The 138,946-nt window shown below is 49.7% G+C and overlaps 1 protein-coding gene and 1 long non-coding RNA gene across 2 annotated transcripts; both read left to right on the top strand.

The window, feature by feature from the left end:
* The first annotated feature begins 18,366 nt into the window (after window positions 1–18,366).
* Window positions 18,367–96,585, top strand: LOC142363148 (uncharacterized). The gene is made up of 3 exons (XR_012765533.1): window positions 18,367–18,438; window positions 61,163–61,249; window positions 96,048–96,585. It is a non-coding gene; the product is annotated as an uncharacterized LOC142363148 (long non-coding RNA).
* Window positions 96,586–109,637: 13,052 nt separating this feature from the next.
* Window positions 109,638–112,313, top strand: ZIC3 (Zic family zinc finger 3). The gene is made up of 3 exons (XM_075435515.1): window positions 109,638–110,697; window positions 111,304–111,467; window positions 111,960–112,313. Exons 1-3 carry the CDS (start codon window positions 109,638–109,640, stop codon window positions 112,140–112,142), a joined length of 1,407 nt encoding a protein of 468 aa, XP_075291630.1. The 3' UTR covers window positions 112,143–112,313.
* The last annotated feature ends 26,633 nt before the right edge of the window (window positions 112,314–138,946 follow it).

Genomic DNA, 138,946 nt, shown 5'->3' with positions numbered 1-138,946 from the left:
CCAGCAGGGGACAGTCCCCACGCATGGCTCTCGCTTCTCTGGGGCCGGTGAAAGTTTCTGTCTGAGCGCTGAAAGCTCCTTAAAGCCTCTGGCTTTGTCTCTGCAGACCGTGGGGTTGCTGCTGCTGAAGCTGCAGTTCTTGCTTAGCTCTGCTGGTGACAGTGTCGTCTGAGTAAAAACCTACTGTGGTTCTCAACGGTGGGAAAATGCTCGGTGCCTCTGTCCCAGGGCCGCCGGGATGCAGGGATCCAGCTTCTGGCCGCATCCCTGGGATGCGTGTGGCTGTGGACGGATGGATGGCAAGGGTGGGTGTCTGGCGAGTGGGAGTGGGAGCTGGGATGGGAAGAAGCAAGAGAGGAGGAGGGATGAAGTGCAGGAGGCTCAGTAAGTTTTAGCTAAACAGCCAGACACTGGATTTGCTCAAGCTAGCCGAAGTTCAGACTAATGCTGCTGCAACTGGTTTAGAAATGCCCATCCCCCTAGAGGAGGGTGCTCAGGGTCTTAGCCCATATCCAGTGAGGACCCCTGGGAGCTGGGTTTGTTCAGACCCCTGATGGCAGGGATTTCTGTGGGGCTGCACCAAACCACCACCCCAAAATTGTCATACGATTGTGTGAATATTGGAGGTGGCAACGGGCCAAGGCAGCTGCAGATGTGGAGTTCTGGAGCCATCCAGACTCTGGACAGCACAAATGCATTTTTTATTTTTCTGTTAGATCGCAGCAGGTATGGAGCCCCGTACAACGGAAGGTACTCGGGTGAGTCCGCACCTTTGCCATGCCTTGCCATGCCCGCATAGCTCAGCTGTGTAATTACATCTTGCAGAGCATCTATCAACTGCCGTGTGCCCAGCCCACAGCCAGTCTATAGGAGACAGCCTGCCACTGGAAATGTGCTGTGCTTTTAGGCCAGTGGTGACCAGTGTCCTTGAGAGAAGGAATGCTCGGCCTTGTACGAGGTGCATCAGAAAATGGCACAATAAATGAAGCCAAGTGGAAACTTGGATGGGAAGGGAGTAGATGTTGAACTAAATAATTGCACGCTGCCGGTGTCCCTTCATGTGAGCGTAATGAGGGTGTAATTCAGGTAATGAGCAGAAACCAAGGGTCCACTCTGCCTGCTGGTGGCTGCAAGAGCAGAGGAGTCCCTGGGACTTGGTCTGACATTGACGTCACCCAGTGCTTCCAGTCCACTGGAAAATCAGCTCCTATTAATTGTAACCTGTCCCATCCCATGGCAAGTGCCCCCTTCTGCTGATTGCCCCCTCATTTTGAAAGCAAAGAGCACCCACTCTTTGACGTGAGGATGATGGGTGCTGTGCACCTCCAACTTCTGCTGCTCTTGGTGAACAGCTTGCACCTTGCAGGCTCCCTGCGGCCTTGATGTCCACAGGCTGCGTGGGTGCCAGGGATGGCACTTGTGCCACTTACTGCACAAGTCCTTGCTGGTGGAGAGGGACTGGGTGTGCTTTTATGCGATGCTCATTTTTCCTGGTGCTTTTTAGCTGCAATATGGCTCAAAAGATAAGTTTTCCCACCCTAAAGGAGCCTGGCAGGTATCTCAGATGTCTTTTTGGGGGCATAGCAACTCTCTTTTTCTTTGGGGCTTCTTGCTGGCTTTCAGTTCCAAAGCTGTCCTTTCTTTTACAGAACAAGCTCTTCTCAAAAAAAAAAAAAAAAAAGAGACCAACAGAATAATTTGCTTAAGACTCAGATTCACAGCAGCAAGTAAGATATAATTGCACCCTTTGATCTTCAAAGATCTCATCCAGTGTCTGCTGAAGTCAGTGAAAGCCACTCTGTTTGACTTCAATGAACATTTATAATATACAACTCAGAAATATCCTTCCATTTTATCTACACATGTCTGATGCTGGTGAAAATAAACTTCAGTGTGTGAGTTTGGGCATTTTAACATAATTTTCTGTGGCATGAAAGTGTTTCATATTTGAACATGAAAGGAATAAAATTTGTTTGCCCAAAAAAACACAACTGCTGTTAAAGAAGCATGTGGCATCAAGCCCAGATCACCTAACAGGAGTTTATGCAACACTTGTAGCTGCATCAGCATTGCCAAAACAAGTGCTCAGTTGCTAATGAGCTGCCAGCCAAGCAGCAGTGTTGCTGTCTGAAAGCCATTCTGGTTCTTGACATCTGTCTGTAAGGGATGTGTGAAATATAAACCCAGAAAATTATCTTCATTATGCCAGATTAATTCTGCACAGTCCAATGTTTTAGCCTACTGTGAAACTGGAACTATCTCTATGTAAATGCACTAAATAATTATCTGAGATTTGCCTCTGTGTGGGGGTTTGGTGTTTTCCATCGTCATCTCCATCCTATGTACATCCTCAGCAGCAAATGTTACAGACTAGTCCGGAGGGGAAGGTTTAGCAGCATGAGGAATTTGTAATAGAAATCAAATATTAGTACAAGCAAGATGATATCTTGCCCAAATGAGACTTGATTACATTATGAATCTTGATAGTTATACATGATTTAGTGTGCATGTGACTTCAATACTGGCTGAAAAAGCCAGGAGATGAGTCACTGAGATGATCCGATTTCTTGGGAAATCCAGGCAAAAAGGTGAATTTACCACTGAGCAAAATTTCTATGGGGTTTGGGATGAGTTTGCAGGATTTCCTCCTGCTTGGATGCCGATGGAGGCCTTTCCCTGCAGAAATCCTGGGCCAGAGCTACCCATCGTACAGATCACATCGAGCACCCCGGCCGGCGAGGGCAACTGAGCCCTCTGTTGCAGTTAGGCACAAGCTGGTGCTTTTGACAAACAGGAATGGTTTTAATGGTGCACTGATGGTTGCCAGCATCGTGGCATCAGTACATTTTCTTCAAAGAGGTCATCACCGAATGGGGCACACCCTTTTGTGCGCAGCCATGGCTGCGGTGCCTTATCTCCTCTTCTTTCCAGTCTAGCTGCTGCCTCATCCTCCTCTTCTTTACCGTTGTTGCTTTGTACAGCTTTATACATCCCTCTCCATCTCGGTCATTCTCGGTCAGGGGAGCACCAGGCTGCGGTCCCGCTCCTGGGGTGATGCACCCCATGGGTGGGTGCTGTGGGAACGTGCTCTCGCCAGCCTCAGGCTCTGCGAGCTCAGCCAAGGCGCTGCCAGCAGTGAAACCTGGAGCACCTCCAGCAGCCGAGAGGGCTGTGGTTATGTGCGTATTAAGGTTCTGGCAGACTAGATCCCAGACATTTGAAAGACCAAATATCTCACACTTGGAGTGTTTAACATCTGAAATTTTGCTTTTTAAAAAAATCCTTTTTATTCCCTGTTTTTTCTATGGACTAGTTGTAACACAAGGGGAAGTCTCTGTGTTTGGTCCCTTATATTTACTCTAGTTCTCCTACCTGCTTTTGGAAGGCTGCTCGTAGCGTGCGTAGTTCAGCAAAGGAGAACATGGCAAGAAAAGATAACTTCCGTAAGAATTACTGAAACCTCACTTTGCAGGTTGATTTTTTTTCTTTTTTTCTTTTTTTCTTTTTTTTTTTTTTAATTACAGCGGGATAGTTACTACTCCTTGAGTCCCCTAGAGTCCATCAGGGAATCTGATGTGAACAGAGAAAAGCCCCTAGAGAGTATTTGAAAAGGTAAACACATGCCTGTGTTCAGTGCGTGAGTGGAGTATGATAGAGCATAATCTGCCATTAGAAATGCCAGTAATTCCTATCCCAAAGAGGCTGAGGTTTTGGACCATGCAGAGGGAATAGTGAGTCTTCATCATTTTCACCACCTTTTTGATTTTGCTATTTAGGCACCTGCTAACTGTTAATTTTGGAGTAAAAAGGTATGAACGTAACTATGTCACTATATGGGATGTGATGCAACAACGCTTCTGAGAGCTGAGCCTGAGGCTTTCCATGGGGCCACGCTTAATAAGGTAACTGCAAGCAATTATTTTCATTCTGTTTTTGAATCCCTGAGAGTTATTCTACTCTTTCCCCACTCCTTAAAACCCAAGCCCATCCTGGTGCAGCCTGCAGGGATGCTGGCCCTCTGACAGCTCCCACCTTGGTGACAGAGACTGCACACGCGATTTCCCCACCAGAAAGATGCAGGCAGGAGAAGGGGTGTAGAAAAGTTCAGAAGATAAAGCAAGCTGGTGAGAAACCGTGAGCACAGGTGGTACTATCGGTAGCAGTAGGGTGTGTACAGCTAAGTCGGTTGGATTTGGTGCTTATGGATGGTTTTGTGATTGGTATTTTGGTCTTGCTGGTTTTGGAGGAATTATCGTGGATGATTGTTATTTCATGATCTGGGTCAGAGCAAGGCGAGAGAAGAGGATGGAGCAGCAGGCGCAGAGGGGAAAGTGCTCTCCACAATGTTGGAGAGGAACATGGCAGGGAGAAGAGCCTGCCTGGATGGAGTAGCTTGCAAAATTTACATGACAGCACTGTGTGGCTTCTGTGAAGCTTACTGTTGTCATCACGGGTGTGAGACTTCCTTATGTTAGGAGAGACCTTAGGAGCCAGATACAGTCCTGATGAGAGGTGCCCGTTGATGTCTCTGGTGCTGCACATTAGGAGCAGTTCAAGACACAGAAACCTCATCCAGTGTCACCACCAAAGAGTGAAAATGCTACCGTGTTGCCAGGAATGTTTTTGAGCTCCTGCCATGAAAGATTACCTTATGTACAGCCAAGATCAACTGGACATAGCTCAATTTTAATGGTGCAACAGTGACAACCAGTGGCCAGCTGGGCTAATCCGGGACAAGTGCCATCCCTCCAAACTGGGGTCACACTGGCACAGCTCTGTCCAGTCTGCGCTACCCCACCAGAGAGGCTCCTGAGAGCAGCAGGCCTTGATGTTTCCTTCTGCAGGGTCGTGATCCCGTGCTGCTGATGGGTGAAAAGTCAGCGTAGTGATTTGGGGCTGAATTTCTGTTACCAGTTACTCAACTGCTGTAACACGGTTAGAGGACAACATTTGGTGTAAATGGTCATAGAGGGCAGAGCATGCCCTTTATGTTCTGGAAGCAGGGCTCAGGCTAAGCCTCTGATGGTGTCAACGGTCTATTTGTAACCCAGCAGCTCTGTCAGCCCTCCGTGACACTAGGATCGTGTGGATTTATGGAATGTGTTGGTCCAGGCAGCCCCTCCTGGAGCATCTGCCTTTTGGGGAGGTGCAGATGTTTGGGGTCACTTGGGATCCGCACTGGAAGGTGCAAGCAGGTTTCGTTTAATGTGTGACCAACTCTACTGGCAAAACTTCTCCAGAGGCTGTCACGGTATGTGGGGTCTGTGTGCCTGCTTTGTGCTGGCCCCCTGGGGTCCATGAATGCTGGGTCATCCCAAGTGATGTACCCATCAGAGCCTTTGCACTGGGGCATCCCAGAACAAAACCGCTGTCTCCAAAAGCTCAGTTTTTACTTGAACAGCATCAGCCCCTTTTCTGTTGGTGCGAGTGAGATGGTCTTGGACAGGGGCAAAGCGACCAGCATCCTTCCTGCGCTGTGGCTTGAAGCAGCTTCTCCACAGCCTCAATTCACGCTTTGTTTGCTCATTTTATTTTTCCCTCCCCTCAACCTCACAGCAGTCATTTAGACCCCAAAGTTCTTGCCTTGCTCTTTGTGTGCGGAAGACCCTGCCACGGACCAAACACTTTTATCCCAAGAAAAGCAGAAATCCCACTAACTGCCTCCACCTGGGCCCTGCTGCATCCCGCTGGCAGCATCCCTGAGGACTGGGAACTGTGTCTAGCACACCATCTTACTGCAGCCTCTCCCTACCCGAGAGAAGTTCAGGGCCGAGTGGGAGCTGGCGGGGCTCGACGTCCTCCTGCTCCGCGTTTGCCATCTGTTTTGGGCAGGCCTTGGTCCCTTTCCCAGGGAGGTGGCAGCATCCCTCCCCGGGTTCACCGCAGGGCGGGCGCACGGCGGAGGGCAGCCTTTGCGTCTCCCCTGCTCGTCTGGCAGTTCAAAGGCTGCTGATCTCCTCCTTGCTGCTCACAAAGCAGTAGATGATACAGATGTGCATGTCTGGTTCTATCACAAAGGAGATGATGGTTTAGTAAGCAAGGGTTTGAACAGCTCGAGGTATGTAGCTGAGTCACGGAACTGCTAGTAAGTTGCCATTTGGAAGATCTGGATCAGTTTTTGAGAATTTGGGACCAAGGTAAGCCCCTTGCGAGCTGGCACACGCAGCCCCGTAGTATTGACTCCTCTTGTGTGGTGGCTGGTGCTGGACCAAGCTGCCCCCAGAGGCATCCGTGATGCCCCTGAGACACCAGGAACCACACCGGGACCTCTGTGGGCAAATTTTGCTGAAATCCAAAAAACTCTGGGGAAAACTCTTTGGTCTTTCTTGGCCCAATGCAAACATGTTGTGTGTCCTGTTTTGGGGTTTCTCGGGTGAGTTGCAGCTCCCAGTGAAGGGGAGCTGACTTCCAAGCACAGCACCAGCCAAATAAGGCTAACTTGTTTGATTGGAGTCTGTAGTTTGTAAGGTTTAAAATCTTGCCACACTAAACATTTTGACCTCAAAACATTTCTGTTGTGTGCGTTTTGGGGTTTTTTTCAATTTAGTAATTGATTTAGAAGTTTAAGAGTTTGTGGGAGAAGAGCACCCAAGCACGAATCTGAGCTGCTCCTCATCGGGGAGAGGCAAGGCAGAGCCCAGCCGACATTGCGCTGCGCCCGCGGGGCCGGAGGCGATGACCCGGCAGCGCATCGCGGTCCTCTCCTCCGGGCGCCCTGGGTTGGGATCCGCTCTCCTCCGGCGCCTTGTTTCCCTGACCAGATTGGGCTAAAAGTAAAAAGTAAAACAGGAGGTGAAACCCTTTACTTCTGTTTGTTAATCTTTCTTCTTCTATCTTTCTTTCTCCTTTCTTTTTTCTCTTTCTTTCTTTTTTTTTTTTTTTTTTATTAGCAAGGCTCCTTTTTTCTCTCTCTTTTGCCTCAATAGAAAGAAAAAAAGTTTTGTCAGCACTCCTGTTTCTTTTGTTGTTTTCTTTTTCTCAGAAGTCTTTTCTGCTTTTATCCTAATCCCAGGCATGCATGAGGGAACAGTTGTGCTCTGTTGTTTGTCTGTTCTGCTAGTTTTGAACCAGTAGGGCTCCCGCTTTGTTCTCTTTATTTTCTGAACACAGAAAGGTAAAAGAGTAGGAATAGAGATTGAAACTCTTAAGAAGAGAAACCTTCGATATTTATTTAGATTTAATTCTTTTTTTTTTTTTTTTTTTTTTCTGTGTTGGTAATAATTAAGGGATGATGACAAATAAAAAAAAGTTGGGGGGGGAAAGGAAAGAAACCTCTTTTCACTCCTCTGAGATCAGAGTTTTGCTACCCAGAACACTTTTTAACTTGTACCCCTTGAGATGCTGCATTTTTAACCTTGTTGTCCAATTTATTCACTCTCTGGAATCAGACAATGATTTAACATATGCTGGGTTGTTTTTTTTTTCCCCACATGTAAAATTGCTCCTTTATAGCCAGTTTTATAATTGAAGAGTGTATTTGAAAAGCGATGTTAGACTGGTTTACCTGATACGATGTCAACCTGATTTTTGAAGTCAGATCGGGGTTTTAAACCTTATATTTATGGCTTTAAACCCAGTCTGGCACTTCGCAGTGTTTCGGGATGTGTGCTGCTGAACTCTTGGTAAAGCTCGTGCAGGTTCAATGACTTCGGTGGTTTTTTTTTAGGTATTTCTTTAATCGCTGGGCATACTGGCTGATCAATTGCCTGAAACATTTTAACAAATTAAACTAAAACTAAGCACGGATCCATCTGTTTCATCCCTGCAAAACAAACCTTTTATGATTTTGGTATCCAACAAGTGCTTGTTCTCTGTTGCCATGGAGATGCTGTAGGCCCGAATTTTTTTTTTCACAGGCTCTTACGATGAAGTTTTTTTTGAAAACTGTTTTGATTAATTTTTCCTCCACTTCAACTTCTCTCTCACTTAAACTGTTTTCCCCTTTTGTTTCCCACTTGATTTATGGCAGGTCGCTGTCATTTAAATAGATGCGCGTTTTGAAATTCCTTCTTTCTGTTCGAATGCAAAGAAAAAAAAAAGAAAAAAAAAAATAACCCATGCAAGTCATGCTCAAAGACTTGGTTATTGTTGCTTGTTGGATTTCTGCTCTCTGTGGTTGTCGGGCCTAATTCAAAGTAATTCAGGCTACTCAGTGGGGGCAGTGCATAGCTCCACAGGAAATTATGATAGCAAAAGTCTTCCTGTAGAGCTCTACACTTGGCACTACAAAGTGCCTCGGGCTGCAGTTACCTGAATAGGGTTGAATTAGACCAGACAACCGCATCATCCCACTTCTTAATCTATTAGAGCGATATACAAGTGGCAATTGTTGATTGCAAAAATGGGATTAAGAGGCTCTTCAAGTGAATTGATTTTCTTGTGAGAACAAAAAGAGGAAAGAGAAGGCTCGTTTGAATCACACAGCCAGAAAGTTTCGTGAATGGGTTCCACTCCAAATGTTAGAATTAAAGCAATCAGTGTTTCCCCATGGAGCACGCAGGTGAGAGGAATAAACTGATGGAAAATAGAAAATGATGTCTAAAACTTAGTTTGTGGCGCACTCGCCAAATTCTGGCTCTTGCCCGACCACCCCTCCCTGCTCCTGGCAGCAACAACAAATCCTTGTTTCAGTCAAAGTCTTTGTTGCTCTTCATCAGCTTCTGCTTATTATTCTTTAATCTTTATTTTTACTGACAAGTTTTATTTATTTACTTTGCTTTAACTCAGGGAAGAAAAGGGGGAGAACAGCTGCTTTGACTCCTCCTGGTTTCCCCTGAACTTTTCCAGTTTTTCCTTCCGCCACTGAGATCAAAGCAGCACCGTGTCTCTCCAAAGGGACTTCCAAAATGCGGTGCTTGCACCGGGGGCGGCTCCTTGGGGGTTTCATCCAGCCCCACCAGTGCTTGCTTTTGCCCTCAGGCCTACTATTTTCACTGCAACCACAAGTTTTGTGTGGTCAAGTGTCATAAATCTCCCATTAACCCCAGCGTATCATCTGCTGGGAAGAGCACAGCTGGGCGTACGAGCCTCGCTGGGATGGGTCCCACTGTTTTCGGATGGCTCTTGGGGGTACTGGAAACCATTCTGCCCAGCATACGTGTGGTGGATGTTGAGCTGCATGGGGACGTGGGGAAGATAGTGGCAAAGGCATGTCCCACACTGGAGGCCAGTGCTCGGGCAGGGCCGGCTGTCAGCAATGTGGAGAATAGAAATGACACCCAGTGGGGAACAGGAGCTGCCGGAGCTGATGGAGGGAGCCCGGAGCTAGCGCTGGCATTGGGACCAGCTGGCAGGAGATAGTGGGGAAGGTCCCCTCTCTGGCGCAGGAGAGCTCACCCCGGGATCCGGCACCAGGGCAGGGATGTAGGGGGTTGAACCACTTTCAAGAGGCTTCAAAGACTTTGGGGAAGAGAAGCAGTGGCTGAACTAGACTTTGCTCAGTGGGTTGGACAGGACATGTCCATTCTTGTCACGTCACTGCCAGTGTGGCTGCTCAGGGCTTGTCATGGGGTTTATTTGTCTCTAACTTTGTTGTTGTAGGCTTGTTTTCTCCCCTGGCCCCTGCTCAGCAAGCAGCTCCGTGAGAAATATTTTGGAGTGGAAAGGGCTGATGGAGTCACTGAGGTGATCTGGGGGACACAGCCACCAGTGGGGCTCTTGCCTTGCCACTTCAGGAAGGGGCAGAAGCAAACCTGGAGCAAAACCACCGGTCTCAATGCTTTACTTGATGACTCTTTGCTTCAGAAGATAGTTATATTCTTGCAAAACCTTTCCTTTTGGGTAGGTGGTGGTAAGAGAGGGCTGGGTTTCTGTGGCACCAGAGAACCCTTTTACAGCTGAAGCACCGTACGTACACATTTGTGAGTACTGTGAATCCAAACGAAACAACAAGACAAAATGTGCCTCCTGTCAAAGGCTGCGTTTGCGCTTTCACTAAGCCTTCTCTGCGAGCAACTGCTCCATGTCTCCTCCCAGCACGTTTCAGCCCTTCCCGCCTCTCTCTCAGCTCCAGAAGTTTTACAGGGTGTAATTTCCAAAGACCCAGCTGCACAGATTTCCCTTTTCCTCTCTTCTCCCCCATGGAAGGATTTTTCCCAAAATCCCAGTCGTGGGACACCAGGAGCACCGACCATGTGCCAGCATCCGCAGGCAGCGAGCGGGCGCAAATTCCCCCTTTGCAACATCACTTTCTCTAACTGCAACCCATTAATTGCTCTGTATTTAATTACCCAAGATGGCATCAGGTCCACGTAGCGTATTTGCGTGCATGCTATCAATTATGTCATAATAAATGAATTTCCTTTTCAGGATTCCCCGCAGCCGATGGCCGGGCTTCTGTTCCTCCTTGACTGTTCTGACTTTGAACAGGTTTATTCAGCTGTTGTCTGCTAAGCCCTACAGAAAAGAACAATAGCTTCTGATCTGCCTTTTATGGGTTATTGGGAACTGGTGGTCCGCACTACAGCTTTGGTCAGTGATTAACCAGAGTGAAAACAAACTACACAAGGCTAAGTTGATGTTGGAGGAGGAATGAACCCACTTCATTAAGGCTTTAAGAGGAAACCTTTTCTTCTTCAATGCTTGTTCACAACTTTTCAGGTCTCTATTTAATCACGTAATTCTCTCTAAGTAGGAAGAGAAGCTTGCCTCACAGCAAGAGGTCTTTTGCCACATGACAACTTAGAAAGATAAATTATATATAAATATCTTCATGGTTTTGTGGAGAGGAAACCAAATTCAGTTTTACTGCGTGCAGTTAATTTACCGGTTTCTTAGGTGCCGTGGGCTTCTCAACGTCCTGTTGCAGGAGGGAAAATCTTTGCTGGAATTGCCTTAACTTTTGACGTGTGTGTGTGTAGGGTGAGCAAATCATATCTGACCAGGGCCAGACACGAGTGGCTGATGGGGGCCTAGGGCAGATGAAGAGGCAGCAATAACAGCAACCCTCCTTTGCAACGCCCCTGAGCCAAAATGGGATTGCTCCTTAGGATGGGTTTTTTCATTCCATCGCCCAGAGAAATTGCACCCTCCTGCGCGCCAGGGATCTCTGTGCGACTGGCACCCTGGGGAGCTAAAACAAAAGGCAGGAGATCTGGGGGTGGTGAATGTGGCGAGCATCTCTGGCCCGTGAAGTCCAGCCTTTGCGCTGTGTAATCGCACAAAGAGCACCATGTTGGGGCAGCCCGCATGCTTTTGTTTAGCATGTTTTATTATTATTATTTTTAGGCATGGCAGTTAATTATGGCTCGGGGAGCATATGACTTCAACCCAAAGCACAGCAATAAAAGCTCAGCCTGCCGGCTCCTCTGCTGCAGTCCGGCAGCAGCAAAGCCCGTTGTTCACGCAGCCCCTGCGTTTCCAACAGCGCAGGCAGCAGCCCCTCCTGGTTACCAGTGCATGGACAGAGGGAGAACATGGACACCCTGGGAAATGCTAGGGAGCTGCTTGCTGGGCACCTTTGGCATCTCTTCCAAGCCCCGGGTAGACAGCAGTGCTCTTCATCAGGCAGATACCCAAAGTGCAAAGGGATGCATGTGGATCTGGTGCTTGTGGGATGGGCATGGTTGGTCCAGGCTCCCACTCACATTCTGGGATAAATGGGGTTTGGCTTTGGCGCCAGGAGGGAGCAGGTTGTTGCTGGGTGGATGCAGGTCACCCAGGGTTCTCATTTTCCCCTCTGAGGGCTGCAGTGGGGACGTGTAGGAGATTCCTCTGAGCAGAGGTGACTGTACCACTGGGCACCTTCTGCTGGCAGGGCTGTCTCCTGACCTAGATGGGTACTGCACTTCACTCAACACCCTGAAACTCCTTGCTTGACACACCAAATTTGGCATGAAGCCTGAATTTGAGTGGTCAAATTCTGCAGCTGTAGTTGTAGGGAGACGTAGAGTGGCTTCCCAGGGTCGGTGCACACACAGCACGGGGTGAGTCCCTGCATGCACCCCAAGCCCTGCAGCTTTTCCAGAGTGGCTCCCTCTCCTGCCAGCCCTGAGCCATAGTCCTATCCCTCCACATCCTTCCCAGATACCAGGAGGGGTTGCAGCACTACTTTCTCTACCTGCCCCGTGATGAACATCACTCCTCTGCACCCATCTGTTACCCTTTGTGGGGAAAGCACTGATCTTGATGAAAGGACATTTGAGGAGGAGCAATTTCTAGTCCCAGAGAGGCAGGAGGGGAGCAAGAAAGGGGGTCTAGCCTGGGGCACCCTCTGCACTGCAGAAGCCATGGATAAAGCTTGGCTCTGCTCCTGGTGCAGTATTGCACTGAGGAGTGATGGACCCCCCTGGGGTAGGAACAGAAAATCCATTGGTCTCCTCCTGGGGAAATGCTGGCTGCAGCTAAACAGGTTGGAAGGTACAGGGGCAAAGAGGGTAAAACATCTGTAGAGAAGATCTCCCACTTCTCATAAAGACAAGAAAAGTAACACGTGGTGGTTTCCTCCTTAATCAAACAGAGAGGGCATGATTTTCCCTCCAGTGATGTATTGCAAAGCATGGTTTTGCATAAACTGTCATTTTGTTTTCTCCAAGCGTTTTGTAAATTGATTAATTAGGGGTACAAAAATGTTTAAATACTTCATTTGTTGAATTCTTTGAACTCGAATTAGAGGAGTTTGAAATAATCTAATGAAGTGTTTTGGTAGGAGTGGAAGGCAGAGGAGGAGGAAGGCTGGGCCTCTGGGATGGGAGCAGTGTGGATTTGCAGCAGGTGAGGATTTGGCCCAGTGCGGGGTTTGACTGTTAAACGACAGCACTAAGCTGTCTCAACTAATGATTAAAATGTATGTTTAAATAATGCATCAAAGGAAATTGCTTAAATTGCAAACTTGAGATTTTTGGGAAAAGTTCGTGTTCAGACTCGGGCTTCAGATGTGGGAGGAATTCAGATATCTAATGTACGGACATGAAACGGGGATTTCAAAAGCTTTAGCTTTTGTGTTAAAATGATGAAAAGAAAGGTAGCAAAAGAGACTGCCGAGCTCCTCAGAGTGTTTGTGAACAAAATAGCACCTTTTTGGGGAAACAAAGGCAAGCCTTCAGAGTCTATCAAACAGTTTATGCCCCGACTGCTGCAAAAATTGGGCAGCAAAAAGTGTGAGAGATCCTTTAGATGGTTCCTCCGGTGGGAAGGCTAAGCTGCGGACTGAACAGAGAGAAAAGAAAGGCAGATGTGCCTTGGAAGAAAGGATTATCAGACTAGTGTCCATTTAGGAGTCTGCAAACTGAATGAGGTGGAGAAACTGAAGCAGGGTGAGACTTCCCGCGATGTTTTGTATCGGGTGCAGAGCTCTGCTTGGAGACAGTGCAGGATCTCAGGGCATCAGCCCAGGATGTGCCTTGTGCAGAGCTGCGCATCCTTCCCCTGGAGAGGTCCAGCACCTTTCTGCGACAGTGGCAGCTGGCACTGCTCAGTGCATGGCCGCAATCGGCCGTTCTTGGCTTTTCCCATCCTCTGACTCCATCCTGCTCAGCCCTGTGTGAGGTGCACAGAGAAGGGCTGCTCCAGCCAGCCCTGTGCCCCCCACCCACTGGGTTGGGTCCCTGGAGAAAGGCGACTTTGCACTTGGAAACGTGGCATGTGCAGGGCAGCGCAGCGGGACGGGGAGCGCGGGGAAAAGCCCCGTCCAACACGGTGCTGCTCCAGCATGATGGCATCTGTTTATTGTGCTTGCATCTCTCCTGCCAGCCTGCAATGCGTCACCGGACCATCCCCATCCCCACACGGGGCTTCTCGCAGGTGGCGAAGGACCAGGAGAAGCCACTGGCCACTTAATTGCTGTCTGTGCCCCAGCACAGGGGATCTGTCCCACTCCCAAGCAGAAAATCTGGCTGTCTGGGCTGAGTGACAACTCATCAAAGCCTCACCAGTGCTCTCAGATATGCAGCCAAGTAACTGCTCATCTTTCTTTTTATGCACAGAGTGTGTTTAGAGGCTGAGCCCCCAGCCTGGTCATCACTCCTGTGCCACCATCCCGGGGAGCGGACCCTGCCAGCGGGGATGTGATGGACACATCCACGCTCCTGGCTCAAAGTCCTGGAGTGGGAAGGATAGACTGCACCGTGGGACGTCAGCGTTGCTACCTTTCCGGACCTTGCAGGGCAATGAGGATTATATAATCCCATAACAAACAGGCTGGTTTGGAGCTTATTAACAAGATCTGTCCTAGAAGAAGGTGGTCCTCAAACAAAACAGCAATGGATCCACACGCTCCTGGGCTTTGTATGTGCAGGGCTGGTTTGGGGATCAGAAATTGTGCAGTGCTGGAGTTTCTGTGCTCTCTGCTATCTCGGCTGCAATAGGGCAGTGGCAGAGCCACCTCGAGCAGATGTAGCCTTCACTTCGGCTGGAGAAGCAGAGAGATTGGGATTTCCCAGCATCTCATCACAACATCGGGGATGACACAGCCTGGTTTCACCCATCCTGCATGAGACTGGTTGGGCTTGTTTCCCTTTGGGTGCTTGCAGGGAGGCAAACTGACCTGCTGCTGCCAAACCCCAAATCTTCCTCTCCCCACACCTCCCGGGGATGGGGCTGGGTGGCAGCAGCGTGTCCTGGCTGGTTGTCACTATTGTTTCACTCCCGCGGTTGTAGGGTTTGGCCACATTGACGTCTGTCTGGTTCGACTCCAAACATAAACCTCTCCTGGGCTGAATAGAGGGGATTCCTTGGTGCAAAAGGCCAGCTTTCCCTTCACACATGAGGGGTTTGCTCCATTATGCTTTGACGTCCTGCGAAGAAGCTGCCTCGACATCAATGGCATCTAACACGGTGACACATGTAGGGCCCGAGGGCTCCGAGAGCAGGTTTAAATAGGACCATTGAATCCGTCCACCCGCATGCGCGTGTGTGTCGGTGGCAGGAGCCCAACGATCAATTGAGCTGTCAATGCATGCCCATGGACCAAATTTTGAACTTTCTGCCCTTTGCGAAATGACTGGTCTCAGTGCATCAGGTCTGATTCAAGCTTTGGAACAGTATTTGGCTGCTCAGAGAGTGACCAGGGGTTACAGGACCTGTCCAGTGTGTGTACTTACTGCACCGTGGCTTTCTCAAACCTGTTGAAAGGAAATAATTTAAACTGCAAATTGTCTCCCTCCATAGCTGAGTGCTGCCTAAAGGAAGAAGTCTCTGTTCAGGGTTGTTATTAGGCCCTGGGGCTTTGGAGATGTTATATCTAATGGACAGCGAAGTAGCTAGTGTTTAACCACAAGCATGTCTCTCTAATTTCTGCTTACCATCCTAATCACGAGTGGGTCTGAGCATCAAAGGCAATTTTGCTGATGCTGACACCACAGGGATTTCATCCCTTTTACCAGGGGACAAGAAAAGGCCCTGATTTCCAAGGATGAGTTTTCCTCTAGATTGCTGCTGCTGGTCCAGACTTCTCCAGCTGGAGATGGCCTTGGAGGCGGTGGTCCAGCACTGCTCCCTTCAGCCTGCACCTGCTGTTAAGCTCTCCAGCAGCTGCCCAGTACCACCGTAGCCTTTTCAGACAGTAAGTGTCTGAGCAGGCCTGGCTGGTCCAAAGGCACCTCCTCCGGATGGGAACATGAGTTTATGTATAGCACAGCAATGGTGCTGCTGCTTTTTGTCCTGTATACCAGTGTTTGCCCATCTGTGAGGTGCCCATCAGCATTTTTTGGAGCAAACAGATGTGATGTTTGGAAAAACAGACCCATGCGCTCAACCTGTGAAAAGATGCCCAGGTAGGGGCAGGGTCTATGTGGGATGTGGTTATGACGCAGATTTATGAAGGTCATCAGGTGTCTATTGATTTTGGCTGTGCTTTGTGGCCCCAGGACCTCACTTTTCACCCAGGAACAGCTGGACAGAGGCTCCCAAAGGAGGGGAGAGTTTTGCAACAAGCCTTTGGTATTTCTGGAAGGCATGCGCTGTGAGGGTGATGGAGCTGCTGGTTGAGGATGTCGTGACTCTCTCTGGGATGGAGAATAAGGAGCATATGGCAGCTTTGAACCATGCTGGGTCGATGAGCTAATGTGCAATCTCTATTTCCTTGTGAGTAGGAGCAGATTTTATTCAAAATTTTACTTTGCAGACCTTCTTTGGTAGGTGTACACAGTGGAGCGTATTCGGGGAAAGATTTGAACGATGCTTGTCTGAGAGATGATTGGCAATGTTGGGCTTTCTTCATTCTTGTGGGGAGCCTTGAATCTTGCTGGGATGCTGCAGGGGTAAGACCTGGAGGGTGATGCCAAGGTCTGTGGGGCCCTCATGGTTCCTGACTGTGGGGAAAGCCTGCCAGGAACCTCAGGAGAGATGAGCAGGGCAGCCCTGGCAATGTAACTCATCCAAGTGCAACCAGTTGCAGCCCCTGCAGCAAAGGGTGTGCTTCCACAGCAGCTCTCTGATGTCCTTGGGCTGATCCTGGCTCTCTGCGTGGCCAAGGAGAGCTGGTCACCTGGGGGTGCCAGCACCCTCAGAGTTGCCTTGCCCATGTGGCAGATCCCCATCAAAAACCACTGCCTGTGCAGAGATTCATGGCTGTGATCATGGGGACGCTGCAGGGAGAACTTGCCCAGAGCTGGATTAACTTCAAACCCGAAAAAGGCGGGGGGCGGGGGGGGAAATCACTCCTCTGGCCATGCAAGGCGAGTTTCTGGCTCTGGTGACTCAGGATTAGTGCTCCACAAAGGGAGGGTAGAGGCATTATGGTGAAATGTAGACTCTCCATAGGAGGCACCCATACATCCCGGCGGTGCGGGGAGGGGAGCGGGCGGGGGAAAGGCATCTGTGGCCCGGCCAAGTTTGCCGAGGGAGCCAGATCGCCCTCGCCGCTGCCCAGACGCAGGTGTCAAACCCGAATAGAGCAGGTGGAAAGCACGGCGTGGGTACCTGCAGGTAACATCCCTCCCCACTGCATCCTGAGGGGTGCCAGCCCCGGTACCCCACGGCACAGACGGAAGGTCTGAGAAGAGAGGACGTGCGGGAGGTGGGAAGAGAAAACCATATCTGCGTGCATGTCAGTGCAGAGGGGTAATGTCTACTGGGAACCGTAGTTAGCAGATGCACGGTCAAGTGTGAAACAAGAAACGAGGTTAACGCTGCGTAGAAGTTGGCACTGTTTTCTCTGTGCCTTGTGTGATGTGTATGTGCAGCGTGACGTAGGCTGATCCCGTGTCCCATGGGCATGGTGTCTGCAGGAACCCACCCGCACCCTCCACGCGGGCTGGGGTGGAGGGGTGGGGGAAGAGTTTGTCATGGGAGCATGTTTTTGCCCTTGTTCTCAGCGTTTAATTTCATCATGAGGGCGCTTTTCTTAAAAAGCAGATGGGGAAAAACTTCTGCTGGGTTGAATGCTGTTGCTCCTCTCCCACCGCTCCTTGCAGATTAAGTTTCTATCAGCCTCTGGCACCAACAGGCAAAACATGGCATTCTCTGAGGAGATGCTCAGTGCTGGTGGTGCCTTCCTCGGGGAGCCAGTGCCTAAATAAAATCTTTGACTTTCTGGAGGATGCTAAGGGGGTGAGGGCTTTGCTGGGACGTGGATGCGTAGGGTGCACAGCTTTGCAGCTGGGATGGGAGGAAAAAGCTTAGGAGCGCTAGTGGTGCCTCATTGGATGCCTCTGCTCACCCGCCGCTTCCTCCCAGAGCTCTGGGGACAGTGGGAAGCAGTGGTGGGGCTCTGGGGAATTAGTTAATCATGTTTAACTCACTTCATCTTCCATTGGAAAAATGGCACGCACACGCACATATGTAATTATCTATGTAATTATATATGTGTATGTATATAAAGTCTGAAGACTTCTTGTGAATAGGGATCTTGGAGGGTAAATACAGCACTGAAACCCAAGAATCTTGATTTTGCCTCAAATTTTGGCTATACTGTTTCTATAGAGACCAAAAGGAAGCTTTGGCTCCCCCACTCAGCTATTAAAGTTTAGTGCATTGAAAACTGTCTTCATGCTGTGATACCCTTTCACGGAGTAGAATAGGGTCTGAGCTAATCCATGAAAGTTGTCATGCTATGAACTAGTAGTCAAGCTTTTTCCTTTCAATTGAGTCTAAAACTATACTGTACTTCACACTTGATTGGCCCTTCAGATGGCAGGACTCAATATCCCTGCTGGAAATAAGCTTGTCTTCACACAGTGATGTTGAACGTGGAAAGATCTTGTTTCTGTGGCGTAATTACTAGAGCTGCAATATGAAAGTCGTCAGGATGAGAGTTTTGGTTGGTTTTTTTTTTTGTCTAATTACTATATATCAAACTTTGCTTTCTTCTTCTTAAAGATCGGCGAGGTTCGGGTGCGATGCTAGCAGCACGCAGTCCGCCAAGAACCCGGACCCGAGCAAAGGCTCCCACTCGCTCGGGAGCTTTTCTCTGCTCAATGTTGCACGCACAAACGTAGCAAGGCAAAGTTATCATCCGCACACCAACCTCAGCCTTCCCCCATTGAGTGTACTGTAGCAAAGGTAATGAATGGGTCTTTTTTTTTTATCCTTCCTTTTTTTTTTTTTTTTTTAATTTTTTTCCTCCCATCTATCAAGATAACTGCATAAAGTAGGATTTTGCACTGGGGCAATTTTTCTAATGGAATTCAGCCCCTTCCTTTGATCTTAGCTGCGACTTGTGCGTGTTCACAGGAGCTGAATCGTTGGCGGGGACAGTGGACCGTCACTACAGGTGGAGCAGCCGCGAGACTCGCGATTAAGACTTCACCAGTGAAAAGTTACTGTATTGTTTATGATTAAATTTTTAAATGGGGAAAAATGCCTTGAACGGTGCAGACCAAAAGGGGGCACCAAGGTATTAAAGAAAAAAAAAAAGCGGTGAAGGTTTTGGTAGTTTACCTATATAAACTGCAACGGTTTCTACTGTAGCTTGCTTGCTTGCTTAGCGTAGTTACTAAACAACAAAAAATCTCCTCGAAGCTGATGCGAATTTCTAGTATTTTCACTGTGCCAATGTGATGCTGTGATTCAACTGGGGAGGCTGCTTTGGGGATTTCTTTTGCTCTTGTTTTTGTTAACCTTCATTGGTTAATTTTTGTAAGATTTGGAGAGTTTTTAAATGTAGAGTTGAGATGTGCATGCTTTCTTAACTCAGGAACAATGCTTTAGAGAACAGGCAACAGATTAACTTCACAATATTAATCTTCAAAGCGTTTTCTGGAGTATTCAGTATTGCCTCTGCCACCACTTCTAAACACAAGTTTGCTGTTTCCTTTTGGCTGCATTTACCCCCTTCTTTGGGTGTGAGAGGCTTTCTCCTTTGCTGGCTTTGGGATGAAACAGAGGGCGCAGGTAGGGACGGCGTTAGCCCCCTCGCTCCTTTTGGGAAAGCAGCTTTAATTACAAACAGCCTCATTTATGGGTCGGTCAGGACAAGGCACAGACACTGGAAGAAATTCTGCCTTGTGACTAACACGACATCGAAGTATTTATTCTCCCACTGCTGTGAGAACGGGATGAAAGAGCAGAACAAACATACATCTCGCCCGTTTTCCATCCCCATCCCATAGACAGATTTGGTTAAAAGCCTTCTCGGTGAGAATGGCTGCAACGTAGGAAGGGTGCAGAGCAATCGTGTTCCCGAGTCTGGGGGGGTTTCCTTCTCTCCACTGTGCAGGGTTTTATGGTGCACAGTGCACGTTTATAATCTCTATTTTTTACAAGCATCTAGCACGTAAATCACCAGTCAGATGGTTATAGCTATTTTGTAATCGCTGGTTTTTATTTGTGCTTTTGTAGCTCTGCTTGTACAAAGTCCTTTCGTAAAATTGTCAGATTCAATTATTTTGCACACTGAATTGGAACAAGTTTGTTTTCCTTATTTTATGAAACCACCTTTATTTTTTTTAAATTATAATTTAGAAATGAAAAATGGGGTGTTTTCAAGCACCGAATGTAATGTTTTATAGTTTAATTTGTACTGAGACCTAAGCCTTATTTTAGTTTTGTTATGTTACCTAATTTATTGGATCATATATTATATAATGCAAGGCAACAGAATAGCTGAGGTTACATTAATAATTTTGATACATGTGGCTAATTAGTTTCTATTTTCTATGGATTTCAATTTAAAAAAAAAAATCTACGTATCTATTTTAGATTTCAGCAACAATGTTAAATGCAGCAGGTACCTAAATAGAACTATTCACACAAAATTGTGAAATTTACTTTTTAGATATAAATCATTTGATATTTAAGTAAGTGACTACCCCTTTTGTACCTCACAATTTGTTCACAAAAGGATACAGTTGTCTTATCTGCCCACCATTTACTAACACTGCCTTCGAAACTGCGGGGCACGAACCTGGCTTGTTCTGTGGTTTAGGAAATGGCATTTTGATCCCATCAGCTGCCTCACGAGGAATGAAAAGTTGTTGCTGTTTGGATTGCAAGTGCTGTATGAGAAAGTGTAGCAAGAAGAAGAGAGACTTGAAATGCCATAAACTAGCCCGAGTAATTTAGCTGAAAAAGTCATTTGTTGAATATCTAATTTTCCTCTTCCGGTTTTGTTGCAGTTTTAAATCATGCCGTGCTTTGAGTCTATTATTACTATGTTATTCTAATTTAGCTTTTCCAGCTAACTTGTTCAAAACAGTTTCTGGATTTAAACAGTTTCCTTCTGTTTCTGCAGTTTACTTTGAAAAACGATCACTAAACAGCGTTAGGCTTCAGCTATTCTTTTGATGCAATTAATAATAACAATAAAAAGAGTCCTCCTATTGAAAGCACTAAAATATTGTGCGTTTACATTCCACTGCGCTGTTTGGCTGATCGTAAATCTATCCTGTACAGCTCCGGTCGGGTTTTAAAGGTCTGTCATAATTTATTAAACGGGTTAACAAAAATGTGTAGGTAAAGAAAACTCATTCAAATGTGAACATGAACCACTTCAATCACTGTCTGCAGAAAGCTGATTTATCAGGTTAAATTCCCTTTCTGCCATGAAGAACATTTGGCTCTGGAATAGACTTGTAATCTGGAAATGTGTTTATTTGGGTTTTTTTCTGGGGAGTAGAGAAGGGAGGGAGAAAAAATAGGAAACAGATTCTTCGTTTTGCCTACGTATCGTGCTATAAATGCAAAATAAGGTTTTCTTTCTTCAGTTCAGAGGTGAGGAGGTAAACCTTGCCTCTTTCGCTCCCGTGCAAGTCAGATTAATCGGAAGTGCAGATGTATAAAATGTGCAGGCAGAATTTGAAATCTGATTTCCACCTTTGATTCACAATTATAATCTATGGGAAAAAAAAATTAAAAATTGACTGATACAAATGCCTCAGATTTTATTTTTTTCCTTATCCCACATGTATGTGCTTTCTAAGGGATGGGAGGACCTGTGCTCCTGCTTTGGGTGCTGCGCTGCAGAGTAAGTTGTCGCCCAAATTTCTATTGCTTATTCCAGAGGAGGGGAAAAATCTGCCTTCATGCTACCCTACTGGCATTGCTGTTTTGTTGAACCCAGCTTTGCTGCAGATGGATAAATCAGCAGATGAATTTACTTCTGATTTCCAGTGTGCTCTGAGTGATCGGGAGCGGGTTTTTTGTTTTGTTAAAAATCAAACTGAGTAGCAAAAAGCCAAGCAAACCATTTCTAACTCCTCGTTCAGTTAAATGCTGAGGGTACAAGTTCTCCACGCCCTTGGTTGTGTGTTGGGAGGCTGTGAACCCTGCAAGAGCTGGCAAAGCACATTATTAGAGTAATAATCCAGCTGTATTTTAATTTTCAGGGTACATCAGAGCGCTTATTTGCCATGTCTCACTCCCTAATGTTAGCGCAGAAAGGAAACTTAATCTCTCCAGTGACCCTGCTTCTGTTCTTCAGCTCGTAAAAGCCAAAAAAAGTCAAGCCAGAGACTCCTAAATGTTGGCATATCCTATAAATTGCCCTGTAGCACCGACAAGATAACACCTTCCGGGGAGCAGATTTTTGCCTGGGTGCCGAGTTTTATTCCCTTTTGTGAGTTGAAGCGACACGCTTGATACCAATTCAACGTATCCGTACATACTGTATTTGATCTATAACAAATTGTTTTATTATGCACAATGACTCGAGATAATTATGATGGAATACAAATTTTTAAATGAATTCCAGGGCGTTGGATGCCTCATTACCTACGCATAGAGGAAAGCTTCTGTATTTCTGGCTGCAGAAACAGGATACAATTTAATCAATGCATTTAGAAATAAAATCCTAATGTCTCATTCCAAACTGGGCAAATTAAATGCACAACAGAGGAATGGTTTTAACGTTCCCATGTATAATTAGCAACTCAAATGTAGACAGATATCGTTATATTGTTTTGCTTACCGCTGACTAACCTAATATTGATATGGCATAAGGGAAGAAATGGGTTCTGGCGAGGTGGTTCGGACAGGAGCCTCAAATGTGAGCTGGATTTGGTGGTTTTATAAAAACGTGCAAAGAAAAAAAAACCACCATTCCTTTCTGCTCCTTGCTTTGACACTGCCTAAATTAAATGCAGAGTTGTGTTGGCTTTGCACATTGTTTTTTGCTCATTTGACATTTAATACTGTTGTATCAGGACCGCTCATCTCAGCTGAGATACTGAGGGGAAAATACCCAATTTAGACCAAATGTGAGAGGGACTTGCTGAAGCCAATATCTGTGCGAGCTGCTGAGCGGGGAGGGAGTTTGCGTGGGCTGTAAAAGGCAGATTGCCCCCGGGACGTGGCTGGGGAGACGGTGGGGAGCGTTGCTGCCAGCGCGGCGTTGGGACCCGAGCAGGTCTCCGGCACCGCCTGCAAAGCCTCTTCTTTCACTAACTGCTACTTCCTAATGCGGACGGGTAAAACGTGCTTTCTCCATAAAACTCTCATTAATCTCGTTTTTAAAGTATATTTTAAAAGTTGATTGTAAACAATGCGGTTCTCTGGGCTTTTTACTATCACTGCCGCTGCAACGCTAACACATTCAATAAATGTCATGTTATTGTATGTCTGAAGTTCAAAAAAAGAAAGGGGGGGGGGGGGGTGGTTAGTTGCAATCTGTAATTAAATCCAGCGGGAAGTATTTCCTGAATGGCAGAGACCTTTCACACTCTGTTACCTAATTCTTTACAGGTGATTTTTTTTTTTTCTTCCCCCCTCTCTTTTTTGGCACTGGGAAGTTGTAGTCATAGCAAAACTGGTTGGACTTCAGAGTGAGAAAATGCTCTCTGCATCTCATAGTGAAATTGGTAAACATGATGGCTAGTCCTGAGAGAGAAAAAAAGTAATTTCACATTTATTTTTTCCTCCCCAAGAAGTCAAATGCATTGAAGGGACTGGAAGATAATTATTTTTATTTTAAAAACCCCTCTTTTTGTTGAAAAAGAACTTGAAGCAACACTATATTTTCCCCTTTTGTGTCTGAAATGATGGAAGGTAGAGTGGGGAAGGGGCTGCTCCCTTGCAGATGCTCCCTGTGCCTCTGTATCCCGGACCCTTGGGTAACTCCAGCCCCTCAGGGCTGGGGATGTCTGCCTGGACTGGGGGCTCTCGCCCTGCGACGGCGGCTGTGTAAACCCTCGCGCCGGCACAATAGGGAGCAGCCCGCGCACAAGACGGCCTTTTCTCTCCCGAGGAAGAGTCTGCCTCTCCCCTCCAACCTGCTTTGCTGGAAAAAGGGCTTTCCCAGGCGAAATAACTTACTTACATTGGGAGGAGCCTTTTGTGGCCGGGCTCTTGTATTGTTCTTTGAAAAAGTGGCCCTTTTTCCCCACTCCCTGAAGAATAAAGCGATGCAAAGAAATACAAATAGCATAGCAATGACTTGGGCTGTTACATGCAGGTCTGATCAGATATATGAGATCAGTTCCTATAGCAAAAATCTGCTCTGGTTTCCTTCTGAGCTTTGTGATTCTCGCCCGGTGTTTTCATAATACTTTCTGAGAAGTGAGTGACTCAAGAGTCAGTTAAAACCATATTTCTTCCAGGCAAATAAATGCATAAATGCTCCCCAAACGCACTTGCAAGCAGAAATGTCAGCTACCGTTCTCCAGACATTTTGATGTTGATGAAATAACATTTTTGCATTGACAAAGACAAAAATTTAAAGTAATGACTTGGTGCAGTAGCGTTCAAAATGGTAGATAAAAATAATGCGAAATTTCTTTGGTGTTGGTAGAAAATGTTGCTTTGCTTTTAAAATGTCTAAATAACAACGTGGTTGCACTCAGTTTAGCGACATTGCCGGCCTCTTGGCAGCATCCCTTGTGCCAGGGTTTTACCGCCAGACCTTTGAGGTGTCGGTTGCCCCAAATGTTCCTCCTCTTGTTTCATTTCACGTTGGCCACCCAAAACCCCTTGCATGGGGGTTATGGCAGCTCCCTGGCTTGGGTGTCTCTAAGCAAAGTTGGGAGCAAAACTGCCTCGTTGAAGTCAACAGCTCCTGGGGAAACCAAGTCATGCTTATTTTTTCCATAGTAAATGATGCAGAAATTCCCTTTTGCCTCAATGCCAGCGTTGCCACTCGCTCCAGGGCTGTGTCTGTGGATGGTGATGCTATAAATCAGGACTTGGGGGTTCACAGGCGGGGGAGAACTGGTGTTCATCACTTCTTGTGTGGAAACTGGGAGAACTGCCACACTGGTGCTGCCATAGCTGGGTTGGTGAGCAGGTTTGCCCCTTGGGATGCTAGTGAGTCCCAGAGCTTTGCAAGATGGCGGGAGGAATAGGTTGTCTGTGCCTAGCAAGGGAACTGCTTTATATTGACCACTGCACGAGCAAAGGAGCGGTTCATTCATACCAGCCATGGCATTTGTGCACAGGATGTCCTGGTGGGATTTTTCACGTGGTGGGACAGGGACAGAAGCCACCTCTTCAGCTCTTGCAGCTATGGGATGGTTACAGCGGTGTGCAGGAGTGAAACTCACAGCATGCGTCACATCCACACGTTCTTCTGCGCGTGTGTCACCGTCTGCTCCACCACAGCCACGTGCTTTCCAGAGGGTTGTAGGTCCGTCAAAGCTGTTGCGTGGTGTTTCGCACAGCGAGTGGCCCATGCCCTGCAGGAGGCTTTGCCTGCACCTTGGGTTGAAGGTCGGTTGATAACAGATACCACCAGTGCCGTATGCATGGAGACTGACGACGGTCACGATGTTCTAATGCAGGTGGCTTGTCTGGACTTAACTGTGGTTGGGGTACCCGGTACTTTCTTCTGGTTTCACAAAGTGCAGCAGCTTCTTACCCTGTTCCCCACTGGCTACAAACCAGAGTGCCTGCTCTCTGGGGAGCAGCTGATCTCTGTTGTAACTGCAGAGCCTGAACAGCCCAGCTAATGAACGTAGGGTTGCGAAATACAGTCAGACAGGTTGGGTACTTTGCTGTTACCTGTTCTCAGCACAAAGTGGAAGTACGTTGTCTAGACCAAATCTCACTCATTTACACTTCACTTCTCTGCAAATTCCTTAATTTACATACAGAAAACAGTGATTTATCCACATTTATTAGCACTGATTAATTGCAGAATGCTGCAGCAAGCCCTCCTGTTACTCTAACTTCATTACTTTTACAAAGAAGACTACAGCCCACTTACCCAAAGACGCTTTGCTCAGAAGAATTATCGATGATTAAAACCAAGCTACACTTGTCAAAATAAATTACCTGACTACGTTTTGAGAGTCAGCAGCCTTCCTCTTTACGGCGGTTGCCTGCCTTGTTAATTTGCACCGTGCGGAGACTTGCGGTGGGACAGCGGTGCTGGTGGAGGCCGCGCGATGCCACGTGGCAGTTCCCTGGCACGGGAGGAGTTTGTGGAAACGATTTAGATTCTCTTGTGTTTCCTCATACATTACTGATACTACCTCAGCCGTGGGTGTAATCAAACTTCGTTGATGGAGGAGAGTGATTCTTTCATTGGTTTGCAGAGCCTTCAACTTGCCTGCGTGGTGTCTCTGGCTGCTGGATTTTGCATTCAGTCAGATGGGAGCTGGACAGAGGTGCGGGGAGCTCCCCTTTGGCTGTGAGATGAGGTGGCACAGAAGTGCTTTTATTTTCATCAATGGTGTGGAATGAATTGCACTAATGAAATTTGCTCCAGATCTTCCTCTTTGAGAGGGTCATATGTAAACAAACAGTGCAGAGTGCCAAAATGTCCTACTTTTCCTCCCAGGAGAAACCCAGTCAGTGGTAGGATACAAGATGCAATGTGGTAAATGCCTCCTGCTCTCTTGTTCAACAGGACAGAGGAGAAACCCTCCCACACTGCTGCTGGGAAAGCACCCATCTATAGGAGACAATTTTGAGGCTTTTAGTGAAAACTCTTCAATGCCGGGGTGGAAGGGATGTGTGAGCGGCGGTGTGCTGCTCGTCTGCCCACCACAGAGCCTGTGCAAGGACCGGCAGGGACAAGAGCCCCTTCCAGCCTGCTGGGCCCTCTCTGGGCACCACAGAGGCTGTGGTGAGCTCTAGTGTAGGTGGTCCGGCTGCTTCATGTGCTCAGCAAGGGGCTGGTGGTGGTGCTCGTTGCTGCTGCTATTGGGGGTTTCTGGAGGACGTGGGGAGGATGCTGATGGTAGCCAGAGCCGCCTGTAAGGGACTTACTAGAGCAAAATGGTGTTGGGGGTTTGTTCGTGCTGTGCACCATGACCGCGTGCATAGTGACTGTAAGGGCTTTCTCTTGGAAAGTGGATAAGGCAGGTAAACACTTGTCCCCAAAGGCAGTGCTGGGAGTGGGTGGGCTCTAGTCTGGGGCTCGCTGTCATGCTGTGGATGCCACTTGTGTCTGGGCACAGTATGAGGAGATAGCAAGGACGACTTGCACCCTGCGGAGAAGCAGAAAGCAACCTGAAACGGATAGTGAAGGGCGATGCAGGGACATGGGGATGCTGCCTGGAGAGCCATGTCTGGGGACACCCCTCAATTCCTGTTGTAGGTGTAACCAGCTCCCTCGCTTTGCTCTGCGTGGGATAGTCCCCCCATACCTGAGAACATGCCACCCTTCATCTACAGTGTGGCTTGTCAGCGTTGGTTTTGAGTGAGCACTGACTTTAGTTCCAGAAGCAGTGGTGGCGAGAAGGAGCTGGGCATGAAAAGGACTTGCTTCTCAACTGCCAGGGTTAGGGTGTTCGCAGCAGTATCTGGGGACAATATTATAGGCAACGCAGAGCTTTCCAAACCCCGATGCCTTTCGGGACTAATGCGAGGGAAGATGCATTAACAGCCGCAGGTATTAATTACACTTTAAGTGGCTTTTCTTGGTCACAGACTGAAAGCACAGAGCATCTCATAAGCCAAAGAACTGGGCAGGCAGGAAAGAGGGGACAAATCTGAAATATCTTCCAAAGCTTAAGGCTTCAAAGCAGTAGTAGAGGAAGAAGATAAAAATCACTACTGCCTGAAGTGAAGGAATCGGAAAAAGTGTAGGCAGAAAGATTTTTTGGCATTTCTTCTTTGTGCACGGAACCGGTAAAACATTGCAAAAGGCTGCCACGGGATAGCAGCAGGCTCAATAAAGGGATCTTGGCTTTCTGCTGTGGATTAGATCCTTGCCCAAAGTGCTGTTCCTCATTATCGGGCTCGCAGTAGGTGAGGGTCTGTTTTCCAACCGCCCTAGAAACTTGCCGTCAGGGTGGATGGCGTTTCCGTGAGAAAGGCGTCTGTCGCAGGCAGTGAATCCTCAGCGGCGGGCTCCTGGGGGACCCCACGATGGGAAATCACGGGGGTTCACATCTTGACTCGGTTACGGTGACTCTCGGGGTCTGACTTCCCTCGCTGGAGTGGCAGTGTGAATCCTCGGAGGGAGGAGAGCAGGACGAGGAGCCTCTCGTCGTGCTCCGGAGAGGCTCCTCTGGAGGGGCTTCCTGGGCGGAGGGGATTCGGCAGCCTCTGCGTTGCTGCAAAGCACTGCAAACCCCGAGAAATTCAGTCGCCTGTCCTGGCGTAGGGCACCTAAAGCTACAAGTGTCCCAAGTAAAAACAGAAAGAAATAGCAGATTGCAAGTGTTTAGAGGAACCATATTTTATCAAGCAAAATTAAGCCCTTTTCTTTAAAAATACAACAGAAGAGCAAAGTGAACGGTGCGGGGAATGGAGTAGAGGTAATGCAATAGCTTAATTGAAAAATTAACTCGAATTGGTGGAGGTATGACTGCTGCTCTCTGGATTGAAAACTGGATGGAGGAATGTAAACAAAAGGCAACGAGAAACAGGATTTGGCTGGGAGGAGGCTCTGCACTGCTGCAGCCCAGCCAGTGGTATATCCCCTCCGAGCGGCACCCCAACGGTTGTACGGGATGGCGAGCAGGGGGTACCCCAGCAGCAGTTGCAAAATGTATGAAAAAGACCAAGGAAGTCTAGAAATCAGAAGAAAAAAACCACATTCTCAGGAAAATCCTGACTAAAGCATTAAAGAAAACCAGTCCGTCGTGCGTGTGCTCTGAGGCAGGGAGGCAGGAGAGCAGACGGGAGCCCTCGGGAGCGGTAGGCAAGCCTTGGAAGCGTAAGGCGATGTTGAGTACAGGTGCGAGGGGTGGCTGGAGCCCTCCTGAAATTCCCACCCTCCTGGCTGGCCACGCGGGGAGCCTTGCTCTTGGCGAGGCGAGATTCCACTGAAATGCCAGTCATGCCCACAGACCACCAGATCAAATAGACCCTTTTGTTTCTCCCCCTCCGAAACCCCAGTTATCTATTGGAAACAGATGCCCTTTTTTCCGCAGGAATTTCTAAGCGGGGAGGGCCAGGCTACCTAGTAGCAATCAAAGAGGTGACGGTCTGCCTCTGAATTTTTGGTTTTTCAGACATACGGCAATGCAGCTTTTTTTTCTTGTTATGAGCAAGATTCGGCAAGAATCCTGCTAGAAGTGCTCAGCAGACACTTGTTGTTGAGTAGAGCTGGGCTTGGTTTGAGGGGCTGCGGCACGGCGCCTTGCAAACTTCGCCCACCGTAGTTAACGAGATGTTGCCGATTGGTACGCTGGATTAATTTTGTGTTCTCCTTTGTGTACCTTAGTAGCATTTATTTTTTTTTAATCATGTTGAATGTGTGACTTTGTTTTCCTTTTTTTTGATAACGTTTATTTCATTTAGAGCTGTTTTGAAGTGATAGACACCTTTCTAGGTAGCAGCTTCTTACAACATATAAGCCAGTTTATCAAAGGCAGGATTTGCTGCTGTTGTTTTTCTATTAGGGAGGAATTACACTAAGCCTGTAGCAGACATTTTGTGTTACCATGGCAGCCCATATTTCCTACAGGGTTGTGACCTCTAATGACTACAGTGGAAAGCTAGGAAAAATGGGGACTCTTTGAAGATTAGTAAATAAATGCATACTTATGCAAACTATCCGAGAGGTGGCTAAACTACAGAGCGGCAATGGCACGATTCCGAATGCTGAGTAAATGGCTCTGTCTAAATACCTGTGGTTTGTTAAAAATCACCTTGCATTTCACTGTGCTTTTAAAAGGCTGTTTTGTTTCCATCAAAGTGGTACAGGGAACATGTTTTCTGCATAGGGCCTGTGTTGTTTTTCATGTAATGAAATAGAAATACAGAGTTCAGAATTTCGTCGAAAAGATGTTTCTTACCACCTAGATCATTCTTTTTTTACAGACTTTTCAAATATTATTGCCGTCATGATTGAATTTTCAGTGTTCTTTTAGTTCATCATTGCTAGATAAAATAAGGCAGCAGAATGTACTGAACTTTTAAACAGACATCTCAGTGGGAGCTGTCTTTATTCTTTTAAAATAGCATAGTAAAAAAAAAAGTCTGTTTCTAAAAAGAACAGATTGATTTTTACGTATGGAATTTAGTAAAAAGGAAAAATTACACCTAACGGGTAGTACACAGTACTTGTTTTGGACTATTAAAATACCTACAAAGGTATTTTATAGGATTTGTTTGTGAATTTTAAATGATCCTGCATTGTACTCTGCAATGATCTCCTAAATTGCATAAAGCCTCAGTAGACATGCTGGTACTCTGTGCAGCTTCAGTTAATGACCCTTTTCATGTAAGCACAGCTGTTGCAATGTACAAAAATAAATTAGCAAAATGTGCCTCTTCTCCCTGCATCTTCCCTTCACTTTTCTGTGGATTTCAGCATTTTTCCCCTTCACTCAGTAACTTTCCAGACTCCTGCAGCCCAGATACGTGGTATGAAACCCTCTCATCGATGCTGTCAGCAGAAAAGGAGCAGATCAAGGTCTTGCAAAATAATACCAACATTGGCCAGGTCCTGAATACCTTCCTCTTGTGTCAGAAATATCAAGGTCAAGACAATGCTACTGCTCCTTATGATGGAGGTTGTTTTAACCCTTTTCTGTTAGAGAATAAAATGAGACCCTTTGCAAGTAACCCCACAGCACTGGCTTTTGTGGAGAGCACTGGCATCCCTCATGTTGAAGCAACATCTAATGAAGGTGGCAACACTGCCGAACAGACGCAGGTTCCCCCACCCCAGGGTGGGATGTGTTGGGGATACATCACCCTGGTGCTGAAACTCCCACCGTGGGAAGCCCTCCTTCCGTGGATATCACGGGGGCTTGAGGACACCAGGAGGGGCTGGCGAGTGGGTTTGTTGTGCCCTGGAAGGCCCAAACCCAATATCCACAGGAATATTCCCTGCTCCCTGCAGACTCCTTGACACATTGGGTGTCCACGTAGGATGGGAAAGCCTCGGTGGTTTTGGGGTCCCACCCTTACATCAGCATCTCATGTTGTAGTGAAAATTAATGAGGTTTTGGGATGGCTTCTAGGTAGGGGCACGTGCAGTGCTCTTGTGCTGGCTGCTCATAGCTGTTACCATGTCTGAAAGGTCCTCCTCCTGGGAAACACTTGGATCAGTCACTATTATTTCTAGCTTAAGCAGCAGTACAAGGTGTATTGCCAATCCTGGAGAAGGCAGAGCTCAGGGGGATCACAGAAACCGTGCTGTGAGGTGTGTGGTGTGGGGAATTGCCATGCCTTCTGGTGCACAGGAAAATGATGGAGACAGGAGGTAAATGGAGAAAAAGAATCAGTTTTGATGCTGGCTTTGATTTCTTTGCGTATGATTTTCCTTCTTGATAATTGTACTGGCAATAGAATCTTACAGGCTCTTTCTCAGCATGTGGGACACCAGACGCCTTCTGGGCTGGTTCCTATCACCAATCATGAATCTTCTCAGAGTGGGGAAACTTGCTTCAAATTGAGAGGCTCCTGATGTCACTAATCCCATTTTTCTTGCACAACTTCACGTCGTGCTTATGAGCCAGGCTATTTTATGTTCTTCTTATCTCTCCTCTTGGTAGCTTTGAGTTCTCTGTTAGCTGACAGAGATCCAAAAAGGGCCTCCTGGGGACGTGTTCTCTCCTCCCCTCTTGTGTCAGTACTGCACCACTCCCTGGGGCGGGGATGGGTGTGTGTGGTCCCACCTCCTGGACTCCCAGGGACATGGCTTTTCAAGATTTTCATGGCAAATGGAGCTCTTCCAGCACAAAGATTTTTCGGTGCTAACCAGCCTCACCTGAGGTGCAGGCTTGGCACAGAACTGCCCTTCACCTGATCCCAGGCTCTCTGGAAATCCTGCCATTGGCTTCCTGGGCTCCCACGGGACCTGTTCTACTTTTTTAAGCTCAAAAAAAAAATCCCTGAGAGAGAGAGGGCCTAAGTGCGTGGCCTCCATCTGTGTGTTGTGGGTCGCCTGCCTCAGCAGTGAAGCAACATTATCCCTCTGCCCGTCCTTGAACACATAGTTTCCAGCCCAAACCATTTAGCAAATCTGACCCAGACTAGCTAATAGTTTCAGGGTGACCAAAACCATGTATCTGATGAATTTACGACTCAGCTGAAAATTCTTGCTTTACTGAAGTCCAAACATAGAGGGGAAGCTGGTGGTTAAGGCAGCAGAGAGGAAAAGAGGAAAAGAAAGCTGGTGAGGAATGCTGGGCAGGCTGAAACGGGATCCTGACGTGAGCTGCGGGGCTGGCAGAGCTCTTTGGAAAGGGGGTCTCCTCCATGGAGGACCTGACCTTCAGCTTGCGTATGCTGGTTGAGGGCCCCGGGGGCCTGGCAAAGGGGAGAGCCCTTCACCCCTTCCAGTGGTCTCGTGAAACAGCTCTGCGCTTCCTTTGGTTAATATTTTTCTTTCTTTTTGTTTTGGGGGGGATTTTTCACTAGACCTTGGAAGAAAAATTTTTTCCACACTGCTGATGTCAGGTTGGAAGGACGCTTCTGTTAAATGAAATGGGGAGTGTGCGCTTCTGAGAAGGAAAGTGGAATGATTTTACATCTGGTGGGGTGGAGCAGCACTAAATCATTACTGGTTTTGTAGTGTGACAGCTGAGCAGACCAGTCTGTGATATCCCAGTCCTGCTCGCAAGCCACTGTCACTTGGGGCCACTGCTGTCCCCAGCCACGCTCTTGGGCTCTCTGCAGCTCCTACCTTCTGCAGAGCTCCCCAGCTTGCCAGCTGGGCAGCTGTGGGTCAGAAACCTGGTGGGACTGGCAGGAGAGCAAAGCGAGGGCCTTCGGGAAATGCAGTGTCTTCTGCATGTTTTGCTCCTGGCTTCTGTTAGCCGAGAGCCTGCAGACTTTAAAGTAAAACGGGTGGGTTTTGGCCCAGCCCCAAGCTGAGCATCCACCACTGTAGGCAGATGAGCAAGTCCAAAAGACACTGAAGTTGGGAGAGCCCAGAGTCATGTTCTTCGTGCTGTGTTTTTTCTATCGAAGCTGCTTGTCATGAAGTCGGTTCTAAACAGGATTAGAAGTTCAAGTGAGGAATAAGTGGGATGGTGTTTTGCAAGGCTTAAATGTTAAGGAATACAGGGCAGAACAATAGCTCTAAACAAGGCTATCCTCAAAGAAAATACTGCTCATGGGCTTTCCACATGGCTCTGTGGCAGCAGAGATGAACCCTTGGCCACTGCTGGCATTCCCAATCACGACTGGAACAGTTCTGGAAGTCAGACAGCAACCGAACCATGTTTCTCAGCCTGAACTGAAAGGGATTTTTCTTTTTTTCAAGACTGAATTTAAATGTGGTATCCTTTATTGCCCAGAATACAGAGGAGACCACAGTGCAGCTGTGACAAAGCTTTCTGCTTTCCGAAGTACTGGAGTGATTAAGGAGAGGCAAGTCTCTGAACGCCGATGGGAGTTAGGTGCTTCATTGCCATTTGAGCCTTTGAAAACCTCTCTCTGATTTAGCCAAGTAAACTCCTGTGCCAATTATCTCACAGAAGTTTAAAAAGGCTGTCTGAGCCACAGAAAACTCAACACATCCAGGGACTCGTGCTGCTGTGAGGTCAAATCTACAAATCTCTTTAAAACAAACAAAGGAAATAGATTGAGAATTAGTTTGGAAGCAATAGATAGATGTATAATTCTATCAAACATACAAAATACATGTATAAAATATGTACATATTGTACCCATCTTGCATTCCAATTCCCTTCACCTAGATCTCATAGGAAATCAGGGAGTAGGTCTGGCTGATGATTCCCCTCTCGCATCCCTCACACTGCAGTCCCCCCATAGTTTTGCATCTAACGTTTTGTTAAGGAAGTTCTCCTGTAGCGAAGGACCATGGCTTTTAACTGGAGCTGGCTTGCGTCTGGACAACTGAACATGCCAGAGGAGACCTGTCTTTGTGCAGGATGGAGAGATGTCCCCAAGTGAAGTGAAACGTCTTCCTTGTGTTTGCCGCACTGTTTCCAGACAAAGTGCTTCAGCAGGCTGCTGGCATTGCAATGCTTTCCTGTGCTTCCAGAGGTGAGGAGCACTTAAAAACCCCAAGTGAGCACACAGTCCTTTTGAGACAAATGTCCCCAGCTTTTCAATCCAGCCATCCACATGGCCATGGCCACCCCATGCATCCCTTTCCTACCTGGGCTTGCTCTGACACTGCACCCCGTGCCAGCTGGTGCTCCTGCCGGTGGCAACTCATCTGCTTTTCCTTTTTTTTGAGACTTACTGGTTTGTCAGGTCTCCCCAGCTGAAAATCAAATATGTATGTCCAGTGTGCTTTTTATCTAGTTAACTAAACAGAAATAATGCGTTCTGCCTCTTAGCTTGGAAAGCTTTCAACCGTTTCTCTTTTATCTCTGCCTGCATTGTTCTTTAGCAACCTGACAGTTGAGTATTAAAGTGTTTCTGTCTTTCCTTTATCCTCTGCCCATAATTTTCAGTGATTTTTCACTGGGCGTCACTTCCCAAAGTACCTTTGTGTATTAAAGACCTAAGCAATGTTGGATTTTGATATGATCTACGCTTCTGAAATGACACAGGTACTTCCAGAAGGTATTTGTTCTCTGGGGCTGCTAATTTGATCCAGTGACTTGAGATTTGTGCTGGAGAGGAGTTTTGGATAACGTGATCAAGTTGAAGTGACAAGTGCTTACTCCCAGCCTGTTTTTCATCATGTTGTACTTTCTGCTCTTCTGGCACCAACTGCCCGTTGCATGTCTGTGCTGCTTGATGAGGGGGGGCAATGTCTTTGGGATCTAAATTGCTTTAACAGGGCTTATTAGCTGCTGTGGGGAGTGTCTTTGCCTGCCACTGCCTGTGACAGGACCGTCCCCATTCACCAAGTCACCCTGTGTGCACCGATGCTCTGATCTACACTCCCACACACCCAGCAAGACACCATGGAGGGCGTTTCTGGAGCTCCACTTTCCAAGTCAGGAGTTTTGACCAAAAATGCTGATACTCCTCCTACACCTGTGATCCTGGTCATACTACAGGCTGGTATGCAGCTCTTTCCTTATTCACCCAAATTAGGATAAAGCCAAGTTTTCTGCCTGAATTGCCTGTGAATCTTGCAAAATTTTTTATTTCTCTATGTTGGATATTTTAGTTACTTTGTTTTCTTTGTACATCTGTGTCACTGGTCTCTGTGACTTTTTCTGCTGTGTTAGGTCCATCCATTTGAACAGTCATTTCTTCCCATTCATTCTCAGTAAATAGTTGTGCTACAGTTATTGGTTTGCTGGTAAAACTATAATTTTGACGACTGCAATAGCCATTTCCACATTGGGTCTTGAATTTGAACTGAATTGAAGCAATGGCCAGAAGAAACAAGTTTGTGAAGATCTTGCTTTTTTTCAGCTGTCTCCTAGTACAGAAGTTACTAATACAACTACTACATAGCTGCAAGTCAAATGTGGACAGAAATATTTGTAGCAGTGATGCGAGCTGGAATGATGTTGTGGAATTCCTGCTATGCTGAAACGCTAAAATATGGTTTAAATTAAAATTGAGGCTAAGTGTATTATTTACTTGATGAGGTTTGTTCTTCTCTTAGGATATCTAAAAGCAGGCTGCTACTTCTTTGTTTTTTTTTCATTCCTCTGAGATGACTGATGTCCTCTAAATCAAAATGACACTCAATATTTGAAAGTCACCTTCATTCAGTTGCATTGGGTCATGTAAATCACGCAGTGGAGTAGCTTCTGTTCCTTGAATGGCCGTGGGTTGTTTCTTATAAAAGGGAAAGGGCAAGACAAACCAACGGGGAAGTTCAGCCTCCCAGGGAGATGCGGTAGAAAGAACAGGATATTTAGCAAGGGTTGGTATTTTCCCCCTTGTTGGGGCAGTGCAGCATTCCTAGAGGCATCATGAGTGCCAGAAAGGACTGGTGGCTTGAGAGTTCCTAAACTGAAGTTGGGATCTGGATTTCATTTTCTCTCCTTACAAATATATGCAGTAATTGGGCGTTCGTAAGTGCCTTGGGTAGTAAAAAGAGTTGTTGCATCTCAGTCTGGCTCCTTTAGGAGGCTTTTTGAAGGCTGGGACTAGACCTTCTGACTTTCCAGTCTGGTATGTGGCACAGTAGAGACATAGGCTTCACCCAGGAGACTTCAGCAGCCTTGGCTCCAAGGAGAGCCACCGTCTCAAAAAGGACGCGGTCTTTTTGCATGGCCCGTCCAGAAGGTGATTCACTGCTTAGTTGCTCTCCCTTGCAGATGAGCAGCTTTTTTCCTGTCTACAACTGTCTTAACCTCTGGGGCTGAGCTGTCTGTGCAGGACTTCCCAGGCAAATGTGGGTGGGCATGCAGGGTGGACCACGGGTGCCAGGAGTCGAGGCAGCTGTGTACTTTGCTGTGCGCCAATTTTATGCAGTAGGTTCAAATCTTCCTGGGTGTTTGATCCAAGAATCTTGCTGGATTCACTCTCCTACTCTATATTTGCAGAAAACATCTCCAGGGCTTCCTAATGTCTGCTGGACTCATGTTGTGTCTTGACAAAAAATTGAAATAGAGATAGATCTCGTAGGCAAACTTGAATGCACTGTGCCGTCACTCTGCCTAATGGAGAAGTAACTCCTTGTCCTGGCTCTTGCGAAGGTTGTGCGTATGGAAACACTGCTGGCATGAAAGCATTTTATGGGCAAGGGTGCACCAGCTTTATGTCCTATTTCATCTTTTTCTCAGCCCAGAGATGGTGCCAGTTTCCACCTGCATGGAACCACTGTTCAAGCAGTGTTTGTAAACTCGGTGTGCTGAACACTCACTGGTGCACGGTTAGGCTTTGTTTTGGATGGGACTGCGTGCCCTCCTCCACTTTCTGGTCTCAGACCAAGCAAGGAAAAAAATATGGCTTTTGTGTGCATGTTGTTAGAGAAAAATTTTCAACAGGTTTGATGTGAAACCACTGGACTATTGAAAAAGAAAGTAGGAGATTTTGATCTTGTCAAATTGTATGGCTTGTAAACAGAAATTATCGCTGTCTTTCCTGTAGTAGTAGGACAGAGAGAAGGCAATCCAAGCTGTAAATAAGTTACAGTTAACCTGGGGTACAAGCTAGACATGAGACATAAGGAGTTGTCATTCTTGCCCAACCCTGAGCCCTGCCAGAGACCCCAAAACAAACCCATTGGAAAGGCCTGGAGGTTTCAGCACACCCCTGCCATAGCAAACCCACGGGCTCGGCACTGTATTTTGTTCACAGGTCTAGAAAAGGTCACAAGAGTGTATGAAATGCCTGGCCACTGTGTTCCTGGGCAGGGCAAGGGTCAGGGCTTGAAGCCGAGCTCTGCTGCTGGCAACGGAGTCAGGGTTCCCCGAACCTCCCCGCCACCCCGATCAGGGCAGCAGCCCCCAGCCCCACGGTGCTCCATTCCCAGCATTATACTTCTTCCACCTTTCAATGACATTTCTAAGCCTCTGATAGCTAATTATCAGTTAACAATTAAGCTTTCGGAATGAGGTTAGTGTTTCTTTTCTATGTCATTCTTCTCTTTTCACACACCGGTGTGCGCAGCGGGGCTGACTCCTGCCTGCGCTGCTTGTCACGAAGGTGACAAACCCACACCTTCACAGTGTGGAAGTGTTGTGGAGGGCAGATCTGTGCCACGGGACAACAGGCTTAATTGCAAGTAACTTACTCTGGAACAAATTCAGATTATCATCACTGAGACCAGGGAGAAGAAAAATAAATAGCTAGCTTTTTCTGCCAAACTAAAACTTGTTTCCAGACCTGAAAATGTTGCAAGGAGATACATTTGTAATTCTACCTGGAAGCCAAAGAAGAAGTCAGTGCGTGTGCATCATCAAACCCAAAGCTGCAGAAAAAAGAATTGCCGAGATCAAGAAAAATGAATATCAAAGAAACATAAAGGTTACACCCAGAAGTGCTGTTCTAGGTCAGAATATTTATTCTTTGGGTGCAGGGCACAGCTGCTCTGCTCCCCTCTGCCCACAGCTCCCCAGTGCATACCCTGCGCTGGGTCCCCATGCAGAGCAGTCCCTCTCCTGCCTGGGCAGCAAGGGCAGGGTATCCAGCGTGGAGCCGCAGCACAGGCAGCATGGGAATGTTTGGCCCAAAATATGAAAGAAAAGAGGCAAGATTTAGAACAAAGGTGCTTTTTTTGACAGGTGGACAACTCTGTATGGATGAGCTCTGGGATGCAAATTCATTATGGGAAGCAGGAAGACATGGATATTTGTTTTCTGGAGCACTTAAAGTTATGGAAAATAAATTGTACCCTTGACTGTCTTCAGTGGCTGGGACTTCAGAGTCCACAAAGGTGCTATGTTATCCTGCTGTCCTTGACTCTCTGTGTGGAAGGAGAAGTGTCCATCTCCAGACTGATGGAGGCTGATTCACATGATCAGTTGAACATCTAGCAACCATGGGTTGACCCGACAGCTCCAGCTAATAACCGATTTAACTGTCCTTTATGTTCTCCCAAGATCTCGTCAACCAGAGTTTTGACGATGAATCACAGACAGCTACAGCAACACAGAGCTCCTCCAACAGCCCCATCCCACAGTGGACTCCAGAGCAGAGGAACTGGATCTGTGACATGTTCATCTCTTCCTTAATCTGCGGTCGGGCAGAGGCTGAGCTTTGCAGAAGATCCGTCAAACTGGGGATCATTGTTATGAGGAGTTTCCACCAACACCAGCGACAACCTCCTTTCTCACCAGAGTCCCTCTTCTCTTTGTCCTTCACTGTGCTAAGGACAAGTCTTGGTCGGCCACCTGGGATTATTTGAAAGGAGAAATCTATGAAACTTTCTTCTGGGCAGCATGATCTCTGTCTCCTGTCTCTACAAGATCTGAATGTGTCTTGTGGGAGTCACAAAAGGGAGTGTCAGAGAGCCTTGGATCTATTTTTGCGTTTGTGTGCAGTAGCAGAAGCAATGCTGTGTCGTGGGAATGCCCAATATACCTTGACCTGCCTGAGAGTCACCCATCTAGTTGAAGATCTCAAATAGGAGGGACTCTCCAGGGACTTGTGAGGGGCAAACATCTTTCTACTCTCACTGGAAGGCTGAAAGGCAGCCTTTTTTCCATCTACCGAACTATTTTCTTTGTGAACAGAGGAACTGTGAAGTGAAAGCAGCAGCAAGACATCAAGGCCATGGGAAACAGAATGGAAATCAGGCAGCCCCTGAGCTGCAGGTGTAGATGTGTCTGTGTGGATGGGCCCAGGGCTGAGGACCAGTGGTCTCTGGTGGCAGACTGAGATAACACCAGAAGTCGCCATTGCTCCAGAATCTGAGAGAGCTCTATGGAGGTAATACCTGCTCCAAATTTCTTTACACCTCGGACAAGGCAGCCTAGGGTCTGAACCTCCCTTCATTGGGTATTTATGAGATGCTCCCTGCTCTCCCAGGTAGTCTGGCTGAGTTCAAAGGCGCTGTTGCCGTTGCCTGGGTAAGGATTTCCTCAGAAGTAAATCTCCACAGGATCAGGCCCTAGGTGTGCATGATAACGTATTTACACTTTGATTTATTTCTTCTTTAAATGCCCGCATTTTAAGCCTGTAGGTGCATTTACTCAACAAATCCTCCTTCATAATGGTTTCTTGGCAAAAGCTACCTTGGAAGGGGAAAAAAAAAATACTAAAAACACCAAACAAAAAGCACTGAAATGGACGGCTGCCATAATAAAAAGGATCACCTGAAGGCAACACCTTCAGCCAGAGCTGTCTCCGGAGCCCTGCCTCTGTCCTCACATGAGGTAAAAGTCCCCGTGGGCAGACGGCTGTGCCCGTGAGAGGGGAGAAAGCCTGGGTCTGCTGGACCAGAAGGGACTCGAACCTGGGAGCGGTGGATGGCCTCTGGACCCAGCCTTGCTCATCCTCTGGTGCCGTGGCACAGGGTCACGGAGCTCCTCATGGGTCTGTGTCACCTTTGCTCTCCCCCTGCTCCTGCACAGTGGGGACCCAGTTCAAGATGAGGAGCTACTGGAGACAGTCCAGTGGAGGGCTACAAGGATGATGAGGGGACTGGAGCGTCTCTCCTATGAGGAGAGGCTGAGGGAGCCGGGCTTGTTCAGCCTGGAGAAGGGAAGGCTGAGAGGGGACCTTACAAATGCTTACAAATATCTGCAGGGTGGGTGTTAGGAGGATGGGGCCAGACTCTTTTCAGTGGTGCCCAGCGACAGGACAAGGGGCAATGGGCACGAACTGAAGCAGAGGAAGTTCCATCTGAACATGAGGAAGAACTTCTTCCCTCTGAGGGTGACGGAGCCCTGGCACAGGCTGTCCAGGGAGGCTGTGGAGTCTCCTTCTCTGGAGATGTTCAAGACCCGCCTGGACAAGGTCCTGTGCAGCCTACTGTAGGTGACCCTGCTTCGGCAGGGGGGTTGGACTGGGTGACCCACAGAGGTCCCTTCCAACCCCCACCATTCTGTGATTCTGTGACCCGCTGCCCCGGGTGTCCACGGCCCCGCTCCAGTGGCATCCCTCTAACTGGGATTTCGGGAGGCTGCTTCCCATGCGTGGGCAGACGCGTACAGGGCTCCCGGGGTGGGTGGGACCGGCACGGCAGAGCACGGCTCGCCACGGCCCCGCGTGGCTCTGGTGAGGAGGACGCCGGTGGATGCCGGGGCTGCCACCGGGCCGGGGCCGCCCCGTCGGGTCCGGCCGCTTTTCCCTTCCTCCAAACGCGGCGTTCGGGGGCTCCCCCCGCCCCGACGTGAGGCCCCCGCAGCTACTTTTGCCCCGGGAGGGCAATCAGGGAAGGGAACGATTTGCAGCGATTAGCCGACTCGCCGTTTTGCATATTACTATGGCGGGGGAGGGAGCTTAAAACCCACCAGGCTGCGGGTGTGTGGGTGCCTGCCCACCCCCCGGGGCACCGGCTGGGTGCCACGTGTGGGCACAGACAGCGGGGGGGGGGGGGGGGGGTGTGTGTGATTTGTGCAGGCGCGTCGACCCCCCCAGTGTGCCCCGAGGGTCGGGGTGCCCACGGAGGGGTGGGGGTACCGGGTGGGCTCTCCGGTCTGCGCAGGTGCCCCAGACCTTTCCCGGGGCTGCACCTCCCGGTTGTCCCGGGGATGTAGCTATTGCTGTGGTCAAAGGAGAGAGGCAGAGGCGCATGGAAGGGGCTTTCCAAGGGCCGCGGGGATCTGATTTGGGAACGTAGGTGCTGCCCAGACCACTGAGGCTCTGTCCCTTCACCCAGGGGAGCCCAGCACCCAAGCAACGTGCTGGTGTCATAGCCAGGAGGGATGTTCCAGCACTTGCCGACAAATCTGTACAGTCCTGGGTCTGTGTACCATATCCCTCTCCCGAACATCTTTAGAAGTTTATTTCAGAAATGCAGCTGGGATGGCCCAGCTCTCTGCACTGGTACTGGGGAAGGAGAATGAGCACTGGGGCAGCTCAGGCTGCGGCAGAGTTAGTGTGGCTGGATCGCTGTCAAAACCTTTAGCCGCACGTCTGGGATTTTGCAACGCCCTAGGCGACAGCGGTAAGCAGAGGTGCTACAAGTTGTTATTATTAATGATAATAATAGAACAAAGACTGAGAATTATAGAAATAATAATAATGAAAATTATAATAATAAATAGATTGTGTTTCTGAAATCAAAGTTCTATTCAGAAATAATACACAGTGAATTCCAAGTCAGCTTCCAGCAGCCCTCGACTGCCCTGACAGCAGCCCAGGCAGCCAGGCTGCGGAGAATTGGGGCAGTGGCATTTGGGACAGCAAACTTGCGTGCTCACCAGCTCTGGAGAGGTGGCAAAGCGTCTGCAGGGCTCATGTTTCTGGGTACTTCCCTCCTGCTGATCCAGCGAAACATGGCATAACTCTTTTTAAAGCTGTGTTGTGTTCAATGAGAGAAGAACACTGTTTTTAAGGGAAGCTGTGTTTTCTGAAGCTGTTTGTGTGTTGGGACGTGTCGCGTCAGCTGAGAACAAATGCGCTGCTTTAGGGCTTGTGGTGTGGCTGGTGCGACCGATGTAGCCGCTTGCGCTGGCTGGGGACCGAGAAAGGGGCAAAAGAGCACTCCGAAAGCTTAAGGAAGTCAAAAATCAGTTTTGAAGGGACACAAAAATGAAGTTGGCTTGTATCAGTCTCTCTGGTTTTCATATATTTCCCAAGATGAGACTCTGGTTTGTGATTTTGGGTTGCTTTATTTCCACTCAGCACATTTTGTGGAGTATTAAAAAAGCAGTTAGAAAGCTATCTGTTTCAGCAATAGTTACCCCTTTTCTCCACGAGTTAGAGTTTGCTGAGGGTTTATTCTCTGCTTTTCATGGAAAAAAAGAGTTCCGAAATCAGACTTTATTGATTATTTTGGCAACTGATTATTTTCCAGTCAATTCACCTGTGTATTACCTGGAATGCTTAAAGAAAACTGAATATTCTGGGGCTTAAAAAAAAAAAAATACTTGATATAGTTCCTAAATACTTTTCTCATAAGAACATATTTTCTGTAGAAAGTGTCATTGAGTTAAAAAACCCGAATATCCACCTGGAATTCTTTTTTTAATGATCCACTCCTCTTTGTAGTATATACATGCAGCTGTCTTCTTGAGTGTTGAGTATTTTGGATGCAGTTAGTTTATTTAGCGTATACAACAGAAAGGTTAAGAAACTTTCAAAGCTGGTACCCACGTCAGAATTTTGGCATCTAAACAAGCAGCCTTGCTGTTTGGACGTGCGCACACTTTCTCGTTGTGTTCTGTCTTCTGTTGATAGGCAGCTCCCGTTGTTGATGAGAGGCAACAGGCGCAGCGCCCTGACAGTCCGGCTCTTTATTTGGACTTGTAACTCCAGGCACCACAACTTTGGCCATGAACGCTTGGCTGTGACCCACGTTCTGCAGTCAGCAGGAATCTTAAATTATGCTGATGGGTATTTATTGCTTGTGTTCTGACATTTTCTAGGGATCCAGCTGAGCGCCGTGCCTACTTCTGCCAGGCACAGCTTGTACATGTGGGGAGAAATGGGGGTTGTCCTCCCGCATCCTTTGGCCAGACGAGGGGCAGGAGGGGAAGGGGAGCTGGCAGGACCATCCCTGCACCAGCCATCCTGCGGCACGCTGTCCTGAGAGATGCGTAGGTTTTAGGAAATGAGTCAGACATTACACTTTAAAAGGGGGTGCCCCGTCAGGGAGTTTGGAGAGTTCATTATGGCCATGGGGAGAGGGGTTTCAGAGGTCGGCAGGGTTTAGCAACAGCCTCTGCCTCCTGTGCAGGGATCCTGACAGGGTCTCCCAGGCTTGGGCTGTGGGGTGAGACCCGTCTTGCTCTGTGGTCCTGTTTGACAAGCTCTGTCCCAGCTGGTTGCTTTCACAGGAGTTATTTTCAACCAAGCAAGAGTATTAGGCAGCCGGATTAGGGGCTAAGGTTTGGCTATTGCATCTAGAGCAATTAGAGCAATTTAGTTTTGCGGATGTTATGGGAGAACAGCATGTTGGCTTCATTCGGAGCTGCGCTTGCACAAGGAATCCCAGGCTTTTGTGGGTAAGATTCAGCTTATCGCTTCTCTGCCCCCTACTTAGACATCTCTTTGAGTCCTGCATCTGCACAGCATTCGCAGCTCCGATCTCTTGCCATTGTCCTCTGGCCAGCACTGATTCTGGCTGTGGAGTTTCTGAGGTTTGGGAGAAAATGGGAGAGTCTTGAATTGGAATTATGCTCTTCTGCCCAGTCTCTGGAGGGAAACTGTTGTCCATCAGCCATTTGCATATTACAGCTAAGTAATACAAACCCTAGAAGAGCAGCTCTTGACATTTCTTCTTCTGACTTACCTTCCAGTTGCAAGTCCTTCTTCTGAGGAGCCTGTGGCCCTAAATCCTGGTGTAAGCAGGTGCTTTTCTGTCGGGTTTGTGGCCCTGGTAAGAGGTACTTTGACTCGGATTCAAGGTGCAACACCTAGTTTTGGAAGAGTTGCATTTATAACCCGGGTTATTTCTAATAGACGGGCAGCTGTGGACCAGTTATGATGATAGTCTTCATCTAGAAATGTCCCACATTCACACTTCTATGTGCAGTGCTGTAGAAGAAATGCCTACACCTGTCAAGAACAAGGAGCAAGAGGAGTGATGGGGCACAGGCTAAGCCCATGTGTAGTCATTAAGTCTTAACTAGGCAGAGTCTGGGGCAGAGCATGGCTCAGGCTTGGTCCTGCATGCCCTCCCTTGGGTCCTGTGTGCCATCCCCTGGGTCTTCTGTATCATCCTTTGGGTCCTGCGTGCCATCCCCACTCAGGCTGCACGGCTGCACCAGGGCTTTTGGTGGAAGTAAATGAACCCATAGGCATCAAACATATGTCTCCTTAAAATTAATCTCAGCTTGGAGGTGGTCTCTCTGAACACACCTTGTGCTTTGTATGAAACCTAGTTTTCCCCTTGTTCTGGGGTATTCATACCTTTCAAACTGGCACTGTTTCAACCACCTCCTGAACGCAGCTTTGGCTTTCAAAAGCAGCGTGCTGAGGAGGTTGTTTTGGTTTCCCCAGTGCGGGTGGCTCGCTGTCTGCCTTGGCTTTGTCTGTCCCTCTGCTGCCCTCCCCGAGCCCGACCCAGCCATGCGGCTGGGGATTCATGCCTTGGTTGGAGTTCTCTCATTTAATTTTCATGCATCATTTATAGCTTGCTGTGGTGATTTCATAAAGTGAATGTATGTAGTTAATGCAGGGGGCCGGCTGGGAGCCGGTAATGCAGCTGTGACAGAATGGTTGTTCCCTGCCTTTGTCATTATTTTCTGTACCTGGAGTGTGTTGGCGAGAAACCGCTTCTGGACCAAACATTCAGACTCATTTTTTCCCATGAAACTTAATTGCTTTCCTGAGAAAAAAAATAGTCACCTTCCTTCTCCTGGAAATCTGGAGAATTTCCCACACGTGACACCTGCCCTTCAGATGGAGATCGTTGCAGGGTGAAACTGGGCAGGGAGACCCAGGGGTGACTCACTTAAGAGGCGTGCGGGGCTCTGTTCCTGTGAAATGACAGTGACTCCTGAAGCCAAGCCGAAAACCAGCAGCCAGCTGCCAGCAGGGGTTTACACAGGAAACCTGCCTTCTCAGGTGGGCAGCTGCGCTCCTGGTCCTTGTGTTGTTGCCTCCTTGAGGCATCTTGTGTGGTCTTCAGTGGGCAAAAACAGGCTTGGAGGGGAGCTGGTAGAGAGATATGGAGGTGTAGTTGAGAGCAGATGTCCTCCCTTCCCTGCCCTTTCCCTTTTCTTGGGTCAGCCCATTCATCTCACGAATTTATTTGATATATTTAGTAGATTTGCTTAGGTTGAGCAAGAGCATGCAGCATTTGCATTTCTACCCTGGTTGCTTGCATTAGGTTGTTTGCTGGGCTGGTGTGTATTGTGTCAGGCTAGAAATGACTGATAAGGAGAGGAGAGCCAGCCTGTCCTTGTTGATTTGCATCTGGTTTGACCACCAGCAGTTCGAAATGGAACAGGAACTGTGTCCAGTTTGAAATGCCCCATGTTCGTGGGCTTGTGCCACCACTGGGGAGGTGGTGGAGCAGCTGCACAGATGGCCTTGAGCAGGGGTGGCCCACCAGCCACCACGGATTCCCAAACAAGGGCTATGTGTGAGCGGACAAGTTTGATCTGCTGTTTTTATTGGGCCAGTTCAGTGCAACCCCGACTCCTGGGGTCCATGGAGGTTGCGCACCTCTTACAAGGAGGATCTTCATGCTTGCTGGGCTGGTGCTCCAGCAAGATGTGCAGGGTGTAGTGTGGCGGAGGATGGAGACAATGAGTCCCTGTGAGCCAGGATGGAAACTGGAAGTGATATTTAGCATATGGTTTGCACCCAGGACAATGCCTGACTGGAAGGTTTAAACCCAGACATGCAGTAATGGCTTTGAAGGCAATGCAGGGGCGGTGCTTCTGCCACGAGACTTGGGAATGGGAATACTTTGAGAAGGGAAGAAGTTAGCAAGTACATCCAATCTCTCTGCTGGATGGCGTGCAGTAAAAGCTGGCGTGGGACACAGAACATAAAGCAGTGACAAGGAGACATGTTATGACCTTGTCTGCTGTTAGCAGCTTACACAGCCCGCCAAGGAAAAACCAGCCTGCATTACAAGGGCCAGATGGTATTTTACTAATTCAGTGTATAAACCCCTAATACAATTAGAAGATACAACTTCCATGCCAAATTAGAGCCTCTGTGCTGCTTTATCTGGAGGAATTTCTGGATCGCTCGAGTTTCTTGATGCCAGGAAGGAAAAAAAGGTGTATGGATGGAAAAGCGGTAGCATCCATCAGCCTCCCAGGTGGACCAGCCCTTTTGCTGTCCTCTGCTGTGGGAAATCCTCTTTCTGGCTTACACAGCCCCTTGAGGACTGCCTGAAGCTGGCCCTTGGGCGCTGGCTGTCCAACCTCACAGTAGCAGATGTTTGTTTTGTCAGGGAGAGTTTGTGCAGGTCAGCATTTCTATAGGAGGCCAACAGGAGCTATTGCTACCAGGGTAGGGTAGGGAGAAAAGGAGAACCCTTGTACTCTCAGCTTCCTCTTCCCTGTTGGATTTTGTCTGGATCAGACATGTGAGTGCAGGAGGGAAAGAGACGCCCGTTGTGTACGGGGATGGCTCTCAGCATGGCAGAAGCAAAGGTGCTCAGGCCCAGACCATGGGCTGCAGGTGGCGATGGGCATTGGAAGGAGGTAGCAGGGTAAGTGTTGGGTGGATTTGGGGGTATCTGGTTGAAGGCAGAAGTGTGCGATGCGGTCAGTGGAAGTGCAGTGCGTCCAGGACTGGTGCTTCAAATAGTGCAATTAGCCATCATCTGGGAGAGAAGAAGAGAAGGTCAAAGCGAGGAAACAAACAGGCTGGCCTGATCAGAGATTTTTCTCCAAATCTGACTTTCACTGGTAGGCAAATGCCATTGCAGAGCCAGAGACTTGTTTTGTTCACATCCTTTCCGGGTCCCCCTATCTCTGTTATTCCTCCCCAGGCGGTCCTCTCCACCAGCATTAGCTAACGAAGGGCAGCTGGGTGGTGGAGCTCCCTGGCATGCTTTTGCATGCTGCCTCGGAGAGGTGCCTCTGTGTCCATCAGAGACTCAGTCCATCACCATCTCTGGATTTCTCTTTGGGCTGCAGTTTAAAATGTCAGTCCCTGATGATATTTGCCATCATGACTTGTGTTACCTTTCCAGGGAAGGCAAACTTCAAATCTTTGGAGTCCCATAGCAGTCATAGAATCATAAAATCATAGAATGGTTTGGGTTGGAAGGGACCTTAAAGATCATCTGGTTCCAACCCCCCTGCCATCAGCAGGGACATCTTCCACCAGACCAGATTGCTCAGAGCTCCATCCAACCTGGCCTTGAACACTTCCAGGGAGGGGGCACCCACAACTTCTCTGGGAAACCTCTTCCAGTGTTTCACCACACTCATGGTGAAGAATTTCTTCCTAATCTCTAACCTAAATCTGCCCTCTTTTAGTTTAGAGCCGTTCCCCCTTGTCCTGTCCCTATACACCCTTGTGAAAGTCCCTCTCCATCCTTCCTGTAGGCCCCCTTCAGGTACTGGAAGGCTGCTCTATGGTCACCCCGGAGCCTTCTCTTCCCCAGGCTGAACAGCCCCAACTCCCTCTGCCTGTCCTCATAGGAGAGGTGCTCCAGCCCCCTGATCATCTTCATGGCCTCCTCTGGACCCGCTCCCACACATCCATGTCCTTCTTATTTTGGGGGCTCCAGAGCCGGACGCAGGACTCCAGATGGGGGTCTCACGAGAGTGGAGTAAAGGGGCAGAATCCCCTCCCTCCACCTGCTGGCCACGCTTCTCTTGATGCAGCCCAGGGTACGGTTGGCTTTCTGGGCTGCAAGTGCACATTGCCAGCTCATGTTGAGCTTCTCGTCCAGCAGTACCCCCAAGTCCTTCTCCTCAGGGCTGCTCTCGAGCCACTCTCTGCCCAGCCTGTACTTGTGTTTGGGATTGCCCCGACCCACGTGCAGGACCTTGCACTTGGCCTTGTGCAGCCTGTTGTGCGGGAAGCCTGAGGGAGATGCTGGCAGAGATCTTTGTGGCAGGAAGCTTGAACTCCAAACCTTGTGGGCAGGTTTGAGGAGCGGGGCATGGCTAGAGCCAGTTCCCAGCAACTGGTCTGTTTGAAGATATCCCTCTTAAAGAAATTAAAAACATGTGAAAATTTTCAAATTTGGACCCTTTTTTTGAGAGGCTTGGACCATTAAACACCAGAACTTGTTGCTTTGTAAAGCCTAGCAGAATTCAGCAAAAAAGTGACTGATAATGTGGGTGCTCGCAGCTCTTGCATGGGAAAGACAGGAAGCCACGGTGATTTCTCCTGTGCTGAGCACCACAGCTGGAGGAGGGACTGTTGGGTTCCCAGTCCTTTGCTCAGTTCCCTGGGATCCTTGGTGGGCCATCTCATTTTCTGGGCCGTAGCTGTCTCCATGTGCTAGGATCATCCCTCTGAGTGTAGACCCTTCCTTAGCCCGATGCACCTTTTTTCTTGTCTGGCTTGGTCTGGACAGGTTTACCATGGTGTTACCTATACTTTCTCCAGTAGTTACTGGAAAGGCCTCCAGGAACATACAAATTTCCCTCTTTATTCCAGTGTGTGAACGTCCCCAGGAGATACCAGATGAGAAGGGAGATGACCACCTTATATTTATAAGCCCTGTTAAGTACTAGAAAGGGACATGGCTGTGCTTAATGATATCGGTATTGAGGGACAGCCTCGAGGCAGGCTGGGACGTGCTCTCATCTTCCCTACAGCTATTGCGAGTCATTTCTCGCTGTCTCGGTTTCTTCCTTTCGTAGAGCTGGCTGGGGAGCGCGTCCTGCCCTGCTTTGTGCCTCTCATGGAAAGATATTATTGCTCTTATTTTCTTTGCAGTAAAGTGCCAGCCAGGCATTCAGTGAAACAGCCTCCCTTTTTTCTGGGTTGGAGGGAACATGGCTTTTGTCTGAGTGGTTATAGCTGTTTAATCTGATCAGATGTCTCCTATGAGTACACAAAGCCCAGGTTTCGGCTGCGCAGTCTCCCTTTCTCATGCATACCTGTTTCCGAGCGAATCGCTCTGTGCTGGAGCATGGAATTGCAAAGCGCGACCCCGGCTCTGCCCGCCTGCTGGAGGAGACCGGGAGACCGGAGCGATTTGCCCGGGGGCTTGTTGAGTGGTGGTTACCGTGGATTTAGAGCCTGGAGGAGGGAAGTGCCATGGGGCGATGCGTGTGAATAAGAAATACGCATTTAGCAAGAGCCGCATCCTGCAGGCGGTACAGCCCAGCAAGTCCTGTGTCCCTGTGTCCTCATGCCCCTGCTGCAAGTGGTGATGGGCTCATCTCACTGGGATCAGAGCCAGTGTCTCCAGAGACATTGCATGTCTTCTGAGCGCTGGCGGCAGCCGGGTGCTAGGATGGGGCGAGGACGATGCCAGACCGCTTTCCCCGGCTCCCCGCCGCTCCATGTGTGGCAGCCCCTGGGGTGGGCGCCAGGTTAAGGGCAGTGACTTCTCTCTTGCCGTGACCATCTGGCACCGGGTTTCTGTGCACAACTTGCGTTTGTTTGGATGGCTGGAGCTTGCATTGGTTGCCTGAAGCTTTCATTGAGATGAGACTTTCAGAAGCCTCATTTTTTAGTCCCTCCTGTAGTAGTAACTGCTTGCTCAGAGCTTGGCTTCTCAGAACCCATAGTCAGGCTGTCTTGCCTTTTTATTTTTGAAAACTTAGTTATTGCTGTTACAAACCCGGAGCATTTTTAGTATGAGTACAAGTATATATGCATACCAGCAGGCATGAAATTTTTGAAAGCTCCTTCAACAAGATGACCAATACGGTGGCAATAAATTCGGAGGAAATGGACATTATCTGCTGATTGACCTTCCTGGCATGTTAAACAGCTTTTGCTTTTGCCTTGAGGCATCTGGCTGCCTGACATGGCCAATTATCCTATGATAACATCAACTTCATTGAGTCTTATTGCTTCATTATGAAACTGTTTCAGCTGATAATGCATTGCGATTAGCAGGCAAACAGTCTTGGGAAGGGAGATTTCTCCTCGCCCACCGTTCTGCCTCGGAGCGGTGCGGTTTGCCTGTCTGCAGTGCAGAAGGCAGCGATGGGGGGAAGGTCCTTTCTAGCTCCTGGGAGCAGCTTGCATGGCTCTGGCAGCAGTGATGCTGCTTCCCCTGCTTCCTCCTCTCAGCTTTCCACCGCCTCCATTGATGTTTGGATCTTTTTCTTGTCCCAGTTAAATTATTTGTAAATATTTTTACTTAGGGCAGGAAAAGTGCCAGCACTTAGCTGCCACTGGGGGAACAAAAATACCAGTGCTGAGCCCTTGCTTGCCTGGAGCACGGAAGCTTTTACTCTCGTAGAGCTGTGCATAATGGTTTGTGCCACAATCCAATCTGGCACGTCCCTCACTTTCTGTCCATGTCTGCAAGCAGGAAAGAGACCCTCTCCACAAAACCTCTTTATCCTTCCACCCACCTCCTCCTGGCCCATGGTGGAGCAGAGGTTATGGCTGTGACAGTGACCGGTGCCAGTGCAGAAGGAAACGCTACACACCAGAAGCCTGTTTCTTTTACATGTTTTTAAGATGATGCCAGTGCTTGGAGTTTTGCCATGAACCCACTGTGGCTTTGCTCAGTGCCCCATTCCTGGAGTCCTGTGGGCACGAGAGACCCCACTTCCATTGAAAAAGGGAGTGTAGTCCTTGGAGAGGGTGAAAAATCTTGAAAATACTGATTGTCTTTTGCAGATAGTTTTCATTTTCCCTTTGTAGTGGCCAGCCACGTGGAGGGCTGTGATGGAGGTGCAGCTTCTCTCGAGGAGGAGTGGGGAGCCTGTCTTCTCTCTGCCAGCCACTGCAAGCATGTTATGGGATTCACTGTCCACGTGGATAAGTTAAGGAGTCCAAAGTGTGCAAGCATGATGCTGTGGGAGTCAACAGGGAGATTCTGGGGACACAAACAGCCTTACACTGTGAATATAGCGCAAGTGTGTGTGTTTGCTGGGGCATCCTCCTTGTGCGCAAGCCCCTGGGACCTGGTCCTGCCCAGGCTGGGGGTCTGCTTGTCCCCCCAGCCCCGTGTGCTGCCCATCTCCGGGCAGCATCCACCCTGCAGGCAGGGCAGGGCCAGGCAGAAGCCAGTTTGGAGCTGGGGCTTTGGTGGTGGCTGGAGGACAGCTGTGGTGTGGACGGGAGCCGCTGAGGAGGGGAGCACAGAGAGCTTAAGGAAACCAGGGGAAATCATCCAGGCCTGGCACATCTGAAGAGGGAAGATCAGAGTCCCGGAGCAGCTGCAGGGGAGATTGCATTAGCAGTTGGGAGATCAGAAGCCTGGTCCAGCCAAGGAGGGTGGATCAGACATGCAAGGAGGTCCGCTAGCCCACGAAGGTGTTCAGGTGGGTTGGGACAGCTGATGGAGGTGAGACCAGATGGGGAGAGGGGTTTGCATTGCTGTCTGCATCCTCTGAGCGTTAACACGCATTGGCACATCGGGGTTGCATCCCCCCATGGTCACACTCTGTCCCCAGCACAGCGGCAGGAGCTCCCACCCCGACGAATCTGTGCGATGCGAAATGCAGTGTGGGTGACAACGCAGTGACTCTTCCCGGGGACGCCATCTGGGTGAGTGGCTGTTTGCAGCAGGGAGGCACCATGGCAATTACGCTGTATTTCAGTCGAGAGTTCCCAAGAGCTGCTAAAATTCCCCAATCCCTTCTAAGACCCTGACTGCATCGCTGCAGAATGCTCCCTCCCACCTTCAGGCGCCGTCCTCCGAAGGCTGTGTTTGGCTAAACAGAGCCTCGGCATCCTGCTCCTGCCCACCCGAGCGTGGAGACGCGGCGCAACAATCGTAAGGCAGAAGGAGCTGTTGAAGACAGAGAACTGGTAAAACAGCAGCTGGGCAGTTTCAGCTCACGTTTGGCTACAGAGAAGGCACACCAGTGTCACCATGCAGCTGCACCAGCCCTGCAGCCCACCCCTTGTCTGATCTCCGCACCTCTTCTTGGAGCACCAGCTCCAGACAAATGCCCCCATTATCTGTGCTGGCATCCATCCCCCTCCTGCTGCGATCTTGGGGAGTCCCAGCCTGTGGAGAGCAGCCCCTCAGAAGGGTGGGTTGGGGCACAGGGAGTTGAGACGCGGCTGGCGGAGGGGACAGCCCCTGGGGAAGGTGGGCTCCTGCCTCTGGTGCTGGCGGTTGGGCAGCACTTGGGAGGTTTGTGCTTCTCTGCCTGGTTTTCCGAAAGGAGAATTAGGAGTTGAGAGGGAAGGGAAAGCTTTCTAGAGAAGACAGCACCAATCAGTTCTCCAGTGGGTGCTTCCCTGATAGTAATTGCCTATTAATATTGCCTTTCTCGTGCCTCTTCCCCTCCTTTCCTCAAGCGATGTGGCTCTATTTCCCCGTGCTGCTTGCTGTGGTGGTAATGCCTGAACGCGATGCGGAGGTGTTGAGTCACCTTCCAGAGCTGCAGGGATAGCTGGTGGGGGCATGAGTGGGGGCCACTCAATGGTGCCCCTACATCCACTGACCCTGGTTTTGGGGTTGTCTGCTGGTGCCTTGATGGAGCTCTGGCTGCCTGGTGTTCCCACCTTCGGAGGTGTCATCTTGGACCTTTGACACAGGGACCTTTACCAACCACAGCTGGTGGGGACAGTCTATGCTGGGCTCCTGTCAGCCTAGCTTTTGGTGTCCTGCAGGTGCTGGGAAGAGGTGTAGGTGGCTGGATGGAGGCAGCTTTACGGAGCACAGCTAACTGTTTTGTTGTGCCTTTCAGGCCCCGAAGGTGGGCTCAGGCTCTGAGGACGCGGGGTCCAAAGAGAAGGGAGTGGAAAGCAGCCCATCAGAGCAGTCTTGGATTTGATTTTGCAGTCACAGGCAAGACATGGATGAACCTTGCATGGCATTTCCTGGTATTTTCCTGTCTCCTTACCCACTTTCTCCTGTTTCCAGCTTGAGTTTATTAGAATCATAGAATCACAGAATCGTAGAATCGTAGACTGGTTTGGGTTGGAAGGGACCTTAAAGATCATCTGGTTCCAACCCCCCTGCCATGCACAGGGACATATTCCACTAGACCAGGTTGCTCAGAGCTCCATCCAACCTGGCCTTGAACAATTCCATGGAGGGGGCATCCACAGCTTCTCTGGGCAACCTGTGCCAGTGCCTCACCACCCTCATGGTGAAGAATTCCTTCCTAATATCTATTCTAAATCTGCTGTCTTTTAGTTTAAAGCCATTATTTTCCGATGTTTAACTGACATGAGAAATGTGCTCAGCAGTGGTGGAGGGCACAGCAGCAGGAACCGAGCATCCCAGCACTGGCACCAGCCCCGCTGCCACAAGGTGTATTGGAGTCAGGGGCTCGGTCCCTCTGGACCTGCTTCAGCCCAGATGCTCAGGGCAGCCTCCTCTGTGTCCTGGTTAAAAAATCTCTGCCCCGTAGGAGATGTAAAAGGGAATGGCACATGGCAAAACACTGAGGTGATGGACATTGTGGTTTGGATGGTGTTCTGGTTGCTCAGTCAAAATGGTTTGATAACAGCGATGGGAAAATATTTGTTTATCCACAGCTGATATTGGAGACACAAGTAGAAAGGACATCTCCCACCAGACCACCTAACATCTAATCTAAATCTGCCCTCTTTTAGTTTACAGCCATTGCCCCTTGTCGTATTACTACACACACTTGTGAAAAGTCCCTCTCCATCCTTCCTGTAGGCCCCTTCAGGTACTGGAAGGCTGCTCTAAGGTCACCCCGCAGCCTTCTCTTCTCCAGGCTGAACAGCCCCAACTCCCTCAGCCTGTCCTTATAGGAGAGGTGCTCCAGCCCTCGGATCATCTTCGTGGCCCTCCTCTGGACCTGCTCCAACACATCCATGTCCTTCTTATGTTGGGGGCTCCAGAGCTACCTCTTCACCTCTTCAAATGTCAAGCACTATAAAGAATCCCACTGAAGTCGATGGTCGTTTATGAAATTAAAAGTAATGTGGGCCTAGAGCTAACATAACCATCAAACAGACCAACATCTCTGGACCCTCAGCATGTCCCAAAGCTTATGTCAGGAATTTTTAATGTACAGAATCCGAAAAGCTAAACCATAACCACCATCCTGAGAGCCTTGTGTTCAGGACACTGAGTGTCTCCCGCTCTGCTGGCACGCAGAGCTCCAGTCCACACATGTGGGGTTCTGAAAGCTGCAGCAGATCCTGTTCCATGGAAGCTTCAAGCACCAACTGCTGGGGCTTGGGATGTGCCTGGAAGGTGGCTTAAATGGAAAGCTAAGACAACCTCATGCAAAAACGTAACAGCTGAGAAAGAGGAAACCTATAAAACCTTTGAGCCATGTTATTTGCTAAGCTGATAAAAGGTAGAGTGCATACGTTTATGAACAGGGGAAATCCCTGCTGTATTCACAGGCGCTGCTCACGGTTTCATAGTTAAGTAAATATAGTTCAGAATAAGAACAGTTTAAAGGGAATTTGAGAACATAATGAAGCTCAGAGAATTAGCTGAATAGCTTTCATTTGAGATTACGAAAACACAGCGTAAAATAGCGTTTAAATACCAATGTGGCTTCAGTATTACATAAAATAACCAAAGATAGAACCACTCTTCTGTCCTGGCATTGCCTGATAATCTTATTACTGAATTAATATAATCACGTACTTCATGATCACCTTTTTTCCTCTAACTTGACAGACTAGGTGAAGGAATTAAAAAGTGTCAGAAAAGGAGCGCACATTGGTTTTGAAGCTCACCAAGCTGCAAAGCCTGCTGCAAAGCAAAGCCTGATGACCCAGACTACATCGTGCCACCAAAATGCTGCTGCCCTGGTGTCGGATGGGTCAGGGAGAGGCCTTGGTTTTGGGGCAGCTGGGAGAGGCTGGGAGGATGCTTCATGCTGCTGGTGTCAGCCTTCGGGTAACATGGGGAAGACTTTGTGTTTCTGGGTAGGGAACATGAGTTTAAACTGTTGAGTTCATTGTAGGAGGGAAGGGAGGTGAGAGAGGTGAAGGTTTGTTGATGGCTGCTAGTTTTCAGAGGGAAATCCCAGGTTTTTCTGTCTCCTGTAGTGCATGTGGCTTTTGTGCTGAGGCAGGAAATCCCGTGAGAGACCCAGAGACGGCCCGATGGGGCATGGTGTGTCCCACAATGGATGTTGTCTGTGAAGAACTTACTGGGAGTTTGTGGCTTTATTCTATCTGTTATTACTGTGAGACTGAAAAATACCCTGTGTTTGGCTGCCAGCTTTCTCCCAGCGATGCACCGTTCTAGCACAGCTATCCTTGCTGGGGCATCCCAGGGGGACGGGGAGGCACGTGCAGGAGGACCAAATGCTCCACAGCCGCATCCATCCACGGCATCTCTGAGGACTGCAGAGTCCCAGCACGAGGAAGCCAGGAGGAAGCAACAAGCAATGAGCATGAAGAGGTTAGGAGGAAATAAGTTATAAATGAGTTACAGTAATAAAAATTAACTACATGCATTTTCAGTGAGGTTTTTGCCCAAAGGATCAGCACTTATGTCAGTGGTTTGGGGTAAGAACCATGCGTTGTGGTCAAACCAGGGGCTGCTGGGGTTACAGCTGGCAACCAGGACCAGCACCAGGGATGCTTGTTCATGGCATCTGCAGATGTGGTGTTGTCAGGGTACTGGCCTGGCTCCTTTGGGACCGTCTTTTCATGTAGTGCAGGAATGATGGCCAATATTTTCAGTTCTTTGGCATCTTCAAGGTCTCCCACTGGCACACACATCTTCTGGCTGCCTTGGTGGGGGCTCAGTGGCGAAGGACGGTAGAGTCTGTTGCTGGTGTGGAGCCTCTGGTCAAGCACCCAGGTGTGTTGCTTGCAGCATTATTTGCAGAAGATGCCAAGATGGCTTGGCCCAGCGAAAACAAATACCTTCACGTCCATGTTCACAGCCAAAATGATTTGCTTAGCTCTGAATTATAGAAATATTTCTCCAAATGTTTTGAACTCTGGAATGATGCTGCTCGCCAAATGTAATACCTAGAAGGCCTCTTTCATGTGGCTATTACTTTGGTGACCAAAGTGCCAGGGTTTTACAAAAGCTGCTCATCCTTTGATAAAACAAAATCAGCGAATTTATGCTGACAGCTTCAGATGCTGCGGAAACCTGAGCAACCTTTCACCAGCATATGTTGCTTGCTGGATCCGTCCTTAAGAACAAACTGCAGGAGCATCTTTAGTAATTTAATGAGCAATAAAGAAGACTATAAAAAAACAAGGATAATTAAATGCAATGATAGATTTTAGCACCCTAAATGGTTACCAGAGGTGCTTAATCAAAACTAAGGTTTGTGCTAGGCAGAATGAATAGCTCTTTGTTGCCCCATAATAGAGCACATTTAAAAATAAAATGCAAAGGAAGATTTGAGATAGCATTGGAATGATAGAATCGTTAAAAATCATCCCAGCCTGCCTCCTGATGCCCTTCTGATGCTTGAATAAAACAAATAAAGCAAAATTAGGGAGCTGTTTTGTATATTGCTTTTATCTTTGTTTCACCTTTTGAAAATATTTATGAAGGGCACTTTAATACGATTTGGCTTGTAATTTTTCAGTTTGGAAGGGGAAAAAATAGATTGACAGTGTTAAAGGTTAGCCAGTGATGTGATTTTTTTTTTTCTCCAGCCTACCGTTCCGGGAGGTAAATCCGAGAGCAGGAAACGCTGGCTACCTAGGCAGAGTGCAGGGCGATGTGCGTGCGTGCGTGCTGTCAGGATGCAGCGTGCACACACTCCAGCCCCACTGCCGCTCTCATTTCAACAGCACAAATAGGAAACTAAGGAAAGCACCAGCATTGCCACAGATTCTTTCTTAATACAATAGTCTTTAGGAAAATCTATGGATTAATTACACATTTTCATGCAATAACATGATGCTAATTGTTTACACTAAGCCACATTCGCTTATGTAAATTGTCTTAATTGGAAAATTCTTTAGTGTATAAATGTGATAGAGAAATAAAGAAATGAGGAAATACAGAGGACGTCAAGGCAATCCTGTGCAGATGATACCCTGGTGCGATTCAGGGTGACCTCATCGGTTAACTCAGGCACTAATTTCTCGGATAGGTACAAAAGTGCGTGAAACACGGGCTGTAATTCTAACAGTTATGGGCCTGATCCTGCCCTCTTTCCGTCCTGAGTCCTCCCCGTGACCCCGGAGGGAAGGGGCAAGAAGGGCTGCAGAGGGAGCCTGACCCTGGGTCTCTGCTGCTGGGACCGCAGCATCTCAGCGCCATGGTACCTGAGTGAGCGCGGCATTTTTCGTGAAAACATCTTGTTTGCAAAGGAACATCACGAGGGATCTTTGCACTGGGTTTGGGTTACTGGGCTGCACGCTGCTGGCCAGAGTCACTTGCCTGTTGTTGGTTGCTGGGAACTTGCAATGCTCAGTGAAAGACAGTGATCTCGGGGAAGCCTTTGAGCAAATAACCGGGACAGAGCTTAGGTACGTAACGAAGGAGAACGAGCAGCCTTGCCCACGGGTACCAATGCATTCAGCACTGTGTTTAGTGCAAGGTGTCACTCGTATGGTGTTCCTCAATCAAATACTGTCACTTTCTCATCTTGGTGGTTTTAGTGAGCAAAAAAAACCCCAGCAACAAGGAAATCAGCAGCCAACTTCTGCGTATGTGGTGGGTGAGGTGTTTTGGCTCAGTTCTCCTGGTTACCCCTTTACAACTTACTTTGTACCCATGCCAGTTACCATAGAGGTACTTTCCCGAGGCTGTAGCTTGTCCCAGTTGCTTCAGGATAAGCTGGGACATGGTCAGGAGCCTTCCTGGAGTAAGTTGGTGTAATGCTGTGCAAGATATCAGCGGGGCCTGTTAAATTGAGAGAGACCTAGGGAAACGTATGGAAAAATGCGGAGCAGCCTTGTTTCAGCTCAGCAGGGGCAGGTGTCAGTGGGAGAGGTAGATCCTCCGCAGGGAAAGTCACTGGGCAGCCACCATCATAGCAGGCCAGGATGGCCCCTCTCACCACTCCAGGGCACGACCACCTCGCCCCACGGGTGAGGCTGTCCTCCTTGCCGTGCTGCAGACCTGGCCTGGCTCTTACCCTTAGGGTGCTGCCCCACAGCGTGCTCTCACCAACAGGAGTAGGGTTCCTAACTCTTGTCCCCATCACCGCAATGGGGTGGGATGCCTGCCTGTGGGACCCCTCGCCTTCCCCGGGGACGTGAGCATCTCTCCATCCTGGTGCAATGTGCAGAAGAACTCGGCAGCGTCATCTCAGCGGCTGCTTTCACCCACTGGCGCACAGCATCACCAGGCTGGGGAGAGGCTTGGAGAGGTGGGGAGAGGTTTGGAGAGGTGGGGACCAATGTGGCCCCATAAAGGACTCTCCTGCTACAGTTCCGGCTGGTGTGGGTGTATGCACCGGTGCTGAGGTGGGTGCAGCAGGGTGCTGGCATGGGTTGTACGCACCGGTGCTGAGGTGGGTGCTGGCATCGCCACCATGGTGCAGCATGGGCAGAGCGTGCCATGGGGACGCGTTCCCCCACTTGGTTAGCAGTGCAGGGTGGAATCAGTGCAGAGGACTTCAAAGCTCCCCCCTGTTGGCCAGCCCAGAGCTGACTTGCCACCACTTTCTTCACCAGCGATTAGACCCGCAGGTAGGTAGATGAGCTCAAATACTGGGCCGTGCCCCCCTCGCCCCCCACCAGCCCCGCTGTGCTCCCTACCACTGCTCCGGCCAGCAGCAGCCCAGCCTTTTTGCCCCTGTTATTCTCACCATCTCCCTGACAGCCATAACAATATAGCGAGCTATCTCAAGCTGGGACTGTCTGAATTGAGGAGAAATTTAAAAAAAAAAATGAAGAGTGAGATTTCAAGGGTCTCACCAGAGCTTGGTGCTACAAACTGTTTCGTCAGCTGGGTGCAGGGATGGGGGAGCCAAAATCACAGCCAGCAAGAGGGGAGGCTGCCGGGGCTGCCCGCAGGAGCAGGCAGCGCTGAGCTGCTGAGCTGCATATGGGTTATCATCACTTCACAGATGTTATCCAGGAGAGTGGAGTGTTTTTGTGATCTGGCTGGGACTCCTCTTCTGCTGCACTTAAAATGTTTTCACTTTGATTCAGCAGCTCCTCTAATGGGAGGATGAGCATCACTCTTTAAGGGCTGAGATCTACTGAAGTCTTTTTCAGCACAAAAAAACCCATAAGCAATGTCTTCATAGTCCGCTGTAACGATATTTTACTGTATCCTATGCCTGAAAGAGTTGTGTCCTGGATGACTGTCACTGATCAGAATCTAGTCTTATTTAAAGAGGAGGAAAAAAAAGCTAATTTCCTCCTTTTTGTTTTGTTAGACTTACTTTTTTCTTATTTCTGCTTGGTGGGTTCACATCATATTTTCTTAAGAGAATCTACTCTTGATGCTACATAAAGATTGACAATGTGGAGCATCATAAAGAAAATGTATCTGAAATATTTGCTCAGTCAAGACTCAGAGGTGCTAGGTTGTCCAAAAGTGTTAATGCAGACAGGCTTCAACTAAAGGAGCTTTTGCAGCTCCAACAGACGTATGAATTTTGAAGGATGTTTCTTTGAGCATTAAACCTTTCTCATGCTACATGCTGTTTGCACTCTTTTGTCTTACAAACCTTTTAAAATTTATCCCAGGATGCTGCAATTTGAGACTTTTGCTTTTTTGGGGTGGGTTGTTGTTTTTTTTTTTGGCTGCCTTATTTCTGTCCTAACTCAGTAAAACTGAGAGCTGATGAAGGACTGGGTGAGAAATTCAAACTCCCTCTAGGATAGTTTCAGAAAAGATGATATGGAAAGAAGAAAAACAAAAGCACATGTTGCCAAATGTATGCATATTTTATATTGGCATTTGTATCATAAAAGTGGCTGTTCTGTGTGTATTTTCAAGACACAGAGGGAATACGCTAAATGAAATATTCAAACACTTTGGCAACCCCTGCATACTTCTGTATCAGAACACCCTTGTTCTGTAACTGGGTATGACGTTTATTAAAGAGCAGTGGGTTTACCAGTTCTCATAAACAAATTCCGTAGTTACCAAGGTGCTGTGGCTACAGAAATCAAAGTACTTCAGATATTAAAAAGTAGGTTTCTTTTAAATGAAAGCAGAGGTGTACTGGGTAACTTCTGTTTAGGTATGTTTTTAAGGAAGCTTAGGTCTTGATCTGGTGCTGCTGCAAGCAGGTCCAACGGCGCTGCAGCCAGGGATGCCCATGGTATCGCACCCGATTATAGCGGGAGGGAACCTGCTGCTTGGCTCAAACTCCGTGTCCGTTTGCAACCTTGGTCTCACGCACATCCCTCTGAGGACGCGAACATTCACGCAGACCCCGCTGGCCTGCTTGCCCTTGTGAATGGTTGTGAGCGCCCAGAGAAGGCAGCTGGAGTCAGCTGGAGCTGCTGATTTTGTGAGGCTTTGGATCCAACCCTGAGACCAACACAAATATTCCTGGTTTGCACCGTCACGAATCCCCAGTGCATTTTCTGTGTCTGCCACCAGCAATGGCAAACGTCACAAATATATTCACCGAAAGAGAGAAACCTGGTTTCTTATGATGATATTTGATAAATGAGTTACCATCTTGCCATTCTTTGAGGTTTGTTGGGGGTCACCATGAAGTGCTGGGCCATATACAAGAATATCTGCTTTTAGGGTCAAAAAGATGATTCAGAATATCAACGAGGTGGGAACTTTCAAAAGGACCAAATACATTCTTCAGAAAGAGCTGTGTGATTTCTGAGCTTAACAATTCAGGAGACGCGAACTGATGTTCCCCAGACATGAGCCCCCCCAGCGCCCCTGGGTCTCTCATGTTCATCAGGCAGCGGCTGTCGCAGAGGGACAAAGACGGGCTCTGATTCCATGGGCTGCCCTCTTGGAGGGAAAATCTCAGCCTCTCTATGGCAGCTCATGTCTGAGAGGACCTGGAGGAGCTGACACGGTCCGACTGCCTGCTCGGTGTCTGCTCTATAAATAGTGCTATTAAATCTGACTTTTAAATGCACTGAAAAGTCCTGTGAGATGAGACACGCAGCCAGGAAACACTTATGGCCTGGGTGTGTCTGCCTACCAAGGTGAAATGCTGAAGCATCTGCTGCTCAGCTGCTCTGAGGCTACCGTAAAGCCCAGAGAAATCACAAACCCCCCAGTCGCTGTAACGGGACTTCTCCTGCCTTTCTGCTGCCGGGCCGGTGGGACAGCGCGGGGAGGGCTGGCAGGCACCTCTCCACATCTGGGCTGTATCTTCAGCATTCAGGTTCTGGCCTCCCAGAAGTTGGTGGATCCACGCTAATCAGCAACACCTTGGTTCAATATATACTGAAACAGGTTTTCCATGCTTTACATATAAAATGCTATAACAAGAACATATTGGTATTCTTGGGCCAAGACTATTTGGGCAGGAAAATGCCGATGAAGTGTGATGGAATCCATGTGAACATGAAGTGTTTGCTTGCAGGAATTAAAGCAAATTTAAAATGTTCACATTCACTGATTAGAAACGTTATTACATCTCTCGGGTGGTGAAACAGCAAGCTGTAATTTCTGCTCCTTCCTTCACAGGCCCCGCGTTACCTTGAGGGGTTTGGGAGGATTCGTGGAGTGGAAGGCAACAGACGGGAAACGCAGAGATCTTCAGCTGCAATAAAGGTACCTGCGTGCAATGGAGTTATTCATTTAAATAAACATAAAAACACCAGTAGTGCGTATACATTGCATCTCAACCAGAGGCAGCGCTGCCCGTTTGGAGTTGGCAGTTTGCTTTCCAACTCCTTTACACCTTGCTTTTGTCAGACTTGCGTTTTGAGTATTTAAAGCTGCAGGACCAAGTCCTCTGCTTCCTTTCTAGCAAACACTCCTGCATGGGGTGGGAAGAATGACATTGAGTGAGCGATGGCCTCCTTAATCCTCATAGTTTCCCCTTTAAAACAGGAAACTCTGGGAGTTTCATGCTAATACACTGGGAATAATTGCTGATAGACCATTTTCTGAGGGTAAACAGCTTGTTGATATTCACCTGGAGATCTCCTTTATCTCACTATTTAGCATCGTTTCTCTCTCCCCCCGGGAGCATGCACAGGTTTGGGTGCTCACCTGCTCCGAGCTGCACTCCTGAGGAGTTGTCACGGGCTGCTTCACTGCAAGGGGCCCGAGGGGGCTGAGTGTGGGGACCGGGGTGCTGAAGCGATCCTGTCCCCGTCAGCCGAGCTTTGCGGGAGCGCTGGCCGGTGGTGCGGAGCCTGTGGGTTTGGGTGTCCGTGTGGGCAGATGGGGCTGGAGCAGGAAGAGCGGCGTTCTCCTGGGCCACGGAGGTGGAGGGGTTGCTGGGGGCTGCCTCCGAGCCCCTTCACCAGCTCGCGTACCCCAGCTCCCATGGGGACCACAGTGCCTTCCCCTGTCCCACCGTGGCTCTGCTGAGGGGGACCGGTGGGGGCAAGGCTTCCCAGGGTGACAGCAGAGCCATCGCGAGGCCAACACAGTGGGGACTGTTGCTGCTGGTACCCGGCCGCTCTCCTGGCGGGAGCAGGCACGTCTTGGGAAGCACGGGCACAGCCCGGGGTGGCTTCGGTTGCCACCGCACAGCGTTGTCACCTCCAGACCCATCTTTGGTCCAGCTCAGCAGCGGGGACGGACGAGCCTGGGCTGGTCCCAGCCCGGTTGCTGGCTCCCACCCGGGAGGTGGCTGTTTCTGTGCTTGCAGGGCCTCGTAAACGGAGAAGGCAAAGCTATTTCTTTCCTTTCTGTTCCTGTGCTGCTTCCTGAGGCCCATTGCTCCGGCAGCCGGCTCCTCCTGACCCCCTCTTTCCCCGCTCTCTGGCAACCGTGTGGCTTTACGATGGCGAAAGAAAAAGCAGTCCCCAGATAACTATTTGGTATAAGCAAACCATGCGGCTTTAATGGAATTACCTCAGCCCTGCTAGTAAATAATTTATAGGAGGCAGTAAATAAAATATGTTTCTGTGTTCTTAAAAAAAAAAAAGAGCTGTCAGCTGGCAAACACCCACTGGGGGGGACTTCACCCAGAACTTGCCCCACCACAGAGATCCCGGGCAGGAATGGGACCTGGTGGGGAAAGCACCCGAGCCCAGAAGAGCTGTGGGGAGGGGGTGGTCAGAAAAGCTGTGCTGGGGGGGGGGACCCTGGGGGTGCCCAATGCCTGCTCACTGGCGGGCTGTGCACATCCCTCCGTCTGTCTGTCTGTCCGTCCTTCCAGGGGGCATTTCCGAGGTTGCCTCCCAGTAGCCTTGACAGTGGGTCCCCACCGCTTGACCTGAATTTCCGAGGCACCCGCTCGCAGCCCCGCAGTGTCACCGAGCCCCGATTGAAACCCGACCTCTGTCACTAATGGCATTAACTGGGAGCTGCGGGGCAGCCCGAGGGTCCCCAGGCGGGGAGGGGCTGCTCGGAGCAGCACCGAGGGGGCTGCGGGGTGCCTGGCGGGGAGGATGGAGGGTACTGAGGAGAGGGGAGATGGAGGGGTGCCCGGGGAGGAGCAGGTGTGCATGGAGAGGGGTGCAGGACCGGCTGCCGTGACCCCCCCCAGGGCTTTGCAGCCCCCCCGGGGGATGCGCTGCCGGGGCTCGGCCCGGTTCAGCCGGGCCCGGGTCGGGGGGCCGCAGCCGGTCCCCCGCTGGCGTGGGGGAGTTCGGGCCGGGGAAGGCGGCAGCGGAGATTTACGATGCGGGAGGACAGAGCGTGAAAGCAGTATATCATCATCAGGTTGGGCTGAAAGAAAGAAAACATATCTTCAACAAAAAGCGGGGCTTCGCAATTCAGCTGCGTTGTTAGGACAACGCAAACTATCCTTGAAATGATTAGTTCCACTTCAAAGGCATTTACATTCAACAGGGGCAGACGCTGCCTCTTTTTATGTCGCCAGAGGAGGAGGGAAAAAAAAAATAATAATAAAAAAAAAAAGGCAAGGAGGTGTGGGGAGGTTTTGTGCTAAGGAGAGTCATACGCTTGCTTCTTCTATTTATTTTTCCTCATTCAGGGGATGCTTGTGTAAGATAAACAGAGCGCACACAGCCGCGGGGTCCACGGCCGCTGGCGGGGGAGGTGGGCGAGGGGTGGTCGGGCAGGGAGCCCTGGGGGCTGCTCTCGGACTCCCCCACCTCTTCCAAATGAGAAGCCAAAAGACAACAGTGAAAAAAAAAAGAAAAAAAAAAAAAAAATCCCTGACCTCCAGAGCTGTCTTTCCTGGGACATCTGTTATTAACTTGAGGAAGCGTGACACACGTTTGGTTAGATCACAAAGGCTCAGGGTATCCTGGCAGAGTTTGGGAAAGATTTGAAGACTGAAGTGTCCCCACACCCCTCGGGAATTGGCTCCCATGGGATGGCCTGTGCTGGGAAAATCTGAAATCATGCACCGAAAGTGCTTCTTGGAGGCCTCTGCCAGGGTGAAACCCATTTGGTGTGTTCCAGGCTATCCTGAGCTGTCCAGAATCGAACATGAAGCAGGAAAAAGATGCTGGAATTAGCCCAGAGGCAACATTTACCACACCCCTATCACTGTCCCAACACCCAGCCCATCTGCCCTGACCCTAATCCATTCTTACATCCAAACTAACCCAGTCTTCTTTCCCATTCCAAAGCACAGCACTTATTTTAGCTCCCAAATTATCTAATGACAGTGTTCCCATCATGCTTAGTGCTGGAAATGAAAAGGCAAGAATTAAAAAATTAAAGTGCAAACTCTGAGGCCTGTGCAGGGAGTTATCTGTGCCGACATGAGGAATTCTGCTTCGCTTGAGACGTTTTGCACCAGCACATGTGCATGTGGGTGTACGAGTGGGGGTCTTCGCTCTCTCCCTGATCCTGTTGCCGGTTTCTGCCCGACATTTTGCAGCTCATCCTTGGGTTAGACCTCATAATTCTGTAGGAGAAGAAAACTGAAATTGTAAAAGATCCTGAGCAACAGTTTTCTAAAATATTTTGTCTCCCACAGCTATCTCAACGCATATGAACTGAATTATTCTCAATACTGGTGCTGATCAAAGCTCTTTCTTTCAAGTCGCTTTTGTGGGGAGGTTAACACTTTGCACATTTGAAACCTGACAACTATATCTGGGTTTTTTTAAAAACATTTTTAAAGGTGTTGTGAAGATTTTAATGTCTGAACCCACAAACTCTCTGCTGTAGCCCTGTTGGAAAGGCAGAGATGACGATGGCCCCAGCTTTATGAAATAAACAGCAGTGTGCAAGTTAGCCTTTGGAAATGAAATCCTTACTCCAGCTAAGATGTAGCTGAAGTCAAGGTTTAACTGTTCGGTGATCCTTGTTTTAAGTTACGAACATTCATGTGAGTCATTCCTGATGAATCCAAGAAGTTCTCTTCCTTTTTTTTTTTCCTCTTTCACCTTTCTCTCTCTTCTGTTTTCATCAGCCTTTTTCTCCCTGGCATGGGAAGGCTCAAACGAGGGGAGCTGGAGGAGTCAGCACTCGCTGTTTGTTACTTTCATCCAGTTTTTGGTCATCTCAGATATTTTGTTTGATCTGGAGAGCTGTGGCCCAAGGAGGACCAGTCCGGTGCTGGGTCTCGCTTGGATGATGTGGGTTGAGAAATCCTGTGCTGCAGCAACCAGCACATGAGGATTAGAAATGGGCCTTTCTGAGAAATCAGCTCTCATGTTGGTGTTGGTAACCAGGAGAAAAGTGGCTGAAAGAGCAGCAGTGACATTAGAAACAAAAGTGGTGACGTTTTCTTTGTTTTAGAGAGAGGATGGCAGAGAGTTGGTGCTCTGGAAAATGAAAGAAATATAACTAGAAAAATCCTAACCAAAAGAAGATAGTCTTGAAAATTGATAATAAAGAGGTAGCCTTGGAAATAGTGTGGAATAGGAGAGGCTGATGGGAGAAAAAGGAGAGCGGGGCGAGCACTGGCTTCTGCGCTGCGTGAGGGCACTGGAGCTCAAAGATGAAGCTGAAAGCCCTACCAGCCTGAGACATGTTAGCCAGTGGTGTTATTTTCATTCCTAAAGATAAAGAATTTTTTTCAGTCAGAAAAAATGCATTTTTATTGAATTCCCTGCAAGTTCATAGTTTAAAAATGTGTTTTCCATTTCTGTCTTTCTTGTTTTATGAAACACTAGAAACATGAGAGCTTTTCAAATATCCTTGAGAATGACGGGAGTTTTACATTTGTTCTGTCGTTTACTCCGTCGTTTATAAGGGCATTATTGGGAACCTAAAACTGATGTGTGTTTTAGCTCTGCAGCGTCTCCTGATGCGGACCTTTCCCTTCTTCTGAGTTTTATTGTTACTCTGTCACCCTGTTCCTAAAATATTGGCGAGGCTGCTGGGGCTGCTTGGCTGCAGGAGGGAGGGGAGCATCTCCCCCGGGGACCGCTCGGTATGGCGGAGTGCTTGTAAAGGAGAAGCACGCCAAGCAGAGAGGGAATTTTAGGCTGCTTTGGGAAACTAGGGGTTCAGGGGCGTGAGGGTGACTGATCCAGCAGCACCTTGTCTTCACTGGGCTCTAGAGTCGCAATTTTGGCTTATTTGCCTTGGCTGATCCATGCCTGTCCATAAGCTGGCGTTAACTAGGACCAGCTCTTGGTTTTGCAGGTGGGTGCCGGTGGCTGTAGCATCATCCAAGGCACGTTTTTGGGAACAGGAACGAGGAATATGGATGCTGGTGAGAAATACACCCCGTGACTCCAGGTCCCTTTGCAGATGCTCCGATTGCAGCCTCACTGGTAGCAACACAAAACTTGGCTGAGTGGGAAAATCCTCTCGGATTTGGTGGTTCAACCCAAAGGCCTGATGCTCTGCTCTGGCGTCCTTGCACGCGGTAAGCAAAGAGCGAGAGGAAGAACACAGGGCACGGAGAGGGGCTGGGGGCCAGGTGAGGAACGCCCTTCCCCCTGTGGTCTCTTCCCCCCTTGTTATCCCCTTGTCTTTCCCTTTCTCTGATTTTTGTGTGCCTGCATGTCTCCCTCCCCTCCTTCTTGTCTGCTCCTCTCCCATTCTTGTCTCGCTCCACCCTCGTCTCTCTTGTCTGGCTGCCCCACACCCCTTTTGTCCTGCTCGCCTGCTCGGCATCGCTTTTGTGTGCTAATAGCAGCCGACTGCCACCGACTCAAAGGATCCCAACGCCGCTGCCATCGCCCCACGCTTTTAATTCGGCTGCTGAGGACCAAGGCGGCTCCTCTGTCCTGGCCCCCTCGCCGTGTGGCGTGGCTGATGCCACGTCCTTGTGTCCCCTCTTGCCGGGTACAGCACCTTGGCCACCACTGCCATGACCTGGAGGGGACAGTCCCAGCACACCGTGCCCAAGCAGTTAGCTTGGAGAGTCCACGGAGGGGGTGGTGGCAAGGCAAAACGGAGCTGCGATGAGGTCTTCCAGGCTGTTTTGGGCCGCACCAGGGATTCCTAGGGGTGCTGGCACCCCTGTGGCAGGAGCTGGGGGAAAGGACTTGCACCTCTGTGGGGATGTAGGTGCCCCTCGCTCCCGGCACGCTCCAACCCTTGTGGCTCCATCCCCATCTGCAATGTTTTTTATTTGGTGTTACGTTCAACTTAACATTCAGGGAAATAGTTTCCTGTGGAGCTTTTCCTTTGAGTAGGTAGAATTTGGTATTTATTTTGAGGCAGAAGCTTGTGGCCAGGACCAGGCTCCGGGAATCGGCCTTTCCCACCTGAACGCATCTCTCTGAGGTGTGCTGGGGGCTTGTCCTCGGGGTCCCTGGGGCAGGAGCACTCCCCTCTGCTCAGGGATCGGGTGCTGCTGGGGTGGCAGCACACAACGTGCATCGGTGGCTCGTTCCCACCCCACACCTCGCCCCTCGCATCCCCGCTTTGCTGGGCGCTCCTCCCCGAATCCCACAAACTGCAATTCTCGCAGGAGGCATCGCGGCCCCGTTTCCCCTGCAGTGACAGCATGCCACATGCTTTATTGCTCCTCTCCCTCCTGGGAAGCCTCTGCTTGCTCTCGGGAGCCACCACGCTCGGCCGAGTGCACCCCACAGGTATCCCGGGGCGTGGGTCGGTTCCCCCTCTCGGAGTGGAGACGGGGGAAGAAGGGCTCCGGTTTGCAAGGCAGCATTTTCATGGCTGGATGATGTTTGTAGCAACCTGGTGTCACGTTTGTTTTTCTGAAAGCCATGTTCCCTGCCCTGGTTTCATCCTGGGGAGCTCCAGGCTACGGCCATGTGTCTGTACCAGGCTTGGCAGAAATCTGCCTCATCCTCCAAGCCCCAGGAGCGCCGGGATGCTGTGTGGGGATGCTGTGTGTCACCGGGTGATGCTGAGACCTTTCATACTGGCTGCGAGGAGGCAGCAAGGGGTGACGTAGCCTGCCTCTGGTAGATGCAAAAGAGCTGCAGCAAATGCTAAGGAGGCTGAAAAAGAGCAGCCAGTTATCAGAATAATTCTATCTAAAGAAATAAACCAGTGCCTCTTCTAAAAGGAAAACCTGGAAAGTCAAGTGGTATTTCTCTGCGGCCACATATTTCCTCTGAAGCTGTATAGGGTTGTTTGTAAGTGGTCCGTGCCCTGCAACTGCACTTATTTTTAAAGAGGGCAAGAATGAGAATGAGTGAACGCATTTTGCCTAATTACTCATCCTTTTCAAGGCTCGTTTGAAATATTTTTCCCTGACACTGTGTTTTCTTTCCCCTGAAGAGAACAAGGAAAAAAAAATCTCAGAGATAGAGGGAATCAATGTTAATGAGAAGTTAAATGAAGTATTTATATTACATGCTGGTGGGTCTCATTCATACACCTGGAGTAGAAATACCTGGAGTAAAAATAGAAGTAGATATATATATATATAAACGGTATGTATACACATGCAGATTGAGATATAGATTGCTAGAGAGCTTGTATGTGTGTGGATGTGTGTTTGCACGTACAGGCAGGTGGAGAGAGAAAGAGAGAAATCCACCTGTGCGCTGCTGTAGCTTTGATTTGCAGAGGGGTCGGCTGGAGTGAGCAAGCTCCTCTGTCCCTGATAAGCCCCACGGGTTGCTCTTTATTTAGAAGATAAACAAGCTGTCTTAAAACCCACTAAAGGCTGAGGTAAACCAAGGCAGATGCTAATGAACACCAAGAGGTTTGCAGCCCCTCGAGGAGGAGCTGTGCGCGGGTTTCCACAGCACTCTGACCTTTTGTGTGAGTGCTTCACCCCGCCACGGAGTCAGCCTGCGTGACCTTCTGGAGCGTGCAGGAGTTGCAATGTCCTGGAGAGAAATCCTGTCCCTGCCGAAGCCGCTGCAGCATCCCGATGCCAGCCAGAGCCAGAGCCGGCAGCGCTCGCTTTTCTGGAGATCGCACACCGTCACTGCTGTCGGAGAAGAATATAAAAGCCTGGTTTTATTAATCTAGTACAGTCTTCTACGTACTAAAAAATAGTTGTGCCATTAATAATGAATTTGTCACATTTCTCTGTCAGTTCCAATTTGTGTCGCTTGCCAGGTGGCAGCAGGCTTTGTCAGCGGCGCGGTGGGAGCTGGCAGAGCTTTTACCTGGCATCGCGCTCTGCCCTGCGCCGAGCCTGCAGACCCCTGGAAGCCTGGGTGCTGCATGCCGGGGGTTCCATCCTTACCTGACTTCCCAGAGAACTGCCCTGGTCCTTAATGCCATAAGGAAGGGGAGGCTGGCTCCGCTGGCAAATGTGGTCTGAAAAGTGTTTTCTATTCCTTGGGATACTAAGAAGAGTCAGAATGGCAAATACACAGGTTTTTAAATGAAAAGACCTGGTAAAGATTTTTTCACTCTCAGCGGTTAAGTGGTTGAGTGTGGATGTCTCTGGGTAACTGGGAAGGCAGTTACTTCAACAGTCCCAAAGAAATCTGCTTTTCCTCCACCGAGGCCAGATTTGAATCTGAAGTACTGGAACACAGGGAAATGCATGAAATACCTGTTACAGCCATCCACTTCTCCTGGCAGCAGCAGTTCTGTCGGTGGGAATGGGGAGCTCCAGCCTATGACTGGAATCTCCCATCATGTCGCCCGTCTTGGAGCAGGTCTGGTGGACCTGCTGTGTTGTGGGACACTGTCCAGCCAGTGTCCCGGGGAGCCCAGGGCGGGTGTGTGGCTGCTGCTTGTCTCCATCTGTTTCAGTATTTGCCCTAGGAAGTGGCACGTGCCTCTGACTTTGCCACCTCCTCTGATTGATTTAAAAACAATGAACAGTCCGTTAAGTCTGGAGGTCTTTAGGCCATGGGTTGTTTCTTGCCATGGGAAATTTTAGTTTGGTTTCCAAAGGAGATGAGGCTCTTGCTTCTGAGCTGCTTGTCTGTCTCTGTCGCACTGCTTTGCTAACTCTGAACCCATAAATCGGAGGCATCGGGCTTCATTAGCTGTGCTGATCCCAGGACTAATTGGCACAGCCCTTGAAAGCAGAAGTCAGGCTATGCAACATTGTGGGAATAACTTAAAAAAGAGGAGAGAAAAAAAAAAAGGGGTTAAAAAAAATGTCGGGCCCAGGTTTGATTTTCTCCAGATCCCTTGAACCCATGGCAATGTCATGTAAGGTACCAGTAAACAAATACTGTAGACTCCAGTTCAGTACAAGGTGGGGAAAACACTTGAAAGTGACAGTGAGAATATATACTGCCGGCGTTTTGCGTGATGTAGCAGACGAGGGTTTTGAAGGAAACTTCTGTTATTGGGAGTGTTTGGGTTTATTTCTCAACTGCCATTGCTTGCTTTCTTGTCAAGGTCCCTCATCAGAACATTCGCTTACCCAAAGAACGGGCTCCTGAATGCCTCGATGGGGAGCAGGGCAGTGGGTGGTGCTGGCAGGGTCTCGTGCCGCTCTGCACAGGCATCTCACAGGGTGCTGGTGGGTGCTGCGGGGGTGGGCACCTCCCTGACTGTCCCTGTGCCCTGGCAGGCAGCCCCGTGGTGAACCCCGGTGAGTTACAGTCCCATCTGGGCACCTTCAGCCCTCCTCCGCTGCTTTCTGCAGCTCCGCTCAGCGGAGGGGCTGTGGCTGATGCTCGTTGAGGGGACACAGGGAGGTGGCCTGTGGGCTTCAGGTGAAGCCACGGGTGGGGGGAACCTTTCCTTTCCCTGAGCTCCCTGGGGCTGGCAGCACCCGGCACACTCCTGACATGATGCTGCTGTCCCCAGCCCTGGCGGGGTGGACACGGGGACCTCCCCTCCGGTGGACATGGGAGGCATGAAGGCTTCGGAGCTGTCATTACTGTGTCTTTCAAAGCACTAAATTCTTTTAGTAATGCTGTTCTGTAGATGAGGTTTCTTTTACTGTCTCAGCTGTGAGCTTTTTGAGCTTTGCTGTTATTGCCTGCGCACGTGCTTTTAAATTATTGCTCATGCTGCAGCATTTATAGCTTTTGCTCTCACACTGCGCAGTTGTAAACTCTTTTTTTGTTTAAGATCCCAAAGTCTACCTGACGCCAAGGCCAGGTGCCGAGACATGGGCTGTGCTGCCGAGCATCTGCCCCAAGAACTCGGCCTGCAGTGGGCAGAGGTAAAATTTCCCCTTGCTTTTAGAGAAAAGTGACTAGAAAAGGAAGAGAAAGGCAGTGAGCTGTAATTATAAAGTGGTTTTTTGTGTGCATGTGCCTGCGTGTTAAGCCGTGGGTGCCAGCCAAATTGCTTTCAGGGAGTTCAGCACCAGACAGTCCAATATGGAGTTACTTGAAATGGGCATTGTCAAAGGGCTGTGGGACAGAATACGGGCATTTGGTAGGAAAATATTATGCCCAGCCATTAACCTGAGACTGAGATGGAAATGTGGTAGAAGTATCTTTGGGCTGTACCACACACCACGTGCTCACAACGTCTTTGCTTAACCTTTGTGAATGGCACAGGAGTTACCGCCACACTGCGAGGGGATCCTGGCAGAGAGGCTGCTGCACCTCTGCACCTTTTTATGTAAAGAGGAAGAAGCTGGAGAAAGATTTTTATTAGATCAACTGTTAGGTGAGACTCAGGTGCTTTCAGTGAGCCATCCATGAAAAATGTGTTTGCAAAGATCTAGATGATAACAAAAGATTTTTCTTGGATGATGGTTGCAAAGCTGCCTTTGTGGGAAAAAAAAAAGCTAAAAAATATGTGTGTGTCTGTGCACACATATCCATTCACAAAAAGCCCAAACTCTGTCTATAATTTGCTGGAGAAATATAAATGTGATGGTTGACCCTTCTTTTAACTGAATTGAATATTAGCATTCTAGGCTGAATTTTCCATCTGTGTCCTGCAAAAGATTATACAGAAACCTTCTCCGACTGTGATGTGAGCGAGCCTAATGAATGTGTGCATTCAGTCTAATAAATGAATGACATTTTATTTTTTAAAATATATTTTTTTTGGAACTTGTACTGAAGCACTCAGAAATTCTTATCAATCTATCAGAGTTAGCTTTCTCATTAGCATATGATTGCTATTTTGTAGTTGAATATTACGGGGTTTTTTCACTAAGAATGGCTCCTGGGCACACACAGAAGTGTAATGAGAATATAGGAGACTAAATAGGGGCAGAATTTGGCCCCCAAATACCAATTGTGTGAAAGAAAAGACAATGAAGGTTCTGAAAAACAATGAGAGACGCTGCTTTAAAATTCAGTTATTGTCCTAGTGATTGACTGCACGAACTGTGTCCTGCCAGTGACGGCTGGCTTTTAAAATATATATTTGTGATTAGTTAAATTCATGGAGCCTTTTTCATCTGAATTAATTTGATGAAATGAACTAGGGAAATAATAAATTTTTCACTGGAATGAATCTGCTTAATCAATTTAGACAATCAGTTTGTTCTTTGCTTAATAACATTTGCAAAAAGAAAACAAAGTCTTTCATTAACAAGGATGGCCAGACATTCATAATGAGAGGTGGCATCTAACATCAGGTGATGCCCTCTGTGTGAGCAGAAAACAGGATTAAACATCTGGTGCAAGTAAGCACCTGGCTCTAAAATGCCTCTCCTGCTACTCAACGTGGGATTCAAAATTCATTTTTTGAGCCTGGCACGAGTCCCACGTACATCCCTGGACGTTTTGCCAGGGCAGGAGTTAATGACAGGTACGTGGGTCCAGATCTGAACCTGCCTAAAAAAACGTGGAGGTTTCCAGTCTGTTTTCAATGGGAGCTTAGGAAATAACGCAGAGAGCAAACACGGTGTCAAGACCCTGCATTCAATAAAGTTCCCTCATTTGCTTTTTAGAGAAGGAGTTTAATAGGAAGTGTTATTAAATAACTGCCTCTTACAATGGGCTGCAAAGTAACAGCTTGCCCGAGAAGCCTGGGAGTTCAAAGCATCTCTGTACAGGGAAAACAAACACTGCCAGCCAGAGAGTGATTACGCTTGTACCGCAGTGCAGAGGACTGTTTGGTCTAATAATTTTAAAGACATTATCTCCTAATGTTTTGTTTTCACTGTGTTCTGGGTTTTACGTTGATTTTAATTATACCTCTTAGGAATAATATCTGGTAAACTAATTTTGGTGAATGGCAATGAAAAAGCATTATCCACCTACGGTAATCACACATATTTCTTAGTCCCTAGATAAAATAGTTTTACTTAAGCCCCACCGCAGAATTTATAAACTCCTTTTTACAGAGTCTGCCAGTGGAGTTTCAGATAATAGAAATCTAAAATACTAATCTCAGCATCCCAGATGGCCGCCTCCAGGAGCAGCAGACACTGTTTCCCCCAACAAATTTCCTTTTGCAGCCTTCTCAGAAAAATACAGGGAGCCAAAGCAAAGACATTCAATATTTTCCCTCATGGTTCCCATTAATTTAATAACTTAGGCATTAATCCTTCTGCCTTTGAAATCAGAGGGGGTTTTTTTGCCACTGAGTTTTGCCTGTCCATCCACTCTCCCAGGGTGTGGTGTAAGCGCCCAGCTGCCCAGTGATGGGCGTTTTCTGCTGCTGCTGAGTGTACGGGAGAATTTTAATCCTCCCTTCTTACTTCCAGTGTAAAAATACACCGACCGACACTTTGGCGTCTCTTTATTAAGCCAGATGTCCTATTTAATTAACTGCATGCTCCAGAACATTATTTCTAACATTTTATTGTGAAAAATATGAACACAATAACATCTTTTTCCCCTCCCTGTGCCTTCATGGTGCTTGGAAACAGCAGGTCAGGATGAGCAGCTGGTTTCACCTGTGGGTGATGTCTGATGACTGATAACCTTCTCCTGGGAACCCCCCCCCACGTCTCTCCACCACTTCTCCTCCACACCTCTCCTTAAAGCACATCCTTCCCCCAGCACTTTGCAGGCAGGTGCAGATGGATGACTGGGCTAAAATAAAGAATGAATTGGAAGTGAGCTGTGATGCCTGCAGGATGGGGTAATTTTTCTGGCTCCTGGGTGACTGCTGTGCCTCTTGCCTTCTCCTTTACCTCTCAGCTCTTGCCCACTCCCAAAAGCATTGTGTGGGTCTCTGGGGTGGAAGGTAAGGAGTTTGGGATGATAACCCAACTGTGTGATGTTTTCTGTGGAGGGGCTGCCTGGTGTCAGAATTTTTTTTTGTGTCTATTTTTTTTTTAATTCCCCCTGAAATCCTCAAGGAAAGCTGGGTCAGGAAGCCTCAGTTAATGTTAAGAGCCCGGCAGGCTCATTTAGGGATGTTGTAAAAATGATGTAAAAGATGTAGAGCAAAAATTAGGGGGAGCCAAAGGCAGCAGCACATAGAGAGAAATGAGGGGTCTTCTGCTAGCGTGGATACCCTGACTGGCACTGCTGGGTGAGTGGCTGTGTCGAGCCCAGCTCGGGGGAAATCCTGCTGGCTCTTTAGCTGGACCCAGGTCTCTGCAGTCTCTGCTGCCAGCGAAGTTACACGTTATCTATCCTGGCATCCCGTAGCTGGTCACCTCTCCTGAAGTTTTCTCTCCTTAGCATTGATTAATATTGAAGACAAAATTCCATTAGTGTCTTTAAACTGTTGAATGCAAAAACACTTTATGGTCAGATTTTACCCCACTCTTGAGAATTGTGGCTAATACCTGCAAGCCTGTCTTCTATGTGGGCACAAGCTGTTCAAATCTGCTGTTTTATTTGGCATTTCTGCTGCATTTTGAGAAAGTGAAAACCAGGGACACAATACATCAGAACCAGTTTTCCTTTTTAATTCTGTATAGGCCCCATTTATGTTCTAGGCTAAACTTGGACTATTATACGGTGGCAACGCCTGCCCTTTTGCAAGGCTGGGCTTTTGTAGTCTGCGAGATCAAGCAATGAAAAAGCACCGCTCCTAATTCTCGCCTGTGAAAAGTCCCCGTCAGCTCACATTGTACCTTCTCCAGCAGAGATAATGCTGTGAAATGATCCAGCTTGAACTTTTTCCCCCCGTCTTTAAGCTTTAAGCTCATGTTTAAGGAAGCTCATCTTTACCTTATAAGTGGCAACGGTGGCAATGGAAACTCCCCTACTTTGCTATTTCTGATGGTGTTGGGGTTGGGTAGGTGTGGGGCTTTTTTGGGGAGGGGACAGGTTGTTCTGTGCCTGTTGCTGGGGCATCCAAAGCGCTTCTCTGAAGCCTGGTTTTGACCTTACTGAACCCAGCAAAAGGCTCTTCTTGATCAAAATGGGAGAAAGATCATGTCTGTTGCTTTTACTGAGCATTCTGTACAATGATTTCTACTAGATGGGAAGCTGAAAAGATGTAAGAGTTATGTACAGGTCACCAGTGATCCTGATAGTCTGAAATAAAATAGTGGACTGAGTACAATGACTCCTTGCATGATGGATGCTGCTTCTGGTCAGTCAGGGATTTCCAGTCAAGTATGGTGGGATTTATTTTTCTTCCTATCCATTCAACGTTTTCTTGAGCTGTTTCTGCAGTATGGGTGGGTTTTTTTTTTTAATGGTTTAACTAACAGATGTAAAAACATATACGAGACAAAGAAGGAACAAGAAATCTCTAACTGCTACCAACAGATGTCTTACAAAAGAGTCAAATTTATTTTAAAATAAAAAACTTCAATAATTTGTTATGCAACATTCGATTATTTGGGTATTTAGAAATAAAGGTAAAAAGTAATTGTCAAAAAGAATCTAACAGAAAGTGTGTTCTACTACCAAATTCAGTGTTGTCTGAGCGGAATGCAGCAAATCCACAGCCTATACAAACCAAACTGGATAAAAAAAGTGTAAGCCAAGAAATATTTCGTTCCAGTTGGTGACTGCAACAGAAATAAATATGGAATTTTAAGTGTGCTCTAAAGAGGTGATGCATGTTTTGATTTTAAAGGTAATCTACGCTGTTGGGAAGAACTGCTGTTAGCCATTACACTGCTTCATTTTGGTTGGAAAACTAAGTTGTTTGTAAAAATTCTTTTCTTGTATAGTATAGTGAAATTGTTATTTAAACTCAAAGCGAAATACTGAGCAGGATTCTCCATGGACAGAAATTAATTTCATTTTGTTCCTGACCTCTCATTAAGTGTGAAGAAAGTGTGTCTTCCCTAGTCCGAGGGACCTGGGACTTGGTCTAGTGCTCAGGCTCAGCTTTAGGGTAAGCTTACTGGGTGTGTGAGCAGAAGAAATGTGCAGATCACAAAGAAAACATGCAAACTCTCTCCTGTCTGATCGGTGTTAACTGTCCTCCCTGGAAACCCCATGCCTGCCTCCTTTCCTGCCATGCTCCAGGAATGCCTTTGGAACGGTCCACGTGGTTAAGCAGCAATCTGGTGTAACGTTGGGAAAGGGCTGTGTAAGAGCAGTTAAGCGAACACTTTTGCCTTTGTCAGCCACAGCATCTTCAGATGCTGGAAAAGAGAATGAGCCCTTTGTATGTTAAATATAGGTACAGTTAGTTGTTCTTGGTGGCTTAGGGTGAGCCAGTCACCTCTGAGAATAAACACCAGAGCTGCGGATTTGCCGTTTTGTGGGAGAAACGTAAATTCTAACATCGATCATTTACATCTTGGTACTTTGTGGCTGCAATGTTAATCATCTATTATAGTATTTTTTTGTTGCTGTTGAGGGTTTTTTTGTGGTGGCTTTTTATTTGTTTGCTTAAGCACCCAGAAATCAAATATTAACCTGATTAAGAATTCAGTGTTACATGCAAGGCGGAGAAGAGCTGCAGGTGGTGACAGGCAACTGGATTGTGTTTGATCTGGCAGTTTTCATCTATGCCACCATTTTATTCCTGCTGTGGGACTGCAGCAAAATGGTGGTTTGCTTGTTCTGTACCTCGGTGATGAACAGGGTGTGTGAAATCCCAGCTGCTGTGTGCCAGGGACTGCTCTCACTCCAGAAAAGAGCACGCTGAAAGATGTACCCTTGCAAGTGTGTGATGTACAATAGGATCTCCTACCAGGGAGCTCCCGGTACTGGAGCAGGCAAAGAGCTACAGTAATCCCTCTTATGGGATGAGGATTTAGGAATTTCATCGTCCAGTGAGTTTTTCCCCCCTGCTCTTGCATTTTTTTTTTGAGCAGGGGAAGGAGATAATCTCCTCAGAGCATATGTATAGGGATGCTTCTCTGTGATGTCTCCAAGACAGCCAACTGCCAGGGACGGCTCCATGTCTTTGAGCAGCTCCAGTCTGTACTCCTGTAGGCTCCGGGATGGCTTTTATTTGAGGATCTTGCTGGGAAGAGGCTGGATGTGCAGGGAGCCAGTGGGTTGCGCAGAGACTGGCTGGCCCAGGGCGTACCACTGGGTCAGCCCTGGTCCTGGTGCACCGGTTCTGGTGCACAGAGACCCCCTGGAGCTGATCAAGACCCCAGTTTGTGAAACTATTTCCAAGCAGAGACTACTGCAGTTGCTCTGCTGACCCCGGAGTGTGTTGGCCAGTCCCGACATCCCTTGAGAAGGTGGCAACAAGGTTTTGTGTTTCCCTGCACTGAAGAGTTGTGTTAAGTGCTGGTTTCTTTGGCTCACCACAGCAATCTCCACCTGCAAGGGATGTCTTGGGCTATCTCAAAATCTTCAACTGGGGATCTCTTGAACGACCTCCAGAGTGGAATGCTTGGCTCCCTGTCAGTGTCCTGTCACCTGAAGAGATGATGCTTGGCCAATGCCTGAACCAGTAATTGCCCTCTGGAGACCATGAAAAAGATCTGCATTCTTCTAAGAGAAGTTATGTGTGACTTGGTTTCCCCACCCTCTCTTGAGCTGTGACCGGTTAGGGCTGAAGGAGCTGATTTCTACCCTGGGGTGGGACAACAGGAGCTGCACCAGGTGCTGCCTCAGCCAGCCTCCAAGGTGGAGTGTGTCTGGGTCCACCCATTTAATCTACTGAGAATGGGCAGCGCCTGAGTAGGATTGCCTTGGGCAGACACTGGAAACCAAAGGCTGATGCTGGCTTTGAGCTACTGGGAATCAAGAAAAGCAAGACAAGTGGAATTGGCATCAGCAGAGCTCAAAACAGAGACCAGACTTGTTGGTGGACTCCTGTTAGACCATCCCTGTGCTGTGTCCTGTGGGAGAGGAATGCAGGTCATGTGGGGTTTGCTTTTCCACTTTAAATGAGGAACCAGGACAACCCCCCAGTTTCAGCTGGCTATGTCCCAACCCTGCTACCAAAGCAGAGATTTGGCTAAGAGTAGTTCACATTGCTTTGGGGTTTTTGGGGAACTAGGCTGGGCTGTGGGGTCACACAGCCTGAAGGACCTTGCTATTCCTGTGGCCAAAGGCTCAAGCTGGTCCTGGCATTTGCCCTTCTCCAAGAGAAACCTTTCTCAAGAATGGTTGACTGCATGTGGTAACCCCCCATGTAGAGGCAGGACCAGCTAAGGGGTCTCACAACCACTGCTGGACAGAAAAGGACCTTCTGGTCCAACTGCAGTGTCTCTTGAGGGGATTCTGATTCTTGCTGTGACCTGACACAAATAAAATTTTGTGGGCCAAGAGTGCTCAGATTCCACCATGTCCTGCTCAAGAACGTCTGCAGGAGCTGCTGAGGACGTGTTGTGTGGTCATCTATACAAGGAGCTGGATGGATTGGGGCGGGGATTTGCTGTCTTCCAAGCTTGGAAAGTACCTTGCACAACTCTGGGTTGACTGACGTAATAGTAATCCATTGGGATTGCTTGTTCACTGGTACCTTAAAACAGGATTTTTGTGCTGGGATGAGCTTCACAGGAGAAACTATTTCACCAAAGAAATTTTTTTGGCCTCAAGTTTTCTGCATGCTTCAGCCTCACAGTTGTGCTTAAAACTGTTGTGTATTGATAAGAGTTTCCTTCCACCCATAATCTCCTCTCTCCTTCTGTTCCCTGCTGTAAACAAGCCATTAAAAATGTGTTTATGACATCACAGTTGGTGACCATGGAAATGACTTTGATGTTAGAAAGACAAATATAGCATCGTGATTTCACGGCAGGATCAAGGCAGGAGAAGACCCTTGTTCAAATGGTGGATAATTAACAAGGGTGGTGAAGGGGAAGCTTGGGAGGAAAAAAATGAAAGAAAAAACCAAAAAAAAAAAAAAAAAAAAAGTGAAAAGCCAGTTGACTGAAGAAGATACATTTTAAAGTTATCCACAGTGTAAAAAAATAAATAAATTTTTAAAATATCTTTCAAATGAAAAATTGCAGTTCTGTAGCTTTACTAGTTTAAATAAAAGCCTGTAAGGTAAACAGAACTGGGGGGAAAGCTTTAGAATAAGAATTGTACATACACAAAAAATCCAGCAGGCATCTTTCAAGCTAGAGTTGTCTGTGCTTAAATCAGACTTGGAGCATCAGGACCAAACTAGACCATGGGGCCAGCCTTCCTCCAGTCTACACCAGTGGCAAAGTCCTGCAGGTTTTGAGTGCAAATGGATGGAGCTGGGATCTTTGTCTTGTAAAATCCCCATCCTTTGCTTCATTATCCTCATGGTCGTGCCTGCCTGCAGCCAGACTCCTTGAAGGAGTCAGGGGAGCCAAGTCTGGCAGTGAAACAAAACTCTTTGGCTCCTGATGTTGCTGCGACTCCAACTCCTCCTCAATCCATTAGGCCAATGCTCATGGCATGGCTGCATTCATCATTTACACAGACTGTTGAAAATAAGCCCTTGTTTTCACATACATTCTATCAAATTGTTAGCTTTACACACTTCAGAGGCAGCAGAACCAAGCCTACTAGGAAAGTATTGTCAGAATCCTTTCTGGGCTTAATTTCTGAGCAGTTGTTCCAACATATGTAATTATGAATAAAATAGCCTCTGAAAAGACCTCCTTGGATTCAGAGAGAGATGAGAACAATAGGCTAGAGATTAAAAAAGATGGTTCTTCTCAGCTAATTGTTTTTAATAAAATGGTGAAAGTGAAGAAAACACCAGGAAACTATAATTAGGATGATAATGCTTTGTTCTGCAGAAATATGTGCCTTGTTGCCTCTCCCATTACAGAGCAACAAAGGGAACGAAGTGGAAGGGAAGGGAAAAGTGGGGATGAATGGGGATTGTTAAATACCGGATTGGAAAGGTCAATAATCTTGCCTTGAAGGTAAAGCTGATATAAAAAAGCCCTGCGGCATGACTGCCCCGAGTGCTGCCCAGCCTGCTCACAGGGTTACCCAGGTGCTGGGGCTGGTGGGTCTCCTTGGCTGCCTCATGTCCTGTGCCCTGGCCAGGACCACGGCTCACAAACACTGCCCGGGATTCCCAGGTGCTGTTGCCAAAGTCCACACTTTCTGCTGTGAAAGGAAACCTCTGAGGTTTGGGGTTTTTTTGTGTTCTTCATGTCCAACTTTTCTCGCAGCTGAAGGCTCGGCCCAGCGGGTAGAGAGGCGGACGCAGCCCCTCCGTCGCATGTCCCGGTGTTGCCGCCTCTCTCCACTCTGCCTGACTGTACGTGCCCTCTCCACCCCCAAAAACACTCCTGATCCCCTTAACATAGAGCTGCCACAATTGTTTACAGCAAATAGCACATACGCCCAAATTAGCCCCTTTCCTGGCTTGGAGTGACGTGGGGGCAGACCTGGCTAGCTGCAGGATCGTCCGGTGACACCGTGTGACAGTCCTGGACTACTGTCAGTCCACCCCTGAATCATTAGGGATTCAGAGTATTTGTGAGTGGGTTTGGTGCGCGATTCACTCCGCAAGCCACTGGGAAATGGTTTTGCTTATGAACCAGGTGATGGTGACTTGTCCTTCCTCTCTTTGTGGAGATCTCGGGCTGGCCAGCACAGGGCTGTTGCAGTGCGTGTTCACGCCCGTGCTCTTGTGGCTGCTCTTTGCTTTCTGTGAATTTGCTTGTGAATGAAAACTGACCCTTGCACAGCTATCTAAAAGGTTTTTTCAGACTAGTATTTCGCAGTATTAACCCTTCTTTTACCCCTGTGCACTGCCCTTTTGGGGTATGAAACCTGCAGGTTTGGGACAGGAAAGGATGACTTTACTGTTTGAGCGTGGACTGGGAGCACGTGTGTCCAGGTGGTGCAGCAGCCTTTCCCCAGGCTGGTGCCTTGCTGGTGACATGTTTCTCTTTCCTCTGCTCTGGGATGGTAGCAAACTGCTACAGAGAGTAGTGATTCAGATAGCCCATGTGTGTGTTTGCTGTCCTCACCTGTTGGATGAAAGCTGGGGCTGTGGTCTTTAACTGGGCTTTCCAGGTAAGGCTTTTATGCCCCCAAATAACCCCTTGCGTAATTACCCATATAAATACGCAGCCTGGCCCCGGGATGGGGCGAAAGGCACTGCTGGGCAGCAGCTGCCCTTTGCTTTAGACCGACAGGTTGTGTCTCCCTTTTGGGACAGCCACCGCGGTCAGGGTGGCAGGGGAGTGGGACACCTCCACCTCTGCTGCGGGGTGGCAAGGAGGGCACGAGGGCAGGGGGTCCCCTGAGGGTTTTATTTGCAAGTATAGAGAAATGTAGTTTTCCTTGGGCTAGAGGACTCTGCGGTACCTGGGCAAGGGAGCAAAAGGTGAGCTACTGAAGGGGAAAGGAGAGCTCAAGAAATTTCTAGGGCTTCTTTTTCTTATGTCCAGTGCCTGGTTGCCACTTTGGAGAAGGGAAGCATTCCTCATCCAACAGCCCTCTCGCTTCGTCTCCTCTAGTGAGGTGAGAAAGACCAAATTTTACCACTATGAAATCAGTAAAGTAGACCAGAAAATAGTATCTTTCCAAAAGAGGAAAGAATGAGTCCTTTCAGTCTCCTACCAAGAAGCAAGAAAGATCATAAAATCGAAACATTTTGAAATACTCCTAGGTTGCATTTAGCAGCTGGCACAGAGCAGCAGGGAAGTGTAAAGTGTAGTTATTGCTTAGTTTAGGTACTTTATTTTGTTTGTTTTGTTTTGTGGGGTTTTTTTCTTCCAGATTCTGGATAGAAAATGATGGAAGTTTGCCTTGTGAGAAAGTAGGAAAACTTCTATTGGCAGGTTGCTGAGGTGTACCTGAGAAGCCAAGCTGATTGGGGAGAGCTGAAGTCTCTCTTCCCTCTCTGGCAGACCTTCCCGACTGAGTCATGTCAGAGCATGAAACCCCTCGGTCCTCTGCCAGCAAAGTGCTGGTGACTTCAGATATATTGTTTGAACGCATTCGTCAGAGGACGGGCAGAGACCACCAACGCTCTCGCCCCAAACAGCCTTTTTCAAAGGGAAAAATGTTGGTGGATTCTCACCACGGTGATTATAGGGGATTATTCTGGGATTCTCAGAAGTATCTGAAAACCAATCTTTCTAAGTTATTTCTGAATAGCTATTGAATGGATAATTTCCATACCCATTATCAAAATGATGTGCTGGCGGTGAAATTTAGCTGTATTGTATTTGATCAGTAATTGGTCAAATGTTTTCCTAGGGTTAAAAGTAGTGTCGGCAACAGCTCTGTGTAGGGATTTACAAGGTGTTTAGATACATTTTTATGTATTCAGTTGCTTTATGCTATCCCAATGCTTTGATGGTGTGGAGAAAGCTAACGGGATTTATCTGAGTATTTAAAGACAAACTGAAAAGACTTTTACCTTCTGAGACCCCAGTTCAGAGTTGCGTTGCTTCTGTTAGCTGTTAATGAATACAACTAACATTTAAAACAATGTACAACGTTCAAGTCTTGATAGTTAATGACTTTTAGGTCTGGATAATAGAGCAGGCTCGAAAGAAATCAATGCCAATGCAATGGAGCAATTAGTAAAGAAAACGTCAGTGATAAAAGAATGAAAACTTTCCTTGGCTTAGATGGTTTCTTTCAGTCCATGGCAGTGATTATTAAGATTATGCCATATCTTTGATTTTATCTTGGACCATGTGAAATCAGAATGTGGTAAAATGTCCCTGATGTTTTAAGCTGAAACAAAGAGAAGAGATTATGACTGGCAGAGAGTAAAACAAGAAACCTGGAAGGAAGGAAGAAAAAAAAAATCCTAATTTCCCGTTAAAGGTAAACTGAAAAGGAGAGCTGCCATTTAACCCTGGTTTTCCATTTCACTAGTGTGACAAGCACATGGTGGACACGAGTGCATCAAGGCAGAGACAGGCAGCACATTGGCCTGAGCTTTAAAAATCTTTAAAAATGTGTAGTAGTAAGTAGCTGGGGTAGAAAGTAATTTTCTGGAATTATATCTCCCCCATGAAGTGCTGGCAAAGTGACAGAGCTGAGCTGCTTCAGGACTGAGGAGAGCAATAAATTAGAAATCGACACCTCCATCACAGCATGGAGATACCTACACGTTCTTTGTAGAAATGAAACATCTTTTCCTTAGCCCCTGCATGGCTGGTTTATGTTGGTACACTGGTCTGCTCACTTGTGTTTTGGATCCAAAGCTGCTGGTTCGTGCTGGTGTCTAAAGCCGCAACATGTTGCTGTGCGGATGGAAGGTCAAGGTGGCCGGGAATGTCAGGGCCCCCCAAGGTCCCCACCCGAGGCATCTCTACAGCTCTAGAAATGTTGAAGGAAAGAGCTGATACTTAGACTAATATTTAAATATTCCAAATTGTCTGCTGACAAAGAAAACCCACTGATTGTTAAATCTGATACGATCTAGACAAATATTTAAGTGACGTTTGATTTTAGGGCAGTCTATCTGTCCTGGTGTCCCATGGCACTCTGCAAGTTTTGGGTCGCTGAGCCCTTCTCTGATGTTATCATTCTGCTGCTCTCAGCATCCTCCAGAGAAGAGCTGAGGCCTTTTGCAGCTGGAGGGGATGATGCATGAAGAGACAAAGTGACTTGCCTAAGGCCAGAAACTCTGTAGCTGAGGAACGAACTGGAGACTAGTTGCTCAATTCTTGGTCTGGCAAGCTGGGTCCAGGACTGTCTTTCCTCTTGAAGCAATGAGAAAATTTCATCTCTTTAGAAATAATCAAATAAAAAGGCAGAAAAAAATATTATTTTACTATTCCCTGATATAATACATAGCACCTGGAGCCAATGTAAGCAATGAAGTCAGATATTACAGATAAATGAAAGCTTACCTAATTTATCATCAGGCTAGATAATACAAAACCAAGCTTTGCATTAGCTAGATAGTGATTTAAAAGATGTTTCAGACTGATATCAGCACAGGTAAACTCCCTTAGATCCAAAACATTGTATCTGCAGAGTATTTATCCTGCTATTTTAAGGTGTATTCAGTGATGACATTTCCTGTAACAAACCCCGCCGGTTTGTCCTGTAACAAACACCCCATCTGGAGTGGCTCTCCCTCATACTGCCCTGCCTGCTTTCACCCAGCCGCTGGTGATCCTCATAGAGAGCCCCACGCCAGTGCTGCGGAGAGCTGGCCCCGGCAGGAGAAAAAAGTTGGAAAGGAAAGGGGGAAAAAAAAAAAGCAACCCATCCATCTTGGATGCCTTGAAACGTGTATAGCTGAGGGCAGCTGCCAAGAGGAAGCCATTTCCATACGCTCTCCTTGTCAGAAGAGCAAGCAGGCTGAAAAAGTTGGATGTGCACCGTAAGTGGAAGCTGACCCGGGCAGCCTTGATTTACATATCGCACACTTGGGACCTGCTCATTACCACAACATCCCCCTAATCATCACCTCCGCATGATGGGCACATGGATGTGAATATGCCCCAGGATCCCCAGCGCTTCATTTTCCTAGCAGCGCCCAGGCTTTTGCAGTTATTGTGATATGACAGATGCACATATCATTGAAAGCAGGTCTTGCATGGCATTACACAATGTAAATCAATAATGTGAAAATACAGCCGTTAACACGATGTACAGTTTTGCCTATTACTACAATGCCCTGCTTGTTCCAAAGGAAAAGCAATTTTATGCTCCACTGAAGCATGGTTTGCTTAGCCTTCAACTAGCGGCAAATGCCAGATACTGCAAAATGTTACTGTTACGCAAGCAGTGTCCTGGATTTATTTGTATGTATCCATGCAAAGACTAATTTCAACAAGGACTAGGACAGGAGCCTCTGAATATGGGGCTGAACTGCCCTGACCCTGCATTTCCAGCTCTGCTGCCTCTTCTCAGTTCCTCATCCAGCAAAGCTGCACAGCCCCGTGCAGCTCAGCGAGGTGGGATGAAATTCTCCCAGGTCTCAGGGTGTCCTAGCACCCAGCGGCACCTCGCAATCGAAAAATCACACCAGTGTGACTGCCTACTGTAGACATGCCCCATATAGGGGTGCCTGGCTCACGCGCTGCTCCTGTTGCTTTCGCCTCACCTCCACCGATCTCCATCATACTCCTTTCTTTAGAGATGAGGCGTGATTGCCTCCCTGCGTGGCAAGAAAGTCCGTGCTTTTGGGGCATTTCTTATCTTCATTGGCTGAGATGTATGGATACCATCACATGAAGCCTCTGAACCCACAGTTATCAGTACGGGCTTCGTTGGCTGCTCCTGCCATTTTCAAGCCTGGTAGAAGTTAATTCCTTTTAGCTGAGGACACAACAGGAAGAGTTGTAATGACAAAGTGAGAGATCTGCTGGGATCGCTGGAGTAGCAGGGAAGAGGAGCGATGCCGCTGTATAAAGGTGACCCCCTCCTGACCCTCTCTGAAGGCAAAAGTTGGTCAGCATTCGCTTCTGAGCAAGGAAGCCTTGATGTGTTTAACCTGGGTTTGAAACAAAACTAACAGAAAAATATGTTGTTGAGGTGGAAAAGCCGTCATTCCCGAGCTTACCAGCTCAGCTTAAGGGGGCATGAAAGGGCATTACCATTTATTCTCTGTCTATGCAGCCATCCTCAGGTATGAGAACCAGCCCCTGCTCAGCTCGGAGCCGGAGGTGTTGATCTGCCCGTCGTGCTTGAGCATAGCTGGGGTGGTCGTGGGAGCAGGGCTGTGGCTGTGGCTTGCAGCTCCCCTTCCACATTTTCTGGCAGAATTGGTTTTTGCTGGGAAAAAGGCAGGTTTGTCAGAGACAGACCGTTTAGCAGAAGCAGATTAATTACTCTGAGAGTGTGGACAGGAAAATGTGGAAAACTAAAATGGGTGGGACTCGCCGTGGGACTTGCCGCCGGCTCGTGTTTTACCAGCTCTCGATGCTCTAGGACTCCTGTGTGGAAGCAGCTGGGTAGCCCCAAGAGAAATTTTTTATTGTTGTTTGTTTTGGGGCAATTTCTGGATCTTGACTTGTCCTTGAGTCAGATGGGAAGCGGATTTCAAAATGTTAAGTTACTGCACAGAACAGAAATTCTGGCATTGCTCAGTTCTGCCTTCTGTGTATAAGGTAAAGCCAGGGAAGGAGTAACAGCTCCTGCCCATTGCACTGTGCTGGCATCTGGCCACTGCAGGTATGCTTCTTAATGAGAGCTTAATTAGGAATTGAGACTTTTACGGGTGATGGAAGGACGCAGATGCCAACTTCTTTCAATAAAGTGGTGGCCGAGACTTCACATTCCCGTGCTGTGGTCAGGGAGGCCGGGGCACAGCGCGGCCATGCTGTGTACAGACTGGGGACAAAAGCACAGCTCTCTTCCTCCTCCCAGCAGCACGGCATGGGAATAGCTCAAAAATTAGGGGGGTTTGCATCTGGGGACCTGCTTGGAGCCCAGCAAACTGCCAGGCAGCCTGGCCTGAGCTGCTCAAAAGGTGCATGGCAAACACAAGCGGGTTTCATCCAGGAGAAGTCAAGCTTTGGGGCTCATCCCTGGGTTCTTCTAAAGCTTTTTCTTTTTCTCATTTGGGCTGAGGTGAATTTGAAATGCAAATACAGCCTTAACATGGGGAATGGGAACTTTTTGTCTTTGAAATGTCCATGCAAGATATTTGCTTTGTTGAAATACACCCTTTTTTTATTTCCCACCAGAAACATTTGCCGTGTTTGACCCAAATTCAGGAGTGTTTTGGTGCCTTCTTGTTTTCTGGGGGAAAAAGAAGCCTTTTCTGTTGTGCCTTCTTGGGCCTCCTCTTCCACTGTGCCCTCAGCATGGGTCTGTCAGCAGCCGCTGCCTCTTGCCTTCCCCCTGCCTGCACATTGGCCAACTCCAGCCCCCTCTCGGATGCCTCCAGGTGGGCTTTGCCCCACCACAAGATGAAGGTGCAGGCCATTGTGATGGTTCTCGGGATGTGGCCCAGGTCACAGAGCGGTACATTGATGCTTCTCATGAGCCTTGGCTTTGCCTGCCCAGGGGAGAGGGAAACGTTGCTCTCCCGAGGCTGGAGCTGCTCCTCCACACCTAGAGGTTTTCACTCACGGAGAAGAAGGAAACCGATTCTGTTGGCTTTAATATTTCTATTATACAGCCTAGATTAATTTTGATTTTCTTTTTGACTCCTTTGTTGTGTTTATTTCAAGGAATTTCTGTCACCTCCCTTCTCTGTGTCAATGTGCCTGAAGAATTTCTGTCAGGAGTGATCATGTATGGCTTGAAGAAAGTGCAATTTTTAAGACTTCAATTCACTTTAAAATCCCCATTGCTTTCTATTCCTTTTTTTTTTTCTTCCTCGACATTAGCATGTCTCTGAGCTGAAGCTTCTCCATCTGACAACGCTGTGTATGTTATGACTGCCACAAGACCTTTCCATCACTGGGTTTCTCTCTCTTCCATTTCTTGCTGTGAATATGAGATTTGCAGGGAATTGCCGTGTGCTGAATATATGTATCGTGGCCCGGGACACTTCGAATAAGACTTCAGGGAGCTGAAAGAGACTTGAGGCCAATCTAAAATACTCCAGAGGAAATTCACCAAAGTCACAGAAAAATATTTCCAAGTATGAATATTTCCACCCTGGCAATTCTCTTTAAATATAATATTACGACGGGCAGCTGGGCAGACGGACAGACACATCGGTATGGCTGACATTAGCATGTAGCTTCTGCTGTCACCCGCAGACAGGATGCATGGCTGGAATGATGATGCTTCTGTCCTGACTTTGGGGAGTTTCACATATTAGACAGTACTGAAAGAATTTTTAATTGGACTCATTTTACTTTTTTTAATCAGAAATGAGACAATGTGCACGAACCCCTGTGGTTAATGTAGTCTCAATCCACTGCCAAATAATATTATAGAAGTTGTGATTGGATTAATGAAAAGCTTGTAACAAAATTATGCTTGTGAGGAAATTATCCTATTGGGGGCTTTAATTTAAGCTGGTGGGACAAAATTAGTCCTAAATTAAAGAAAACAACTAGTTGTCTAGATAACTCTCGGTTGATAAATGCACCAGTAGGATTCCATTCCCAGAGTGTCACTCTGCTGTTTGTAGGGGTTTTGAGGGAAATTGCACTTAGAAGCCTTGTTCCACTCCCTTTTTGCTTTTTCCATGGGTGTCCCGGGCTGCTGCAGGCTGTGAGCTCCTCCTTGGCGCCGCTCCTGAAGGCACCAAGCCCTGGAAGTGCTGGAGGGAAGAGATGGTTTGAGCCACCCTGGGATATCCTGTGCTTCCTCAGGGACCCCAACCCCTCAGCTGGGGTCATCCAGCACCCACGTGGGCTTCCACCACTGGGACATTTAGACAAGGTGAGGACTGATCCTTACCATGCCTCCTGTCCCATCCAGTGCTGCTCCTTAGTGCTTGCAATGGAGCAGTCTAAGCCATGTTCTCCATTAGCTTCTGATTCCTGCCCCTCACCGTGGTTTTGGGAACTGGCCTCTTCCCTTGTTGCTGTCCTCTCCTGGCTGCCCCCACAAAGCAGGACCCCCAGCCTGTGGCCATTCCTCATTTCAGGGCAGAAAAGAGTATTTGAAGTCCTGTGGGTCCCCGGGTTGTGGGAGAGGACAGATGGGAACACCATTCTACAGAAAGAGCTTTTTTTCTTCTGCTGGAATCAGAAAACAGCCACAGCTCTGTAAACACAGAGCCAGGGCTCACCCTCTCATTGGGCAAGAGATATATTTTTGGGTAACAGGGTTTTGTCTGTATTTCAAATAGTAGCAAAGCTCAGTTTTCCCCATAGCTGGGAAAACCTGAGTTTGCTTCTTTATAACCATGAACACCATGCAGGAGAACCTGGGCTGGTTTTCATCACGCTTTGTCCTGCAGATCTGGACCTGGGAAGAAGATTTTGTGGGTCACAGCATTAACCTGCTGTATGCAGCTCCCATGCTGCAAGCATGTTGGGAAGCGATAAGTGGGATGTGGCAGGTGTTTCAGGCACCATCCCACCAGGAAAATCCCCAAAAGGAGGGGAGTCCCATCAGGGCTGACAGAGGACCCCCTCTCTGATCCATATGACCTGCAGAGGTGGGCTGCTTTGAGACAGGACTCCTGGTGCCAGTAAACGGTGTCTGTAAGCAAATATTAGTCCCCTTGTGTTTGGGGCCGGTTAGACGGAGTTTTCCCTCAGTTTCTGAGGCCCCATTAGATCCCAGCATTTTGTCGGTGTGTTCGGCTGCGTTACCGGATTGGTTGTCCAAGCAAAAAGCTCAGTCTCCTTCAGAAATTTTTCCTCTCCTTTAGGAAAACATTTCTGTTTCTTGCCTCTGTCATTGGCCCTCAAGTGGTAAATCCCAGGCAAATAAATCTGTATTTAAAGCAATAAATTCAGTGCCTTTCCTCTAAGGCTTTATTTTCTCATTTGGTGACCCCTTGTTCCCCATGTCTTTGACACTTCTCCGATGTGCATTAAGCAAATATGCAATCATCCTTTCATTCTCTATCTTTGCTTTCATTATGATTTTTTACACTTCATTACATTTCCCTCTATAATTGCAACTCTTTGTTGTCCCAAAGTTTTATGGCTCTTTCCTCTCTTCTCTCACTTCTTGTGTTTCTTTGTTATTCACGTTAGCTTTTCTTGACACTGTGTTCCTAGCACATTTTCTAGATGTCAAGCAAACTCTTAGGCCTAAACTCATTTATCTTTGAACACTTTCCATTTCCACTTCAGTGCTCTACCCCAATGAATTCCATCCAGAACTTCCTTTTCTTCTAAAATTGGCTGTGCTGCTTTTATTCAGCGTTCTTCCCTTTTTAGGCCTAATTATAAATCCGATTGTTCGGTCCTGAATGCTTCCACGAGCTCCATTCATTTCCGAGAGCGATTCTGCCATAACTGCCGGGGGAAGTTGCGTGACTGCCCTTTCAAAATCCTAATATGATCTAGATGAGAAAGAGAGATGTTATTTCTAACTTAAATCAAACCCTAGCGCAAGATCAGGCTGTTAAGTCCCTCCGCTCTGCTCTCCTGTCACCGCCTTTACCCGCCCTAGAAAGTTTGGAGGAGAGCGAGGATGCTCTGCTGTGGGCTTGTGGGTTTCGGGAGCTTTCCCAGCCCCTCGCAGCGAGCGGCGGAGCTGCCGGGAGAGCCGGTGGGCACTGCCGTGCCTCCCGCCGGCATCGAGTGCAGGGCTCTGTTGAGATCCCGCTGCTGCGGCAAAAGCAGTTCAAAGTGGCGAACGGCCGATTCCCACAAACACACACCACCGCTTTCCTCAGGAATTTGTAGCGGCCACTTGAATAACTGCATGTTAATTTGTAAGCAGAAAGCGTCGCCCTTGCTGACTTCATTCTGAGCATCTTTGGGACAAGCAGCCAAGGGGAAATGCTTGGGTTTTGGGGGCAGCTCTCCACCTGGGGATTGCTGAGCTGCTTTGGCTGAATTTCAGCTCTGCAGCTGGGTAGGGGATGGCACCAGGTAGCCTGGGGCTGTGTGGGGAAAAAACGCCTGTGGTTTGTGAGGCTGGTCCTGCTCCCAGGCTCTACGTGGAGCTCAGCTGTTTGATCTCAAGGCAGGCCATGCCCACTGCTCTGCAACTAAAATGCCTAATGCCAGTCCGGATGGATTCCACTTCTACAGAGTCAGACTTCAGGAGCAGCTAAATGACATGATGGATTTGATGTATCTCCAGATACATCTGGTGGTGGTTGCCTTTAGGCATGTTCAGGTGTTTAGGCTGCTTAGGTAGCTGCTTCTGGCTTGAGTGTTCTTGGGAAGGGAACGCACAGGGCTGGAGGTACAGTCTGAAATAGTGAACAAACAGGAACATGATGCTCTTCTACTGGAAATGTTGGCAGGATTTGCTAAGCTTTCAAATGGGCAAGGCAGCACTCTCGTTTCTTCTCCAAAATTGCCCTTAGAGGGAGGTGATGACAAAGACAATCACTCTTGTCCACTTACTTATTGATTTAACCTGATTTCTTCCTGTTGTTTGAGCATCTGGAAAAACACGTGAGTAATGTGATGAAAAGGTTCATCCTTTGCTCTGAGTCGAAGAGGAGAATGTCAGTGACTTTGCAGACCTGGGGCACTCTGTCATCCCCAGCTGGCGTGGGGGCTGCTCTGCTCTGCTCTGCTCTGCTCTGCTCTGCTCTGCTCTGCTCTCTAGGCATCGCTTTCTCTCGAAAGCCTGAGAAAAAGCAACTGCTGCTTCCCGGCCTGTCTTCTCATGACCTTTCAGACTGGTGCTTGGCCAGTGTCAGCAAGCCCAGGTGGTGTACGGTGATGGTCCTGTGGGAAAGTGAGCAACAGCAGTGTGCCCTGAAGTGTCTACGCAGGTGTGGCTGTGTACGGGGCACAAAGCACAGCACTGAGCATCGGTGCTTTGGAGGCCTGTCCACAGTGCAGCATCACTGGTGTAGTGGCAGGTGGGTAAACTGTTTGGGCTCTGCTTCCCACCTGTAAAGCAGAGTAGATATTGCTGGTTGCATAGTGTGTATGGTGGTATTACTGTATGATGCTCAGCTCCGCTGAAGGCTTGAAGATGCCTCACGAGTCGCTCTGTGTTCAGCTCAATGATCCAAAGAGGACTTGCCCTTGACCAGCTTTGTCAGTGCAGAGCAGAAGTGTCCTGGGCGGAGAGGGGATGGACGCTTATCAGGACGCACAAATGCTCACATCAGGGGTTGCCACACATCACTGTGGGTCAGTGCCACATAGCTCACAGTGATGGAAGGCTGAGGAGTAAAGCTCCTTTGGCCTCAGAACACCATCACCTACCTCGTAGCTCATTGCATTGGGCTCCTGCTCTTTGCTGAGACAGCGGAAGAGGGGTTCAAACTCCCCAGGTGTCAAACGTAGTCTTATAAATTACCTGGCCTTAGAGACTGAGCCCTTTTGAAATCTGTGCATTGATTTGTTAAAAGTTTTGGCAGTTTTTTAAGAACTCCTTAAGTGTAGGTGCTTGAAACTGTGGACCTCACCATGAATAAATTGGTTATGAGGTGGCAATGGTCTCCAGGGAGGGCAGGGTCATGGCTGGAGTGTTTATCTTGTGTCCAGAACTGTTATCCTAGTTGGGAGAACCATTAGCTTTTTGGAATCTTTGATGCACTTGTGTGTGTGGTCACAGTGTTTTCTCTCCTCTTAAAATATCTGACAGAGGGAGACAGAAAGACCTCTTGCAGCAACTTCTCTGTATCAGACCAGTCACAGGAGATGACCTGAAAAAATCAGCTATCGTACACCATATCATGTAAATAAATACATCTTGCAGTTTTTCTGAGCATCTACAGTCGGCTGTATATGCCAGATGAATATGACTGGATTATTACAGTCTGTCATTTCAGCATGAATTCAGACACTATTTTAAGTGAGTATTATTTAATAGGCTGGAAGAAGCCTTTGGAGCTGTTATTATCTCTCATGTAAATGCGCGTTAAAGCAATTTGAACACGCATATCATTTTCCTGATGCACTGTATCGCTCCTGTGGAAGAGCTGAGAGTTCTGTACTGTGCCACACCAGAGCCACCCACCCTCTGGGATGGCAAATGGGAGGAGTGCGGACCCCAGGGCGGCACACGGAGGGATGTCAGGCTGCTGTGAGGACTGGCCAGGCTGCTGCCCGGGCTGTGGCCATGTGCTTAAGGATGCAAACACCTTTGCTTGGGAGGATCAGGGCAATTAAGTTTAACACAAACTTGATGATGATTTGAGATGATTTCAGCAAGTCTGCTGGACTGACCGTATCAATCACTTCATTGCAGCAAGATACGGCTGTGCTACCTGCGGGTTGCAGATGCGTTGGGAACCGGCAGCTCACTGGAGAGGGAGAAGTTTCAGGGTCAAAGAGCAACCTGTGGGAAACCGCTGGCTTTGGAGGGCTGGGAGCCGTGAGGAGGGACCACAGAGCTTCACTGCTTGTTAACAAACAGCAGAGAGCCATGCACAGGTCGTGGTTTAACCCCAGCCTGCAGCTAAGCACCAGACAGGCGCTCGCTCGCTCCCCCCAAGGTGGGGTGGGGGAGGGAATGAGAAGAGTAAAAGCGGGAAAACTCGTGGGTTGAGATGCAGACAGTTTAACAGGTAAAGTAAAAGCCACGCACGCAAGCGGAGCAAAACAAGGAATTCATTCGCCACTTCCCATCGGCAGGCAGATATTCAGCCATCTCCAGGAAAGCTGGGCTCCATCACGCATAACAACTACCGGGGAAGACAAACGCCATCACTCCAAACATCTCCTCCCTTCCTTCTTCTTCCCCCCAATTTATATGCTGAGCGTGATGTCCTCTGGCATGGAATATCTCTGTGGTCGGTTGGGGTCAGCTGTCCTGGCTGTGTCTCCTCCCAACTTCTTGTGCACCCTCAGCCCGCTTGTTGGTGAGGTGGGGTGAGAAGCAGAAGAAAGGGCCTTGACTCAGTGGAAGCACCGCTCAGCAACACCGAGAATATCTCCATATTATCAACACTGATTTCAGAACAAATCCAAACCATAGCCCCCTACTAGCTACTGTGAAGAAAATTAAGTCTATCCCAGCCAAAACCAGCACAGCACAGCGAGTGGGGAGGGGGGATAAAATCCCGCACAGCACAACAAGCTGCTTGACAGGGATGCTGCTGTAAGATACATCCGTGGCAGGGGAAAACAGGAGCTTCTGGTTATGGTCTTGAAACTGCCATGAGAGCAGGTTACACTGGTGCTCGTCCTCCATCCCTGCCCTGGGCTGGGAGAGCAGCCCCTGGCTGCACCGTGCCCGGCTCTGGCTGCAGCCATCGCACCACGCGTGGGAGCAGGCAGCAGTCCCCAGCTGCCTCGTGATATTCTTATTTTTTTATTCGCCTCAATAAAAATCTGTGATTCATTAAGTGCTTGTCATGTTTTGATACGTGGATCAGGAACTGATCAATAGCCAGCCAAATTTAATAAAAAGGAGCTCTGTTCTTGGGAAATGAGCTTGTTACCATGCCAACTATCGATCTTTCCTGACAGGCTGCTGTAAGTCGCAAAACGGGGTCCTGATGGGTAGGTCGGACTCCCTGCCTGCCTGCCTGCCTGCCAGGAACGATGCTGATTGCAGCCTCTGTATTCTAAAGACTTTGGAGACAACCCTGTTTTCTAACACCGCCTCTATGTAATTCTTTGGCAAAGGTTCTAGATTGCCTGGAGCTAGCAGAAAGCGTCCAAAGGCTTTGTTTTCCTTACTGGCTCTAAGGTGGTGGAAATGTAAGACAGAGGGGAGCAGAGCTCTGGTTCTGCACCGGAGCCTCCCGGGGCGAGAAGGGATGGAGCCCGACGCCAGCCCACGTGGCTGCCTGGCTGACACGTGATGTGCCAGCCATCGGCTGGTCCCTGCCTGCCACCAGTGCCACAGCGGTTTTCCTTGTGATGTTAAGAACTTAATGGGAGCCGGATGGTGTGAAACAGCACCCAACCGGTCCCCCCATCAGGTGGATTTCTCCAGCCGACCGTGGTAAGCAGGAAAGATTTGCATCCTGAGGAAGAGAGATGCTCTGTGGGGTCCCGCAGGTCCCAGCGTCACGCCGCTGAGCTTCCCACGCTGATCCAAAGTCCCTAAATTTGAAGCGTTGGTGTTGCAGCCGCTCTCTGGCATGGGTGACACTGAAAGATTTGGAAGCAAAAGCTGAACGTGGACGAGGATGAAGGGGTTTGTTGAATGCAAATCGCCCATCCCCAAGGTTTTGATCGGCCTGATTCATTTGCGAGGTTCCTAGATTTTTAATTGCACTTTATTCTCCTTCTGTTTCTCTGGAGGAGGGCGGGCAGGGCTGTCTGCTGCCAGGGCAGGCTGTGCAGGGACCCGGGCCATGTCCTTACCCCTGCCAGGGGCTGCGTGGCAGCCTGGCACAGAGAGGGAGCGTTTTCCAGGTACAAAACACACCAAGAGTTTTGGCCCCATCATTCTTCTTCAGGGTTTGACCCAAAACTCACCAGGATCAGAAGAGACAGATTTCAGCGGGCTCTGGCCCCCTCCCAGTCCAAACCATTTAAACACAGTGGCCCACATCCTTCTCCAGGACAGCCACTTAGGTCAGTGTTTGAGGGTTTAAGAATGGATGGTGAATTGTAACTGGGGCAGCAAAAGCTTTACGGGCTTAGAAAATCCAGTTTTGTGCTCAGTACAACCCCTGAGACTTCCCTAGGATAATTTATCCAGCCAAAAGTGAGACAAAGGTAGAATTTGATGTGGAAGATCTCACCAAAGCCACTCGGGGAGAGGAGTGTGATGTAATTCCTTCATGGCTTTTCCAGATTGCATACTGTAAAGCTTATTATGATTTGATATCAACATTAGCCCTGCTCTGGGGGGGGAGGGGAGTTGGATTCAAGACCTCCAGAGGACCCTTCCAACCAACATTTTTCCATTATTTCATCTCAGAAATGTGAGGTGAGGTCTAACATGGAAATGAAAATGCAACTGGTATTCTTGGGTGTTCAGACTTACAGGGCAATAAGAGCTGACATCAAAACCTCAATATTTCTCAAAACTATTTGTGTCTATGAGGTGCCAGAACCGTCATAGTCCCTCAACAGTTTGAAAGGGAGGTTATTGAGCAGTGCTGTTTGCCGCAGCTATCAGAAAGGTTGCCAGCAGCCAGCGCCTGCCCTTGTGTCTGCTCTCAGCATTCCTCTTCCTCGGGCTTAGCTCATCCCAAACTCAAACTGTTTCAAATTCCCTTCTTTCACAGATTTTGCTCTAGCAAAATTCAGCAGACATCTCTGCAGGGTTCGTTAACGTGAACTGCTTAATGGAAAGGTCCTTTCAATATGTGACAAAGGTGAAAGTCTTCAGTAAGGTTTAACGCCCCGCAACCTCCCCCTGTCCCTGCAGTGTCTTACAGTGGTGTGGCATGGCAGAGAGTGCCGAGCAGACGCAGGGTGGAGCAGCGCTTGCAGTTAAGCATCTGCGTGCCAAATTGAGCCTAAAATAAAACTCTTCTTGAGATCCGGTGAGGGTTGTTTTTGGGCATGGGCTGCTGGATCAGATCCCTGCTGCCTGGGCAGAGCCTGGCGAGGTTTTAGCATGATACCAACTGCAAATTCTGTTTTCTCTTGCAGTTTGCACTGGAGCCTTGAAGATAAATTAGACCCGCCAGGTGCCAACAGCATCGCGATGCTGACAGGAGAGCGGGGCCCCTGGGAGAGAGGCAGGAGGAGGAAGGCAGGAGGAGGAAGGCCAGCGGTGCTGCTCATGGGACCGGAGACCCCGTTCCTGCTGCCGCTCCCGGGCTCGCAGCCCCTGCCCCGCTCCCCCAGCCCAGCTTGCCCCTCTCCACCAGTAGACATCAAACCAGCATGGCAGGTCCAGCGGGAACGCCAGCCGCGGGGTAACCAACCAACTTGGAAAATACCTCTTGCTGAGGAGACGCAGCTGCCGAAAGAAAAGCCCAGCTCGCCAGCGTCAGCTCTGCAGGCAGCTGCCTTCCCTGCCGGCCGGGAGCGACGGGCTCCGAGTCAGCACGGACCCCAGCGAGGGGAGAGAGACCCAGCTCAGGGGTGCCAGAGGGTTTGTGTTTTCCCGTACTCAAGGAGCCTGCTCTGCAGTTTTTGAGATGGATCAGCAGCTTTACATCGCATCGTGATTTGGCTGCAAGTTGAGCCGAATGTGTGTTATCTCCCCAGGCTCATGGTATGCCTCTCCTCCCCGCCTAATATACGAGCATACAGCGAGAGCTTTACAGACAAGATAATGTGTTCTGGCTGCGTGAAGTAGTGATGTTCTTCCTATAGGAGAAAAATTTAATTTTGCTCTGAATTCCACTATAACCAGACAGCTCTCCATTTATATCCCGGGTAATAAATCAAAGCAACATGAAGTCTCGTGCGCAGAACTGAAGTGGTTTCTTAAAGCAAATTTGGCACGAAACAAGTCATCATCTTAAAAAGCCAGTTCACTCTCCGTATATTGTACACCACCAACTCTTTGCTAAAAACTGCAAACAGGCACGAAAAGTCATTTTGTGAAAAAGAGAGAGAAATCTGTGAGCTCTGGCCATGCTCTGTGAGATACGCCATACGATTCTGTTATCAAAATAATACGTAACTTTGTCGGAGAAATCACCCCCTGAGTTCTCTTCAACTCCTCGGTTTGCAGTGCCCGGGTACTGAAATACCACAAGGGCCATTAGTTTGTCTTTGTATAAAAATAAGGTATCAGATCTTCCCTCTGTGCTTTTCCTCTTTCTTCTTGCCTCCTCAGCAAACGTTGTTATTTTTTCTTAGTTTGTTTTTTTTCCAGCCTTCCTTTCTAGTTTCTGTTTCTATCGTGCAAACATGCCATGGCAAAGCGATGTAAGCAATGCATAATATATTTGCAGTAATGTATGATTCATTTACTTGCTTTCATAATTAATGTGGCTGTGTTTTACATACACAGTACTTCCTGCATGCATTTTATGATGTGAACACTCTTCAAAATCTAATAAAATGTAATCCATTAAAAACAATAGTACTGTTCCTGTGATGAGATTTGTGTGCAGTTTTGCAGCAGCTACAGAGAGAACTTGGTGCCGAGTTTACATTCTAAACATCAATTGTATGCTGTGATTTTATGCAGCTCCTAATTCTCAAGGTGGAAATTATTATAATGATATATATTATTATAGTGATACCACAGCTGGGCTAGGCATCATCTGCTTTCACACTCCAAAAGCTTTTCAACCCAAATAATTTTTCTAGCTGCTGTCTGGAGTTCAGTAACAAATACAAAATTATGCTGAATGTATGAAGAAACCTATACAGCAGCATCTGTAAAACGTCAGCTAAATAATGCCAGCACCTGCACCTCCAACAGACTCGTCCTTGCCGGGCGTTTGGTGGGGCTGAGAGCACACACGGCCCCGTGCGCTGGGCCCCAAGACCCTCTTCCCAAGGGTGTTTACACAGTTAGTTGCCATCAGTATCAGCAACAGTTAGGAACTGCTGAAGGGCTCAGGCCATGCGCTTTATTTACGTGTTATTCTCCTCCTAGCAAGGATTTGAGGACCCCAAATTATTTTGCACCCCACGGAGAAGAACGCTGAAGTAGCCATTTGTGTGTTGTTCCTGGATGCGCTGTTCCAGGCGGATGGCATGGAGAGCACTTAGTTTCCCATCTTCATACTAAAAATGTGTGTAAAATAATTTCCAGCAACAAAATCTACACTTACAAAAGAATCACTCTGACATGAATGTGTTGAAAATTCAAAATGGATAGGAAAAATGGATATCATTTCCAGTGTAAGGCTAGAAATCCTGTTCCCAGCTCTGCAGATCCCAGGCTGAATTTTTGCCTGTTTTCCTCCAGCTGAATCCTCGTCAAAGCCGAGAAGCACAAACCAGCTCAGCGGCAGCATGGGGCTGGGGGATTTACCTCTGCCAGGGCTCTGACCCTGGGCTGGGGCAGCCGAACCAGCCCCGTGCTGCTGGTGCTTTAGCACTTCACACCCGCACAGCACCTGGCCGCTGCCCCAGCCGTCAGCAGGTGAGGAACATCACTGACTCGAGTAAGTTAAGACTGGGCTTATATCTTAAGGGGTGAGTTTTGCAGCATGTAGAGGAGTGACTTAGGAGGATGGAGTATTTTCTGAGTACTACTGGTTGGGACTGCACCTCCAGTGTGGCTCCAACCCACTGGGTTTGCTGGACTTGCATCAGCCATTCTCTGAAGTATTTGAAGTGCAGATTTTTTCAAAGGTATTTAAGCGCTGCTTTTGGACCTTGCTGTGTTTCTCCTGGTGAATGTTTCCTTGCTGGGGCAGCTGTGTGGGCAGCTTTGGTGTTTCTCTGCGAGTGGGATGGGTGCAAACCTGTGGGTGACTTGTGGGGTCTTGGTGCTGCTCCGCAATGGGAGCGTGTGCTCCTGCCAGCTGTGCTCGGCAGCGAGAGCTGCCGTGGCCGGGAGCTGCTTCCCTTCCCAGCGTGGCACTAGGGGAAAGGTGGAAAAACCTTTCACGTGGAAAAATGAGCTAAAGACCTTAAGGCCCAAATCCTACCGTTTAGAGAGATCAATACTGCCATTACTGTTGGGAAGTGAATTCTGTGCTGCTGCAGCACAGATCTTATGTGCTGCGTCCCTGTCTAGGGTGAACCCGCCGTCTCCTCTCGTGTGGGCTCCCCGGGAGGGGGGGACACCCCTGTGGTACTCTCAGCCCCTTGCTCAGCCACCTCTCGCCTTGTGTGCTGCGGGGAGGTGATTGTGGCAGTGGCAAGGGGTGCCTGGCACAGTGCCCTCCCAGCATCTTGGGAGGAGGCTGATAACAGTGGTCACTTCTAACGTTTTCTAATTCAGATTGGAGAGCTGGAATTTTTTTTCCCTGTGCTTGAGGAGGCTACTTTAGCATGAAGTTGTGTATACTGCTCAGATTTTTGGGGCTGGAAGTTATCCTGTATGTTTTCCCAGATTTTGGATTAGTTTTGTGTGTTTATTCTTATTTCTACCTTTAAATTTTTTTTTAAGAATTGCTAAATTTGTTATTTAGAGGAGAAAAACCTATGTAAATGTATCTCTGTGCCCTGTAAAAATTCAAGAAATGCAAAGAGGTGGAGGATGCAGGAATGAAGCAGCAGTGCTGTTCTGAAACACCAATACTTGAAACTATTTTAAGGGAGTCTTTTTGATATTGGAGACCTGGCAGTGACTTCTGCCTTTGGCAGGTGTGTGCGGGTGATGCTGAGCCTTTCCTGGTACCTGCAGCTGTACCTATTTTGCTGCAATCCCAGCGGGTGCTTTGCCACAGGGTCCCTTCTCCTTCTGCCAACAAAGCTGGGCGGGGGGCTGCTTCCCGGGCAGGCAAAGCCCTCTCGCCATGTCTGTGCAGAACCCCTGGGAGTGGCAATATTTCTGACTCAAGGCATGTGACAAAGGAGGCTGCGCTGTGGCTCATGCCAGCACACAAGTGAGGCTTGGCCTCGGCGTGGGGTGCTGCCCCTCAGCTCTGCCGTGTCCTAAATGGGGGAGAAGCCCCTAGGACACGTCCCTACCCAGGTGGCCTCCTGTCCCCAGAGGCTGACCTCCAGCTGGGAGGTCTCTGCCCTTCCAGCCACCTCCCCTCGGCGTGGTCCCGACCCTGGTCCCCCAGACGGCACCGGCTCCAGGTCTGCCTCCTGGCAGCTGGGGTGAGGGGGCAGAAAGTCCCCTTTGGGGGAGGTTTGGGGAGGCAGGAATAGCCCAGCCCGGCTCAGTGGGATCTCCTGGGAATGCAGCACCAGCTCTGGTGTGCACGGGGGGCTGCGCATCGTCCCCTTGCATGGCCTGGCGCTATGGCAAGGTGGGCTGAGACCCTGCCCCCAGCATCGCTTTTGAGGAGGGTCAAAGGGCCTTTTTTTTTGGGAGGGGGGGGGGGGGGGGGAATGCAGGACAAATGCTGGACCTGGAAGATGTTTACTGATGTGGAGGAAAACTCCCAGGGGTGTTCAAAGCAAACAGATAATTACTGGTCATATGGCGGGGGGGGGGGGGGGACGACGACACGACACGGCTGCAGTGAGGCTGGAAGCTGCAGACCTCTTTGCGGGGCAGGGGAGAGCGGAGAGGGGCAGGGGACTGGGGCACTGCCGGCAGCACCCCCTGCTCGCCTCCCACCTCCACCAAGAGTCGTGCTGAGTCCTGGGTTGGGGTTTCCCCGGGGCTGGGGGGTTCCCCGGCCGTGTGCTGCGGCGGGGGGGGTGTGGGATGCTCGCAGGGGCTTTCCGCGGGCGCGGAGTGGCAGCGCGGATGCCCGAGCGCTGCTTCTTGCAGGGAAAACGGGGCGGGCACGGGGTGGCTGGCGGCATCCGGAGTGCCAGGATTTAAAGGATATAAAAAATAGACATGTTTAAATTTTTTATTTTTTTTTTTCCCCTCTGCACCAGTAAGCCCCGGCGTCTTTTGTACCTTTAGTTCTCGTTTCGGGGCGGGCTGCGATGCAGCAGCCGCCGCCGCCTGGGCGTTAAACGGAAAATAAGATAAAAACAAATGTCCACATCTGTCCCGATTTTAAGGCAAACGGCAAAATCATTTCGTGTCGTCCGGTCGGGCCAGATCCGCCCAAGGACTGCGGGGAGCCCCCAGCGTCTGGGGAAAACTGACAGCCCCCTCCCGCAAACGAGGGGTGCGAAACCGTGTGAGATAAAATGATGGAGCAATGGGGGGGGAGTTGGAAATCTCTGTAACCGGGTTGAGCATCGGCAGCCTTTGTGCCCAGGTCGCGCTGGAAGGCGGAGGGGCATCGGGAATGCCCGTCCCTCCCGGGTCCCCTTGCTGCGGTCTCTGGCACGGTCACATCAAAGGGCTGGCCGGGGGGTGCTGCGAGCAGCCGCCTCCACGAAATTTGAGCTTGGGAAGAGAGACAAAACCAGGCGATATCAATATATTACTAAACGGCGAAATATTGAATGTTTCTCGTACGTGCGCGTTGCCGGAGGTTTGCGCAGTTCGTCTGAAAACACCCGGAGTTGGAGGCGGAGGGAAGGGAGGGGGGGTTTAATAAAAACCATTTGCCACTTGTCTTCAATTAGGGTCCAGAAATTTAGCAAAAAAAAAAAAAAAGAAGATATATCTTTTTTTTTTTTTTCCCCTCTTGCCGTCGGGATCAAGAGGTAAACGCGGTGCCCCCGCAACGACTTCAGGGCTTCGCGTCAGAAGGCGAGCGAAAACACAGGCGATATTATCGCGATTCTTGTCGGCGTGGCCCACTGCGGGGGGCGGCGGGCCCGGGGGGGTACCCGGAGAGGGGAGGGGTGCTCGCCCCACTGCCGACGCACACCTCGCCGTGCTCCCCCGCTTCCCCCCTCCCCGGAAAGGGCTTCTCCGGCGGGAGCCGGACCCCCGACGGGCCGCGGGACCCCTGCGGGGCTCGGCAGCGGCGGGACGGGGAGACCCGGCTCCGGGGGCGCGGGGGGCTTTGCCCAGCCGCTGCCTGCAGCCCGGCGGGGGGGTGGGGGGGGCCCATTGCAAGGTGGGGTGCCCTTAATTATTATTATTGTTATTTATTTTTCTCCTCATTGCCATCGGGGAAGCCCCAAGCCGCTGGCGCTGGGCAGCCTCCCGCCACCGCATCCCAGGCAGGTGATGGGCACCTCACCCCCCCGCCTCCCGCCACGATATTCCCCCGCATCTCCGTGACAAATAGAGGCAACGTGAGCGGGGAAAGGGGGAGGAGGGAGAGAAAGCCACGCACACAATGGCCAGGCAAATTGTTCGCGACTCCGGCGTTCGGGGAAGCCGGTGCTGGAACCGCGCGCTCATCAGTCACCGCTCCTGAAGTGATAGCAAAAACGCATCTAAACACGCTGCGGTGTGAGATATAAAAGCACAGCGGGATGAGCTGCTTTCCAAAAAGGGACTTGGTGATTGGATATGCCTTGGCGTGATTGACAAGAGCTTAGTTTGGTAAAGAGAAGACACGCAAGCTTTCACAGCGGGATTTCTTTTCTAAAATATATCACACTAGCCTTTGAAAAGCGCCGCACACTATAAGGGAAATAAGGTTGCTTTATAGTGCGCTGACATTTCTTTAAAACACAACTAAGATCAAAAAAAGAAATAAAATGTGTTCCAAACACAATGTTTTAATTAGTTTATTCTGTGCATTCGCTTTTATCTGGTGTATATATCACGGATCCCCACCCTTTAATTAAAACAACTGGCTGCCTATACAACAGCTGAGACAAATGCTTAACTTTCTCCTTTGTAGCTACAAGCAAACGCAATTTACTACAGCTCTCGGAAGAGTTTTTAAAATAAACGCGGACGCCTTGCAAGCTGCCGGGGAAGGGGCGAAGGTAGCGGGAAAGGGCTGATTCCTGGCTTTGAGAACTTGAGGAAGGCGAAGCCCTGTCCGCAGCCCCTGCCCGCAGCGCTCCCCGCCGGCGCCGCAGCCCTCCCGAGGGAATTCAACCGCAGCGAGGGCACGCAGCGACAATGCAAGGGGCTTTCGCTTTGCTGGGGTGTTTATTGAGTTTGTTTTGGTTTCTCTTTCTTTCTCTCCTTTGTCTTTTTTCTTTTTTCTCTTTTTTTTTTTTGTTTTGTTTTGGGGTGGGGGTCCCCATCGAAGGCCAGGTTACCGCAAGCCCTCCCTCTGCCCCGGGGTTGATGGCTTGAGGCACCTTTGCCACCGCCATCTCTCCCCCCCCCCCCCCCCCCCGCCTCTGCCCGACAAGCTTCTCGTTACGGAACTGATCCTCCGGGGAGGGGAACAAAAGTCCTTCAAAGGGCATCGACTCCTTCACCCCGCGGCAAGCACACACTTTTACGGGGGGGGGGGGGGGGGGGGGTAATTGTGCCGGGGGGCCCCGCCGCTGCCCCCCGTGCCCAGGGTGCGCTCCCTCCGCGCCCGCGTCCCGCAGCCTCCGAGGAAACGCTCTGCCTCGGGGTATGCGATCGGAAAAACGGGGACAGGGGAGGTCGGACCGGCGGGGGGGTTGTCTGTCGTCCCGAAACTGGGGCATTTCGGTAGCAAGAGGGGGGGGAGCTGGCTCTCTCCGAAGCCCCTCACCAGAGGGTGAACCGCCCCGTCGCAAACCTGGCCCCCGGGCGAGGGGGGGCATTTGGGCAAGAGCCCCCGCCCCGCTGCTGTTATTCACCCCGCTTTGGCCCCAAGGCTCCGAGGAAGGTTTTACCGGCGAAAGCGGCTCCCGTTGCGGGGCTGAGCCCGGTTCCGTCGGGGCTGCGGGCTGGGGGAGCCGCTGGAGCCCTTCGTTTCCCTCGTTGGCGAAGAGAGCGGGGCGGGAGGGGCGGGAGCGGGTCCTATCCCGCAGCTGTGCGGTGACACCGCTTTTCCCGCGGAGAAAAAAAAAATTAAAAATAAAAAAACGGAGAGAAAGGGAATGGGCAGATCACCCCAAAGCGACCGGCGGGGACGGGTCTCGGGATCTCCGGGCCGCAGGGCAGAAGCGGAGCTCGGTTCTCGCCCCGACACCGTGGGCAAAGCCCCCGGTGGCTGAGGGGAGAGCCGGCGGGCGATGCGGCCGGAGGGAGGATGGCGAAAGGCGAGCGGTGGAAACCGCACAGCCCTCGTTTTCATTTGCTTCAAGACTTTAAATCGTTCCCTGCCTTGTTCCAATGCGTCCCTAGGGGCTGACGAAATGGTGTCCCCCCTTTTTAGGGGGAGCGGGGAGGCGGCAGGCACCCCCGGTGCACCCGCCGCTGCCCGACCCCGCGGGCTGAGGCCGGAGCGACCGGGCCCCCCTCGGCCGGAGCCCACCTGCAGTCCCCTCCCCCGAGGGCCCTCCGCTCCGCGGAGCCGGCACCAGAAGGCTCCGCTCCTGGAGCTGGGGAGGAAGAGCTGGAAGCGGGACGGGACCCCGCGTTGCCCGACGGGGCTCCCGGCGGCGGGGAGAACGCCCGAGCCCTGGCACAGCCCGCGGTTAGCAGTGTCGGGGGCTCGGGGGTCCCAGCAGCCCCTCCGGGAAGAGCTGCCGCAGGCTGCGAGGTCCCGAGGACGGGCTTAGGGCTGCCCCCCCCCCGAGCCCGGCAACTTCCCCCCGGTTAGCCCCCGACTGCTGTCTCCAGACCGTGGGGGTGCCAGTTCCGACGGGGGGGATCTGAGCTCGGGGAAGGGGTTTTATTGCCGGGGTTTACACCTGCGGCTCGGCCCCGGGGCGGCTCGGCGGGGCATCGGGCCCGAGGACGGGGCGGCCCGGGGTTGATTCGGGGACGGACCCCCACGTCCCCCGGCGGCCCCATCCTCTGCGGTTCGCCCGGGGCGGGATGCGGGGGTCCCCGCCGTGTCCGGGCAAGGTGGCGGGGCAGCGCCGGGGGGTGCCCGGGGCAGCGCAGCTGGGGTGCCCGGAGCCGTTGGGGTCCCGGTGGCCGTCGGGGCCGGGCCGGGCCGCTCGGCAGCGCCGCCCCGTGCCCGGCTGCGGTCCAGGCCCCGGTGGCAGCCGCCGCAACGGCGGGGGCGGCCCCCGCAGCCCCTCTCGTCGGGGCGGGCAGGTTTCGAGGGTTCGGGTACCCCCTGTGCAGGGTCGGGAGCAGCCGTTGAGCGGGGTTAACGGCCCTGTCCCGCCGGGGAACGGGCGGCTCTGTCCCGGCGGCTCCCGAGGCCGGGATGCCTCCCCGGAGCCGGGGGCTTGCGGTTGCCCCTCAGGGCTCAGTCACGCAGAAAGGCTGACTAAAGTCTGTGTCCCCCCGCAAGAGCGGGACAATAGAGCCACCCTCCAGGTCACAGGTCACCTCCTCGCTGATTGAGATATTCTCTGCCCCCCCTCTTCACACCCCCACACCCCCCTCCCCGCTCCCTCGGAGGCGCCGGGGATCTTCAAGGGGGCGGCCGGAGGGCGAGGATGCTCTCGCCCGGGCCGGGGTGCGGAGGGTCCGGCTTCCCCCTCCTCCTGCTCCCGGCTCTGCTCCGAGCCTCGGACGAACGGCTTTGCGGGGAGGGGGGGCCTTTTCCCCCCGGTCCGGAGCGTGGCCTTCCCCGGGGTCACTCCGGTGCGTGGCCGTCGAGCTGCGCAGGGGGTGGCCCCGGCACTCCGCAGGGCCGCTATCCCCCCCCCCCCCCCCCCCGCCGTGTCCCCCCCCCGTCGGGTTCGCCTTTGGGGCCACCAGACCCGTTTATTCTGCGCCTTTAACTCGTCCTCGCGGTTTCCCCACTCGCTTTCCAGCCAGACGCGTGTTTTCCGCGCTGCTGAACGGTGATTTTATTTATTTTAATTTGGGGGGGGGGGGGGGGGGGGCAGAACTTCTCCCCACGGAGGACGCCGGTGCCGGCCCGGCTCCCCGGGCTGGAGGACCCAGCCCGCTGGCACCTCCGTGCCCTCGCCACTCGAGCCTTCCTGCTCGCCTCCGCCTGGGCTGTGCCACCCCTCGCCCCCTCCCCTCGCCGAAGTTCAGACCTGTTTACTCCAGCCCGTATCTCTGAAGTTCAAATGCAGATGCGGTCCCGTGTCCCCCCCCCTCCGCGGAGTGACAGCTACAACGGGAACGTCTCGTTCGCTCCTGGTTTGCATTTAATTACGCTGGAGGTGCAATATGTTTGTGGCAGGAGAAAAACTACTTCTCTCTACGCTTGTTAGGGATATTCATCTCTCCGCGATGCGTTCAGGAGCTGCCCAGGGCGTAGCGACGCTTCCCCCGGCCGGCCGGCCCGCAGGTCGGCGCGGCGTGGGGTTTTGCTGCCGTTCCGCCGGGTTTGTTTCGCCTTTTCCCCGCATCCCGGCTGCAAGGGGCGAGGGAAACCCGCCGACCCCTCCGCTCCCGGGGCCGAAACTTCCCCCTCCCCCCGTAAGGCGTGGGCACCCACGGGGGAGCGTTTCCTTCTGCGCTGCAGGGCCCAGACCTTGCCGTCTCCCCCTCCCCCCCCCGCAAGACTCCCCGCACCGTACTGGGGTGCTGGGGGGGGGGCGGTGTTAAGGGACCGGGGGTTCCCGGGGCAGGGCGGGGGTCAGCACCTGGGGGGGGGGGCGCCCGGCGGGGAGGCACGCACAGGAGCCGGGCACCGGGAGCGGGGGGACCCGCACCGCTTTCCGAGGGTTTTATATTTTTGCGGCTGTTAAATTCTCGAATCATCCCAAAGGCAGAAAACAAAAAAAAAAGAAAAAAAGAAAAAAAAAGGCGGCGGCGGCGGAGAATTACGCGAATATCTGTGCTTGACGTAAAGCCGGGTGTCTTCCTCCGCCTTCCCCCCGCGTCGGGAGCACGGCGGGAGAAGGGGAGCCTGCGAGACTACTTTCCCGGTTGCTGTTGTTTGCACGTTTGCAACTGAGATGGATTTAAAAAGGAGAGAGATGCGACGTTTCCCCGCCTCTGGAAAATAAATCGGCATCGCCCAGAAATACCGCTGAATAAAAATGGAATTTACTCAAGTAGTAAAATACGTACAAAATATATATATTTTTTTAAATTACGAAAGAACCAGGGGAAAAAAAAATTCATAGGCCATACCGACAATGCCCTTAAAAAAAATAAACGCGTTTTATGCCATTTTTGGTTCCCGAGCCGGCAAATTCCGGGCAGGGAGCGATCGCGTGGAACCAGTGCCTGAACGCCCGCGTGGATTTCGCTGAGCGCACGCGGCCAGGCAAAGTTGTCAGAGTAAAAACGGGAAACGTATTAAAAAAATGTATATATATTTATAGGTGAACTGGGACAACCCGACCCGCCCGAACACTGCGGCACGGCGGGGCTGCGGGGGCCGCTCGCCGCAAAGCCCCCAGACCCTCCCCGCAACGGCCACTCCTTGTCCAAAGCCACGATCGCGCCTTTTTATCCCCCCCCCCCCCCGTGGGATGCTTTTCCCGAAGCCCCACGGTCCCGCCGCCGCGCGGGGATTTTTCTATCCGAAAAAACACGATTATTTATTTTTTATTATTATTATTTTTTGAAGCTCCTCCCGCCGCGGAGCCGCGCTCGCTCCGTCTCCCCGGGTTTCTCAGCGCCGGCTCGGCCGGGGCAGCCGCAGCCCCGCGGGGCGCGGGCTCCCACCCGCCCGGTCCCCGCATCCCACCGGGGCCGGGCTCCGCGCGAGGCCCCGCACCAGCCGGGGGTCAGTCGCCCTCGGTCGCTCCATGTCGGCGACTTCAGAGGCGCTGCCCTCCCCCGCGCTCAGCTGACGGCTAATTGAATTATGCCCTTTCTTTTTTTTTTTCTTTTTTTTTTCTGGCGGGGGGGGTGGGGGGGGGTTGTTGTCGTCGCCGGGAAAACCCAGCGCGTGCGGGAGGTAATTAATTACCCCGCCGCGGCCCTCCGAGGCAGGCAGGTAGAGCCGCCGCCGCGGAGCAGCCAAGCGGGGAGCGCGGCCCCGGGGGTCGCAGGTCGGTGCCCCCCCCTCCCCCGGCCCCGACCCTGCCCCGGCTCCCCCCGGGCCGTGCCGCAGAGAGGGCTCCGATCCTGCCAAGTCCCCCCCATCCGCCCAATTCCGCGCAAGAGCCGCGGGGCGGAGGCGGCCCCGGCCCCCCGGAGGGTCCCGTGGCCCCCCTGGGCGGGCCCCCCCGGCTTGTTCCGCCGGTAGCGGCGGCGAGGGACTCACCTTCCGACTTCGGGACTGTTCGTGGCCGCCGTGGCCTGGGAAATTTGAGTGTTTGACGGGCACCGGCGTTACCGCTCGGGGAGATTTTATACCGGTGGCTTTTTTTTTTGTAGTCTTTTTTTTTTTTTGGTCTTTTTTCTTTTTCGGTTTTTTTTTTTTTCTTGGTTTTTTTCTGTGGGTTTTTTTGGTCTTTTCTTTTTTCTCTTTTTTTTTTTTGTCTTTTTTTTTTTTTGGTCTTCCCCCCCCCCCCCCCCCCCCTTTTTTTTCCCCCCTCCCTCCCCCGCAAACCCTAAAATAAAGAACGTGCAGCCTTTCCCGGGGCTGGCTGGGGGGCACGGTGTGAAAGGGCCGCGGTTATAAAGCGCTGCTTGAAGCGGGCTCTCAATGCGCCTCTGAACTTGATCAGATTTTACGTTTCCTGCAGAGAGCCGGCGGCGGGGCCGGGCCCTGCCCAATGGCCAGACCCGGGGGCTCCGCGAACCTCGGGGTATCACAATTACCGCCATCCTTCTTTCTGCCTTTTATTTCCACTCTTGCTCCCCATAGTTCTTTGCAAATGCTTTCCAGAACAGAAAACGAGTGGATTTATAGCGCTGTCTGCAACTGATAATTATTCCAAGGCAGAACGTTGCCTTTGCAAAATAAAATTAAAAAGCGGGTGAAAAAAAAAAAAGAAAAAGGGGAAAGAAAGAGACGGGGAGGGGGGAGAAAGATAAACGAGTGTAGGGAAAATAGGGAAAATAGGGAAAATAGGGCGCAGGAGACGCCGTGCCGGTGCCCGCCGGGGAGCGAGGCAGGGAAGGGGCGGCGGGACGCGGCCCGGCAAGCTCAGCCTCGGCGTTCAGTCAAAGCCAGAAATAAAAACACATAGGAAAGCCAAGAATAAAAATACTTAGAATATCAAAGATTGGGAAAAAGAAATAAAAATTAAAAAAGGTCCCCGACGCCGCCGGGCTGGGTCACGGCGGCTCTGCGGCGGCTCTAGGCCTCCCCGTCCCGCGCGGCTGGGGGGGGCACGGCACGGCGGGACACGCGTGGGGGGGGGGGGGGGGCGGACGGAGGGACACGCACCGCGCCTGCACGGGGCCGCCCGCCCGCCCGCCGTGCCCGCCCCGCCGGGGCTCGGGGTTCCCCGTCGCTCCCCCCCGTCCCGTCCCGTGTCCCGTCCCCCCCCCCCCCCCCCCCTTTACCTGCGAGGCGCCCGCGCCCAATCAGCGTCCCCGGCGGCGCGGGGCGCTTGCCAATCAAGCTCTCCGCCGCCAATGGGAGGGCGGGCGAGGGGTCAGGTGACGCGGCTGCCGGCGGCTCCCCATTGGCGCGGCGCGGCCTGGCCCCGGAGTTGGTTTTATGTGCGAGGCGCGGGCGGGCGCCCCGTCAGTGCCCCGACGGCGCCGAGCGCGAGCGGGGCCGCGCTGCCCCTCGCCCTGCTGCGCGGCCCGGCCCGGCGCGGGGGGCGGGCGGGCGGCTTTTGGGGGCCGGTGCGGGGCTTTTTTTTTTTGTGGTTTTGTTTTGGGGTCGCACGGGGGGTGCCCGCCTCGCTGCCCGCCCGCGGCCGCGCCTGCCCGCAGCGGGGGGCGGTGAGGGAGGGGTGGGGTGGGGGGTCGGTGGGGCTTTTTGAGGTGGTTTTGTACTTTTTCGGGGGCGGGCTGAGGAGGCAGGGGGTGGGGGGGGGTGGGGGGGAGGAGGGCAGGCTGCCGCCGCGCCGACGGCCCCCGCGCCCATGACGATGCTGCTGGACGGCGGGCCGCAGTTCCCGGCGCTGGGGGTGGGCGGCTTCCCGGCGCCCCGCCACCACGAGATGCCGGGCCGCGACCCCGCCGCCGCCGGCATGGGGCTGGGCCCCTTCGGGGACTCCTCGCACGCCGCCGCCGCCGCCGCTTTCAAGCTGAACGCGGCCCCGCACGACCTCGCCGCCGGGCAGAGCTCGGCGTTCACCCCGCAGGCTCCGGGCTACGCCAGCGCCTTGGGCCACCACCACCATCACCACCACCACCACCACCACGCCGGCCAGGTGCCCTCCTACGGCGGGGCCGCCGCCTTCAACTCCACCCGCGATTTTCTCTTTCGCAACCGCGGCTCCGGCATCGCGGACGCGGCCTCCGGTACGGCGCAGCACGGGCTCTTCGGCGGCTCCCCCGGAGGTCTGCACGGCCCCGGCGGCATCCCGGACACCCCGGGCTACCTGCTCTTCCCGGGGCTGCACGAGCAGAGCCCCAGCCACACGTCCCCCACCGGGCATGTGGACAACGGGCAGATGCACCTGGGGCTGCGCGGGGACCTCTTCGGGCGACCGGACCCTTACCGGGCCGTCTCCAGCCCCCGCACGGACCCTTACGCCGGCGCTCAGTTCCACAACTACAACCACATGAACGTGAATATGGGCATGAACGTGGCTGCCCACCACCACCACCACCACCACCACGGCCCCGGGGCTTTCTTTCGGTACATGCGCCAGCCCATCAAGCAAGAGTTGTCCTGCAAGTGGCTCGACGAGAGCCAGCTCAGCCGGCCCAAGAAGAGCTGCGACAGGACTTTCAGCACCATGCACGAACTGGTGACCCACGTCACCATGGAGCACGTCGGGGGGCCGGAGCAGAACAACCACATCTGCTACTGGGACGAGTGTCCGCGGGAAGGCAAGTCCTTCAAGGCGAAATACAAACTGGTGAACCACATTCGGGTGCACACGGGGGAGAAGCCCTTCCCCTGCCCCTTCCCGGGCTGCGGCAAGATCTTTGCCCGCTCCGAGAACCTCAAGATTCACAAGCGGACGCACACAGGTAAGGCTCCGGGGTCTGCCGGGGGGGGGGGGGGGGTGGGGGGACACGGGACACACACACACACCGCTGGGATCGGGCCCCTGCGCACCTCTGCGGTGGGAGCCGTAGAAATGCTGACGGCATCTCATTTTCGGCGGCTTCCGCTCCGGTTTATTTTATTTTTAGGTCTGCCTGGCGTCTCTGCTAATTAAACCAGCGATACTTTCGTCAAAGTATTTTTATTCGCAGCCCCCGTCTTCCCTTCAGCCCCTCCGCGAGGGGGGAGAGGGGGAAGGCGGGAAGCGAACGCGTTTTGGCTTGTGGCCGCGGGTACGGCTCGTAAAACTGTCCGAGCTGCGGGATTTATCTCGGGTCTTCTCCCTCCCCGCGCTCTCCCAGCCGCCGGAGCACGGCGCGGGTCTGGCGGGAGGCGAATGAAAAGTAACAACGGCTGACCTGGATTTCTCCGACACCGCTGCCTGTCTTCCCCGTCTTCATTTTTTTTTTTTTTTTTTTTTTGGGGGGGGTGCTTGTGCCTCCCCGAGGTGGGGCAGAGGCCGTCCTGGGAGGAGGCAGGCGGGGGTGGAGGGGGGAACGGCCCTCCTTCACCCTCTCTGAATTTCGCAGGTGAGAAGCCCTTCAAGTGCGAGTTCGAGGGCTGCGACAGGCGCTTCGCCAACAGCAGCGACAGGAAGAAGCACATGCACGTCCACACCTCGGACAAGCCCTACATCTGCAAGGTGTGCGACAAATCCTACACCCACCCCAGCTCACTTAGGAAACACATGAAGGTAATCCCCGCTGCGCCCCGGCCCTTTCCTCCCCGAGCTGGGACGCTCGGTCGCTGGCGTTCTCAGGGCTCCGTTCCCCGGGGCCGAGCGGTGCCCGACCTGGCACTCCGTGCTCCCGGCGTGGCCCGAGCGGTTCCCGGTGTCCAGGCCGTGGCGGGAGCGCAGCCCGGGGAAATGGCGTAGTTTCTTTTTGCGCTCCCACCGGTACAAGCGCTGCCCGCTTTCTGGAGCGTGGCTCGGCACCGGAGGGTTCCGCAAATGCGACCTTGGCCTGTGGCCGCAGTCCCCCGTGCCCGGACGCTGCAGCGAAGTGGCCGAAGCCGCTGCCAGCGGTGCGCGGGGTGGCTGGCGAGGTGTGAACCGCCTGCTCGCCGGGCAGGGGACCGAGCCGCCGGACGCCGGTGTCCCTCCTGCGTGGGGGAGCATCCCAGCCCGGCACAGCGGGGTGGCGGGGACCCCGAGCTCGCTCCCATCTCTGCCTCTTGGTTTTAGGTGCACGAATCCCAGGGGTCGGACTCTTCCCCTGCAGCCAGTTCGGGGTACGAGTCCTCCACGCCCCCCGCGGTGGGCTCCGCCGGCAGCAAGGACTCCACTAAAACGCCGCCGGCCGCCCTGCCGAGTAACCCCGGCCACAACCCTGGACTGCCCCCCAATTTTAATGAGTGGTACGTGTGAAGGCAGCTGCTGCCCGGCCAGAGACTGGACCAAATGCCTTGGGAACAAGGAGGAAAAAAAAAAAATTTAAAAAAGGACAAACCAAGCCGACTGCAGCTCGCTCCCGTGGAAATGGAGTTTCCACACCGACGACCGCATAGGGCTACACCTAGCTAACTGCCAGGATCCGGAGGGGGGGGGGGGGTGTCTTTTATTATTATATTATAATTATTACTATTTTTTGCAAGCCCAGACGCTGGACTAGCCATGTCCTTTTCTCAGGATTGGATTTCTTTTTATTTTTTTGTTGTTGTCATTTTTTGCAGTCGCCGTTGTTTCTTTGATTTTTTTTTTTTTTTCCCCTCCCTGCCCCAGTCCCTCTCCCTCCGATTCCCCACTTTTTTCTTTTAATTATTTTTAATTTGTTTTGGTTTTCCTTCTTTCTGTGGGATGTTGACATGAGGATGAAAATTCTCCTTCGCCTTAGTGGTGATTGTTTAAACTTACAGTCTTAAACCGTGCCAAAGTCCTGTTATGTCTTGAACTTTCCTCTCTAGCTCTCCTGCTGCTTCTTTCTCTGCTCTCCTCCTCTTTCTCCTTCTCTCTCTCCAAGCATTACACTTGTGAATGTATTCTCGTCTGATGGGGTCGGTCAGTATTTTTCAGGATGAGGATGTGGTGTTTATTCTACCCAGATTGTGACGTTTAGTATAACAGTTGCCTTTTTGTAATAACTTTTTTTGTAAATACATATCCATGATGCCATATTTATCGTTCGTAATTTAATTATTGATACAAAGTGCCGGGAACTGAACAATATTTATGGGGGGGGGAGGGAAATCGTTTTCTAACAAAAAAAAAAATACAAACGACAACAAAAAAAAAATAATTCCAACTCTGTACAGCTTTTGGTTATAACTGCTTTAGCATTAAAAGTTTATTGTTTTGGAAAGAGCGGTTGTTGAGCTCCTCCGGGGTGCGGGCGCTGCTGCCGGGGCCAGGCCGTCGTTCTCGGGCTGCCGATGCCGCCCTGAAGCCGCCTCCTCCTCGCTGCTGCTTTTTGTTTTTTTCTCCCGTCCCTTTGTCCCCTTCGCTCCGCGGCCGCGGCGCCGCCGAGCGAGAGGAGCCCCGGGAGCGGCGGGGCCGCCTCGACGGGGAGGCCCCGACGGTGAGTACCGGGCCGGGGCAGCGCCCGGCTCCCCGGGCAGCGCCGGCCCCGTCGGCACCCGGCTGCTTCCCGGGGGGGGGGGGACACCCCGGGGCGGCTCCACGCCGGAATTTCTCCGTTATCGTCTGGTTTTGTTTGTTTTTTCTTTTTTTCTGCCTAGGATGCGGAAAAGCCTCCCCGTCCTCAGGAGAGAGAAGGGGGCGAGCAGAGACACCTCACCCGAGGAACTTCTCCTTCCGAGCAGCCAGACCGACGCTGGAAACCGTTCCAGCACCACCCCCACCCCCCCCAGGCAGACCGGGGCCGGCCGGAGCTCCGGCGGGGACCGGGGCAGCCCCTGCCCCGACGGAGCGCGGCCAGCCCGCCCGTGCGGCTCCGCAGCCGCCGCCTCCCGCAGCCGGCGGGGCTGGCCCCGGCGCCGGGGGGGGGTTGCAGGGACCCGCACCTCGGCTGAGCCGGAGGGACCCCAGACGGGCCCGTCTTGAACTTGACTCGGGGGCACTGCGGGGGGGCGGCCCGTCCCCTCCAGCCTGCAGCTTGTCCGAGCAACCCACCGAACCCTGCATGCTTTCGAAATTGGGTTTAAACAAATCTACCCTCTCCTCCCTCAAAAAAAAAAAAAAAAAAAAAGAAAAACCAAAAAAACCAAAAAACTCAAAAAGGTTTATCGGGCAGAAAAAGTAAGGAGAAAGGCGGATTGCAGTCTCTGCGGCTGCACATATAAAAAAAAAAAAAAGCAAAACAACAAAAAAACAGCAAACCCAAGCCCGGTGCAGGGAGGTTTCCCACTCCTCGCTGCCCAGCCCGGCTCATTAAAATAGTTCCCTTCGAGGTGCCCCGGCCGGACCGGGATCTCGCTGCTTTCAGGCTGTGAAGCCTTTCTCTCTCTGTGCGCAGAGCCGAGCCCCGGCGCTGGACGTGGAGCCACGCCGGCCCGGGCCCTTCCCGGGGGGGCGAGAAGGAGCGGAGCCCCCGGGGGCCGTCGGGTTTTCCTCGGACACCCTCCTGGGTCGTGCCTGCTTCGCTCCGGACCGCACCAGGCTTGGAAACGTGCCGGTAAGGCTCGGTTTCGTTACTGGTTTTACTGGGAAGCAGGGGGGGGGGGGAATATGCGCAGGGCTGGGTGGGGGAGCGCCTGCTGCTGTTGGACCCCGAAACCCTGTCCCGGAGCCGGGGGGGGCGGTTCGGCTTGGGGAGCCCCATCCAGGGTGCACCAGGAGGATGTGGCGTCGGAGGAGTGGGGGGGGGGCTGGTTGCGGGGGCCCTTCCCGACCAGTCCCGCACTGTGCTGGCCTACCTGCCCTTCCGCCTTGCCCCCCCAGCTGCTTCCGCTTCAATCTTTGTAACAGGGACTTAAAACCAGCACCCTGGATCGTTCAGCTTCGCCTGGGTGGCTGGCTGGCCCCCCACCCTGGGGCGTCTCCAGCCAGCCAAGGGCAAGCACCCAGCATGGGGAAGGGGGGAGCAAACTGTTGTCTGCACCCCACTGAGGTCAGGGGCCCCCCTCGGCCGCTCTGCAGCCCTGCCACCCCCTCCCTTCTCCCCAAAATGGGGCATGGATGGGGCGGGGGCAGCTGGGGGGGTGTGCGGTTAGGGATGGAGGAGTGGGTTTGGGATGGGTGCAGGAAAGGGCTGGGTACCTGTCTGGCTGTGAAACGCTTGTGAAGCACGGGGTGGGCTGCGTCCCCCCAGCGTGGTAGGCGGTGCTGGTGGGTGTAGGTGCCTCTGCTTCCCCCCACCCCACTGCTGGCCCCGAGACCTCCAGGGTGACGGTTGGGGACAAGCTGTCTCAGCCTGCCGCCCTCAGCTCTCACGGAAGAAGGGTTTTTCTGTCACAAGGAGCAGAAAGGCTCTGTTCCTCGTCCTTGCCCGTTGCAGCGGGAAAGCCCCTGCCTTTTCTGTAGATTCCTGAGGCTGGGTTTGTGAGTTGGGGTGAGACAGCTCGTGATTCGCAGTGCCAGGGCCTGGCAGCAGCGACTTGCGGGCATTGACTGCGCTCACAGCTCGGGCGAAAACGTTGCAGAGCCGGCTGGGCAGGACGGCGCTGGCAGAGCAGGTGCCATGTTAGCTCAGCTTTTCGTGTGCCGTTAAGAAGGGGTCTTCTGTCACACCCCAGAAGGGTCCCAGGACTGCTCAGAAAAAGAGGCCGTATTCTGCTGTCCTCTCCTAGGCAGGCAGCACCCTGGAAGTTGGCGTGCTTGCTTCTATGAGTGGGGTTAGGTGGTTTTTGTCCCCAAATAAACAGAACTCGGGATGGTTTTCTAAAAGGGGCAATTTTGATTCGTTGTGCTATAAAGAATCTAAGCAGAGGCAGGCGATGAGCTGGAGCCATTCCTTCTCCACGCTTTACGAGCCATGAATATTTTGATTCCTTTGGTGTCATTGTTTTTGCATATCTGTCTCCGTGTCTGGTGTAATCCTCTGAAAATAATATTTTTTTTCAAGCTTTGTGCATGCCATTAGCAGCCAGTGGTTGCACGCAGTGTGAAGGCAGAGTCCTGAAGGCATTTGATCAGGTTGTGTTCAAGTATCTCGGCACTACAGCACCAGGAATAAGTTCCTGTAGTAACTCTGTCAGCTGTAAACCTCTGAAGCAGTGGATAGGGTGTAGTATTGTGTGTTCGCTTTTTTTTTTCTATAATATTCCCAGATTAAAAGCACCACACATTAACACCGGCTGAGCCTAACTTTTATGACTTTTTGATAAACCATCCCTGTTGTTTATGCTTTTAGTATGATCAAACTGTATGGAATATATCTCTGCAGAGATGCATTCTTGTTTTGGAGAGGTAGAGATCTAGAGGAAGCCTTAAATTCTTTGCAGAAATCCAATTTTATTGTGGAGTGTGTAGAAGGAAATAATTTGTGTCGTACCGACTAATCTGCACACCCCCTGAACTAAGACATTTGTTAACCTTGCTACGCCGTTTGCGTGGGTTGGAAATACAATCGACGTCTTGCAAGCGCCTGCTCACCTGGACGTAGCTGCAGGCAGTAAAAACGCTTGTGTAAGAGCTTATGCTGGTGAGTGAGAATGGCAAAGCAAGGAGCTGCCCCACAGGCGGGATAGGAGGCGGTTTAGGATGGCTTTCGAGACATCTGTTCTGTGCTAGCTGCGGGAAAAGCCTCTGCAGAAACCGGGGCAGGCAGTTGTCGGAGACGGTGCAGACGTATTTTAATATTAAGATGCTAATTTTTATTCTCAGTAAAGAAGGTTGCATGCTGCTTAGGTTTTCTTTTAGCTAATGATTCGGTAACGTTTCTCCATTTCATCTGTTTGTGTGAAAAACTTTAATAAAAAGGGCTGGGGGGTAAAAAAAAAAAGGGAGTTTAGCTGAATGATTTTGTTTTGGCAACTTGCTCAATAGTGGCAGCTTTGAAATTGCCAAAGCTGGACTTTGAAATGGTTGAATGGGCGATACGTGAAGCTCCTTTCGACAGAGACCCAGCGCAGACGTCGGGGTTTGTTCCTGCGCGCGCTGGGCGAGGTAGCCTGACCTGGGACAGCCGGGAAACTTGGAGAGGGGAAAAGTCGCCGGCGGTGCTGCCGGCTGGAAGGAGGCCGGATGGCCGAGGAGCGTGAAGGAGACGTGCGGCGTCGGGCTCTTCCCAGGGCTTTCTCCTTGTTCAGAGCGTCGTATAATCCCGGTTTGGGCCTGCGGTAGTCCCGCGGGTACCCAGCGGCTCTCAGGCGGGGTCTTTGGGGCACTTGGCACAGCAGAGCAAGGGGCTGGGCAGAGGTCCTGAAGTTTCTGAGGAGGCTGTGCCCTACCTGGCTTCCAGTGTCTCCGTCGTGCAGGCAGAAGCTGGTCTGTGGGCAGGAAGACAGCGGAGCGGCCGCAGGGTTGGGGCTGGGGCTGGGAAAAGCGTTTTGCTCCGCAGGCTGCGCCGAGGGCTGTGCCCGGGCAGGTGCGGGGCTGTCGCCGCTCCCCGCGCTGCGGAGGGAGCGGAGTCGGGTCGCGGAGCAGAAATGGGTGTCGTGCATTGTTCACGGGACGTGGCCTTGAGCTGGCAGGGCCGCAGCAGGGTAGAAGACGTCAGGATTTTGGTTTCTCGTAGCCGTGGGCTTGCTGCGTTTGTATGCCAGAGAGAATAACCCCTCTGGAAAACATAGCTACAGCCAGAACAGCTCGAGAGACAGTGACATCAGCATATGGTATTTGCTTTAAGTAAAATTACCTACTTATTTATCTCTTCTATAAATTCCTCCCAATGTCACTAAGACATTATTTCAGTGCAAGATCTTGTGTTGCGTGTTGTTTTTGGTTTTTTTTTCAATATTTTTGCTGCTTTCCGTAGTTTACGTAGCGTAATCCTTTTACTGTTTGGGGCAGGAAGATGTTGTTCTTTTTTTCCTTACTTTCATTTGTTTTGTGTTTGTTTTTTTTACCTGTGTTAGTAGAATGCGGTTGAATTTAGAGTTTCCACCACTTCACTGTGTTTTTACTGAAAATAAACATTTCTTTTGTTTGCATTTAGCGTCCTATTAAATCCATGGACTTGAGCTTCTCAGTAATTATTGATAACCTCACAAAAAAAAAAAGTAAAACTTGTTTTGAGATCAGGAGAGAAACTCAGCCTTAACTACAGGAAAAGTCTGAATTTGGACTCAAATACTATGTTTAATTAAGAGAAAAATCTCTGCGCAGCAGATTATGTGACTAAAGTGCCTCCGATGTGTGCAGAGTTTGCGAGGACTGGACTCTGGCTGCTCACTGGTACAAGGGCTCCTGGTGCTGAGGAAGGCAGGTGTTCCCCAAAATGCTCTTTTTTCCCCATAATATTTATTTTTATTAAAAAGAATGTGCTGCAGGAACTTGTGGAAACTGTCAGCCATAAATATTTAAAAATCACCTTCCAGGCACCCCTGAAATGGACTTGCTTAATTTTACAAGATTCAGAAAGAAGAATTTTTTTTTTTTCCCCTTTTTCTCCTATTTTTTTCAGTGCTGTAAGCCTCACTGGCCAGATTTTGTCTTTTTTTTTTTTTTTTTTTTAAATTTGGTGACAACTCTGAGGCCAGAGGGGCAGATACCTGTGTTTCAGAGTGGAGCCTGTGTTTTCATGTTGCCTGCTTCTGGAGCTTGACTTATATTTTTAAAAATGAGGCTATTGATAATATTGTAAGAATTTGCAATATTGCAGAAGTAAAATATGTATTTAATTTTTAATCTTGGCCTGAAGAAGTTTTTAAAAATAATGCAGTAAGTGAAGTGGTGACCTTTAATGGCTTTGCACCACTCATTTTGTTTTTAAAATGAGATACCAATGTGACATTGCAATCTACTACTTTTTTTCTGTTTCCTCCTCATTCTTTGCTGATGCGGAAGGAGAAGGCAGGCAAGGGGACCAAAGGAGTTGAAACTGCGCCTGGAAGATACTCCCTGTAGCTTCGGGAGGACGCTGCGCTGAGATTAAAATTAAAACGCTTTGTCGGTGCTCACTTTGTGTTGCTGAGGACTGGATTTCCGAGGAGTTCCCTTGACCCTGTCAAAAATCTCAGGTTGGAGATGTTTTAAAAAAAAAAAAAACAAAGGGAAAAGAAAATTGAAAAAAAGACGACCTGCATACCCATTAGTTCCTTTCTGAAATTGCGAGCTGACACGGGGCATTTTAAGAATTAGGATGTGATAAAGAATTTACTGGGTCCTGCGCTGGGTCCCTCGCTGTACGGCTGAGCCCTGCCAGCCTTGCCTTGCGGCCGTGGCTTCTCTGTGCCTTTAATCCACCAGAATGGACCACGTAAGCTAGATCTTGACGTCTGTCATCAGAGGACAGAGAAGAATGCAGTGGGCTCACATCTAGGTCTGCGAAGTGTCATAGTCCCAGTTTCAGGCAGCGGCCACTTGATCAGCTTTTTAGAAATTTATAACACAAACTCAAACAACCGCAGTATTAAAGCAAAATTCTTTGTTGTCATTTAATTTTCATCCGAGCTAGGTGGGGGAAAAAGTGTTCTAGAGACAACAATAGTTTATATCAGCATCTTAGTTTTATCACACCAGTATTTCTAGATTTCATTGTTTTGCTGTAGGTAAAGAAATAGGTTCCTTCCAGATTGACAGTAAATTGCAGTGAAAGAATTAAGCCAGCATAAATGCCCCCTACCAAGTTTAAAATCGCGTATACGTCAGTGAAACATTAATGTCCTGAAAATATGTTTTCTTCTTTTCAGTAATTTTCTGTTCTTAATCTCGGACAGGCTTTTGCATAAAAGCGAGTTGTCAGTGCCACGGCGCGAGTAAATCGTGCCTGGCAGAGAAGCTGACGCAAGGAAGGGGCATCGGAGAAATACTGCATTTCATAAACCCAATCAGCAGAGCATTAGGAGAGCAAACATGTGGTTTTATGAACATAGTTATAAATATTTAAACATGCAAAATGAAAATGTTACTAAATGTCTGGTTTTCATTATCTTTCGATGAACATTTTCATTCTTGGAAGCGTTGCTAGCTGTCTGCAGAAAACGATCACCACCCCCCTCCCCGGAATGAATGATGCGTAATGCGAAAACGTGTTAAAATGCACAGTTGTTTGTAATATGTTCTACCAAAGTGGAAGACATCCTACCAAATTTGGTATTCTACTGAATCGCAAAGTATTCTTGCCCAACAAACAGGCAACCACCCTGCTTCTGTCAGCAACTTTCTTCCTAGATGTTATGAAAAATCTAAGGATGGTTTGGAAAAGAGAAGATGTCACTCAGCGTGCTTGGAGCCGTGTCCTGCCATCCTTTCTCCAGCAAAATTCCTACAGAAGTCAACGGAAGACGTGGCTGCTGATTTTATCATTATTAATGTGTTTTTTTGAAGTGTCAACAAGTGTCGAAGCGTTCGTGTGCCTCCGTGGAAGGGTTGCGGTAGGAGGCTGGGTGGGGAGCCTGGGGTCTGCTCCTTGGCCGGGCTCTCATGGTGGGTGTGAGGCTGCGCCTTTAAATAGGACGTTTGCGGGCGGCGGCGGATCCGGGTTGTGCAATTTAGCTTGCGTGAGCGGAGGCCTGTGAGAAAGTAGAGGCCACGCTGTGCATCACTGTTCATAATAAGGCAGGTGTCCGATTCCTCGGATCCCGTGTAGTCAGCCGTCTCTCTTGGCTTCGGTTCTCCCCCATCAGTGCATCCCCACAGCGCTCTGACTGTGCCGTGTATGTCACGGAAGAAGATGCCAAATGATTTTGATTTTTTTTTTCCCCAGTGCACCGGGAAACCCATTTTATATTAGTCACATATTTAGTCTTGACTGTCGTGAGTTTCTGCCACGCTCGGTAGAGGCGCGGCGTCCTGTGAGCTGGCACATAGGCACGCACGCGCCTGCTGTTTACTATTCCTCCTGCGGTTGCTCCCACCAATAAATCTGCACTTGCTGTAGCCAGGATGGAAATCTTTAAGACAAAGGACTTGAATGGGCAGTTTTTTATTGCTGTGATAGAGTAGAAGGCCCCAAGCTGGGGGCTAGTGCGTGCGCGAGTGCTGGCCCCTTTGGCTGGGTGCTGCCTCCTGCCAGCGCTGTCCCAGTACCAGGGACTGTGGAGAGGAAAGGGCCCCAAGGCTGGCGTTTTCCCGTTTCGGTTCCTTCTCCTGTGACTGCAGCAAATCCCAAAGAAACAACGTAAAAAGTAAACTTGGAGAAGAGCGTGGAAGGGCAGGCTGTCGGGTAAAGCAGGGGATGCCTGGGGGGGCAGCACAAAAACATGGGAATGGGGAGAGGAGGAACAAAAGAGATGTGGGTTGGCGAAGGAGTAGGGGAGTGAAAGGCAGCCAGGCTGGTGCAGCAGCGAGGAGCTGCTCCTTGTCCCTGCGTGTGAATACACCCAGCTGAGCCTTTTGCTTTTGCAGGCTGTTCAGGCAGAGCCCCACAAAAGTGTGTGTGTCTCCGGAGACGTGCGCAGGATTTGCCCTGCGGGAAGCGGTGTGCTGTGCCCGGGCTGAGGTGCCCTCCACGCTGCGCGAGTTTTGGCTCTGGCGATGAAGCTGTGCGTGGCTGTCGGCCGGGTGCAGGGCATGGGGGACATCGGCGGTGCCGTTCCTGTGCCGGGGCTTTGGGACGTGGCCAGGGACGGAGCCCGTTGGCAACCCAGACCTGAGCTGCAAGGGGGAAGGAGCAGGCTGGCTTCTAGTAGGCAGCTTCGTGCCCACCGGGCTCAGGACCAGAGGGACCCTCGGGAGCTGTTGTTGCCCTCCTGCTCCCCTGCAGCTCCCACTCCCCCCTGTTCTTGGAGGCCACAGCCCGGGTCCTGCCGCGACGGAGGGACCGGGGACGGTTTCTCAGCAGCAGGCGCGATGGTGCTGCTCTCTATCCGCTTACGTCAATGCAGACCTTTCCACGGACTCCAGTCTGGGTTGGATCAAGCCTTGCATGATTGCGGCCCTTGTGCATTTCCAAACTTTGTTAATCTATATCTGGATCCCAATGGGGGCACTCAGGATGAGCCGAGCTCGAACAATCCTTGGCAGGAGGGACAGACTGGAGTTGGCAAGGAGTTTTGTCCCATTATTGGTTACTCAGAGGAAGGAATGTACGCACCATTTTAATATATGACAACTTGAGGTCTGTCATCTTCAGCGTGTTAGAAAAGCCTCGTTTTTAACAAATCCCAGAGCGCTCACTAGGCATCGCGCTGCAGCAGGCGGCACGCTGGTGGCGGGCAGAGGCGTGGGGCCTCCTCTCCATCTCGTTGGGCACCAAGCGACTTCTCCCGCGGTCGGGTCGGCCCCATGGGCACCAGCGCGAGACCCCCGGGCTGCTCACCTCTCGCTCCCGTCCGCCTCCGTCGGCAGGGGAGATGGAAATATCGCGGCAGAAAAAAGCAGTAGCAGTGCAGCCCGTAGAGCAAACCATGCTGAAAGCTTTTCCCGACGAGTTAAATCTGCCTGCCTGTTCTCAGCGAGTTTAGCCGGGGGGTTATTTACCAAGCTCAGAGGAGACTTGCCTCTCTGCAGTAAAGTCTTCAAAATATGTCCCAAAGACCCCGAGAGAGATTTTTTCGGTCAGTTTGCTATTTCCTCAAATGAAAAATCCAGATGGGTGCTTCTGTAGAAAATTGGCTTGTACAAAGTCACCCTTTCTGCTTTCTCGCTCAGGGTTTCTAAAGTACGAAAATTCAGCCTCGTAAAGATTTTTCACCAGGATTATTTGGGCTTGTTGATTCAAGACCAAGAAATTCTGTCCAGGTAACCTAGAAATGGCTACGAAGGGTGGAGGAAAAGTGTTTGGGGTTTGGGGTTTTTTTTTGCTTTGTTTTGTTTTTGTTTTGGAGGGGGGAAGAGTTTTGAAAATAGCTTTCTCTGTTTTTACCAAGCATTATTTGTATTTTTATCAATCAACAAACCACCTGAGTACTTAGCAAACTGTTCCCTTCAACAGCATCCCCGTAAAGAGAAAGCTGAAATAATCAGCACAAGGAATAGGTGTCAACCTTAGACAGACGGCTGTGTTTCTGAGTAGTCTAATGCCATTTTAATATCTTGCTTTTAATGCAGCTCAGAGAACGGTTTGATGGACAAGGCACTGATGCTCACGAGCCTGAGTTCAGTTGTTAGGGGTATGTCAGAAATTATTTTTCACAGACAACCGTAGTTGGAGTGTCAGCTCCCATTAAGTACATTAGGGCCTCTGAGGTTCAGCGCTAGCACACGGTATTTTGTAGCCTTTGGTTTGCTTCTGTGGCGACACAAACAAGAAGGTCTTTGGTTAACTTCTGACCATTGACATATTAAATGAAGATGCGCATTTGAGCAACATCAGTGATTTCGATTGACTCATCAATTGCCGCTGCGTAGCAGTCCTCATGTTTCACTTTGGTAACAAGCTGATCTGCCACATCTGATGCCAGCAATTCAGTCCTTCAAACAAATGACATGTTTGATAAAGAAATCTTTTTAAATTCATTATGCACTTTGGCTTTTGTCTTTCCTTTTAATATAGCATCTGTTGCAGCTGGGATACATTCCTTGATCGTTTCTGAGTCTGCAATTATTTTTATGCCTGCCCAGTGTCCCGGAGATGTGAAACGAAGCTGCCATGCTATGCTGCTGAGCCCTGAAACTCTGCGCAGACATTCAATTTAATCTCTTGGAACAGACTGCATTAAAGTAGTTTCATCACTGCACGCTTGTGATAAAAAGACGACGTGAAGAAAGACAGTGAACCAAAAGGCCCTGCTTTTTTCTGGGAAGACAATAGGATATCTGTCCCTTCATTTGTTTCATGGATTCCTCGCACAGCCATTTAAATTCAGCAGAAGGCTCCAAATGTCGAAACTTTATCCTGAGCATTTTTTCAGTGCTGGAAAGGAATACAGTTCAGTGTCCCAGGGGGAGTTTTATAGAAAATGCTATGTGCAATGTTAATGAGTTGGGATAGGGTCATATGTTTTTCCATATAGAGCCAATACAGAAACAAACACAGGACTCGAGGAGAAATGGTCTGCAGGGATCCACTGATCTGTGGCTCGAGGTGATCCTGTACTTCCATGGCCTCTCTGAAGACTGGCAGAAGGATCACGGGGGTTTTAACCCAAAGTGCCCCCGTCCCGCTCCGTGCCGAGGCTCCGTGAATAGCTGGTGCTGGAAGAAATGACAAACTTCTTGGGTGCCACAGGAGATTGCATCGGCGTTACTGATCCTCGCTCGGCTCGTTACTGAAAATGCATCAAGCAGCTATATGGGTCAGACTGCTAAATCTGTAGACATGGAGTGTCAGGAAGCCTTTTTGTCAACTTGGTACCGTTTAGTATATGTGTCCTCAAGTTCAAAGCAATCCTGGCCTCAGACTTGTGATATTTTCTGCCCTTTCCCCTTTTTGTTGACTCAGACCTCTTCCCTTTGAGGTCAACATCAAAATAAAGATGTATGTTTCCTCAGCCTGACCATGGCTCTGACTCTTTAGATCAGCAATCCTATAGTCCATATGTCTTCCCATCTGTCAGCTGGCATTTGAAGCCAGCTTGCTCCTCTATTCTTTCAGACAAGTGTGAGAATCAGGAGTTTCTTTAATGACGGTTTCAGGCCTTAAAGCATTTGCTAAGATACTACCTATTAAGATCCCTTGATGGCACCTCGAATAGAGATCAAAAGCAACCGAGTTCACTCCACAAATCTAATTCCGTCAGTCAGTTTAGGGCATTGAGAGAGGGGTGGGGAGGGCTCGGGAGGGCACCGTGCTCCCGCAGTAGGAGACAGGCCTGGGAAGTGGGAGCCCTGGCTTCAGGGAGTGATGTACAATGGCAAACATGAGCGCTGCTAAATCCCTCCAGTGGTGGCTGAGCTCAGGCTGCCGGGACTGCTCGTGCTTGGAAAGCAGAGCTGCACAGAATGGGTTGGTGGCTTTGCTTGCACTGTGCTGTGGTGACAGCCTTTAGGGTCTGAGCTGTGCCTGGTTCAAACGAGCATTTTTTGGTGCCACATTAGTACCTGTGTCTCCGCTCCTTTGGCTGGGAGATTATTCAAAATCTTTTTGCAATATAAGATTGTGAACAAAAATCTTAGAGTGCAACATATTCTTGTTGTTAGTAACTATTGACAGGCAATAATTTGTCTCTTGTACTTTTGAGAGCTGCTAATAATGGGAATCTGTGTCCTGCTTCACCACGGGGACTGCATGAAAGGCGGTGTGGACAGACGCTGCCTGCACAGCATTATCGCGGCAAAGCGGCCACTCGTTCAGAGGGCACCATTCATCCTTCAAACATTGCTATTTTTAATGCCTGCCAGGAGGTGCTGCAAAGTCCTTGGAATATTTGGGGAAGTGTTTACTCCAGTGGTGCATTTCCCCAAGTGACACAGATGAGTTAGTGGGAAGTTGTGGCCATTAATTCAAGCTCAAAGCCTGAAATTCAAGGCTGGTTGAGTTTCTGTGTACTGAAATGTGGCTGTGGGAGCTGGAAAGAACAGGGTGCCCACCGTGGGAAGGGTGGTGGAGGACATCCCCCAGGGAGCCTCCACAGCCAGGGCTAACAAACGTCGCTGTTGGTTTATGGGACCCAAATGTCTGAGAAGAGCTGAAAAGCCCCAGGATGTGGCTGAGTGCCGGGGGGATGGTGTCACACCACTGACCGCACAGTAAAACTTGACTCGGTGGAGTCAAGGACGCCATATGGCCCTAGATGTGTGTTGAAACGTGTTAATGGCTGAGCATGAACCTGAGGTCCAGGCACAGACATTCTTTGGCCTCAGAGTCTTTAACTTGAGTCACTTCTGCTCCCTGAGGGAAAACAGCCACTCTGGCTGCCTGCTCTGGAGCTTCGCTGCTTTTGGATCAGGTGGTTAGTCAGAACTTGAGGGATGCACATTGTTTGCTTGTAAGAGGGGAAACGGAAATCACTTTAAAGCGATTTTACGTCTTCGTCAACAAGGTGCTCTCACTCTGTGCCTGTACTCTTGGCCACCAGCCATTTTCCTTCTACAACCTCCACTCAGTCTGTTCTGTCCCTGTTTTACATGGTGATACTCAGCCAAGTTTGTCTTCATCACAGTCATTTTTAGTGTGAATCCATATCTGCCTTTTTAGGGGGTAGCGGCGATGGTGACGTGTACGTGTGGTTGAAGCAGAAGCCACTATTGAGTTCGACAAAATAGGATGAATGCTGTATAAAAGCCTTCAGAGAGCTGTGGAATCTCCATCCTCTCTTCCTTGTTCTCCTGGGAACACTTGCACAAAGAGTATTTTTAATGTGAAGCAAAAAGGATTCTGACAAATGCTCATTAACATTTTGTTTCTGCAAAGATACATACATGATTATCACGAGGCTGCAAGGGACATATATTCAGTAAAGCTCTTAGATGTATGCTTAGTTTTATGTATATGCTTAAATCTCCCTGATGGCCGCTGCTTTGCTGAATAGATGTTTTCACCAAGACAAAACCAGGTATTTGATGGAGCTTGTTTGTGCTGCTCAGGTATGATGCAGTGTGCTGTGATACAGGTCTCCAAACTCTCTGCGTAATAGTGCCATGTGAGCAGTGAATCCTCCCATACGGTACTAGCAATGGATTGGTTGAAGTACACACCCACAAATCATTTGTATCGTATTTGTGAACAGCAGCCCACAAGGGCAGGATTTAACCAGAGAGGTTGCAAAGGCAAATGCCACCAGACGTGTTCTGTGGCTTGTTTTCGTCGTGTGACTTCTTAGTGTGAGCCTAGCTGGGAATCATCAGGCAAAGGTATTGCTTCTCCATTGCTGCTTTCGAAGCTCCAGTGTTGTGAAAGCAGATCTCATTTGGAACCTCCAGTGCTGTGAAAGCAGATCTGATATGGACTGTAGCCTTTGTTAGATACTGGCTATATCCCTCCAGGCATGTGCAGGCAGCCCCATTTCCCACTGCCTGTTCCGAGCTGGTTAAACTCAGGACAGCCTTGGTCAGGAAGAGTTAATGTAGCGTGGTGCTGAGTCTCAGCTAGTAATCTTGTGTGAGGGGTAGGAGAAAGTGTGTCTGTCTGTGCCTCTTCCTGCAGACATACTGCTGATACGTTCGTCTGTTGCTCTGAATGCCCCGTGGAAGGTGGAGTGCTGAGCTTGCTCGGCTGTGTCATTAGATGCTGCCCTAGAATCATTTAGGAGTAAAGGTGTCCAATTTGCCCAAAAGAGGAACGTGTTTTGGGGGACATGTTATGCAGTGGAGGTAACCAGACATGACAGAAGGGTTTTCAGGCTTTGCTAGAGTTCTCAAATCTTGTCACAGAGAGAACCATACTCTCATTTTTTGTGAGGATCCCATTCTTTCAATGGTTATAATCCACTTTCTGTGCTGCTTTCCATATATGAAACCTTGGGTTGCTTTTAGCAACTGTTTGGATGGATAACGAAGTCTTAACAGTTGGAAACAAAAAAAGGATGCACACTGCAAGATATTTCTTTTGGGACTACTCAGAAATGTTCTGAAGGTGACCGTGTTTTGTATGGCTATGTCATTTTGACTCACTTGGAGCATACTGAAGCTTTGACACAACGTCACCAGGAACTGGAGTTCCTGTCACTGTGCGATGGCTGGTTTGCTAAGTCGTTCATTAATGTGGTACGTCTGAACACTTCTGGAGCCTCAGGGTGTGATACAGTGTGGACTCAGGAGCCCAGGTGTCAGTCCTGGGAAGGGGAATCTCCAGGTTCTGGCCCTTAGTTGCAGGATTTTCTGTTTTACAGACAAAGAGAGTTGAGAAGCAGGGGCCTGACTCAAGGACATCCATGACTACAATGTCTAGGTGCTACAACCAAACAAGCTCATCAGGATGGTGATTCGATACTGGTTCTGTACCCCAGGGCAGGAGGGCAACACAGTCAGGCTCCCACTGCTTGGACACAAATACTAATTCAAGCGGGCCTCTTGTCCCTGGAGGGCAGGGTGAGCAACTTCAGAATATGACAACTACTTAGGAATTGTCACTAAAAATCAGTCACCCAAGAAGAGCGCTGACTTCCTTAGACAAACGGGCCAAAAGCATCCTGGTTTAACTTCAGGAGAGTCAGGGGAGTTACACCACTGTTTTTCACATCACCATTCAGTTTGGCCGTACTGCAACAACAGGTTACTTAGTATGTGTATGTAATTGGGGTCATTTTTTTCTAGTTGATGGAAAGATAGCTGCGTAATTAATGGACTGGGTAATTTGTTCTAACAATAGGCCATATTGTGACATTGATTGTTAAACAGAATTCTCCCTTAGCAGAAAAGAACATTTGCATTTAAGTCTGTTAGCATAATAGAGCTCAGTATTTCTAAGAAAGCTGTGTTCGACCTTTGGTGAAGACTAGAGATGGTAGCACCTGTTACCAAATGAAGCAAATGAAGATGGTGTATTGCTTCTATTTATATGACAGACGCCGAGCCTTGTAAACATGCTGCTTCTTGTATTAGCGCATCCTTGAAGTACACAGAGCTAGTCTAAAAAATATGGAACTGCAAATGGTTAAAATCATGCCTATCATTTGACATAAGTACTATTCTTCAGGACGTAAGTAATGTGAATGTTATGTTGCACAAATATTTAGAGCTTCATTTACCTTCATCTTCTTTTCATTATTTGTAGGAGGTCTTGTTCTCTGGTGTGTCCTGAAAAATACAAACTGGATATTATTCTTATCTCTGCTGCTGAGATTTACTGTCGATAAATAGACTCAGTTAAATGGGAACAAATGTTTGTTTTATAATCCTCCTGTAACTGCAGACTTCATTATGTATGAAGAATACAGAGATTAATTCTGCCATTTGCCATCAGCATGTTTCCAGTTTCCCAGTATATAGTATTCACATGCAACTGTATAATAATGTTAACCTGTATCTGGGCTGAAATGTATATTTTTTTCCCCTTCTTGGGTAAGATATAAGGATTAATTACTGATGTACTCACTTCAGCCTTTCAACCTAGCTGGGACTGCCATTTTTTTCCCATGCTGTAGTGTCTAAAGTGTTTCTCCTCCTCAGTGGAGGTTGTTTTGTACTGCAGTGAATTGGCCCATTTAATACTCTTTACTTTGCCTCCTTAGAAGTTAATTTTTTAAAATATTTTCTGAGCACACGGCTAAAGTCCCTTTTCCAAAAATGGATTTCTTTTGTATCCCAAAATGCTATTCTACCACATCTCAAGAGTTAAAGTTTTATCGTAGGCAGATTCTATTTTCAGATAGCATCGTGTGGAGACTGTGTTTTCAAAAGCATTAACTCAAACCACACGGATGCACAACTGTTTTAAAATATGAGAATTCACACATGCTTTTCATTATAACGCACATAAAACTGAAGTATAATACAGTAGGCTTTGGCAATAAAACAGAGTAGTCAATATATAAATTTTAAGCCTAGTTCTTTAGATTAATGAACCGCGTTTCTTGATGAATTGAGCATGAGTGAGTAAAAACACAATGATCTGGTTAGATACTAAATTAATGGTTTTCTGGCAATTCAAAAATTGCATGTCTAGTTCAGAGTTCACTTTTTTTTTCCCCCGGGACAACTTGATAACCTTCTTCTACTAGCTAGACCGCTAAAGAGGCATTGTCAGTCTCTTTGAGCTCACTATTGTTCTCAGCAAATCACTTCCTTAAGAAATATCCATATGTTGAGGGTCTCGGTTGTACTTTGTGGGAAACAAAATTGTGGGTTGAAGTAATTTACTCTGTAACTCCATTGAGGTTGGATTCAGCTGGCACAAATATCTCCTAAAGGCATTATAGCAGGGGTGAGTCTGGCTTCACCTTCTCTCTGCTGGCACAAGTAATGGGGAGGGCTCTGCAGTCAATCGGGACAGCTGCAAGTAGGGGAGATTCCTCAGGGCAGAGATTTCAGGTTGAACCACTTCTCACGTTTGGAAGCTCAGATTTGCATTTAGAAAAGAGGGCAATGATCTGCCAAATAAAGTGAACAGCCAGATGACCTCCTTCTGTAGACAGGGCCCCATACTTGTTTGTGGCAGGGAGAGACTTTTATCATCTTAGAGTCACTGGGAAGAGGAAATGCAGATGGGGGGGCTGTCCCAGGCTGGTCCAAACCTCCAGCAGCTAGCAGGGAAGGGATTAATCAGCCCCTATGCAGCAGATAGTGATTTGTAGGAGAGCAGAGATGGGCCAGCTGGGAGAAATGAGCTGATTGCTGGGGGTGGGGGCTGTATAAAAGACTGTGTTGGTAGAAGGGCCCACTAGAGACCTGGTCGTGCTGCTTGTGGGCTTTGGTTACAAGGAGCTGTGTCTCAGGCTGTTGTGGGTGAAGCAAACCGTGATTTGCACATTTCTTTGGAGTGGTGGTGGCGCTTGTAAAAAGGTGGAGATGCTGCTTTGTGATGAAAGGCTCTCCTCTTTAAGGTGAGAGTGAAGTAGTTGTGGTCCTCAGGCTCTGTGGTATCCCCTTTAGGTGCTGCAGTTCCCAGCTGAGAAGGCAAGCTGGTCAGCTTGGGTGATGCAGTCGGGCCAGAAGCTGTCCGAGATAAACTGCCGTGGGGAAAGATGATGGCCTGATTCTCTGCTTTCTTACAGCCTTCTGTAGTTGCTGGTCCAGTACAAAAGGGATGTGAAATACTGAGCAAACGAATGATTCCCAGAGGGGAAGAGGAATTGCAGCGCCCTATATCCAGAGGAAAACTCTGGTGGGAGGTGCAGTCCCTCCGTACAAAGGTGTGTGCTGTGGGGAATGGGAATACCAGCATTCAAGGCTCCAGGGGATGAATCTGACAAAGTTGGTGAATCCTCCAAGGTGGGGGGAGGAGCTGATGTAGAGGTGGCTGGAAAATGCAGAGAGTGTTCCGTGAGTCTTTTGCCTGGGCTGTGTGAGAGTCGTGTTCTTCCGGCTGGCAGAAAGCACAGGGTAAACAGGAGAGCCCAGGGTGTTTTAGTATGCGCATCTGTGTCCTGGCTCACATCAGAAGGGTCTGAAATGGAGGGGGAGAGAGCTAAAACAAGCGGTGGAGTTGAAGAAGGTGGTAGGGCTGATGCAGTGGTGAGCTGGTGTGTGCGAGCTGCAGGCGTGTCTCAGGTGGGCTGGAAGAAAGGAAAGGAGACAGGTGGTGTGCAAAAAAAAAAAAAAGTTAAAAAATTTTCAGAAGCTCAGGCAGAGAGGTCAGGTCTTGAAATGGACCTGCCGGGAGGGGGGGTCCTGTCCCGGGGATCCTTTACATCCAGAATCTGCCATGGCATTCACAGACCTCTGTCTGGTCCTTTTTCTTCCTCACCACTGTCTTCCCCCTCCCCCCCCTCCTTTGTCAGGCAACTCGTTAACACTTATTAGCAAGCATCTTCAAAAGGCCAGGAGGGGGGGAAAAGATGGGAGGGGAGCTGAGATGGCTAAAGGAAATGATTAGGAGATTCCTTTTCCTTTCTGTCTATTCAAGTTTTAATGACCAGCCCTTGCTCTGTCTGTGCCCTGCATTGTTGTCCAGCCCTCGCCCGGGATTGCGGCAGCTCTGCTACCCCCGGCACTGATCCCCTCTGACATCTGGGGCACTGTGGGCGCCCCGAGCATCCAACCTTTCTCATGCTGGGGGTGCTCACTGGGTCTTAGTCTTGCTCCTGCACTTGGCATTGGTGTCAGTGCTGTACCGGCACTGGTTTTGTCTCCTGATGATTTGTTCCTCCAAGTATACCTTCTTAATCGGCGTCATCAGTGCTGTGCTGCCTTGCTTGGGCTGCCCTTGTGTGATCCTGCCTAGAGACTGATCTCTATTTATGTCTAATACATGGCTTGTAAATCCCTGCGATCCACCTTCAAGGACCAAGAATCTGGTAGGCAGCAAACGGGCTGTTTTAGTAGCCAGGATTGTGCTTGCTTGAGGTGGAGGAAGGAGGGCTGAATAAAGGCAATGGAATTTGGCCTGCAGCTTTCTATTTCTTGCCTTGCAGTTCCAGGGGCTTCAGTTGCAGTGTGTGTTCTGTGGTTTCCACCTGAGCTAGTTATCTAGAGCTGAGCCCTAAGCCTGTCCAAGCAGATGGCAGAGCTGCCTTTGGCATTGGGAGAAGCAGGCTGCATCAGTGGAGGCTGTTTTGGGAAGTTCTGTTGTGGAATGTGGGTTATATTTGTTTTGTGTGTGTTCTGTCCATCAGGGTCTTCAGACTGGTGTTTATTCACCCTTTCCAAGCTACAGTACTGGAATTACAGATCCGGGGCTGTTGCCTATGCATTAGTGAACTCTGCAAAGAAGGATTTTTCTATCAGGACTCTTGTAACTTGGTCGTAACAACCCTCCCCTCCTACCTGACAGGCAAAGAATTGGGAAGTTTTCAGAAGCTGCTGAAGTTCTGCATCTACTGAGGACTCTGTAGGCATAAAGTGCCAGGAAATGCGTGTCATCTTTTCACAAATCTCTTGCTTTTCCCTGCAGGAACAGCAGATTGGCAGAAGAGCTGGATGCCAGCCCTCCCGGCAGCATGTGCCAGAGCAGGCGGGTGACCCTCAGTGCAAAGTTCCTGCCTCTCAGAGGGGAAAGGCCTTCACAGATTTCCTGCACCTACTTGATGCTCTTTAACCTGGGGGTATGTGTGTAATTGTATGTACAGGACAAAGCCCTGATCCTGGGAATGGGTGTTTAGAGACAGAGCCTTGAAATGCAAAGAACTTTGAGTATCTGCGTGGGTCATGGGCTAGAGCTGGTAGGTCTAGGATGCTTCCTGAAGACCAGTCTGGCTCTGGAACGAATCTGCTCTGGGCCTTGCTACAACCCTGTTATCTCTGGTGGGCTTCTTCAGGATCTCCTTTTCTCCTGAATTATTAGTGTAGATATGTGTTTACAAATGACTCTGTGGCCACCTACTAGTAACCTGGAAAGAGGTTTTGACAAGTCTCAGTTCTACAGAGAACAGAGGTGATACTTATTAATATAAAGTCATTTGCTCCGGAAGCTGATGCTCTGAGGGCTCTGGCTTATTCTCTTGGGGTGTGAATTCTTTGGAGCGGTGACTGTGTGGAGAAAAACAGAGGCTTCCTAGAACTGGGGGAGGTTTTACCACTGAATCCAAGCTGTAGTTATTTGGGGCAGCAGAATGCACAATTTACCCCAGGTAGTTCAATAACTTTTCTGTCAGTGTTGAAGATGAGTACAAATATGAAAAGAAGGGGGGGGGAATGGAGTGATTTAGCTTGTTCTGCTCTTTAGCTTGTAGAGCAAACCTTGGATAATGTAGAGGAAAACAAGACCAAAGAGGCACCGGTGCCTGGCTGGAATCGTCCTGCTCACAGGCAGACTCTGCAGCACCGGCTCCGAGAGCTGGGTGTCTGCGTTCACACCGGTTCCTACAAGGTTCATTCTTTCACCAACTTGCTATTACAGTCTGCCGAGAGTGTGAGAGAATCTCCTCTGTGTTACTAGCTGAGGTTTTAATTTAAAAAAAGATGGGGGAAAAAGCGGATTTTGAGATGAATACTGGAAAACTGGAACTATGCATGGAAAAAACCACAGAGAAGAATTGGTGAGCTGGAAAAAATATACAAATATTATTTTTTAGTGTTTTTCAGAGTTTATGTTCTTTATCTATTACTTATTCCATGCTGCGTTTTGGAAAGTATTTGGCAAATGCATAAAAGCGATCTGTAGGATACTTTGTAGTCAGATGCCATAACCTAGATTAACTTGACTGCCTTTCAGAAATAGCCGCTAAAGAAATACACTGATTTATGTGTCAGTTTAAAACCTGTTTGGGGAAACGGTTATAGCTGTAGAATACAAAAAATATTTAGGACAGACAGCGCAAAAGTTTTATAGCTCTTAGTAAGAAAAGATGGGTAAGTTTCAATTATGCATTTTATTAACACAGCCTTTTTAGCTCTATAAATTGGTAACAATGTTAAAATCCTCTCCTGGGAAATAGTCACATGTCATGCTGCTGAGAGATAGCACTTGAGGATGTTATGAAATGCTGGTGGAGTTAACCACTTGTTAGGCAGTTGTTAATTCGCAGCCGAGTCCTGCTCCAGCTGAAACCGAAGATAATCAGATGATAATTTTGACTTGCAGGCGGTTTTGTTACGAACTTGGTGTCTAACAAGATCTGTAAGGAATTATCTTATTACTGTGATAAAATCAGGTCAGCTCGCACTCAGCTTTCATCTACCGGCAGGTCACCAGACGGTCGGTGCCGAGGTGCTTGTGCGGGGCCTGAGCAAGCAGCACCGGTGGGTGCTGGGCACTGGTGGGTGCCGGCTGGCTTCCTCACAGCCCCACGTGGTGTTCGCGCTCTGCTGAGGCGAGGCCTCCGGGGGGGCTGCTGTCACAGGCCCCCAGGAGCTGGTGCCCCACTGGGGCTGGTGGGAATGAGGTGCTTCTGTAGCTGGCAGGGCTGGGAGGGTGTCCCTGCTGGGACGCGATGGGGCCTGGCTGGGCCTGGGGGTCACTGCCACAGCCTGTGGGTGCCCGTTGGGGGCGAGTCCCCTGCGTGGAGGGGACGTGGGAGAGCTGCTATGCTTGGAGCTGGTGGGCTCCCCCCAGGGCCCTGCTGAGGCGCTCGGGTGTGCCTGACCAATCGCATGCTGGCACCTGTCCTGGCCAGCCAATCCCAAACTGCCAGCTGTGCCCCTCTGGCCAATGGTGTTGTGCTGTCTGGTGCCTGAGGGCACAGTGGGGTCTGCACCCTCTGGGGCTGAGGTGGGAAAGCAGGGAGGGCGGCCGCGCTCGAGGGGAGCTCCCTCTGTCACTGGTGCGCGGCTGGGGGAGAGCCTGGCCCTGCACACAGGGACAACGGCCTGGCCTTGGGGACACCTGAGTTCCAGCATTTCTGTGACACCCTGCTGTAGGGCACCCGGGAAGTACCAGGAGAACCAGGACCTGCTGGAAAGATGCTGCAGGCCTTCTCCTGGTGGGATGTTCCTTCCGAAGTGAGCGAGTCCCACAGGCTTTGCTGCGAGACTTCCTAGGCGCTGGCTGCAGGTCATACAACCACTCAAAACTGGCCTGTCCCAGTCTATCACAGTCCTGTCTTCTGCTGTTTGTGGTGGAGGCATCTGGTGCTGGTTCTCCATGTCTCTTTTTCCTCGAAACATGGACTCCACACAGCAACTGGCAGCTGTACTGACTTGCTCGTTTTCTTCCTGTAAGTGCCAGTTTTCCCCCAGTGGAAGAGAAAGTGTTTCAGTAATATAATCCCAGCGAATGAAGGCGTTTTCTTAATTAAAGTAGTAATCTGAAAGTTGTCATTGATAAGTGTGTAAACAAGCTGATTGTAGTGGGTGCACAAATAGCTCTAATGAGCACGTGTGGGTATTAAATTAACCATGGTTCACAAGCCATGCATGGCTGTATGCTCATTCAGAAATAACCACCTTCCCCTGGTGTGCTACTCTGCCCACCAGCCCCAAAATCTTGTCTTTTCAGTGTTGCACAACTAAAAGGAACCTGCTTCTCTTGCAAAAAGAGGGCTTTGAAAGAAATTCCTGCTCTTAAGATGGCTGGGAACGCAGGAAGGCAGCCTGTTTCGTTGGCATTTTTTCCCCTAAGTGAAGTGCAGCCTAGTGAGTAGTGCGTGGGCATCCAGCATTGGCCTCTCCTTGATGACGGCTTGTTCCAGGGCCCTTGGAGGAGGCACTCCGCTGCTGGACGTGGTGGACTGCCCTGTCTGTGAAATGGGAGAACAATGGCTCTCGCAAGGCTGTTGTGCCATTAACGAGCTCCTTGGAGGAAGAACCCTACAGAAGTGCAGATCATCTTTTTACTTGCTGTTAATTATTGATATATTTATTTGTTACAAAAAGCAGGATGAAAATAGTAGGGTGATGGTAGGCTCAGCTGATCTGTAAGTGTGTGGAAGTACAGTGGCTTCCTGTGACTGTCCCAAGGAGGTGACCACTGGACCTGCAGCTCTGCTCTGATGCTGGTGGGACTCAGGAGAACTCTCACCTTTCCAGGCCCAGGAACATCTCTATGATTTGATTAAAAGGGGCTTGGGTGTGTACCTTCCAATTGTTGGAAAGGAAACAAAGTTTGAGTGCTAAATGTATTCTGGCTGACTTTCCTAGGTGATCCTGTCTGCAGCCTAAAATGGCAAAGGAGGACACAACTTCAGGGTGTAGTTTGGTTTCTAGAGAATTAATTAGAGCTTCTTCCCTGATCCAGAGGAGGTTAGATTTCATGTGTTGCTGTGTACTGGATGCAATTGGACCTGATCTCCTGTTTTAGTAGGAACTCATTCTCCTTTGCTGTCACTTCAGGTTATCTTATGAAATGGAAATTCAGCCTGCTGTTAACCAGTATGTTGCTGCAAATAGCCTCCTCCCTTTTGACTGCCTAGATTTGGCAGAGAATTGAGGTAGAGTTGAGATGCTGAATTAGTGACACTACCAAAAACAACTGTTCTTCTTTAAATGAACTGTGAATTGCGTTATGAAACAAAAAAATAGGATATTTATTGTGTGTCTGCCTCCACCCTCAAATTATGACTCAATATCAATTACTGTTCTCCCAGTAGAGCAACATTAAGTTGCCTAAGGGGCTGGTTTTAGGCGATCACTTTTCAGGAAACTGCTGTAGTTTGCTGTGTGTCTATCTCTACATATACATACATATGTCATATTACTGTTAGGGGATTTATGATCTTCTGGGCCTACATAATCATCAAACAGACAAACAATCAGGGTAACCTTGACTATGAAGATATTTGTGTTTACCAACGTGTCTGCTTTGGTTTGAAAAACCTCGGAGGAGATTTCTGAGGGACTAAAAGTGTTTCCTATCCTTCTGCAACTGGGAGTGTCTGATGTGGGGTGGGGTGTTTGTGTGTGTGCATGTTCCATGTGCCCCTACCCTCGCATGTCAGTTGGGATTGTATGTCCATCCCCTGGTGAGTGGGCTGAGGGTGGCAGTAGTCATGCTGTAGGACAACATCTCCTGCTTCCTGCCCCAGCATCTTGGAAACACAGACCTGCGTTGCCTTGCTCTGCTGGGCCTTCTGTTTTGCAGGTCCTTGGAAGCACAAGAACTGTGTCTGTAGGCCCACGTAGAGTGGGCAGAGAGTCAGACAGGGTTTGCTTGCAAGGGTAGCAAAGGGTGGATCTGAAGCTATGCTTTGCCTGTCAGCTTTGACAAAGTCAGCTCCATGCAGAGAGTTGGGTGTCTCTACTGCATAGAAGTAGATGACCTTAACAATAGAGAAGGGAAGGGCTATGTCTGATCTCATCCAGCAGGTCATTGGACGAGAAGTGGGTAACAGTCTTCATCTCTAAGCCTTTGCATCTCTTGTTCCTGTCCAGTACTGTTAAGTAGCTGGAATATGCAGAGAGGAGCTTGATCCCAAGTCAGAGCTGACACAGGCCACAAGTGCCCCCTGCTCTTTCTGTGACATAGTTAATGGTGCCTAGTCCCCTGGGCTGGCTTCTTTCTTAAGGCAGCACTCTGTGGTGTTGCTGGAGATCTTGTTACAGTGTGAGTCCTGCTCTTCCTGAGAGCCTTGGTACTAAACAACTCTCTCTTGCAAGAAAAAAAAAAAAAGAACCCACAAAAAAACCCCAAAAACAAAAAAGCCCACCAAAACAAAAAAAAACCCAAAACAAATGAAACACAAAAAAACCCCCAAACAGGTAGGGTTGTTTTAGCAGAGCAGAGTGTTCTGTGCATGCACAGTCACTTCCTCACGCGTTTGAGTTAAAACAGGAATTCTCAGGTGGAATTTCTACACTGATGTGTGATCTGTCTGTATCACTTCCCTTTCCTGACAAAGGAAAGGCAATGTTGCCCTGCTCTTTGTGAAGCTCTCTCCTGGTGGCATCATGCCTGTTCGATTTGCACAAGTCTGAATGAGCTATTGGAAGTGAGGTGTGTGCTAACCTTGTCCACTGCTCTGCAATGAGGGCAGGGTTTGGACTTCCAGGAACTGCAGAGAGTTACAACGTTCAGGTATCTCGCTTCTGTCAAGCAGACAAAGACTTGCTGGAAGTTTGTAGTTTCAGCGTTTGGCAGGAATTGCCATTTCACATTGCTAGCAGAGAGTCTGCATATATGCCATATAATTAACACCAGGAAATTCTGACTCCTGAGGCTATAGGGTTAAACAAATATATGTCCCCATTAAACTTGAATAATAAGAGGTTAACTCATTAAGAAAAGAACACTTTTGATGTGCTTAATGGAGGGAGAGAGCATTAACTCTTACAGTTCCTTGCAAACCCTTATGTTAGTTTAACTTTCCTTTTTGAGTTTTAATTTTTCTCCTATGGAATACTTTACCCCCCACACCCTCAAGGTGATCTCCTGTGTATTCTCCCAGTCTCCTTTTGATTCCCAGATTATTGACATGCTTGGCTCCTTTGGAGTCTTTAAAAAATTATGTCCTGCTGTGTTGATGATTAGTTGCATACTTAAAAATAATATGCAGTGCAGAACTTCTGCAGAACAAAGGCAAATCTTGAAAACCACTCATTTGAGTGTCCAGTAGCAACAATTCATATGCCTGTGTCTTTTCTGTTTAATCTTTACCTTCTCTGGAAAAAAATACATTGTAGTAGCAGGAAAGACCTGGAGATACTAAGCACAAACAAAAGTGGCCTGCAAATGTAACATTTTTCATCAAAGTGATTTAATTGTAAAAGCGCACACACAAAAATTTTAAAGACCTTGTATCTGCAGTTCCAAAACCCAGTTAATTTCCAACAGATGGACCTAGCTTGTAAACCTCTGCTTGGAGTTGTTCTGGACCAGGGACTTGCTGGATGTGCTCATATCTGGCTGGTCACAGAGTTCAAGGCTCGCTGACACTTAATTACTGTAGAATGGACTTCTCAGGTCAGGCAAAAGATGCCAAATTTCAGAGGAAGACAGATGAAGTACGCATAAATGAAGATAGTCAAGGAAAAAGCTTGCAAGCCTCAGTTCTTTGATTGTGGCATGAGCAAACCTTATTCCAGTAATTTTGGCTCTGGAGTGCCTTTGGTGTTGTCCTTTGAAGAAAGCATGTATTCTTGCCTGAAATTATAATTCTGGCAGAGCTGGTTTCTTGCTTCACCCTGGACAGTGACGGAAATAACTCAGCTCCAGCTCCTTCAGCCATTACTCCAGCTTCTTCTGCCATTTCCTCCAGCCCTTCTTCCTTGCTGAGCACTGTGCTCTGGGGTGCTGCTGCTGGGTGGAAGTGTCTCTGGGAAGCAGGAGATACACCACTTTTATGTTTGGGAGATTCTCCTGGAGAATATTTTCTGTCTTCAGGTATCCTTAATTGTTGTTCTTTTGAATGGGGTGAGTCTGGGTCCTTGGGAACTTCCGG

The sequence above is a fragment of the Opisthocomus hoazin genome, chromosome 14 (assembly GCF_030867145.1).
Source record: "Opisthocomus hoazin isolate bOpiHoa1 chromosome 14, bOpiHoa1.hap1, whole genome shotgun sequence".
Lineage (NCBI taxonomy): Eukaryota > Metazoa > Chordata > Aves > Opisthocomiformes > Opisthocomidae > Opisthocomus > Opisthocomus hoazin.
Note: the sequence above shows the minus strand (reverse complement) of the source record. Positions and strands in the feature narration are given on the sequence as shown.

What these genes read in the sequence shown, in the direction of transcription:
- ZIC3 (XM_075435515.1), top strand. Translation starts at nt 109,638, where the DNA reads ATGACGATGCTGCTGGACGGCGGGCCGCAGTTCCCGGCGCTGGGGGTG. An exon ending in TCACAAGCGGACGCACACAG is followed by an intron (nt 110,698 to 111,303) that starts GTAAGGCTCCGG and finishes TGAATTTCGCAG; the next exon opens with GTGAGAAGCCCTTCAAGTGC. An exon ending in CACTTAGGAAACACATGAAG is followed by an intron (nt 111,468 to 111,959) that starts GTAATCCCCGCT and finishes TCTTGGTTTTAG; the next exon opens with GTGCACGAATCCCAGGGGTC.